This window comes from Lissotriton helveticus, chromosome 4_1, assembly GCF_964261635.1.
Source record: "Lissotriton helveticus chromosome 4_1, aLisHel1.1, whole genome shotgun sequence".
Classification (NCBI taxonomy): Eukaryota; Metazoa; Chordata; class Amphibia; order Caudata; family Salamandridae; genus Lissotriton; species Lissotriton helveticus.
The window spans coordinates 1179164193-1179308371 of NC_136063.1; positions in this window are offsets into that span (position 1 = coordinate 1179164193).

Sequence of the window (144179 nt, forward strand, 5' to 3'; positions counted from 1 at the left end):
CAAACCTAGGGGGTCAGCGAGGATCTACTATTCCCCCTTATGGTCATTTGCCCCTTCGCTTTCGCCTCCTCTTGTCTCTCGATCCTACCGAGAGACAAGATGGCGGCCGCTACGGACTGTTTGGAATGTTGACAGACGCCGGAGAACCAATCAGCTTCGCTTCACAAAGCTCCGTTGCGCGAAAAGTACGCGTCCTGAAGCGCTGCCCGGTCCGCTGTTACAGATATATATCTTTTTTTAAATGTTAATTTCTCAAAATCCACTGTAGCACATATATTGAGACCTACAAAAGGCACATCGGGCTACCAGTCCCTACAATTTTGCCAAGTTTCATGCAAATCCATTCAGCCGTTCGGGCTAAAAGTGAGGCCAACCGCCCTATGGAAAACTCAATGTTAAAAACACGTTTTGGGACCCCCCTTTTTTCTCGGCCCCCCCTTGACGAACCCCCCCCAAATTTTCAAGGGCTGCTCAGAAACAAAATGTGCCATTTTCCTGAAAATTTCAGCCAATTCCGTCCACAAACGCCAAAGTTATTAGACATAGAATTTTCAAAAATCCGATAGAGAAAAAATCCTAACTATATATACCTACTGGCGACCGCCAGTAGGTAATATATATATGTATATATATATATTCACTGAAAAAACCATAGGTTATAGACCATATATAGTTAGGAATTAGCATTTACAAAACCTTGAAAATTCACTGAAAAAACCATAGGTTATAGACCATATATAGTTAGGAATTAGCATTTACAAAACCTTATTTTACTCACACAAAACCATTGAAATTCCATATATAGTTAGTTGCACTAACTATATATCGCGCACCCGCAATCCACTGCTGATGATGTCACATATTACATCATTCATGACATGGTCAGTGACATCACTGATGACATCACTGATGACATCTCAAATGACATCACTGATGACATCACTGATGACATCTCAAATGACATCATCTAGTGTTTGTGTGTTTTTGTAAAGTTTAAATATGTTTTACATATTGAAGAATGAGTGGATGTATGGAAGACTGAGTGTGTGTGTGGCTGGCTGGGAGGTGTGTGACTCTGTGCATATCAATGTGTACTTGTATCAGTGATTGTATAAGAGAGTAAGTATGTGTTAGTATATGTGTGTAAAAGTATGGTGTTCTGTGTTTAACTGTATAGATGAGGAAATCGAAGTGTGATTGATTCTTCACAGGACTGACTAGGTGTATGAGTGCATATGATAGTGTTGTAATAATGAGTGACTGTATGTATGAGTGATTGTATGGGTGAATGAGTGAATGTGTGTGTAGACGTAGGAATCAGTGAGTGCGTATGTAGTAACTGGTATTGGTGTGTCATGATGTCATCAGTGATGTCATTTGAGATGTCATCAGTGATGTCATTTGAGGTGTCATCAGTGATGTCATCAGTGATGTCACTGAAGTATGGTGTTCTGTGTTTAACTGTATAGATGAGGAAATGGAAGTGTGATTGATTCTTTACAGGACTGACTAGGTGTGTGAGTAACTCCATGGATGAGTGGCAGTGTGTGAGTGTCTGCATAGGTGTATGAGTGCATATGATAGTGTTGTAATAATGAGTGACTGTATGTATGAGTGATTGTATGGGTGAATGAGTGAATGTGTGTGTAGACGTAGGAATCAGTGAGTGCGTATGTAGTAACTGGTATTGGTGTGTCATGATGTCATCAGTGATGTCATTTGAGATGTCATCAGTGATGTCATCAGTGATGTCATTTGAGATGTCATCAGTGATGTCATCAGTGATGTCACTGACCATGTCATGAATGATGTAATATGTGACATCATCAGCAGTGGATTGCGGGTGCGCGATATATAGTTAGTGCAACTAACTATATATGGAATTTCAATGGTTTTGTGTGAGTAAAATAAGGTTTTGTAAATGCTAATTCCTAACTATATATGGTCTATAACCTATGGTTTTTTCAGTGAATTTTCAAGGTTTTGTAAATGCTAATTCCTAACTATATATGGTCTATAACCTATGGTTTTTTCAGTGAATTTCATTGGTTTTTTAACAGCTAATATCTGTAGCTGTAAAATGTATTCTTCTTTAAATCCAAAAATATATTTTATATGTTTATGAATAATTTTTTTTTTTAATATTTTTTTTTCTTTGTTCCCGCTTCGCGAATCGGGAAGCTTCCCGTTAGCTGACCTTGATGCCGCGAAATAGACCGCGAGCCGGTAAACGTTTTTTACCGCAACTGCCGCGTTAGAAAACAACATCGTGACGCCTCCCGTCCGCATGACGTTTCACGTTGTCGCGTGATACGTCATATGACGTGCTACGTTAGCGAACTGGTACGCGAAGCGAGTCGCAAAGCGCAGGTTTCTGGAAGCAAACCGGGAGGCCCTGCAAAGCGCTTAACGTAAACACAGCAGGTCATGTGACTTGGTAATAACACTTTTCATTGGTTCATTTCACTTTTGGTTTCCTAATGATGTAAGACTAGGTCATATAATCTAAAATGAACACTTTTCATTGGTTGAGAACTCTTGTTTTTCCCAAATGATGAAAATCCCTCCTTCTTTCCTCACTCTGACTTTCATCATTGTGAGAGAAAGACCCTTTGTGATCACTGAGCAATGGCTTCTTTAGTAGCTTCAGCTGGTGCTTCCCCACCACCTCCACCACATCCAAGGAAGAGTGGACCACCTGCTCAAGTTATAATTCAACAAGAAGAGGAAGAAGAGGAACAGAACGACGAGCACGAAGAGAGGCAGTTTTTGCCTGAGGAGCCCAGGACGTCTCACCGGAAAGAAAACTTCATTTGGCAATTTTTTAAAATTCCCAAAGGTCAGAAAAAAGTAAATGCAAGATACGTAACTTGCCTTATATGTCAAGATAGACTATCCAGAGGAACCGAGAAAAAATACAGTTTCGGAAACTACACAATGCATCGCCATATGACTAGGTGGCATCCTAACAACTACAGTGCTGCACAGTTTCGGAACGACCTAGATAATCTCCCTATTATGGCCAGAAGATCTGTTGTACCGGAAGTAACGGGACCAGAGGGCAGGGAGATGGTGCCAAATATACAAATGAGATTTGGTGAAGTAAAACACATCTGCGTATTTTGCGATGGATTCATTTGCTACGGAGAAAGAAGCATCACTCTGATCAACAGAGCTATTGACTATCATATGCAAGTTTGTACGAAACGCCCAAAATAATAAATACTTTTTTTTTGTTTTGTTGCTCCTGTTGAGCCCTTTACAATGAATCGTTTTCATTGCCCCATCCAAGAAAAACCCCAAAAAATATAAAACTGTTCAGAAAAATTCAAAAAAAGTAAAAAAATGTTCCGAAAAATAATAAAAAAAATATAAAACAACAAAAACAATTAAAAAAAAAGTTCTTTTCAGAACTACCTCCCCGTTATTAAAAAATTGGTACAATATTTGGAACTGTGCCAACCTCTATTTCTCTTAGTTCGCTTCCCAGTTCGCTCGCCGGTACGCGAACCGGAAGCGAACCAAAAACAGTAAGTATAAGGGAAGGAAACAGACACTTATGTTAAAAGAAAGACAGCTATAGGGGAGTAAACTAGAGATACTATTACCCGTAATCCACTGCTGATGATGTCACATATTACATCATTCATGACATGCTCAGTGACATCATCAGCAGAGGATTGCGGGTTTTTTGGCAACGTGCCTTATCCACGGTTTAATAACGCTGCCTTTTGCTTTATATAAGTTTTCAAATTGTATGAAATATATACCAATAGGTCGTTATGAACCTTTAGGTAGTGCTTTTCTTCATGAGGTCTGGTCGCTTCCATACACATACAGATGTTTCAAAGATGATCAAGAAGTTTATCTGAATGGAGAGGAATGCACTGAGACGCCAGATCATTCACTAATGTGTAGGCACATACAGTTACACGGTTCTTGCAACAAACACCGACCAAATATGGCTTGCGTGTTGCAAGGCACGCCAGTTCCTGCTATCATCCCCACGTTCAAGTTGTTGGAAAATGGTAGTTATTTGATGCTCAATAATGAAGATTGTTCTGGGTTAATTAAAAGTATTCCTTTTATCGTAACAGTAAGTGAACGGGTTATTTGCTGCAGAAATGTTCTATTTCCTCCCACACATGAACATAGGGAGTTTTCAATCTCGCCACAAATACCAACCTTGGGAGCAGATTTCAACGGCATGGCAAGAATAAGAGCTCTTTTGTCTCAGAGAGAGGTGGCCTTGAGTTCGGCCCGTGAAACTTTCGTGCTTCACATAGCGAACACCCGTACAGAGGTGCAGACCCTTTTCAATTCAGATTTGCCTTTCCATTTCAGCAAGATGGTTCGGACTATCTTTAACGCATCCTCCACAAAGGCCCTGGCGCACTTTTTTAAAGTTGTTACCAGTGGTCTCGTGACTTCATTTGAGAAAATCTTTGGAGTCATCCCTGCTTTCTTTCATTCTATTTTTTCCACTCTGCTTCGTGGATTGCCATTTTTACTTGCATTACCAGCGGACGCTCTTGTGCTTTTTTACATTTTTAAATATGGATGTCCCTCCTATGCAACCTCCCGCCCTGCAGCTGCTGACACTGTTCCGCAATCGCATGCTAGAATATTATGGCACAATGCCGTTGGCGATATTAAGCACGGCATATGGATTATCTTTTCGATTCTCCTACTTCACCTGTGTCCAGCCTGTATTTCACTGCCTGACCTGTGATTTCGATTGGGCCATTGATTTGTGTCTCTGCGGACCGGTTTCTCCTGACGTCGACTTTAATCAGCTGATGACTCCTATCATTACTCACGAGTTGGTTTGTCCTGGCGAAAGGATTATGGCTGTGGCATTGATGCATGGACTAATTGGTCCCTGGAATTTACTGGCGGCAACACAGTCTTTCTTGGAACAGAGCTTTCTTGAAAACCCACCGAGCTGTCCTCTGATGGTGATAGAGGATCCGGTGCTGGGAGAGCACGTATGTTCTTTTCCGCTTTTAAATTGGATGGCTGAACTGTTTTCGGATGAAGACGGTGACTTCCTATTGGAGGCTGTTGCAGCTTATTTTGCATACACAGTTATGTCATAGACCTTTTTCATGTTTGATATGCTGAGTACTAGCATTTCATTGACAATTCATTGACTTATTTGTCAAGTTTTTATTATTTACCTTGCCTATTGGCTTAAGACTCGATAAAGTACTTGGCTGTTTTATTTTTCTTTAGCATTACATTTTCCTAGTTTTTAATGCTTTACCTTGCTGACCGTCCACATATAAACTTGCAATCTGCTCTCATGAGATGGCACTTCTATTATCTTATTCAGTTCGTTTCCGGATCATGGGGAGGTGTCATCTAGGTCCTGGATATCTTTACACCGTGTTAAGTTAGCATGGGCTCATTACCGGTTTAAACGCCATTTTTCCTTTTTTGCAACTTCTGCACACGACACTTAGTTGTTGCTTTAGCTTTCAACCTAGTAGTTCATCGTGGTTTACATGAGAATAATATGTTATTGCTCTACTATCTGCTTTGCTTGTTAAACTATATCTGTACAGCGAGTGCTAAAGTTTCAAGAACAACACGATACAGAATTGTTATGAGGTCTGATCTCCACGACTTCATACTCATAACATAAGTGCAACTTCTGCCAATTCTGGGCATGAGGCGGGTTTTATATTGCTTTGCCGAACACACATACACAACACTTGATGCGGTTCACATGAAGAGAGAGCTGGTGTATGCTGATGTGATTCCTTCAAATCTAAGACACTAAAGTATGGGCACGCCCTAAACCAACACAAAGAGACCTTCTTAGCAAATAATATAATATGTGTATTAGGGAGGGTGAGATATAAGCAGCCGCGGGCCGTGGAGGGAGTTACGGTGAGGCAGGGAGGCGGGGAGGGGGAGAAGCAGGGTGGAGCCCTCTCCACCCTGCCCCTCCCCCTCCCCGCCCCACCGTAACTCCCTCCACGGCCCGCGGCTGCTTATAAGTGTTGCTAACTCTTATTCATTTACAGCATGTTAACATACTGTCACCATTCGCTTTTTATGTACTAGTAACTATGCTGGTAATTTTGCTACTGATAATATGTGTACTTGTATTATCTAAGATACTACGCCTGAGAAGACGGCATTAGTAAATAAACATTTCAAATACACATGTGTTCTTCTTAACTCCATGTTCTGGTTTCTAAGAAATATATAACGACCGACTGTTCATGAGTTCCACGTATCCTGAGGTACTATAAGTTCATATTCTGGATTGTCTAAACATTGAGAGTTTGTTATATCCAATGTGACACTGTACCTAGCTTGCTAAGGGGTTTTTGATTACTAAGGTGAGTTTTGGGACACCCTAATTCGCCGAGGTTCCAATCCTCTGTCCACAGTTCTGTGTGAGAACAGAAACCCTGCGACAGGGGCACCCCCGACCCTTGCTGGAGCTTCATCACACTTGCGATACAACTCCAGCAATGCGCCACCTTTACGGCACAGATACATCACGCATCTGTGCTGTTTTTGCCCCATGATGCGCCGCATTGTAAATGCAGCACACCATAGGTGACGGAACAGCGGCACAGAATGACTAACACATCCCTGGTGATGCGCCAGTCATCATAAATCTATCCCTATGCTTCTTATCTTGTTAGAGATGAACCGCCATATGTATCATCAAAGTTTTTTGCATTTCCTAAATAGCGAACTTTAAGGAATAAATAGCGATTCTTTACCATTCCTAGTTTGCGATGAGCTATTTGCTAATTACAAATTACCCATTCATTTCCTTCATTTCCATAGGGCGGTTGGACTCACTTTTAGCTCGAACGGCTGAATGGATTTCCACGAAACTTGGCAAAATTGTAGGGACTGGTAGCCCGATGTGCCTTTGCTATGTCTCAAGATATATGCTCCAGTGGTTTTTACGAAAATTAACTTTGAAAAATATATATTACGCTACATTGGCCTATATATATGTTGGAGCCCAAATGTAGCCCAATGTAGCCCAATGAAGCCCAATGAAGCCCAATGTAGCCCAATGTAGCCCAAAGATGGCCGCCAGAGACGAAAAAAAACAAATGTAGCCCAAATATCAGCCAGATGTAGCCCAACTATAGCCCAGTGACAGAATGACCAATCAGCTTCGCAAACCTCCGTTACGCGAAGCGGAGCGCTGTTACAGATATATATCTTTTTTTGAACGTTAATTTCTCAAAATCCACTGGAGCACATATATTGAGACCTAGCAAAGGCACATCGGGCTACCAGTCCCTAATATTTTACCAAGTTTCGTGCAAATCCATTCAGCCGTTCGATTATTATTATTATTTTTTTTTTTGCCCCGCGGGGCCCTTTTAAAACCTCCACATCAAACCTAGGGGGTCAGCGAGGATCTACTATTCCCCCTTATGGTCATTTGCCCCTTCGCTTTCGCCTCCTCTTGTCTCTCGATCCTACCGAGAGACAAGATGGCGGCCGCTACGGACTGTTTGGAATGTTGACAGACGCCGGAGAACCAATCAGCTTCGCTTCACAAAGCTCCGTTGCGCGAAAAGTACGCGTCCTGGAGCGCTGCCCGGTCCGCTGTTACAGATATATATCTTTTTTTAAACGTTAATTTCTCAAAATCCACTGTAGCACATATATTGAGACCTACAAAAGGCACATCGGGCTACCAGTCCCTACAATTTTGCCAAGTTTCGTGCAAATCCATTCAGCCGTTCGGGCTAAAAGTGAGGCCAACCGCCCTATGGAAAACTCAATGTTAAAAACACGTTTTGGGACCCCCCTTTTTTCTCGGCCCCCCCTTGACGAACCCCCCCCAAATTTTCAAGAGCTGCTCAGAAACAAAATGTGCCATTTTCCTGAAAATTTCAGCCAATTCCGTCCACAAACGCCAAAGTTATTAGACATAGAATTTTCAAAAATCCCATAGAGAAAAAATCCTAACTATATATACCTACTGGCGACCGCCAGTAGGTAATATATATATATATATATATATATATATATATATATATATATATATATATATATATATATATATATATATATATATGCCCAGAACTTCGTTGTCCGCCCCAAGAAAACTGGAACCAGAATAACGAAACGGACCCAATCAGGTTGGTTTCAGCGCTTATTTATTTTTGTGCACCCTCTTGTCCGCCATGACGCGTTTCGGGCCCTGGAGCCCTTGATCACATGACATGGTCGAAATTCACCTCGTGATTTGTAGTGCAGAAAAGGTCACATGTTCCCAAGCCTATAGAAATAAACAAAGTACTTCAGCCTAATCCAAACTTTTTAACAAAGGCTTTTTCAAAATTCCTTACATTTGTTTTTTTCCTTCTTGCTTCCATTATTAGCAATTTCCTCTTAATTTAATACTCCACAAATATGTGCAAAATTCACAATAAATGAGATAAATATATAAATATGTGCAAATGTGCAATGTCAGTTATAACATTTATATACACCAACATCAATTTTCATAATTCATCATTTATGTACACATACCCTTTAAAATATTGTAAAAATAATTTTATGAAAAAGGGTGGATTTTGTGCAAAGTTGGCAAGATAAAGTGCATATTGTGTACTGAACTCACTTTAATATGGAATTTGGTATTTTGAGAGGACTTGGATATATATTACCTACTGGCGGTCCCCAGTAGGTAGTTATAGTTAGGACCTAGTTTCCATAGGAAATCCACAACATTCTATTGGGAATAACTTTGGCGCCGGTTGATGAATTTTCGCGAATTTCTCAAAGAAGATGGCCCGCTACGCTACGCTCCTTCCTTGAAAGTTTTTGGGGGATTTGTCAAGTGGGGGCTGAGAAAAAAGGGGGGGTCCCAAAACGTGTTTTCTCCATGTTATTTTCAATAGGACGATTAGACACGGCTACAGCCCGAACGGCTGAATGGAATTACACGAAACTTGGCAAAATGGTAGGGACTGGTACGCAGTACGGCCTTTTGTTTAAATGGTGTAAATTCTTCAAACAGTTTTTGAGAAAATTATATTTGAAAAAATGTATATATCTCTAAGCGGGCACCGTGCGCGCACCCGTGTGCGCACCTCCCCGTGCGCGAGCGGAATTTTGATTTGCTGTTGGATGTCTGTCAACATTCGAATCGGTAGAAATCAGGAAGTGTTGGCTGCCATCTTGTTTTCGAGGCAGAAGGGAGCCTAAAAAAAACTGGGAAACATGAAAAGGGGCCAGGGTGGAATCTCCCTGACCCCCTAGGCCTTCTCAGGGGGTCCCTAAAAGACCCCGAAGGGCCAAAAATTTTTTTTTTATTTTTAGAAAAAATTGCAAGGTGCGCGCACGGTGCTCGCACCCATTAGCCGCCATTTTGTGTTTCTGAAGCAAAACAGAGCCAAAAACAAAAGTGGATAATGTGAAAAGGGGGCAAGGTAGAGACTCCCTGACCCCCTAGGCCTTCTCAGGGTGTCCCTAAAGGACCCCGATGGGCCAAAGTTTTTTTTTTCTTCGAAAAAATCGCGAGGTGCGCGCACGGTGCGCGCACGGTGCGTGCACCCCTTTGGCCGCCATTTCGTCATTCAGAAAAAAAACTGTTAAATTACAAGTTTCAGTATTTAGATGTTGGTTGTCTCTAAAAAGAACAGTTGTGTTTTAAAAATAAGAGTTTAGAAAAAAATGTGGATGAGATTCAGGGCACTGGAAAAAATAAAATGATTGGTGGTTTCTGATAATTGAACATTGAAAACTAGGGTGCATAGTACTGTTTTCAAAAAGGAATAATACTATTGGTTTAGAAAAAGTCATTGAAAAGAACATTGAACAGGATAAGCTGGTATATTGAGTAGTCAAATACACTTGCTGATTGGTTTGCAACATTGAGTGATGAACTTTTAACCTTTTGAGTTTAGATAGGTGTTCCATGGAGAGTAACCATGGTAAGAGGCAGAGAGATCAGTGGGGGTAGGTTGAGCATTATGTGAGTTTGAAAGTGTTGAAATGTACAACCAATTAAAATGTTAGTTTGGTTTAGTATTTGTGTGGGAAGAAATTTGATTGGTTATGTACGGAGTTATGTGCGAAAAATGACAGGAAATCGCGGCCATTTTGTGATTGCAGTGTCTGAGGTACATTTGAGAGATTTTTGGCTTACAATATCTGGTGTGTGATTCACACTGTACTAAATCTTCAGCAGCATTTTAAAAGGTAAGTAGTTAAATTATAAGGGCAACTATGTTGTATAATTTAAGTTAATAATAAAAATGAGTTGCAATGTGGAAGTTACTCACTCTCCCGCTCTTTCACTGTCTCTTACTGTGTTCCTTTCTGTCCAACAGTGTTCTTTTTCCTTCTCCTGTTTCTCTATAAATCCTTCTGTGTTACTTACACCTTTTGTCTGTTTCTTAATATGGTTTTTTCTCTCACTCTCCTTTGCTTACCCTTTTTTTTTCTTCACTGTCATTATCCCTTTCCTTCAATCCTGTTTTTGTAATTCTCTCTGACTATCTGATTTAATTTCTTTTGTTTATTTTTTCGCTCTCATTGTCTCTCTCTTTTTGTCTTCCTCACCTTTGCTCTCTTAATAAAACACTACTTGGAAGATCCTCTTCCCCCCCCCCTTTCACTGTAGTAATTATTTGACTGAATTGCAAGGATTTCTGTTATGTGTCTAAGGTTACAGTGTGAGTCTCATGTTTGCATGTAATGCTGGCAAAAAAGTAATGCTGCAAATTGGAAATGTATTTTGAAAATGACTCAGGTTTCTGCACTGTATTGTAGCGCTGAAATAGATAGGATGTGTTCTGTCTCTTATTCGTTTTAGTGTGGTAAATGTGTTTTGGTAAAAAGTTTGGTTTTAAACTTTTTGTCCAGGATCACACAGAGTGTCTGTGTAAATTAAAGAATTATATTTGCACCTTTTACTATCATCTCTCCTGTCTCTTCTCACAGTCTACCTCCCTCTGGTTATACTGTTTTATTTCATGAAATTATTTTGTCTTTTGTTTGGATGTAATGCTGGCAAAAAGTAATGCTGCAAATTGGAAATGTATTTTCAAAATGACTTGGGTTTCTGCACTGTATTGTACTGCTGAAATAGATAGGCTGTGTTCTGTCTCCTAAACTTTTTCGTATGGTAAATGTGTTTTGGTAAAAAGTTTGGTTTTAAACTTTTTGTCCAGGATCACACAGAGTGTCTGTGTAAATTAAAGAATTATATTTGCACCTTTTACTATAATCTCCCCTGTCTCTTCTCACAGTCTACCTCTCTCTGGTTATACTGTTTTCTTTCATGAAAATATTTTGTCTTTTGTTTGGATGTAATGCTGGCAAAAAGTAATGCTGCAAATTGGAAATGTATTTTCAAAATGACTCGGGTTTCTGCACTGTATTGTACTGCTGAAATAGATAGGCTGTGTTCTGTCTCCTAAACTTTTTCGTATGGTAAATGTGTTTTGGTAAAAAGTTTGGTTTTAAACTTTTTGTCCAGGATCACACAGAGTGTCTGTGTAGGAAGGGGGAGTCTCTAGTTGGCGCAGTGCAGCACTGGCGACAAGCAGGGACTCTCTCTTCCCCATCAGGGCTGAGGGTTACCTTCAAGACAACCTCTGCTTACCCTCTAGGTAGTGTGGCTTAAGCAGTCTTAGGCTAATCTCTGGGGCATGTAGGGTTAAACATTTGCAACATTACACCATCACCACCAACCCACCACACAATGACACCAAACTGTATTTGTAAAAATATATCGTCTTTATATAAATCTCAAGCAGGCTTGTAAATACAGTCTTGGTTACTTCAAAATGCAGGTTCCAGTTACTCTTTAGGTTAAGTTGCCACAGTTCTTTCTTAGCAATAAGCAATCTTTGTTTAGTGTTATTCCCAAACAGTTCTTTAAGTTCCTTTCACACAAAAAGGGGGGGTCAGGCTCTTCAAGGTATCGTGGTGGTTCTGCAGGCGCTGTTCCTTGTCAGCCAGGGTCACCCCGGGCTGTCCGTGGACCTCTCTGCGCCCCTCGGCTCCTCCGCGCTGGAAAAGCGGGCCCGGTCTACCCACCCTCACGCTTCTGGCGGGGCCGGCGGCCGGGGAATCAAAGTCCGCCTCTCTCTGCGCGCTGCACGGCTGTGCGCGGCTGGCGGGGGAGAGAGCGGGGGCCCTGGGAGCGCTCAGCACGCGGCTCCTGGGGCGAGGCGAGGCAGCGGGCGGTGCGAGCGAAGCAAGACAGATGCTCGCACCGCGGGGCAGGACACAGTACCTTTTCTTGTGGAAGCAGCCTGGGCACAGTTCAGCGCGGTGATCCGCGTCGCGGTGTCTTCCTTCCGACGTTGGAGCGAGCGGCGGCTCGGCTCTGGCTCGGGGGTTGGCGTTGCGGCGCGGGCCGGGCTGAGGAAGCGCCTCAAGGTTTCCTGGCACAGGGGGCACACGAAAAAGGGGTAGCGATCGGCAAAGCACGCCTCTCTCGATCCAGGCGACGTTCAGGCACCCCACGCAACAGCTGTTTCTCGGACAGCGGCGGCGCGTTCAGGGGCACCAGACACGGCGGGTGCAAGCAGGCAACGGGCACCACCTCCTCTTTGCGTTGCGAGCTGCGGCTCGGGGTCAGTCACGATGTTTGGGTCAGCTGGGCTGACCTTCACGGTGCTTCTGGGCCAGGCAGGCAGCAGTCACGGTGCTTGGAGAGATAGCAACACCCAGAGCGTTGCTGAAGAGCGCGATGGTCACAGCGCGCTCCGCTTTTCCTGGTGAGGCGGGCAGAGGGAAAGCAACTCCCCACAGCGGTTCCTCTGTCAGGGGGTAGCGCTCACTCTTCCTGGAGCGCTGGTCAGGGGGCAAGTTCAACAGCAAGCCCTTGGAGATCTTTCAGCAGAGTTTGGCACAAAGTTCAAAATAAAAGCAAAAGTCTCTTGTAGTCTTTTCTCTTCCTCTCCTTTGGCAGCAAGGCACCAGACACAGGCCAGAGTCAGCACTCCTCCTTGTAGTCCTTCCAGGTCCTTCTCTTCGGGCAGAGTTTCTCTTGTAGCACAAACAGGATCTAATTTACAAGGAGCAGGGCTCCTTCTTTTATACCCAGTTTCTTTTGTTCTAGCAAGCCAGGGGGGCCTCTGCATAACTGCTCCAGTCTCTGAGCACTTGTTGTGGGTACTTCTGGCTTCTGCATTCAGTGTGAGGGCAGGCACATCAGCCGCTCCCCAGGGGGGCGGAGCCGGCATTGTGAAGGCAGGGGCAGCTTGAGCACTTTGTTGACAGGCTTCGGTCCTTCCTGGGCCAGGTGCAGGCTGAGTCATCAGTCGCTCCCCAGGAGGGCGGAGCCAGCATTGTGGAGGCAGGGGCACAGCCTGATGCATCATTCAGGGGAAACTCCCACCACCCACTAAGGGGTCATCCTGCTAATCACTACCTGTCAACTCCCAGCCCTGTCACTCACACACACCAGACAGTCAGATCCACATCCAAGCAGAGGCGGGCTGAAATGGTTAGGCCAGCAAATGCTAACTTTCTAAAAGTAGCATTTGCAAACACAGGATATTAAAATAAACTTTACTAAAAGAAGTATTTTATTATTCTGAGTTCAGGCATACTAAACATTAATTTCTACCATGTTCCCTGAGCCTGCTGGGATTATAGAGTGTAATAATTCCAGCAGCCCAACTGGCCTAGAAGGGGACTGGTAGCCTTACAATAGTGAAAAACGAATTTGGCAGTAATTCACTATTAGAACATGCCACACACATCCGGGCATGTTCTACCTTACACTTACAATGCACCCTGCCCTCAGGCCTACCATAGGGGTGACTAATATGAAGTTAAGGGAAGGTTTAGGGGCTGGCAAGTGTGTGCACTTGCCCAGCCAGCATGACAGTACCAGACTGCACGTAGGTTCTGCAATGGCAGACCCTAGACACATTTTAAGGCTGCTTCTGTGGGTGGCGCAACCAGCGCTGCAGGCCCACTAGCAGTGTTGGCATTCACAAGCCCTGGCACTCCTGGTGCACTTTACTAGGGACTAACAGTAAATCCAATGAACCAATCATGGACATCAATCACAGGTACACTTTACAGTAGGGAGCACTTGCACTGCGGCACGGGTTGGCCGTGGCGCAGTGCCCTGAGTAGCAGACACCAGCAAAACATTTGAGGCACAACAGCAAAAAGTGGAAGGGAAACTCACGCCAAGGTGCCAGGTCTAACACGTGTCCCCTCCAGCTGAAATGTGGGGGGAACTACCCTTCCCCAGGGAGTTCCTCATCACTAAGGCGGAAAAATCTGGACAGACCATCAGCGTTGGCATGATCTGTGCCAGGGCGGTGTTCCACCGTGAAGTCCATGCCCTGTAGGGAGATGGACCACCTCAACAGTTTTGGGTTCTCACCCCTCATTTGCATCAACCATCTGAGGGGCCTGTGGTCCGTCTGAACCCGGAAGTGAGACCCAAACAAGTAGGGTCTTAGCTTCTTCAGTGCCCAGACCACAGCAAATGCTTCTCGCTCTATTGCACTCCACCTACTTTCCCGTGGAAGTAACCTCCTACTGATGAAGGCTACGGGTTGGTCCCAGCCCTCCTCAGTCATCTGTGAGAGAACAGCCCCTACACCATGCTCTGAAGCGTCTGTTTGCACTATGAATTCCTTGGAGAAATCAGGAGCCAGGAGCACGGGCGCCGTGCACATGGCAGTCTTCAGGGTGTCAAAAGCCTTCTGACAGGTGTCAGTCCAAATCACATTCCTGGGCTGCTTCTTAGAAGTCAGCTCTGTCAAGGGGGTCACAATAGTGCCATAGCCCTTGACAAACCTCCTGTAATACCCAGTGAGCCCCAGGAAGGCTCTCACTGCAGTCTGGGTCTTGGGGGGTTCCCAAGCCAGGATGGTCTCAATTTTGGGTTGCAAGGGTGCCACCTTGCCACTCCCCACTTGGTGTCCCAAGTACACCACTGAACCCTGCCCAATCTGGCACTTGCTTGCCTTGATTGTGAGGCCTGCCTTGCGCAGCGCCATCAACACTTCCCAGAGGTGTCGCAGGTGTTCTGGCCAGGTGCCACTGAACACGGCGATGTCATCCAGGTAGGCGGCACTGAACTCATCCAGCCCAACCAACACCTGGTTGACCAACCTCTGAAAGGTGGCAGGGGCATTCTTCATCCCAAATGGCATAACCCGGAACTGGAAATGCCCATCTGGTGTGGAGAATGCGGACCTCTCCTTTGCCCCATCGGTCAAGGCGATCTGCCAGTACCCAGACGTTAAATCAAACGTGCTGAGGAACCGGGCAGCCCCTAGCCGATCAATGAGCTCATCAGCTCTGGGGATAGGGTGCGCGTCAGTCTTTGTGACTGAATTGAGTCCTCTGTAGTCCACACAGAACCGGAGTTCAGGCGTGGCTCCCGGCGCAGCAGCCTTTGGGACCAAGACCACGGGGCTGGACCAAGGACTGCTGGAAGACTCAACCACCCTAAGAGCAAGCATCTTGGAGACCTCCTCCTTGATGCAGGCCCTGACCCTGTCAGTCACTCTGTAAGCTTTATGCTTCACAGGTAAGCTGTCTCCTGTGTCCACATCATGGACGCACCAATCTGTGACACCAGGAACCAGGGAGAACAGATCTGGAAACTGCCCCAGCAATTGGCGGCAGTCTTCCTGTTGCTCAGGGGTCAGGGTGGGTGAGAGGTTAACTCCATCCACTGACCCATCTTTCTCACAGGCCACTAAGAGGTCAGGAAGAGGCTCAGACTCCTCTTCCATTCCATCATCAGTGGCCAACAGCATGCCCACTTCGGACCTTTTCAAGTGGGGCTTGAGGCGGTTGACATGTAAGACCCTTAAAGGATTCCTGGGCGTCTTCATGTCCACCAAGTATGTCACTGAGCTCTTGCGCTCCACAACCTCAAATGGGCCTGTCCACTTATCCTGAAGTGCACAGGGTTCCACTGGGGCCAAGACATACACCTCCTGTCCAGGCTGGAGCTCTACCAGAGTGGCATTCTGGTCGTACCACCGCTTCATCTCCTCCTGGCTAGCTTCCAGATTTGCCTCGGCAAGTTGTCTGAAGCGCCTGGTTTGGTTTCTGAAGGCCAGCATGTAGCTATATACATTCTGGGGAGGTTTCCTGGGAGATTGCTCCCAGCCTTCCTTTACCAAACTCAGTGGTCCTCTCACGGGGTGACCATACAGCAGCTCAAAGGGGCTGAACCCTAGAGACTTCTGTGGCACCTCGCGGTATGCAAAGAGCAGGCATGGCAAGAGGACGTCCCACTTACGCCTCATTGGACCTTCCAGGCCCATGATCATGCCCTTCAGGGTTCGGTTAAATATTTCAACCAACCCATTTCCTTGGGGATGGTAAGGTGTGGTGAACTTGTAGGTTACACCACACTCTTGCCAAAGGGACTTCATATACTTGGATATGAAGTTGGTCCCCCTGTCGCTCACCACCTCTAGAGGGAATCCCACTCTGGAGAAAATTCCCATCAGTGCACGCCCCACCACGGGGGCTGTCACTGTCCTCAGAGGGATGGCTTCAGGGTACCGGGTGGCATGATCCACCAAGACCAGGATGAACCTGTTGCCCATGGCTGTCTTGGGGTCCAGAGGCCCAACAATGTCAATACCCACTCGTTGGAATGGAGTACTGACCACAGGGAAGGGTTGGAGGGGAGCCTTGATCTTCCCTCCGCTCTTCCCACTTGCCTGGCAAGTTGGACAGGTCCTACAATGAGCATCTGAGCTCTTGTGCATTTGGGGCCAGTAGAAGTGGGTGACAAGCCTGTCATAGGTCTTGTCCATCCCCAAATGTCCTGCTAAAGGCACATCATGAGCCAGTCCCAGTAGGAAGGCTCTGAACTTCTGGGGTACCACCAGCACACGGGCTGACCCAGGTTCAGCAGCCTTAGGCTCTGAGTACAGGAGGTCATTCTCCCAGTACACATAATGTGTTTTGGCCTGAACACCATTGGCCTGGTCTGCAGCCTGCTGCCGCATACCCACGAGAGAAGGGCATTCTTTCTGCTCCCTGCAGAATTCCTCCCTGGAGGGGCCTCCTTCTTGCTGCCAATGGGTCAGCTCAGGCAGGTCCCCCAGTTCGGCAATCTGTTCCCCAGTAGGCTCCAGGGCATCCCCCTCAAGGTCTGCTTCCTCCTGGACCGTGGGAACTTCAGGGGCCGGTTTCCCGCGCACCCTGCGCCTTCTCCCTAAGGCCGGTTCCTGGGCCTCTCCTTCAGGCCCCAGGACCTCTTGATCACCCCTACTGGCTGCCATTGACCGGGTGGTCACGCACGCCCAGTCAGGTAGACCCACCATCTTCAGGTGAGTCGTCTTCTCCACCTTTTCCCAAGGGGAGTCCTCCAAGTCGTTCCCTAGCAAACAGTCAACAGGCATGGCTTCCCTCACACAGACCTGCAGAGTACCAGAGACCCCCCCCCACTCGAAGGGAACTTGAGCCATCGGACACTGACTCTCTGAATTGTCAGCGTTGACAACCCTACAGTAGGCATGGGGTACAACCTGCTCTTGAGACACCAGGTGATGCCTCACTGCAGTCACACTGGCTCCTGTGTCTCTAAGAGCCTCAGCTTTCTTACCATTGATGGTAACCACCTGCCCATATTTTTTAGTGTTAGAGGGCAGGTAGCTTGTAGGGACCATCTCACTGTCTCCTAGTGAGACTAGGGTCATCTGAACAGGATCTCCACCCCCCGGGACCATCACTTCTTCTCCTAAGTGAACACTGGTCACTTGTCGGGGCGGAGCACCAGTGGGTGCTGGTTTTCCAAACAGGCGACACTTGGGGTCACTGGCTATGTGCCCCGGGTCACCGCATTTGTAACAATTGAAGGGCCCCTTTGGAACAGGTCTACCTGTCGGGGCCCCATTCTGCTTTGGGGGTGGGGGAGGCTGAGAACCTTTCTGCTGGTCCCCTTGGGGATTACTTTGGGGGCCTTTTTGGAACCCTTTCTGTTTTCCCTTGTCCCCCCCACTCTTCTGCTGGGGACCCTGCCCACCCTTGGCGGAGTCTCCCACTGGACCCTTGTGGACCCTGGTGCTGAGCCAGCGGTCCGCCTCCTCAGCAAGCTTCCTCGGGTTGGACAGCTTGCTATCAATCAGGTGCTGGCGTAACTCAGGAAAACATTGTTCAGACAAGTGCTCCCATGCAATTAAATCAAAGAGACCCTGAAAATCATTCACTTTGTTACCCTTCACCCAACCATCCAGTGCTCTGCAAAAAAAAGTCACAAACTCCACATATGTATTCCCAGGCCGCTTATTACACCCCCTAAACTTCTGCCTATACATTTCAGGGGTAAGCCCATACCTGGTCATTAAAGCTTCTTTCATATGGGGATAGGATCTCTGGTCTTCAGTGGGCAAATCTAGCAGGGTGTCCCGCCCTTCGCTAAGGAACCTTCCCCATAACCCCGCTCCCCAATCCTTCTCAGGGACCCGGTGGGAAAACATGGCTACCTCATATGCCCTAAACCACTGTCCTATGTCATCCCCCTTAAAGAACTCTTTAACTACATCTTTGGGGATGTGCACTCTAGACTCTACCTGCACCGGCGTTGCGCTGCCACCAGAGGGAGGATGATCCAAGGTTTTCTCTTTTAGACTCATCTCCCTCATTTTCACATCATACTCCAATTGGAGTTTTCGCTCTTCCAGAGCCATTCTTTTGCTTTCAAGCTCCATTCGGCCCTTTAAATTCAATTCTGCCAGCTTTATCTCATGATCCCTGGTTGCCTGTCTGTCTGCCAGCTCCTCTGGCGACAGGCCTCTGCCAAAGCTAATGACGCTGTCTGGTTTTTCCAGACCCACAGGGTCCACAGGTGCACCCTGATCCTCAGGTGCCTTCCTAGATTCCATCCAGGCCTTCAGGGCTTTGTAGAACTCAGGTTTGTTTTTGCACCCTGCGTGTGGAACTTTGAGTTTCCTGCAAAGAAAACTCAGTTGCTTCTTGGTGTAGTCATCCAGCTTTGATGCATCCCATTCTAGCTCCTGCGCACCAGAGGCTATGGACTCTCCTCCATCAACGCTGTTTGTGCCAGGCATGCTTGCAACACTAGGGATCTTCTTTAGCAAAATTTAAGAACCAAAAAGTCTGTGGCTAAGATACTGGACTGTAATCACTGTGCAATGGTCAGTAGCTAAGGTAAAACACTGCAAATGTAAATTCGCTATCCCACCGCTGCCACCAATGTAGGAAGGGGGAGTCTCTAGTTGGCGCAGTGCAGCACTGGCGACAAGCAGGGACTCTCTCTTCCCCGTCAGGGCTGAGGGTTACCTTCAAGACAACCTCTGCTTACCCTCTAGGTAGTGTGGCTTAAGCAGTCTTAGGCTAATCTCTGGGGCATGTAGGGTTAAACATTTGCAACATTACACCATCACCACCAACCCACCACACAATGACACCAAACTGTATTTGTAAAAATATATCGTCTTTATATAAATCTCAAGCAGGCTTGTAAATACAGTCTTGGTTACTTCAAAATGCAGGTTCCAGTTACTCTTTAGGTTAAGTTGCCACAGTTCTTTCTTAGCAATAAGCAATCTTTGTTTAGTGTTATTCCCAAACAGTTCTTTAAGTTCCTTTCACACAAAAAGGGGGGGTCAGGCTCTTCAAGGTATCGTGGTGGTTCTGCAGGCGCTGTTCCTTGTCAGCCAGGGTCACCCCGGGCTGTCCGTAGACCTCTCTGCGCCCCTCGGCTCCTCCGCGCTGGAAAAGCGGGCCCGGTCTACCCACCCTCACGCTTCTGGCGGGGCCGGCGGCCGGGGAATCAAAGTCCGCCTCTCTCTGCGCGCTGCACGGCTGTGCGCGGCTGGCGGGGGAGAGAGCGGGGGCCCTGGGAGCGCTCAGCACGCGGCTCCTGGGGCGAGGCGAGGCAGCGGGCGGTGCGAGCGAAGCAAGACAGATGCTCGCACCGCGGGGCAGGACACAGTACCTTTTCTTGTGGAAGCAGCCTGGGCACAGTTCAGCGCGGTGATCCGCGTCGCGGTGTCTTCCTTCCGACGTTGGAGCGAGCGGCGGCTCGGCTCTGGCTCGGGGGTTGGCGTTGCGGCGCGGGCCGGGCTGAGGAAGCGCCTCAAGGTTTCCTGGCACAGGGGGCACACGAAAAAGGGGTAGCGATCGGCAAAGCACGCCTCTCTCGATCCAGGCGACGTTCAGGCACCCCACGCAACAGCTGTTTCTCGGACAGCGGCGGCGCGTTCAGGGGCACCAGACACGGCGGGTGCAAGCAGGCAACGGGCACCACCTCCTCTTTGCGTTGCGAGCTGCGGCTCGGGGTCAGTCACGATGTTTGGGTCAGTTGGGCTGACCTTCACGGTGCTTCTGGGCCAGGCAGGCAGCAGTCACGGTGCTTGGAGAGATAGCAACACCCAGAGCGTTGCTGAAGAGCGCGATGGTCACAGCGCGCTCCGCTTTTCCTGGTGAGGCGGGCAGAGGGAAAGCAACTCCCCACAGCGGTTCCTCTGTCAGGGGGTAGCGCTCACTCTTCCTGGAGCGCTGGTCAGGGGGCAAGTTCAACAGCAAGCCCTTGGAGATCTTTCAGCAGAGTTTGGCACAAAGTTCAAAATAAAAGCAAAAGTCTCTTGTAGTCTTTTCTCTTCCTCTCCTTTGGCAGCAAGGCACCAGACACAGGCCAGAGTCAGCACTCCTCCTTGTAGTCCTTCCAGGTCCTTCTCTTCGGGCAGAGTTTCTCTTGTAGCACAAACAGGATCTAATTTACAAGGAGCAGGGCTCCTTCTTTTATACCCAGTTTCTTTTGTTCTAGCAAGCCAGGGGGGCCTCTGCATAACTGCTCCAGTCTCTGAGCACTTGTTGTGGGTACTTCTGGCTTCTGCATTCAGTGTGAGGGCAGGCACATCAGCCGCTCCCCAGGGGGGCGGAGCCGGCATTGTGAAGGCAGGGGCAGCTTGAGCACTTTGTTGACAGGCTTCGGTCCTTCCTGGGCCAGGTGCAGGCTGAGTCATCAGTCGCTCCCCAGGAGGGCGGAGCCAGCATTGTGGAGGCAGGGGCACAGCCTGATGCATCATTCAGGGGAAACTCCCACCACCCACTAAGGGGTCATCCTGCTAATCACTACCTGTCAACTCCCAGCCCTGTCACTCACACACACCAGACAGTCAGATCCACATCCAAGCAGAGGCGGGCTGAAATGGTTAGGCCAGCAAATGCTAACTTTCTAAAAGTAGCATTTGCAAACACAGGATATTAAAATAAACTTTACTAAAAGAAGTATTTTATTATTCTGAGTTCAGGCATACTAAACATTAATTTCTACCATGTTCCCTGAGCCTGCTGGGATTATAGAGTGTAATAATTCCAGCAGCCCAACTGGCCTAGAAGGGGACTGGTAGCCTTACAATAGTGAAAAACGAATTTGGCAGTAATTCACTATTAGAACATGCCACACACATCCGGGCATGTTCTACCTTACACTTACAATGCACCCTGCCCTCAGGCCTACCATAGGGGTGACTAATATGAAGTTAAGGGAAGGTTTAGGGGCTGGCAAGTGTGTGCACTTGCCCAGCCAGCATGACAGTACCAGACTGCACGTAGGTTCTGCAATGGCAGACCCTAGACACATTTTAAGGCTGCTTCTGTGGGTGGCGCAACCAGCGCTGCAGGCCCACTAGCAGTGTTGGCATTCACAAGCCCTGGCACTCCTGGTGCACTTTACTAGGGACTAACAGTAAATCCAATGAACCAATCATGGACATCAATCACAGGTACACTTTACAGTAGGGAGCACTTGCACTGCGGCACGGGTTGGCCGTGGCGCAGTGCCCTGAGTAGCAGACACCAGCAAAACATTTGAGGCACAACAGCAAAAAGTGGAAGGGAAACTCACGCCAAGGTGCCAGGTCTAACAGTCTGTGTAAATTAAAGAATTATATTTGCACCTTTTACTATAATCTCCCCTGTCTCTTCTCACAGTCTACCTCTCTCTGGTTATACTGTTTTCTTTCATAAAAATATTGTGTCTTATGTTTGGATGTAATGGTGGCAAAAAGTAATGCTGCATATTGGAAATGTATTTTTAAAATGACTCAGGTTTCTGCACTGTATTGTACTGCTGAAACAGTTAGGTTGTGTTCTGTGTCTTAAACTTTTTCGTGTGGTAAATGTGTTTTGGAAAATAGTTTGGTTTTAAACTTTTTGTCCTGGATCACACAGAGTGTCTGTGTAAATTAAAGAATTATATTTGCACCTTTTACTATAATCTCCCCTGTCTCTTCTCACAGTCTACCTCTCTCTGGTTATACTGTTTTCTTTCATGAAAATATTTTGTCTTTTGTTTGGATGTAATGCTGTGTAAAGCAGACACAGAGATGGTACACACAGAAGAGAGATGGTGCAGGCAGAGACACAGATAGTGGAAGTAGACACAGAGATGGTACACACAGAGGATAGATGGTGCAGGCAGAGACTCAGATAGTGCAAGCACACACAGACATGGTACACACTGAGGACAGAAGATGGAGGGCTGTAGGCATAGGGACAGATAGTGCAAGCAGATACAGACATGGTACACACAGAGGGTAGATGGTGTAGGGCGGCAGGCAGAGGGACAGATGGTGCAGTCACAGAAAAGATGGTGCAGAGAGAGGGTGTGATGGTTTAAGCAGAGAGTCAGATAGTGCAAGCAGACACAGACATGGTACACACTGAGGATAGAAGATGGAGTGCGGTAGGCATTTAAATCATCAGTCCCCTTTCCTCTCTACGCTTTCCTAAGTCCCTCCATTCCCTCACTCAATTTTTTTTTCATTCACCCCCCACTTCTCACTTTCACTTACATCTCTTTTTTTATCCTGATACCTCTTCCCTCACCATCACTGCACTTTTGTTACCTTCACTCCCCTTACCCTACTGTATTTTCCTCTCTCCGTCCCTTACACTCCTTCCCTGTCTCCGCCCCCGCTCTCCTTCTGTCACTCTCCCTCCCTTACTCTATTTTCCTTAGTGCTCTTCACTTACTTTTTCACTCCCCTGTCATTTGAGATGTTATCAGTGATGTCATGAGTGATGTCACTGACCATGTCATGAGTGATGTAATATGTGACGTCATCAGCAGTGCATTGCGGTCGCGCGAGTTATAGTTAGCTGAACTTACTATAACGGGAGAATTTCAAAGGTTTTGTATGAGTGAAATGCCCAGCTAACTATAACTTGGGTGAAACCCATGGTTTTTTCAGTGAATTTGCAAGGTTTTTTAAATGCTAATTCCTAACTATAACGTGGCTGAAACCTATGGTTTTTTCAGTGAATATATATATATCCACACTCTTGCCACGTAATCCCCTTTCTGCTCGAAGAAGGCAAGTGCAAACCCAATTCTTTTGAAGTGGTAGTTATTGTGCTGCCACCCTGTCGCCATGACGCGTTTCGGCCGGAAACAAACGGCCTTGTTCTCATGACAGCGCATGGGCGGCAGTGCCTCCTTTTAAAGTGCAAAGTGAAAAATGCTACAGCATAGAAATGGAAGACATACTGCTTATTTAGTAACAGTCATATAGGTTACAGATTAAATGCTTTTAAATTCATTTTTGAAACTTGAAGCATATAATAAAGCAAATGACTTCCTGAAAACAAATCTCTGTACAATACAGGCAGCATACATGAAAGCTACCTCTATGCTGTGATATGCATATATCTCAATGCCATATTCCTACATCATACGAAAAATCCCTTTACCCCAGCTCTAGCTGAAATTTCCTGCTGTTCCAGTAATAAAGTGACTAAGTGCTAGAAAAGAATGCCCCCAATATCATAAACAAGCAAGACCCCTAAGTGTAAATGTTATGTGCAAATGTGCAAAAAAGTGCAATGATGAATCTTATGTGCAAGGATAGTGCAAGCAGCTTTAGCAAGTATATGATCTAATATTTTTTTATGGACAATACCTAATACCTGGTTAACATGGTGCCCGCGTGTTAGGCGGCTGCGTGCGTCATCGCAAGAGCCCACATGAGTAATTTTTAGTGCGGAAAGTGCTCGGAAGTTGCACAAACAGCGAAATAAGATCAGACTCTGTAGCTTTTTTGCTTTTATCTATACCTGTTCGGAGCGGCCCTGCTTTGTGGATGTGCCTCGGAGACGCAGTGCGGGCTCCATACCCCGCCTTCTTGCCACGCTGGGAGCTAGCAGCCGTGGAGCTGAGGCGCGGCCACAGAGCAGGGGCCCGCGGACTCCTCCGGGGCAAAGCCGGCGGAGTCAGAACAAGTGGAGACAGTTCAAGTGGAGACAGGGTTGCTAGTGGACCAGTAATCAGCGCTTATTTTTCTTTGGCGGTCTCTCCAGCGGTTCCATCGGTAGTGGGGGAGCTTGGTGTCCCTGGAGTCTCTGGCCCTAGGAGGACACTGGACGGCTCAGGAGCTACAGGTGGCAAGAGCGGTGAGAGTGGGGGTGCGGCAAGGAGAGGTTGGGGGAGACAGGTTTGTTGAAGGTAGAAAACGGGAGTGACCCCACAACTATTACCAAGCAGCGGGGCAAGAGGCAAGCCGCGAAAAGCAAAACTAATCGGGGGAAGGGCAAGGGCAAGGGCAAGGGCAGTCAACGTTTACAAGCTTCACCGGTGGCAGATGCAAGGGCTGAGGCCATCTCAGAGGGTACTGAGAGGGGCAGCCTAAGTCAGACATTCCAAGGGAAAGCGGGGGCATAAAAGAGGCCACAGCTAAAGACCCTATAAAGAAACAGAGAGTAGGGGCTAAAAAGAGCCATGGGGAAAATAACACAATACGTATTACTCTTTCCCTGCGCTCTTTTTTTAAGGTGCTGCCCCAGGTTTTGAATATTCACCATACTACTTTTTCTGGTAAACCCTCTGACAAGTATTCTTCAATGTCGGACCTACCCTCGGCTCCTATGGTCCCTCCGGTAAACGCAGTAGAGCTCACAGTTCAGACGGTTGGGTCAGCCTGCCTCCTGACCACACTAGCAGATACCGATTTTTCGGGGGAGAGGGTGCTAATAATCAGGGAGCCCCTGGCTTTAACCCCAACCCCTGCCCTGCCTACATCACCCCAGTCAGAGGTTGGTGCTTCTGGGGGGGCAGAGAGTTCAGCCTGTACTTCAATTGAGGCCCTTCTTACATCAGTGAAGGTGTACATAAGAAATGGGTTTTTGGTTTCGGCAGAAAACCAAACTGAGATCAGGGCAGCATGCGACGTCCTTGAGAAAAAAGTGGATCGACTGCATGAAAGGACGGGATCTTTGGAGGGTTCTGTAGAGGTGCTTAAAGCAAACTTGGGATCAGTAGAGTTAAAAATTCAAACTCTGCAAAGAGAGGGAGATGCTATACGCGAGAGAGTGGAATCCTTAGAAAACTACTCAAGGAGGAATAACCTCCGGCTTCTGAAGGTCCCGGAGGGGAAAGAAGGGAGTGATATCAAGACCTTTGTGGCAGCTCTATTAAAAGAATCATTAAACCTTGAGGAGTCATCTGACATCTCGGAGAAAGATATGCAAAGGATCCACAGAGACCCTTTTCTTTTTTGAATCCTGGCAGGGTTAAACCCAGGAAAATACTAGTTAACTTCCTCACGTACACATTAAAAGAAAAGATCCTAAACCTGGCTTTGAAAGCTAAAACACTAAAAGGTCCAGAATTCCCGTTTGAGGTTCGCTCAGATCTTTCTAAGACCACTCTGGATAGGCAATGGGAACTTGGCCAAAGGATGGAGAAATTTAGAGCTCTGGGCGCTACGGTGCAGATGAGGTTTCCTGCCTTTTTACGAGTTATGTTCAATAATAAGATGCACAATATCAGATCCCCCCTTGAGGCTGATGAGATGTTGGAATCCCTAAGGGATCTCTCATGGGGAGGAGGAAACTCGATGGGAATACAAGCCAGGTCAGTGAGAGTATGTCCCACCTTTCCAGAACAGGTAAATCAATCTCCTCTTATTTTGTAGGGCACAAGCTCCAATTGAGTTCAGAGGTAGGTTTTGTATAGTAATCAACTATGTGAAAAAAAAAATTATTCATAGATATTCAGGTTATATAGGCTACCGATAAAGTCTCTTGTGATCGTAAAAAAAGAAATATTAATAATTAAAAAATAATAATAAACTCACAATCCGGAAAAAATAAAATAAAATTATATATAAAATTAAATGGTTTTCAATGGTGTTTTAAAAAAAAAGAGAGAGGAAAATACACAAATAAGAGAATGCACTACTTCCTAGCACAGACACGTAGCATGGTGGGTAGAGGAGGGGGGGTGGCCTGAGGGCGTAAAACTGGCAATACATCAGGCCAGTGTAAGTAGGGATGGGTTTTCCAGGGGGGTGGGGGGGGAGGCAGTGCCACGCGGGGTGGTGGGGGTGAAATTGTAAAAATTCCTCATAGGTCAGTACCCTTGCAGCTTCCTATAAGGGTTAGTTTAGGTCACCGCCAGGGTTCAAGCTATCGAGTTCAGAGCATTCCGACAAAATGGTCCAGGACGGATTAGGAATATTTGATAAGGGTTTTTTGGGGAAGGTGGAGGTAGTTGTGAATGGAGATGTAACGGTATGACGCTGATACAGTGCCTATCCTTGAATGTCAATGGCCTGTGCACGAGGTGCAGAAGAGACAGGATCCTTCAATATTTGAAATATTCCCCGGCACAGGTCATTGCCTTACAGGAAACACATCTCCTTAAATCTGAGACCTCTGACTTATTAAACAAACAGAAATGGATAGACACTTTTGTGTGTACAGATCAATTTGCAAATATCAGAGGGGTCTTGTTTATTTTTAAAAAATAGGCAAAGGCCCAAATTGTGGAGTATAAGGAAGATCATAGCGGGAGATGGCTCTTACTGAGGGTTTCGCTGGGCGGCTTGTTGTGTTCCTTGGGTAGGATACTATGGTCCAAACCAGGACGATCCTTCCTACTTAGATATTATTCGTGGCCATCTGCTAGCCTTTCAAGATCCTGTAATTTGGGTTGGGGACTTTAACATTGTTCTAAATCCTAAACTCGACAAATCATCTAACTCTAGAGCCTGTGTCTTTTCTAAATCTAGGCAGGTCCTTGTGACAATAATGACGCAGCTGGGGCTCGCAGATATATGGAGGGAAAGGGCAGGGGTTAGTCTGGGGGTCTCATTCCGGAACCTAAAATACAAGCATCTGTCAAGAATAGACTATGCATTGTTTAGTTATAGACTTAAAGACTCACTGAAGGACATAGTATATCTCCCTTCCCATCTCTCCGACCATTCGGCCATCTCTTTCAGTTTAAAATCCAGCCAGCAGCCTAGACACACTTCATGGTCCTTCGATTGCACCATCTTATTAGAGGAGGACGAAATCGCCTCCCTTCGATTGGAGACTCAGTATTTCCTTGAGGCTAATTTAGAGTCTGCAAACATTTCAACCATGTGGTATGCTCCGAAAGCCTTCTGGAGGGGCTGTATTACCAGTAGAGCCTCCCACAGAAGAAGGTCATACAGGGAAAACATTAATAGTCTAGAGGCAGATATGAAGGCTATTGAACAAAAACTAGGCGCCCACATAGAATCAAGTGAAGATCGAGAAAAGCTAGCCCTATTGAAAAAGCAACTTGAAAATCTTTTACAAGCTAGGGTCGCCAGGAGATGGGAGGCGAGCAAAATTTCCCATTTTGAATTTGGAGAGACAGCAGGCAAGATTCTCGCTTGCAAAACAAAAGCTGACCAAGCGCGGAATTATATCAGGGAGATAAAGTCTCCATGCCTAGACTCTCATCTGAGCAAAGTAGGCGCTTGGAGGTAGAGATCTCGGAGGAAGAAGTGAGCACTGTCATTGAACAGGTGAAGAGAGGGAAGGCGGCCAGCCCCGACGGCTTACCGGGGAACTCTATCGGGCTCTCAGTGAGGAGGTTATTCCAATCTTGGCTACTGTCTTTAACAGTATCCTCCTGGAGGGAGTAGATCCCCCCAAGTCATGGAGTGATGCAACTGTAGTCTTAATTCCCAAACCAGGGAAAGATCCGACAGAGTGTTGGTCTTACCGCCCAATATCACTCCTCAACATCGATTATAAAATCTTCGCTGCCATTTTGTCTAATAGGTTGGGGGGTGTTGTAGAGTCGATCATCCACCAAGATCAAAAAGGATTTATAAAAGGACGACAATTAGCAGACCTCACGCAAGACCTAGTTGGGGCCATAGACATTGCTTCTACTTTCTCTCTTCCTTTGGCCACCCTTACTTTAGATGCAACCAAAGCCTTTGATAGGGTCAATTGGGCTTATCTGGCCGCAGTTATGAAAAAATTAAATCTAGGTGACAGCTTCTGCCGAGTGATAGCACTTCTTTATAAAGCTCCATCAGCTAGACTGCTTGTTAATAACTCTCTGACCGAGGCCTTTAAAATTACAAGGGGTACAAGGCAGGGCTGCCCGCTTTCCCCCCTTCTTTTTAACCTCTATATTGAGCCTTTTGCTCAGGTCCTTAGAGAGGAGGCTAATATTCCATCTTTTAGATTTGGCGGGTGGGAAAGGCGGGTAGCCCTCTACGCAGATGACATCCTTATTTTGACATCCGATCCAGACCTCGCGTTTACCATAGTTATCAAGGGGGCGGAAGAGTTCGGCAAGCTCTCCGGGTACGAAGTAAACGCCAATAAAACCGAAATTATGGCCTGGAACATCACTAGTACACAACTTGACGTGCCCCCCTCCATGCGATATCTTGGAATTCGAATTATTCAGGAGGTCTGAAAAATCACAGAAAACAACCTTGAACGGGTCTTTAAAGAATGTCAGAAACAGTTAAAGTCTTGGGCCTACCTCCCCATATGCATCTTGGGGAGGACAAATTTAGTGAAGATGTCTATCCTGCCTAAATACACATTCCTTTTCAACTCCATCCTCTTGGCGTTTGACACTAAACAGATAGATAAATGTCAATGGGAGATAAACTCCTTTATTTGGAAATATAGAGCCACTAGACTAGCGTGGAAGAAGTTGAGGCGAAGGATGGATAAAGGAGGGCTTACACTACCTGGCCTGCAATATTACGCATGGGCATTTCAGCTCTCATATTCCAGAATGCTTTTAAAAACACCCTCAAACACATCGAGAGGAGAAATGTTTCGGGCTATGCTAGAAGGTGCCGATCTACCACCTGACGTCTTCCTTTTTAAGTTTGGCGACCAAAAATTCTTCAAAAAGGTAAAATTAAAAAGTCTTCAATCTTTGGCCAGAAGTTGGTCAACAATCAGAAACAAAATAGGGCTTAGCTATTTTTCAAATCTTGCACCTTTGTGGGACTCCCCCGGTACTCCATCTCGTCTTAAGGACAGACTGGCGAGTCCCATGAAGGATGCTGGGATTTCAAAATGGGGAGACGTGCTGGCAGGGGGCTCAATCTTGTCGTGGGATGAGTTATGGGAGAGAGTTGGGCCGGGCCTTTCAAGGTTTAAACATATGCAGCTGAATAGTTGGGCTCAGGCAATGTGTAGGAAGGGTGTCCCCCTGGGAAAAGTCAGTAACTTGGAAAACCAGTTGGTGGCAAGGCCAGGGGGCAGCAAAGAGGTCTCACTCTGGTATTGGATGATCTTGGAGGAGATAGATGGGGACTTCAAACTGGGCTTCCAGTGTAAGCAGCTGTGGATGGACTCTTTTAATCTTCTCCACAAAACAGTGAAACCAGTATGGTTGAAGCGCAATCACCTCTTCACGGCACATCGTGCATATTTATCTTCCCTAAAATTATCAAAATTCCAGCCAGGGAAAATATGCAACAAATGTGACCTGCCAGAATCATCTGACGTGCACATGTTCAAAGATTGTCCTCCCATATCTCGCTTTTGGGAGGAAGTGAAGGTCTCTCTGGATTTGATACCCAATACTGCACTGAATATTTCTCTCTCCCATTAATCATTTTTGGCATTGACGAAAATATTTCCGGCCATGCAAGATCCTTCCTCTTTTATTCAATCCTTTTGGCAAGGAGACAACTTTGCAAGTTTTGGGTCGGCACCGCGCCGCCAACGCATTCGGGCTGACTAACGTCCCTATATGAAGTTTCTACGGCGGACAAGGCTAGATCTTGTAGCAAAAAAAAGTTAGCCTTTTGGGACTTATTGGTACAGTGAAGATAGGATTCCCGTTTTTTTTTTTCCCCCTGGGTCCTATGATTATGCCTTTTCTGCTCCATAGACCTTTGCTACGGGTCTCCTCCGGTCAACATTGTGGTCCAACAGGTTGTAATACACCTTGATGGAGTCAATCAGCTAGCCCTTAACTTGTGGGTTACCTCTTCCGCCAATAAGCCATCTGTGTCCTGGTGTGAGATAAAACCTAGATTTCTGGGCTCGCTCACGTAGACATGCAGTGGTGGTCAGTGTTTCGTACATGGGGTTAACGGCAAATGAGGACAAAAAATAAAGGAAGAAAAAATACAAAAAAAATACCTAATACCTTAAAGTGCCAGTTTGCTTATTACAACTCGGGCTGAAGGAGATAAGAGGAAAACAACTCTATAATTTTCTAAAGGAAATATCTATAGGTTGGTTCCCACAAAATGATTTACACAATATTAAAATTGATATAAAATCATACTGACCTAACAAACACAATAAATTACCTAAAATCCTCCTATTCTGTAATATAACACAATTATTAAACACAGATGTAATTATTTATAAACAATTATGTAAAAAATTATTGTCTAAAGTGGAATATATACAAGTTGTTAGATACCTCTCTTCTGGTATCTAAGATAACATGGCTTAAGCTCATATTACAGTGATCCCCCGACATGATTAGCCAATTAAACAGTCCACAAACCAACAACTCAACAATCCAATATGTTAACATAGATACCCAGTCAATAAATACCCTATAAATACATACGTAGATAAATAAATACATAACTAAATACGTACATAAATACCGGTTAAAATTCACTAGGTACAATATGTAAAATAGATAGCATATATAAGATTGTAAACAATTGATGCCCTGGTTATTTGTAGATATGTATGTAAATCTTCACAGGTGTTGAGACCTTTGGGTTGTTTGGTATCTAGTTCTAATATATACCTGGTCTCCAAACGCCACAACCTGGCCTCTCTATTGCCACCCCTTGTGTAAAAGGTACTGTGTCTAACACATAGTATTTAAAATGTTTGAGGCTACTCTGGTGTTGTTCTTGATAGATATGGCTGACTGGTGTTGGGCAATAAAATAATCTACACCAAACAATTGGGTCTCGCTTCATCCTTCTGCTCGGCTGAGCAGGCTGGGTTTGGACGACAACATACCGAATATATATATATATATATATATATATATATATATATATATTTCTCACTCCTCCGATTTAACGAAAGTAATGGGCGCACACGCGCTGCCTTTCCACAATTAAATTTATTGTTAAATTATTCCAGCATGGAAACAAACAAAACGATCAACGCGTTTCAGTGCTCCTGGCACCTTGCTCACGATCACTTTTTTTTACAAAGAACTGTATTAGCAAGCAAAATAAAAACATGATGAATCCCACTGGAGGGATAGAGAAAGACACAATGGTACCAAAAGGGATCTCTAGCAAACTGGTTGACAGTTAACTAATCCCACTGGAGGGATGTAAATAATGACAATATGGTCTAAAAATAATAACTATTCATGATGCAATGAATAAACAAAAAACGCTGACTTTTGTATAAGTATTCAACCAGCGGGTCCAACTTCACAAAACAGACTCTTTTTATTAAAAACTACAAATACCATAATGCCTAGAGCAATACAGGATGTGAGGTAACATCCAATGTCATTGGTTACTTTAAAAGTTTTGGAAAAATGTAAAAAAAGTGATCGTGAGCAAGGTGCCAGGAGCACTGAAACGCGTTGATCGTTTTGTTTGTTTCCATGCTGGAATAATTTAACAATAAATTTAATTGTGGAAAGGCAGCGCGTGTGCGCCCATTACTTTCGTTAAATCGGAGGAGTGAGAAATATTGAACGGCGAGGTTCCGCCGTAGGGAAACGCACCCACATTGAGCGCTCGCAGGGCTGGAAAACCAGGAACCGGCGTGAGAAGATATATATATATATATATATATATATATATATATATATATATATATATATATGTCCAGGAAGTCGCAGTCCAATTATCATGGATTCCGTAAAGACTCAAACGGCACAATACCAATTTCACAATATTTTATTTGGATACTCATTTCATCCCCTCAGGGGCTTTGACAAGGCCTGATCACAAGTGCACTGTGCCCCATCAACTTCAAAAGAGGGCTTGTCACGTGAGTTCATAAACATCAAAACAATACTTGTGGTCACGTACAAAATAGAGTGCTGCTCATGACATTTGTTTCACATCACATAATGCATTTATGCATCACCTAATGCATTTACATGTGTGAATGCATTTAAATCATCAGTTGAATAAATTAAAAGAATGAATATGTATGCATGTGCATAGAAAAGAATACAAATTCAAACTTAAAAATATATAGAATCCAAAAGGGAAAACCGCAGGTTTACAGGCCCTGCGTCACATGTACATAAATGCCTGTGCATATGTCACTTCACCTTCCTTGAAAGCCAGTGCTTTCGGTCATACGATGTGGTTTAACAAAAAATACATTGTGCAAAGGAGACTATTCTTCATAATAACCATTCGGTCACACTATGAGGTTTAGCCACAAGCATACTGTTGAACAGATGACAGCCAAGTGGCTAAGTGCCTACTACTCACAAAGTTCTCACATTATTTGCCAGTGCAAGTCGTCACTTGGTGACCAATATCCTGAGAATCAAAGGAGAGGCTCTTACTCCTGTTTCAGTTGAGTGTCAGCTCACTAATCAGTAACAATGTTACAATACATAGAAAAAAACACAAATCAACATAAATGTCATGCACCACCTAATTATACCACAGAAAAAAATTATATGTTCTATGTCTATATATCTTTACACCCTCTCTTATTCAAAAACCCAGCACAGTCAGAAAATAAATAAATTCCCTTGTGTAATCGCTGTGATAGAACCATAGAGCTTTTTATATCAATCATCTTTGAATCAGCAGAGAATAAGGCTCAATTAGTGATAATACATTATATTGATACAAAGGAAGAGTAAAATAAGAACATTGCAGACAGAGGAAGGGAGTTAAGAGTGATGAGAAGAAGTGAATTGATTGATAACAAAGACACAGAAGATGCAAACCATCAAAGTCAAAGTCAATTGATATGAATGTGTAATTCCTCATCTTTATTTGGTCCTGCAGGGGATATACTCTCGAGTGGAACAATGTAACCTGACTCCAACACCGTGAGTCTCTTCTCCATGTCTCCACCTTGTGTATTCTTCAGCACCCTGTCAAACCCAAAATAAGACATCAAGTCAACCTTTTTTGTTATTTACTTCTGCCAAGTATCTCACCACTGGGTAGTTGATATCACAGTTCCTAATGGCCCTGTACTGTTCCAGTACTCGTTTCTTCACTCGGAAGATGGTACTGCCTACATATTAATAACCACAGGGACTTATCAACACATAGACAACATAATCACTTCCACATGTGATAAATTTGTTAATGAAATGTTTTTTACTTTTGGGGAGTGAATACTTCTTTACGTTATTGCTGCCCTTGCAGGCTTTGCATCTGCCATATTTGTAAAACCTGTTCTGTGCATTTAACCACCAAGCTTGAGTTTCCCTCATGTTTGGGTAAGTATGCACAAGGAAATCTCGTTGGGATTTTGACTTCCAGTATGTCACTAGGGGGTGAGAAGATATGGGTCAGCTTTAACCAAATTCCAATGCTTGTTAAGCATTTTACAGAAAGGTTCAGACTCACTTTTGTAAGTTGTTATCAGTGTTACTGCCTGGGGGTCTTGTGTTTCCTTCCTTCTTGTATGGATTAGATTTTGTCTAGTGGTACACACCGTTTTAGCAATGGCTGCTCTTAGCACCTTATACGGGTAACTCTTAAACCTGAATCACCTTGTTATGCGACCCTCCTCTTCTTTGAAATCCACATCAGTACTCCAATTTACTTAGCAATTTATGTAGCATATCACCATGTGGGATGCTCCACTTCAAATTATTGGGGTGGTGGCTGCCTGTGTGAAGAATACTGTTGTCTTCTGTGTTTTTCTGAAAGAGACTGGTCTGTATTGTATTGTCCACCACCTTAACAGACATATCAAAGAAGTCCTTTTACCGATCATGGATTTTATGTGGGAAGCTTAGATTAAAATAATTTTGGGAAATGTGCGGTAGAAATTCCTGTAAGATTACTTTTGGACCACCCCAGATCATAAACAAATCGTCTACATATCTGGTCCAAAAGGTGATGTGTTTAGTCCATCCCTCGTATGGGTCAACCCATCCATGTTGTTCCTTCTATGAAACCATGAAAATACAGGCATTACTTGGTGCAAAACAACTGCCCAAGGCGGTCTCCACCAGCTGGAGGTACCACACATCATTGAAAATAAAAAATCTATTTTCCAGTCAAAATCTTAGAATTTCAAATTGTTTCATGGAATGATCATATTTGTGTAAAGGTTTATCACGGAAAAAGTGACAACATGCATGGATGACAAGATTGTGATCGATACAGGTATAAAGAGATACCGCATCCAAATTGACCAACTTGTAATCTTTTTGATGGGGGATGTTGAAGATTTTGTTGATAACATCAGTGTCCCTACAATACAAGGGCAATGCTAGGAAGAAAGGTAGCAGGAAGAAATCGAAATAAACGGAGGGTTGTTCTAAAAGCCTGCAATTTGCAGATATGATGAAACTACCAGGTGGTTCCAATTTGTTTTTGTGCTCTTTGGGGAAGATATAAAAATGGGGCCACTGGGTTCGTCACATGTAGGAAAAGGTATCCATCAGTAGTGAAGAGGCCTTCCTCCTCTTCCATCCCCTGAGGAGTGTGTGGCGTTGACTAATGGAGGAGATCTATAAGGTAAAGCTGCTCTTCTTGTGATGAAGCTCTTGAGGGGATGAAATGCGTAGCCCAAACAAATATTGTGGAATTGGAATTGTGGCATGTGAGTCTTTCTGGAACCCATGATAATTGGACACTGTCGTCCTGGACACTGTTAAAGGCTCTGTACATGTGAAGTGGCACCAATCCTGCTGGATGGACGTTGCCAGGCTGACACAGAACTATATATAACATTTGAATGACAATAACCTAAATTTACACTTTAGTGGTCAAATAAGTAACAGCGAAGTTGACTTTCTAGATTTGAGAATTTCAATCAGGGAAGGTAAGATTTGTACCTCTTTATTCCGTAAAACCACAGCTGGGAACTCCATTTTGGAGGCAACCAGCTGTCATCCCAAACCTCTCAAAAACAGCATCCCCTATGGGCAATTGCTGCGTTTGAAAAGAAACTGCACTTTAGAAAAGGATTTTGAGACAGCTGCAAATTAATTTATTGAAAGGTTTAAAAGAAGGGGTTATGCAGAACAGATCCTAGTGCAAGCCTTAGAGAAAGTCAAGAAAATACCACAAATGTGTCTTTTGAAAGACACTAAAAGAAAAGAAAAGGTTACTAAAAGTACCCTCCGTTTCATCACAACTTTCTCTCAAGACTCCAAAAAGATCCAGCAAGTTCTCTCACGAAATTGGCATATTCTTATATCAGATTTTACTATAGAAACTGAAATTTCTGACTTTCCACAGATCACTTATCGACGAAATCGATCATTGAGAGACTTGCTTGTATCAGTTATGTCATTTGAGATGTCATCAGTGATGTCATTGACCATGTCATGAGTAATGTAATATGTGACGTCATCAGCAGTGCATTGCGGGCGCGCGAGTTATAGTTAGCTGAGCTTACTATAACGGGGGGATTTCAATGGTTTTGTATGAGTGAAATGTCCAGCTAACTATAACATATGTGAAACCTATGGTTTGTTCAGTTAATTTCTAAGGTTTTTTAAGTGCTAATTGCTAACTAAAACGTGGCTGAACACTATGGTTTTTTCTGTGAATTTCAAAGGTTTTGTCAACGATAATTTTTAAATGTATTAATTGTTATATTTTTTTATACTGATTTACTACATTGTTTTAAAGTAATTATTTTTAGATATTTTATATTTTAAATTACATTACATATTTTTAATATAAATTGAAAAAAATGTTTTTATTTTTTTTTAAATTGTAATATGTTTTTATTTTATTTTATATTTTTTTAATGTATATATATTTTATATAGCAGGCAATGATAGCCTATGGAAGGAAATTCAAGTTACTGGTAAGTATGGTTAAAATTACTTTTCAGGGACAGTAGTGAGCTGAAAGATGCAGCACTGAGGTCTCTCCTGATAACAGGTGAGTAAATCAGAATTCGTAGTTCGACTGATTTTGAAGGAATTTTTTAAAGTTCCAAAACTCCACACTTAGAAGAATTTCCAAGTGAAACCAGTCAATGTTAGCCTATGGAAGGAAATTCAAGTTACTGTAAGTATGGTTAGAATTACTTTTCAGGATCAATAGTGGGCTGAAAGATGCAGCACTGAGGTCTCTCCAGATAACAGGTGACTAAATCGGAATTTGTAGTTCGGGTGATTTTTGAGGAATTTTTTTAGGTTCCAAAACTCCACACTTTGAAACATTTCCAAGTGAAACCAGTCAATGTTAGCCTATGGAAGAAAATTCAAGTTACTGTAAGTATGGTTAGCTATGGAAGGAAATTCAAGTTACTGTAAGTATGGTTAGAATTACTTTTCAGGATCAATAGTGGGCTGAAAGATGCAGCACTGAGGTCTCTCCAGATAACAGGTGACTAAATCGGAATTTGTAGTTCGGGTGATTTTAGAGGAATTTTTTAAAGTTCCAAAACTCCACACAGAAGAATTTCCAAGTGAAACAAGTCAATGTTAGCCTACAGAAGGAAATTTAAGTTACTGTAACTACGATTATAATTACTTTTCAGGATCAGAAGTGGGCTGAAAGATGCAGCACTGAGTTCTCTCCTGATAACAGGTGAGTAAAACGGAATTCGTAGTTCGGCTGATTTTTGAGGAATTTTTTTAGGTTCCAAAACTCCACACTTTGAAACATTTCCAAGTGAAACCAGTCAATGTTAGCCTATGGAAGACAATTCAAGTTACTGTAAGTATGGTTAGCTATGGAAGGAAATTCAAGTTACTGTAAGTATGGTTAGAATTACTTTTCGGGATTAGTAGTGGGCTGAAAGAGGCAGCACTGAGGTCTCTCCTGATAACAGGTGAGTAAATCGGAATTCGTAGTTTGGCTGATTTTAGAGGAATATTTTCTGGTGAAAACCACACAATAGATTCCTATGGAAGCAAATACAAGTTACTGGTAAGTACGCTTAGATTTACTTTTCAGGACTGACGTCTCTCGTGATAACAGGTGAGTAAATCGGAATTCGTAGTTCTGCTGATTTTAGAGGAATATTGTGCTCAATAGTGAAGGAAGGGGGCGGGACTTGAGGCGACATGTGTGCAAACACGCCCTGTGCCACGTTTTAGGTTGGGGAATTAATTCCTCTTCAATCCTGAGGTCCCCTGTGAGCCAACTAACCCACCAGGTACCTCCAGTATGTGCCAGGGAGATGCGTTGCAGAGAGGTCTTCAGAGGGCATGCCCCCTTTTTACAACACTCTGAAAATCAGCTCTGTGGTGCTTACTGGAGGTACCTGTTGGACTAGTTGGCCCCTAGGGGACCTCTGGATTGAAGAGGAATTAATTCCCCAACTTAAAATGCACCACAGAGCATGTTTGCACACATATCACCTCAAGCCCCGCACCCTACCTTCACCACTGTGTAAACGCGCCCCGTAGCGCGTTCTAAGTTGGGGGATTAAGTCCCCTTGCATACTTGGGGGCCAACTAGTGCCAACTAGCGCACCTGGAACCTCCAGTATGCACCAGGGGGCTGCGTTGCAGAGAGGTGTAATGAGGCCACGCCCCTTTTTACACCTCTCTGCAACACAGCCCCCTGGCACGTTTGCAGAGGGTGAACTAATTCCCCTTGCATACTGGGGGTCCCTGGGGGCCTACTAGCCCACCAGGAACCTCCAGTATGCGCCAGGGGGCTGCGTTGCAGAGAGGTGTAATGAGGCCACAACCCTTTTTACACCTCTCTGCAACGCAGCCCCCTAGCGCGTTTGCAGAGGTGGAACTAATACCCCTTGCATACTGGGGGTCCCTGGGGGCCAACTTTGATCTTCGATGAAAGAGTGAAATCACTTGTGGATCAGGTCGCTCATCCTACCCCTCCAGAAGAGCGCAAATGCTCAGCCCTTTGGCAGAACTTTGACCCCATCGCTGAAGATGACCTCCTCAAGTGCATACGTGAAACAAAGCCCTCCAACCATTCTCTGGACCCCATCCCTTGTGCCATTGCTATTGACTTCTACACCCATTCTCTTTCCTATTGGACCATTTTGGTCAACCTCTCCCTTTGTCAAGTCTCCCTTCCTGTCTCCTTCAAAACGGGGCAGGTCACCCCTCTGCTTAAAAAACCCAATGCTGATGCGAAAGACCTCAACAACTTCCGCCCCATCACTAATCTACCCTTTCTTGCGAAGATCAAAGAAATATGTGTAGCGAAACAACTCTCTCGTCATATCAAGGACAATGATCTTCTTACCAATTGTCAGTCCGGCTTCATCCAAAAACTGCAGCACTGAAACAGCCCTACAGCAAGTGGTTGATGACGCGCTGAGGATACTTGATTCGGGGGGTCCTGTCTTCTAATTCTCCTTGACCTTTCTGCAGCCTATGACACTGTCAATCACAACACCCTCCTCAACACTCTTCAACAGAGAATGGGCTTGGAGGGCACTGTGCTTAAATGGTTTGCCTCTTTCCTCTAAAATAGATCCCAAATGATCAAAATAGAGAACAGTCTTTCATCTCCTGGTAGGTCAAGGTGTTCCTCAAGGCTCTATACTTGCACCCACTTTGTTCAATCACTATTTAGAACCACTGGGAAATCTCCTAAGTAAATCCGGGATCCACTATCATCTCTATGCAGATGACACTCAAATCTACCTCAAGGTCGCCTCCACTCACAATCTCTCCAACCTAAGCCCAACTCTCGACTCCATTCAAAACTGGATGTCAAGTCATCAACTGATTCTGAATCCTTCCAAAACTGAATTCCTCCTCCTCTCCTCCTCACTCTCTCCTCCCCCTGTTCAACAATGGATGGATCAGATGGATCTACTTAACAATAAACCCATCATTGTTGACAGCGCAAAATCCCTTGGTGTCATACTCGACAAAAAAACTCAATCTAATCTCCCACATCAATTCCAGTGCAAAGTCTGCTCGAGACCAATTGCGCCTTCTTTGGGGAATTTGTCGCTTTTTCCCGGAACAGGACCTTAAAACCCTGGTGCAATCGCTGGTCCTCTCCAGACTGGACTAATGCAATTCTCTTCTTACTGGCCTCCCCAAATCCCACTTGTCCCCCCGTAGATCTGTTCTCCATTCAGCAACTCGTTCCATCTATGGGGCCAAAAGAAGCGACCACATCACACCGATGTTATCCACCCTCCGCTGGCTTCCCATCGAGGCTAGAGCTATCTACAAGACTGCCTGTATCATTCACAAAGCCTTTCACTCCTCCTCCCCTCGCTTTCTGGCTAACAAGCTGAAACTCTCTGGAGGCTCTAGACCATCACGTAATGCGGAAAATCTACTGCTTGAACCTCCCACTTTCAAGAAGGAAAGATCGATGGCCCAATCCTTTTCAGGCAACGCGGTGAGAATATGGAACTCACTTCCGCCTCAGCTCCGGACTACCACCTCCTCCCAGGTCTTCAAAACGGACCTCAAAGTTCTCCTCCTCCAAAGACACCTCCTAAAGTAATTCACGCCCTCTCTATTATCTGAAGGAAGACCTCCCATCACTGAAAACTCTATTCTCCATGACTATGGAAGTGCCTTCCCAGTGCGTTCGTGTGGTTGGAGTGTCTGCCATTTATTGCAGTATTATCCTTGTATCTGTGTTTGGTTCTCTTTTGTAACATGCACACGCCACTTTTCTCTTGTAACACACAGTTTGCTACCTCTCACATTTTGTTTGCTTTTGATACTTGCACAAGTGCCACCATTGCCTACGTAACATGGGTTCTTGTGCCTCAGTGTCTAGCATATATTGCAGTATATTACCTCTAAATGTACTTTGTTTTCTCTTGTAACCTGCACTCTTGTCACTCTCTCCTCCTGTATTGCACTGTTTGCTACCTCATGTATTTTGTTTGCTCACAATTGTCACTTTTACTTCATGTAACTTATCGTCTGCTTTTGTAATTTGTTCATTTGTAATTTTCTGTTCCTATGTGAAGCGCTCTGACGCCTTCGGGTAAAGTCCGCGCTATATAAAAACTCATAAATAAATAAATAAACTAGTCCACCAGGAACCTCCAGTATACGCCAGGGGACTGCGTTGCAGAGAGGTATAATGAGGCCAGGCCCCTTTTTACACCTCTCTGCAACGCAGCCTCCTGGCGCATTTGCAAAGGGGGAACTAATTCCCCTTGCATACTGGGGGTCACAGGGGGCCAACTAGCCCACCAGGAACCTCCAGTATGTGCCAGGGGGCTGCGTTGCAAAGAGGTGTAAAAAGGGGCGTGGCCTCATTACACCTCTCTGCAACACAGCCCCCTTGCGCGTTTGCAGAGGGGGAACTAAATCCCCTTGTATAGTGGGGTCCCTGGGGGCCAACTAGCCCACCAGGAACCTCCAGTATGCACCAGGGGGCTTCGTTGCAGAGAGGTGTAATGAGGCCACGCCCCTTTTTACACCTCTCCGCAACGCAGCCCCCTGGCGCGTTTGCAGAGGGGGAACCAATTCCCCTTGCATACTGGGGGTCCCTGGGGGCCAACTAGCCCACCACGAACCTCCAGTATGCGCCAGGGGGCTGTATTGCAGAGAGGTGTAATGGGACCCCTAAGAAGGCCTAGGGGGTCAGGGTGTTTCTACCCTGTCCCCTTTTTGCGTTTTTCATGTTTCTTTTTTTGTTTTCTTGTGCCTCGGTTCTACCGAGGCACAAGATGTCTGCCAACACTTCCTGGTTTGGAGTGTTGACAGACAGTTTACAACCAAGTAGCATGTAGCTCGTGCTCGTAATGGTACGCAAAAAGGCCTCGTACAGTACGCGTACGGTACAACTTCGCATATATATCTATGACTTTTTTTTTCTCAGGAACTACTGGACGGATTTACACTATTTAATAAAAAGCACAATCTACGGACCAAACTCTACCTTTTTGCCAAATTTGGTGTAATTCCGTTCAGCAGTTCGGGCTGTAGCCGTGTCTAACGGTCCCTATGGAAAATTGCATGGGAAAACACGTTTTGGGACCCCCCTTTTTTCTTGGCCCCCACTTCATGAATCACCCCAAAACTTTCAGGGAAGGAGAGGAGCGGGCCATCTTCTTGGAGAATTTCACGAAGATTCGTCAACCGGCACCAAAGTTATTCCAAATAATATGTTGTGGATTTCCTATGGAAACTAGGTCCTAACTATAACTACCTACTGGCAAACGCCAGTAGGTAATATATAAATATATATATATATATATATATTCACTGAAAAAACCATAGGTTATAGACCATATATAGTTAGGAATTAGCATTTACAAAACCTTAAAAATTCACTGACAAAAACCATAGGTTATACACCATATATAGTTAGGAATTAGCATTTAAAAAACCTTATTTTACTCACACAAAACCAATGAAATTCCATATATAGTTAGTTGTACTAACTATATATCACGCACCCGCAATCCACTGCTGATGATGTCACATATTACATCATTCATGACATGGTCAGTGACATCACTGATAACATCACTGATGACATCTCAAATGACATCACTGATGACATCACTGATGACATCTCAAATGACATTACTGATGACATCACTGATAAAATCATTCATGTGATAATACGATGAACCTCTTCAGACTCTAATATAACCTTAGATACACTCAGTGTAAACACAGACTCACAGATTGTCACTCATCCATGAAGTTACACACACACCTAGACAGTCATGCAAACAATCAATCACACCTCCGTTTCCTTAACTATACAGTTAAACACACCTTACTTATTCAAACATATACTAAAACATATTTACTCACTTATACAATCCTGGATACAAGTTCACAATGATCCATACAGCCACTCACACATTCACTGGCTCTTATGCACAGTTATTTATATATGTCAACTCTCACATGTACTGTATTTTACATATGTACTTAATTTGACATGTAGCACTAAGATATCTATTCACTCACCAATACAGTCATGCACACAGTCAACCGCCCATACAGCTGTTTCCAACATGCACTTTTGAATCCATACATCTATGCACAGAGTCATACACTTCCCAGCCACCCACACACACACTCAGTCTCCCATACAAATGCTTGTGCAACCAATCAATAACCTATATAGTTACTCATATAGCTACTGATCAACACATGCAGCAGTTTACAGAACAACAGACATAATGATGCACAAATTAAGACAGTTTAGTCACTAACCCATGCACTCAGTGAGACACATTTAATCACTCACTCATACATTCAGTCATGCACCTACTAAATCCTTCGTCCAGACACTTATACATCGACTCATTCATAAATATGTAAGACATATTTTAACTTTACAGAAAAATACAGTCACTGGATTTTGTCATCAGTGATGTCATCAGTGATGTCATTTGAGATGTCATCAGTGATGTCATCAGTGATGTCACTGACCATGTCATGAATGATGTAATATGTGACATCATCAGCAGTGGATTGCGGGTGCGTGATATATAGTACAACTAACTATATATGGAATTTCATTGGTTTTGTGTGAGTAAAATAAGGTTTTTTAAATGCTAATTCCTAACTATATATGGTGTATAACCTATGGTTTTTGTCAGTGAATTTTTAAGGTTTTGTAAATGCTAATTCCTAACTATATATGGTCTATAACCTATGGTTTTTTCAGTGAATTTCATTGGTTTTTTATTAGCTAATATCAAAACCTTTACAATGTATTATTCTTTAAAAAGAAAAATATTTTTTACATGTTTTTTATACAATTTATTTTTTATTTTTTTTTGTTTCGCTCCCAGTACGCGTACCGGTTAGCTTCCCGTTAGCTCAATCCGGAGGCGCGACCCGGTACGCGAACTGGTAAACGTTCCTTTTGCGCACCTCTCGCGTTACAAAACAACATCGTGACGCTTCGCGTCAGCATGACGTTTCGCGTTCTCGCGTAATACGTCATATTACGTGCTACGTTCGCGTACCCGGAAGCGCAGCGGTACGCGAACCGGAAGCGATCCGCGGCGCGGCGCCGACCGCGTAACGTAAACATAGCAGGTCATGTGACTCGGTAATAACACTTTTCATTGGTTCATTTCACTTTTGGTTTCCTAATGATGTAATACAAGGTCATGTGATCTAAAATGGACACTTTTCATTGGTTTAGAACTTTTGTTTTTCCCAAATGATGAAAACCCCTCCTTCTTTCATCACTCTGACTTTCATCTTGGTGAGAGAAAGACCCTTTATTGAGACTTTGAGATGGCTTCATTAGTAGCTTCAGCTGGTGCTAGCCCACCACCTCCACCAAATCCAAGAAAGAGAGGACCACCTGCAGAAGTAATTTTGCAAGAAGAGGAAGAACAGGAAGAGGAGGAAGAGGAGGAAGAGCATGAGTTTTTGCCAGAGGAGCCCAGGAGGTACAATCGAAAGGAGAATTACATCTGGCAATTCTACAGAATTCCTGAGGGGCAAAAGAAAGTGAATGCACGTTACGTGTTTTGCCGCATATGCGGTGATAGATTGTCAAGGGGCACTGATAAAAAATACAGTTATGGCAATCATACTATGCATCGGCATATGAGTAGGTGGCACCCAAATAATTATAGTGCTGCCCAGCTACGTGACGAACAACAAAATCCCCTCCCAATGGCAAGAAGATCGGTGGTTCCAGAGGTGTCGGGACCAGAGGCGAGGGAGATGATCGCAAACATCCAAATGTTGTTTGGGCACGTAAAGCAAGTGTGCGTGGAATGTGGCACTTTCATCTGCTACAGAGAAAGTAGCATCACTTTGATTTTGCGAGCAATTCAAAATCATATTAATGTTTGTACGAAACGCACCAAAAAATAAATTCTTTTTTTTTTTTTTGCTCCTGTTGAGCCCTTTATAATGGATCGTTTTTGTTTCCCCCCCCCCCAAAAAAACCAAAAAAAATTTAAAAACGTTCAGAAAATACAAAAAAAGTAAAAAAATGTTCAAAAAATACTAAAAAAAATATAAAACAACAAAAACATAAAAAGAAAAGTTCTTTTCAGAACTAACTCCCCATTATAAAAAAATTGGTAGAATATTTGGAACTCTGCCAACCTCTATTTCTCTTAGTTCGCTCCCGGAGCGCTACCCGGTACGCGTACCGGAAGCTAACCAAAAAAAATATTTTTTAAAAAAAAGAACAGTAAGTATAAGGTAAGCAAACAGACAGTTATGTTAAAAGAAAGACAGCTCTAGGGAGTAAACTAAGGATACTGTTACCTACAATCCACTGCTGATGATGTCACATATTACATCATTCATGACATGGTCAGTAACATCAACAGCAGTGGATTGTAGGTAACAGTATCCTTAGTTTACTCCCTATAGCTGTCTTTCTTTTAACATAACTGTCTATTTCCTTCCCTTATAGTTACTGTTCTTTTTTAAAAAACATTTTTTTGATCAGTCATAAACAGTGACATTAATAGAAACAGAGAGAGTGAACAAGAGTGAAGAACTATGGTCCTCCTCAGCCACCCTCAGAAAACCAAGGGGGTCAAGATACATCTACCGTGCCCCCTTCTACCCATTCTGAACATTATTTGCCCTCCATCTTGTATCTTGATTCGACCGAAACACAAAATGGTGGACTGCCATAACGCTGCTGGTTTGCGAACCGGGCAACTTCCCGGGAAGCGGTCCAAAAAAAAAAAAGTTGGGAAAGTAATTCACAGACACTAAGAGTAATAGAGATGGAGTGAGTGAACAAGACTGAGGAACTATGAGAACAGAGGGACTGAGAAAAAGAGTGGAAGGAGTTGAGTAAATAGGTAATAGAGAAAGGAATGAGGAAAGTAGCAAAGGCAGGAAACTGAGGATTAAAGAAGTGAAGCAGTGGATCTAATAGTAGGTGAATGTGATAGAAATGTAACGAAAAGAGTACAACTATTTACCTTGTAATTGCCGTTAAATTAATCACATTTTATTTCTATACTTTCAATCTGTGAAAGAGAGAACCAACATTTGAAAAAAATTAAAATATGTATTTAAAAATTACAAAAGACAAGGGAAAATATTGAAGGACAAATAGTTTTTCAACAACTTTGACACTGACAGAAGCTTCTGCTTCTCCGGGTCCTCTACACAATCCTAAAGATATACATTTTAAACTAACAGTATCTTGATGCAGATGAAGTGAGGCCTATCTTAAAACATGGTGCATCTTTTGCATTGCTCTTGTTTCAGAAAAGTGTCGCTTCAGTATGCCAATAACATGTCTCCTATCCAGAGATTTGTTTGAGGTGAGGCCTACTCAGAGTTCAAGATGAGATTTACACTTGTTGAAGTGTACAGAGGAGATAATATCTGTGAAAGTCTACTAATGAAGTGAGTCATGTCCACTGCACTCTTCAACAAAGTAGAAACCTCCTATGTTTCCCTGGACAGACCTAAACTTGATCTGCACAATGTGATTCGTAATGATAGGAAACACAGGTGATGTAATTGAAATATGTGCAATTTATTTTGCTCATTTCACAATCACATCACTTGTGTTTCCTTTGCTTAGGTATCTCATTGTGCAGATGTAGTCCAGCATATGAAAGAATACGTAGAAGTGCAGCACTGCATACAATAAATTTAACACTTACAGAAAACTCACCTTCTCCATGCCTCCTACACAGTTCTACATATACATCATAAATGCAAACAGTACAGAATTAATTATACATGTTAAATGGTTTATTTTTGCTGTTCTCAGAATGTATCAAAATTCACTAAAAACAGTGACTTGAAGGTATTCATCATGTAACAGCGGGAAAAAAAAAACACAATCAAAATGATTGTGTTTAAAAAACCCATACAACATCAGAAATTAAAATTCAGAACTCCTTAAAGTTAACTTACTTTCCATGACGTCCAAGGATGTCCTATGAACAGCTTACACTCTTTTGTGCTGTTATTACTTTCAGCCCGCCACTTTCTGAAAGAAAACCTCCATCGTTTTTAAAAACACGTTACATGCAATAAATGACTTCTTGCTCTCTACCACTATTTTCCACAAGGCCAAATCTAGTCAGAGATATTTATAACTCTTGGATTTCTTGTAAGCCAATCCCATCATTTGGCATTTCCGCAACTTTCAGAATTAAAATGTTGAAGATCATTTTCACAATCCTGGAATAGTAATATCTTCCCCTTCTTGCTCAGTCATGTTCTACATTTCCTATGACACTGATACTGCTTAATATGAAGCAGACTTACACTACCTCTATGAGTACTACAATTATTTAATTCTCTACATCACTTTTAATCACAAAGCAATGTAAAACAGTAGACAGCATTGCAGACTTACATTCCCTCTACTCCATGTTTTGATTGGCTGCTTCAATTAGCTTATGAAAAGAAACAGTTTTTCTGAACTCATTTAAAGTGCACATACATCTCCATGATGTCCAATCCTATGATTAGAAGTTATGTCTCTGAACTACACTTATCCTCAAGGCCAAATTGTGTAGGAGCCATTAGAACTTCTTGAAATTCCACAGATCATATCCCGAGATTATTTTCCTAAAATTTTGGTTTTAAAAACACCAGGTAAGAGTTTTTAAGGTCATACGGCAATTTTTTTTTGAAAATTAAAACAGAATCATTGCAGAATGACCAGCCATTTCTAGACTTTAAATAAGCTGTGTAATGTCCTGATGATATTGAAGGGCCGTCATGATATATAATTGCTGTAGTTACAAAAGTCCTTCCTGATATTGACAACTGCGAAGCTACAAATTTTTTTATTAAAGTTGTCAATTTTGTTCCATCAGGCCTACATCGTTGGAACATTAAAATGACGTACTGGCCATATGTTCGTATAAATAATGTGGACATCATTTCAGATTTACATTGGCTACACTCCATGTTGTGATTAGCAGCTTTTACTAGCTTATTAAAGGAGACTGATTTACTGTCTGGCAAAGTTAAATATATAAATCTTTCTGAGTCTACACTAGTAGTACTTGATACCATACAGTTCTCGCAGTCATGCTGCCATTGATAAGAAAGCCCAAACAGCTGATCTACATCTACACCTTCAGCATGTAATACATCAAGCATATACATTAAAAACTCCTGACAATCTTGCTGAATATTTTGAGAGAATTGTGTTTGGCCTGAACATCTATCTAACAGATTTCTAATTTCAGACACACTTTCTATGTTTCTTCTATCAGTGGTACATTTCTCTAACACAGAATTTAACAAACTGCAAAATCTTTGATCAGAATTGACCACAATCTCTTCTTTTACATTTTTTAGAGAAAACAAAACATTAATTACTACATTAGCATAGCAGTTGACACCAGAACTGTTTTCAAACTGAAAACCAACAACATCTTCAACAGAATCCTCTTTGTTTCTGCTTGTAATTTTAGGTTCATTCACTTTTTGTCTTTTTGCTACAACCTCCCCAGTATTGTTCTCATTTCTTCGTTTCCGGCCTACCAGACGTTTCTCAAACAAAGGAAACTGAGGCAAATGTGGCGCATACTCTCTTCTTAACCTATTGTATTCCTTAACACAATCTAGATCTGCACAAATGTTTCTGACATCACACTCAATCAAGTACAATCCCGATAAAGTTCTAACTCGTGACAATGCCACATATGCCATACCCTCCTTGAACACAGAACTGCCAATATTCACCAATGCAGTGTCTACACTTAAACCTTGCGATTTATGAATTGTCACCGCATATGCCAAGCAAACAGGGAACTGCTTACGGCGAACATATAAGTCTTTTACAAGCAAAAATCTAGCAGAACAACGAGCAATTAGCTGTACTTCCTCAATGCCATCAAATTTAATTTTTAAAAATTCAATTCCATCTCTATTTCTGTATTTCACAAAATCAACAACATTACCCATTGATCCATTTACCAGACCTCTTTCAACATGTAAATTCCTTCTTAAAATTATACGGCAGTTCAAGCACACATTCAGAGTCTTTTCAAAACCTGCAGTTTTAGATATACTCTTCTCTAATGAATCCAATTTTGTTTTCAGATTCTCAGACAAAATAATTGTTGATCCCATATGCTCTACTCTATCAATAGCTTCCACTTTCACAATCTCTTGCTTTTCTAAATGCAACATTTTGTTGTTAAATTTGGCACATTCTGCAAGAGTTGGCATCAAACATATTCCAGATTTCTTATCAGTAATTTTCTGAAAAATATTCTCAGGCACAACATCTTGTTCTGGATATAAATTTGACAGTAATCGTGCATGTAAAGCTTCTTTCCCATGCTCGGTCACTTTTCCAATTCTAACATCTTGTAGAATAGTCTTGTAAACTTCATCCTTTGCCTGACGCATATTTTCATGCAGTTCAGCATAATTGAAGTTTAACCATATATTGACGTTGCCAATGCTGCCTAGGCACTTCCTGGTATCTTCATGCGTGAGCATTTTGAACACAGGTTGCCCTTTCACTGGTGTCAGCTGCAGAAGATCTCCGAAAACAATGATGTGTTTGCCACCAAATAACACATCATACTCTGTTTTGAGAACTTCTTGCATCCTCAAATGCACAAAGGCAAGCATGACATTGGAAACCATGCTTACTTCGTCAATGATAAGAAGTTTCATTTTCCTCAAGATTCTTGAAACTTCAAAACAAGCATCTCCAGATAGCTTGTGATATTCTAATTTGTTGTCATGCTCCACTGGCAGCATCAGTAAACGATGTAAAGTAATCCCTTTAATATTATGTGCTGCCAGTCCAGTTGGAGCAGTGACAACACAAGACAGCGATGACTCTGTCCTTTCCTGCAAATAGCATAAAATTGCTTTAATGAGGAAACTTTTTCCAGTTCCCGCTTCTCCACTCACGTACAGTCGGACAGGCTTCAACGACGTACATGAGCACTCTTTCTTATCATGACTTAATCCATGATCAATTTGCATGGTAACTTCGTCATATATTTTCCTCTGCTCAACGTTGAGTTGCCTTTCCAACTCTTCTAAGTTAACCGCATCCTCTTGAGCATGTGCCATGGCTCTTTCCACCTCATTCATAGCAGTGGCAGCTTCATTTTCAATAAGAGGTCCTCCTAGTGGATCCTGACTCAATGAAGCAGAACTCTGACTGTCCTGAGAACTGTCTCTGGCAATCTCGGCTGCAATCGTTGCTTCCTGCTCAATTTCCGCATTCAACATTTCTACATATTTGGGAAAAGCAGGACATTCTATGGTCTCCTTGGCGGCATTGAAAGAGTCTTCGTAACAGAGGAAATCTCCAAGCAGTTCCTCTTCTGCACGCCAAGGCTTGAAAAGTTGCAAAAGTGCTAAATAGAAAAACTCCTTTTTTTCAGGAGATTCGCCACTCAATTTTCGATGGTTTATCAAGTGGCATTTTCTTTGCTTGACCAGACATCCCTCACTTCCTATTACAGCATACACTCCTTTCTCAGTATCTTCTTTGATGTTCCTCTTGAACATGTAATTTTGCAGAACCTCATACAGACAAACATTCTCTAGGTGACTGCTTCGATTTGGATAATATGTATCCAACATGTTTGTCTTCAAAATGTCGGTACTGTTTGGCTCCTTTTCCGCCAAATACTCAATTTCCCGCACAGGTTTGAGAACTCGATTACGCGTTGCAGCAAGACCAAGACTCGCCCAAACGATACTCCTGGACTTGGCATAGAGACTTGCTGAAGACAACCGGTCAGAACATTCGTATGCTCCGATTTCTCGATGCGACAACATCTTCAGACTGAAACTGTACAACTTCTTGCTGAGGCTCTTTTCATGGGAAATGTCCTCCCACATATCCTTCAATTCTGTCTTCTCTTTTTTGGTGATGTAAGACGTCACATACCGAGCCACAGCCATACAGTTATCAGCCACAAACTGTATATCCATGTTAGCATTCCACATGGACAAAATCACCGGGTTGTAGTCGTTGATGTACTTGGACTCTTCGTTCCTCTTCAAATTGTAAGTGTTTTTAGGTGATTTCTTCATCACATTATGTCGCAGCGAAGACATCAAACTGTTTACTCTTCCTTTAGAAATCACCGGTCGTGGAAAGCCGAAACGACATTTGGTGTAGAACTTGTCTTTGTTTCGGAATTTACGACGGCAGTACTTTCCACATCGATGGCTTTGGAAACGCAGAACTTTTTCTCTTAGGCTTTTCTTCTCCTTTGCGTTTGGAACAGCACACGTAGAATACTGTTGGATGAAACTCATCACTGAGTCTTCTGGATCCGTTCCAAATTTAGGTGCATCCTTGATCCACAGCAACATATGTATATGAGGAGCACCTCTTGCTTGGTACTCCTTTCTCCAGAAGAAATCCAACACCTCTCCAAGAGGTGGATTCTTCTTATTCATGATGAAAGACATCATAGCTTCAAATCTATGATTGAAGTACCTACATACATTGACTGGATCCAAAGAGCACAGTTCTCCGGGTGTCTTGAATTCGATGTTTTCTACGTTAGCATTTGCCTCTCGTAGAAATTGAAGTAAGTCTTCCCAGCCATACTCGGCACAACTCAGAGTGAGGAACCATGTGGGAGTACCTAAGTTCCTCAGCATACATTTTAAATCACCATGACGACGGTACCAGTACTCATTAGTACCACGCTGACACGCCATGAGATTAATCAGGTGAGAATCCAAAATACTATCTTGGACATTCACTTTATCCATAAAATCACTTGCCGAGATGTTTTGCATGTGTATACCACTTTTCAAGATGTGGTTCACTGCATATGACAGTCCAGACAGATCGCTTTCAAACAGGAGATGAAACAAATAAGGAATGCATTGTCGAAACCTAGCATCTCCTGCATACAATCGCAAAGTCCGGTATTCAGAAGCAGGAATTTGATGAGGTCGCTCATCATATCTTCCTCCCTGACCTGTTGGAAAAAGCTGTGGGAAACACCGAGCTTCCAAACTTTCCTCCCAAACACTAATGGGACTCCCTTTGGCTTGTTTCATTTGAAACAACTCAATAGCATTCCCCATGACTTCCTTTGAATGCAAAGGATGAACACTATAATGTTCATATATTTCCTCACTAGTAGAGGGTTCTACTTTCTCAATTTGACCAGCACACAAATCGCTATCCTCTTCCTCACTTACTTCCTCTTCTGCAACATATACATTCTTATAGTATTTATTATTTTTTTTCAAATACAATGTTGCCTTTTTAACTTTCCTAACATCTACTAAATCTTGCCATATTTTCTTATTCTTTGTCGGAACCCCATTAACTAAGATAACCAGAGGTTCCTCTTCCACTTTTTCTACTCCAATTGTGTTAATGTTTTTCTTGAAATCTAGAGGCAAATAAACAACTCTTCCCTTTAATCCTCTCTGTAAATCTGATGGAGGCAATTTCCCTGTCTTTGGCTCCATTCTTACAATAGCCTGAAAGGGATGGATACTTTGAATCAAAATAGATTCATAAGTATTTAAGTCCTTCAATTCAGAAGGAATCTCAACCAATTCCAGATTATTATGAACTGCTCTAGCAGGCATCTGGTTTTGTTTTAATTTGTTACAACAATAAGTACACACACGTTGATCCAATCCCAAATCAAAACAATTTTCTACCATCAAGTATGTTGCAAAATCCTTCCATTCACTATTATTTTCCCTTTCACTTTTTGCATATAAATCCACTAACTTAGTCTGATTCTTATAATAAGTGCGTCTACAACACACACAAGTGAAATTAGGCCTCTCACTTGATTTCATGTCAAACGTCGCAATTTCCCTCTGGAAATTATCTGTACTGGAAACATGTACACTATCTTCCAAATGACCCTCTACTTCTTGCTCAATTTCAACATTCTCCTCTTTACTTCCAAAGTAACAAAACTCAATTTCTTCACATATATTCTTCACATCTATTTCAGAACCATGCAAAAGAGCAGCGCATAATTGTTTCAGCATAATTGCTGGACTCTTAGCATAATACAACAGTCTAACTAACTTCCTCACTTTGTTATGATGCACTGCTAGCATCCTGAAATGATGAAAAACACTCTGGCATACTCTCCTGGAAAGACAAGCCAGTGAATGACCATGCAAACCTGTCACTTCTCTCACTCTGCAAGGATCTAATTCTTGCAACAACCTTATTTTCTGCTTCAAACTTTTCTTGTTAAATGTCCGTACAAAATCACAAAGCAAATTGATGGAATCCTGTCGCACACTGCAAATACTACTACACTTCCAGGTGTACACAGGACCCTTAGCACGTCTTCCTAAAACCTCATTACCTAACAACTCTTCTGCCTCTGTTGTCACAAGTTTTTCTTTTTCAACTGGACAACCATCTTTCACTTCATAAGCACGACCACTGATGTCAACTGCATGCACCAAATCATTATCCTGGAAATAACTCTCTTCATTAAAAAATGCCTCACAGCTTGAACTATGTATCCATTCTCCAGAAAAAACTTCACAAAAATTACTACGATTAACTATTCTCTTCCATCTACTATTTCTTTTGAAATCAAAAATTGCCTTGTTTAGCTTCCTAATTCTATTGATTATCAAAATAAATAACTTACGTTTAATTTCAAAAGCCTGATCAATAACTTTCTCAACTTTTTTTTTTCTTCTATAAAAAACTAATTTCTGTTGACCTTTCTTAATATTTTTTAACAAATTGCCAATTATCCTGTTACGGAACATTCGTTTACGAATCTCCCTAAACTGTTGTTTCCTTCTACTATCATGCACAGATTTATCTCTTGCTCTAGCAGTAACATTTTCATTTGTCCTTTTCTTTCCATTTGATTTACTTCTCATGTTATGGATTGAAACATTTTCTGTACTAATATTTTTTTTATTAGAAATATTTCTTATGAAATATTTAGAGCTCTTACCCGGTGCTTTCTTCATGGCTTGAGAAATCTTTTTGTTAGAGGACTGCTGCGTTTTTTTTTTCTCCTGCTGTCTTTGACGTTTTGCAGCCTTTATCTCTCTTATTTTTGTAGGCATATTGAAATCTTGAAATGATCTGCAGTTGAATCTGAGGAAAAATATAATAAAAAATGTTATTAAACATTATTATCAAACAGTAAATCAGTAATAGTGATCAAAAACATAACACACTACTTGACATTTTAATTTGAAGATTTTTTAGTCATTGCCATTTTTACAATACAGAAATACCAGAAAAGAAATGACATTTATATTTATGTTACCTATGCTATTTTATATGTGAATCTGATCTAATTTTATGAGCATATTTTAATATTTTATTGAAGACACTACACATAACCTGTTTTTGAAGGTGTCTTTATTTTTAAATTAAACGGTTTACCTTTTTACTTTTTATTGATTATAAATTTTAAAAATAAATGTTTATAATTCCAAAGGCTCAAGCAGGTCAGCTTCCCATCCTATATCATATAATTCGGACAAATCTGCATCCTCATCACGCTCTTCTTCATCCTCAGGATTTAAATCATCCAATGGATCAACATCCACTGATGTTTCAATTACAAGTTCAATGATGAGGTCAAAATCAACTGATTGCAGATTGTCGCTCATGTTGAGGTTGTCTTTATCTTTAAAGAAAGATAACAACAATGAGATGTTGCAGAGTAAGAGACAAATCTCACAGATTATAATAGTAAAATTATTTAACAAGAGTAACATTTTGCAGCTATTATTTAGCCATGTCCAGCGATGCTGAGCAGGTGAAGCCTATGTCTAATTTTTCACTGAACAGGACTCATCTGTTCTTAACCTTGGATAAGCCTCAACGACTCTGTGTCCCCTGCACATACTCAAATGTTAAAGTGCAGATTTATATTAAATGGCACATCCCCAGGCATGCACCAGTTAATGTGCACCACTGCTTTACCACCCATGGTGTGCCGCATTTACAATCAGATAGGAGAAAGCTGCTTCAAAACCCTGCGCCTGCTTGAAGCTGGCATAGGTCTTGACGCAGCATTGTATAGATGGGGCACCCCTGAGCCTTGCTGGAGCTGCATCGCACTTACGATACAACTCCAGCAATGCGCCACCTTTACGGCACAGATGCGTCACGCATCTGTGCCGTTTTTGCCCCATGCTGCGCCGCATTGTAAATGCAGCACAACATGGGTGGCGGAACAGTGGCGCAGGATGACTGTCACATCCCTGGTGATGCGCCACTCATCATAAATCTATCCCTAAGCTTCTTATCTTGTTACAGATGAACTGCCATATGTATCATCAAAATATTTTACATATTATAAATAGCAAATTTTAAGGAATAAATAGCGATTCTTTACTATTCCTAATTTGCAATGAGCAAATTGCTAATTGCAAATTACCCATTCATTTCCATAGGCTAGGAGGCTCATAGGAATTAATGTTGCAAGTTGTGATTAGCAATTAGCTCATCACAAAATAGGATTTTTTTCAAGCGTGCAGGGGTATCTCAAGAACACCCTGCTGCACCCCTGAAAAAGAAATTTGGGAGCACATGGCACACCTACATGCCCTAATGGCATGTATGGGCGTCATATGGGACCTTTTTTTTTTTTTTTTTTTAAAATGCTTTTTGAAAAGAATTCGCAAATTACCACAAACTAGAAGTTGGTGGTAGTTTCCAAATCCTTAATATCATTTTTTACATTTTTTTTTTTGATACATTGCATTTAAGGAATCACAAATTTTGAATTATTGACATTTTAAGTAATTTCCACATGTGCAGTGTTTTCAAAATATAATTTGAAAATCGTTTTTGGGGAAAAGTAATGGTTTGCAAATTTATGACAAGGACATAATGGTGTATGCTTCTCTATAAGGCATTTCAGTATCTCTAATGTCATTTTTCCCATATTACATTATAAGACCTTTCCCCATGAAGCACATTCCTTGTAAATATGCTCCCACCTGTGCATTGCAAATTTAGATTTTGACTGTTTCAGACACATAGCCATGTTGAAAGTGACCCAAAAAAATTGCAAACGTTTTAAAAAAAAACATTCATGTGTCTTAATGACATTTTAAGTCATTTCCCCATGGACAATGTTTTCTAAGTGGCACAAAAGAGGTATACACCTATCATAAATCTGTCCCTAGCATTATAAATGATTAAATCAGGATGACAATAAGATGTGGCCTATCCAGAGGTTTGTTTAAGGTGAGGCCTACTCAGGATTGCAGATTAAAGTTACGCTTGATGAAGAATACAGAGGAGATAATTTATTGTAAAGGCCTACCAATGAAGTAAGTGATTTCTACTTCATTGCACCAGTCATCATAAATGTATCCATAAGCTTCTTATCTTGTTAGACATCAACCGCCATATGTATCATATAACTATTTTGCATTTCCAAAAAAGCGAATTTTAAGGAATAAATAGCGATTCTTTACCATTCCAAATTTGTTTGAGAAAATTGCTAATTGCAAATTACCCATTCATTTCCATGGGCTAGGAGGCTCATATAAATGAAGGTGCAATTTGCGATTAACAATTTGCTCATCACAAATTAGGAATTTATTCCAAAGGTGCAGGGGTGTCTCAAGAACACCCTGCTGCAACCCTGAAAAAGAAATTTGGGGGCATATGGCGAACATAAATTTTAACAACATTCCTTTACCTCAAAAACGATTTTCAAATCATAACTTCAAAACACTACACATGGGAAAATTACTTAAATTGTCCTTAAGACACATAAAAGCGTTTTTTGATTGGCTTTCCTGCATGGTAGGGTCACTTTTAACATGGCTATGTAACATAAACATTCAAAATCAAAATTTTCCATGTACAGGTGGGAGCATATTTACAAGCAATTTGCGCCACAAAGAAAGGTCTGACATTAAAATGGGAAAAATAACATCAGGGACAGTCAATTGCCTTATAAAGAACCATACACCATTATGTCCTTCTCATGAATTTAAAAACAATTCCTTTTTCCCAAAAACGATTTTCAAATCATAATTTCAAAAAACTGCACATGAGAAAATGACTTAAAATGTCATTGAAACACATGAAAGCGTTTTTTGATTGGCTTTCCTGCATGGTTGGTTCACTTTTATCATGGCTATGTAACACAAACATTGATAATTAAAATTTTCATGCACATGTAAGAGCATATTTACAAGCAATTTGCGCCACAGAGAAAGGTCTTACACTAAAATGAGAAAAATAACATCAGGAACAGTCAATTGCCTTATAAAGAACCATACACCATTATGTCCTTGTCATGATTTTATAAACAATTCCTTTTCCACAAAAACGATTTTCAAATCATAATTTCTAAACACTGCACATCAGAAAATGACTTAAAATGTCATTAAAACACATGAAATCATTTTTTGATTGGCTTTCCAGCATGGTTGCGTCACTTTTAACATGGCTATGTAACACAAACATTCAAAATCAAAATTTTCCATGCACATGTGAGAGCATATTTACAAGCAATTTGCGCCACATAAATCATAATTTTCTCCTTAAAGCACACTATTCTCTATCTAAAGTAAAGAAATATTTTCTCACCTTAGCAAATACTTTGAGTTTGAAAACAGTCTAAGAAACACACCAATTTGTCTTCAGCAGAGCAAAAGGTATGCACTCCAGAGTCTGCAGCTATCAAAAGCACAGAAATGGTGTAATTCTTCACACATATTTCTCATGTCACCCAATCAAAACTCTTCCCTCACTTTTTTTCAAATGAAAACCCTTCCCCCTCTGCCCTTTCTGCCTATTTTCCATAGCAACCACCTCTTGGAGAAACTCTGGTGTTTGCAAATTCACACAACAATGTTGCAATTGAACTCTGAACTCTCAGTGCACCTGCATATCCAGTGCTTTCTTTCATTTAATGATTTTTTATTGACCACTCAAAATACATCTTTCAAACAACACATCTGTACACCCTAACTTTCTGTTTTCATCAATCAAAATCCACCAATCACTGTTACTACTTCATGAACACAGAAACTCCACAGTTTTTTTCATTTCAAACTCACATTTTTTCAACTGCCATTTCATTGCCACACTTCATCTGACTGCAGGAGAACCTTCTCTCACCATGTTTTCTGTCTGGATTGTTGGTCATAGTTATATTCACTGGGCTCAAAGGTACGTTGAAAGCAGGAATTTACCTAACCTCAATTTACAAGATGTGGAAATTAAGTGGTTTGGCCACAGAGGATTAAAATGTCACCAATTGATACCATTGGTGAAAACCTTTATGCATTTCCCAAAACCTGACCTGTTAATTGTGCACTGTGGAGGTAATGACTTGGGCACTTTGACTGGTGTAGGTCTGGAAATGCTTTTAAAGGACACCTTTGAGCAATTAATGGCACTTTTTCCTCAGACTGCCTTGGTATATTCAAATATATGCCAAAGACAGAAATGGAGGTGGTCAAACCAATTTTGTCCACAAATTGAGAAGTCGAGGAAGCATGTAAACAAATCTGTTTCAGCTTACATGAGAGACCATGGAATGGGCTCCCTGTACAACAATAACTTGCGTTACTACATGCAAGATATCTACAGAGGAGATGGAGTTCACTTCTCAGATGAGGGCAACAGAGTTTTCACTCTGAATTTAAAAATGTGCATTGGTACCTACTTATAAGTACCAAAATGTACCATAAACCCAAAAGCTCTTCTCAGAGCTACCCTACATCTAATCACTCACAATTATTATTTTACTCTAACTTTTTTCACAAATTTTCAACAAAGTACACTCCCTGGGGCGCTACCCGGTACGCGTACCGGGAGCTAACCTCGCGAAATTTTTAAAAAAAATGGTTTTTTTCCGCACATATAAACCTCCTCAGCCACCCTCAGAAAACCTAGGGGGTCAAGATAAGTCTACCGTGCCCCCTTCTACCCATTCTGAACATTATTTGCCCTCCATCTTGTATCTTAATTCGACCGAAACACAAAATGGTGGACTCCCGGAACGCTTAAGGTACGCGAACCGGGGCGCTCAACGGTTCGCGTACCGGGTCGCTCCCTGGGAAAAAAAGGTGGGAAAGTAGTTCACAGAAAAGCCACTGGAGACAATTTCACCAAATATAGATTAGCTCATACTACATACCAATCCCTACCATTTTCACAAATTTGATTGGAATTCCATTTAGCCATTTAGCCTGTAGACCTCTCTAAATACCGTGAGGTAAATTACTTCACAAAACACATCTGAAATGTTGGAATTGACAACCAATTAAAATGTTACTTTCATTTTCTACTTTTTTTACCTCACATTTGATTGGTTATGTACCCGAATATATATAAAGGAAGAGAAGGAAACACAGCCATTTTGACTACTACTTCCTGGTGTACCTTTCAATAGGATTTTCATTAATAACTTCAACTTCTTTTTAAAGGTAAGTTGTTATTTTTAAAACTGAAGTATATTGTGCACTTTAAGTTAATATGGCAAACTTTTTCTGTTAGTTATATACTATCCCTCTGTAGTACTTATAAATTTAGATACACTTTTTTATATTCCTACTTCCACTCTGATACTATACACTGCCCAAAGATAAATTCTCTGTTAAAAACTGCCTATCTAAAATTAATCCCAACAGTGCCCTACCTCTACTAATATATATTTTTTTATGCTAATTTCAGGAAAAATGGAAAGTGAACAAAACATTTCATTTGAAATTGTCCTTCCAGAGTCCAACACAGAAATCATTGATCCAAATGAGATTGAATTTATGGATGAAACTTGGGACCAAGAACTACTGCAATGTGTACAAGCAGTAGATAACCTCCTTGCAAATGAGGACATTTTACAACCTCAGAGACTACAATCTATATTCCATGATTATTATGAAATTTCTGACAATGAAATGTTAGAAAGTTTAATAAATTATGAAACACAATAAAAAAAGCTTAAAAAAAAAAAAAAAAAAATAATCAACAAAACCAACAATCAATTAACATACAGCATTTGAAAAGTCTATCATTCATTTTTCATTGTGATACGCTCCCCAGAACGCTTCCCGGTTCGCGTACCGGGCGCTAACCACGAAAAAAAACAAAAAAATTTTTTTTTTTTTGCTTAGCGGGGCCCCTTTAAAGCCTCCACATCAAACCTAGGGGGTCAGGGAGGATCTACTATGCCCCCTTATGGTCATTTCCCCCTTTGTTTTGTCCTCCTCTTGTCACTCGATCCTACCGAGAGACAAGATGGCGGCCGCTCCGGACTGTTTAGAATGTTGACAGACACCGGAGAGCCAATCAACTTCGCTACGCGAAGTTCCGTTACGCGTCAAGTACGCGTACCGGGGCGCTGCCTGGTCCGCGCTTACAGATATATATCTTTTTTTGAACGTTATTTTCTCAAAATCCACTGCAGCACATATATTGAGACCTACAAAAGGCACATCGGGCTACCAGTCCCTACAATTTTGCCAAGTTTCGTGCAAATCCATTCAGCCGTTCGGGCTAAAAGTGAGGCTAACCGCCCTATGGAAAACTCAATGTTAAAAACACGTTTTGGGACCCCCCTTTTTTCTCGGCCCCCCCTGGACCAACTCCCCCCAAATTTCCAGTGGCTGCTCAGAAACAAAATGTTCCATTTTGCTGAAAATTTCAGCCAATTCCGTCCACAAACGCCAAAGTTATTAGACATAGAATTTTCAAAAAACCGTCGCCAGTAGGTAATATATATATATATATATATATTCACTGAAAAAACCATAGGTTATAGACTATATATAGTTAGGAATTAGCATTTACAAAACCTTGAAAATTCACTGAAAAAACCATAGGTTATACACCATATATAGTTAGGAATTAGCATTTAAAAAACCTTATTTTACTCACACAAAACCATTGAAATTCCATATATAGTTAGTTGCACTAACTATATATCGCGCACCCGCAATCCACTGCTGATCATGTCACATATTACATCATTCATGACATGGTCAGTGACATCACTGATGACATCACTGATGACATCTCAAATGACATCACTGATGACAACATGCAGTGACTGTATTTTTCTGTAAAGTTAAAATATGTCTTGAGTGGATGTATAAGTGTCTGGATGAAGGATTTAGTAGGTGCATGACTGACTGTATGAGTGAGTGATTAAATGTGTCTCACTGAATGCATGGGTTAGTGACTAAACTGTCTTAATTTGTGCATCATTATGTCTGTTGTTCTGTAAACTGCTGCATGTGTTGATCATTAGCTATACGAGAGGCTATATGTGTTATTAATTGGTTGCCCAAGTATTTCTATGGGAGATTGAGTTTGTGTGGGGGTGGCTGGAAGGTGTGTGACTCTATGCATAGATGTGTGAGCAGTTTATTCACTAGGTGTATGAGTTCAAGAGTGCATGTGGAAACAGCTACATGGGCAGTTGACTGTGTGCATGAGTGTATTGATGAGTGAATGGATATCTCAATGCTACATGTCATAGTAAGTACATATGTAAAACACAGTACATGTGAGAGTTGGCATATATAAATAACTGTGCATGAGAGCCACTGAATGAGTGAGTGGTTGTATCGATCATTGTGAACTTGTATCAGGGATTGTATAAGAGAGTAAATATGTGTTAGTATATGTTTCAATAAGTAAGGTGTGTTTAACTGTATAGTTGAAGAAATGGAGGTGAGATTGTTTCTTTGCATGACTGACTGGGTGTGTGAGTAACTCCATGGATGAGTGGCAGTGTGTGAGTGTCTGTTTACACTGAGTGTATCTAAGGTTATATTAGAGTCTGAAGAGGTTTATCGTATTAGCACAAGAATGATGTCAAATGAGATGTCATCAGTGATGTCATCAGTGATGTCATTTGAGATGTCATCAGTGATGTCATCAGTGATGTCACTGACCATGTCATGAATGATGTAATATGTGACATGATCAGCAGTGGATTGCGGGTGCGCGATATATAGTTAGTGCAACTAACTATATATGGAATTTCAATGGTTTTGTGTGAGTAAAATAAGGTTTTTTAAATGCTAATTCCTAACTATATATGGTGTATAACCTATGGTTTTTTCAGTGAATTTTCAAGGTTTTGTAAATGCTAATTCCTAACTATATATAGTCTATAACCTATGGTTTTTTCAGTGAATTTCAATGGTTTTTTAATAGCAAATATCATAAGCTGTCGAATGTCAAGTACGTGGTAAGTAAAAACATTTTCGTGTTTATGCACACTGATCTGCTTTGAATACTGCCCCCCACCCCTCATTTCTATTAGGAGTACTCTCTCTTTGCAGATAGTGAAGGGTAGTTAACGCAGCCCTTTGCCCCCTTTGTAATACGTCGTGCCTGCTTCTCTCTCCATTTGATTGATTGTTCTCTTTGGTTCATTCTCTATTTACAAACAAGCACAGAGTCGCAATACTCTGTTTAGTCTTTGCAGATAGCGAAAAATCGTGTAAAAAAACAAAAGGAATCGAGCAAAATCAGTAGGCCACTAATGGGATCTCTTTTTGACCTCGCTAAAATAGAAACATTAGGAACAACCTGTTGAAAATAGCAATGCGTATGTACATAAGCGGCGTTCATTTGTGTTCACAGTACCCCTTGTTGATTGTTTCAATCGAGCATTGAATTGTTCGAAGTTAATTCTCTTAAGGATCTTCTCTACCTGCAAACGAGGAAGAATAGGAATATTCTCTCTCCCTTTGCAGATAGTGAAGGGTAGGTAACGCAAGCCTTTAACACGTCGTACCTATTTCATTCCTCATTGATTGATTGATTGTCCGAACATTGACTGTTTGGGAATTAGTTATTTTTGGAGGTATTCCCTGTTTGCATATAAACGTAGGAAAATCTTTGCAAGTAGTGAAAGGGTACGTAATGCGGACCTTTCTCCCCCGTTGTAATCTGTCATGCCTATCTACTCCCCACTGATTGATGCACCTTTTTCACCCGGACCATTTACTAGAGATACGTCATCTGGCCCGACCAGAGAGCACCCCTAGTGAAAAGGACATATGCAATAATAACGAAGTGATCACTGTATCCTGTTAACAGAAACTTTACCATGAAACAACCTGGAAAGAAAAAAATAGGAAAACGAAAATCAGTAGGCCACTGATGAACATGAACTTTTATTAAACAACAAACAAAGAAACGATAACATAACGTAATGATAAAACCTATTAATGTCCTAGAAACAAGAAAACGTTAAACTATGCCAGTGGTGAGAGACCAGAAAAACAGTCCGAGAAACCAAATCCGAGAAACCAAATCACCCCTCGCTGTCCCAACTCATGCACTCTGAAAGTTCAAAGTTTTGAGGAGTGCTTGTAACATTGTCTGAAGCCTATTTGCAATTGCTTCATCTTCACTATTCTTAAAGTAAGTGGGGGCTGTTGTGATGCGGTGCCACCCTGAACCGCTTGACGGAGGCCCCCGAGGGACGGTGTCATGTCGCGGACTCGGAGGGGGCGCTTGGCTCCGGCCCCCTCCCCAAGTCGTGTTGCCCTGGTGTGGCCTGAGATCGCCCCCGACATAGGTGGCCGGCTCCCGGGGTCAAGCGGAACTTTTTTCCTTTTGGTGACTCTTCCATTCTTCACCTTGTCCCACAATCCGTTTCACCTAAAGACACGCTGTAGTGGGGCACCCCTTTTCCGTTTCATTTGCCATTCAGCCCGCTTTTGCTACACTGTGCCTCTTCCGCTATTCAGCTGTTTACCGCCCGCTCTTTCGACTACAGCGTCTCGCTCACCATGTACTTGAGTTGCTCCCGCTCTTGCGGCGCAGCGATAGGCGGCTGCCACAGGACTCTCAAAATGGCGGCCATCTCTTCAGATTTGGGCGTGGTCCACTAAAATGGGCCTGCGACACCTTGGAACTCGGACGCTTGTCTGCTAGAGCTTGGGCTCCATTCTCGAAAGCGTCCCCTCATCCTTGAAGATTCTACAAAAGTCTTGGGGGGCCCCCGACTCCCGCAGGCTTCTGGTGGGGAGCGCCTAGCATGATTGCTCGTGGAATGGCCACGACGGAGCTACGAAATGGTGGTGCTCTCATGCTAACGCCAGCTTCAGTCTGAAACATCCAGAAACACTGTAGACTACCAATTCGATCAGTTCCGGTAGCGCTCCAACGTGACCCGGTAGAGAAGAACTTGCCCTCCCCTCTTTGACTGATGGTTCTTGTTGCCTGTCCCTTCTGTTGTCATTTAACAGAACTATTTAGCCTGCTGAAAGGGGTTGTGTGCCGTCCGCTGGTTGGTGGAGACATTTTCACTATATTCTGGACCTGCGTTGTCGCGTAATGCGTCATATGACGCGCCGCGTTAGAAAGTTTAATAAATTATTAAACACAATAAACAATCCTTAAAAAATAAAAGTCTATCATTCATTTTTCATTGCAGTACGCTGCCCAGAAAGCTTCCCGGTTCCCGGACCGGGCGCTACCCACGCAAAAAAACAAAAAAAAAATTATTTTTTTTTGCCCCGCGGGGCCGTTTTAAAGCCTCCACATTAAACCTAGGGGGTCAGGGAGGATCTACTATGCCCCCTTATGGTTATTTGCCCCTTTGTTTTGGCCTCCTCTTGTCTCTCGATCCTACCGAGAGACAAGATGGCGGCAGCTACGGACTTTTTGGAATGTTGACAGACGCCAGAGAACCAATCAGCTTCGCTTCACAAAGCTCCGTTGCGCGAAAGGTACGCGTCCTGGAGCGCTGCCCGGTCCGCTGCTACAGATATATATCTTTTTTTAAACGTTAATTTCTCAAAATCCACTGGAGCACATATATTGAGACCTACAAAAGGCACATCGGGCTACCAGTCCCTACAATTTTGCCAAGTTTCGTGCAAATCTATTCAGCCGTTCGGGCTAAAAGTGAGGCTAACCGCCCTATGGAAAAATCAATGTTAAAAACACGTTTTGGGACCCCCCTTTTTTCTCGGCCCCCCCTTGACGAAACCCCCCCAAATTTTCAGGGGCTGCTCAGAAACAAAATGTGCCATTTTCCTGAAAATTTCAGCCAATTCCGTCCACAAACGCCAAAGTTATTAGACATAGAATTTTCAAAAAACCCATAGGGAAAAAATCCTAACTATATATACCTACTGGCGACCGCCAGTAGGTAATATATATATATATATATATATATATATATATATATATATATATATATATATATATATATATATATATATATATATATATATATATATATATATATATATATTAGATTTGTTCTCTCCCGCTCACTCTCCTGTGCTCCAGCCGGACTCGCTGAAAGACAGGAAACGGACACCATGGATTTTTGTGGTAGAAGCAGGTCTTTATTTACAAGTTACCATAGTCAGACGCGTTTCGGATACAAAGTATCCTTGTTCACTGGCGGAAACGCCATCCGCTTGCCATTTTATATTGTGTTTTTTTGTGTGATGCTTTCACCCCGTCACATGGTATGCTGGACATAGAAGAAACACTACACTTTTCACCAGTCAATATAAATATTGTTTTCAGCTTCAACCATAAAATACATTTCAACTGGTAGGCCACACATATCTAAAATGTTTCTAGATTTCAAAGAGCATAAATGCCAACTCTGGTATATAAATATATAAATATATAAATATAAATAGAGGAACAATAATATCATGTACGGCTCTTACTGCAATGTTGTGCAGATTTAAACATTAAAACCTGTAATTTTATAAATATATAAATATATAAATAACAGTTTAAATACACATGATAACATAGACATAAATAAACATTTTGTATATTTCATGTCTAGATTCATTGTTCAGTCTACTCAATTATATACCATAAGCAGATATTATAACGGAATAAATTCCTCTACATCCTATTGGGGATACCCCATTAGGTGGCATAGATGTGCTGCTAATGAAAAAAGGTTAACAGTAGGTGAATACCCTCAATGTAGGTACCACCTATAGTGTTGGTTTGTAAAGTGCATAATCATACAGTACCATGAAGTGTGCAATATGTGCAAATAGTGCAAGTTTATAAAAAAGGGTTTAAAAATTATACTCATTAAAAAGACAATGTGTATAATAAAATGTAAAGTTAAAAACTACAAAATCTTAGGAAGTTTGGGAAAATGTAATTCATCAGCAAATTAGTGGGATTGTTCAAGACTCCGCACTGCGTTCAGTTTATACGGCGTATAGATTACACTTCTATGGAGTGGTGTGTATTTCCATAATCACTATATACAGAAAATAAATTACCAAAATTTGCAAAAAATATTCTTTTTCAAAAAAATCTATTTTACAAAAAATTATGTAAATCCTCTGTGTTGTTAAGCCCTTTCGGGTATTTACTATCTAGTTCAAGAATGAACTTAGATTCTAGTTTCCTGAGGGCCTTTTCCCTATTCCCGCCTTTGGGGTTTTCTGGGATGGCAGCAATAACAAAGTATTTTAGGCATTTTAAGTCGTTGCCATGTGCTACTTTAAAATGCCTGGCCACCGGGTACGCCGTATCGTTGTTTACAATCACTCTCAGATGTTGGAGGAATCTGACATGTACCTGTAGTTTAGTACTGCCCACATAGTGGAGGCCACCGGTACATGTCAGACCGTATACGGCGTACTCCGTTTTGCAGTTGTATGACCCCAGGATTTTGGTCTCAAATGGGCTGAATGGAGTTCTGTACTTAGATGTGGAAATACCGAATTTACAAGCCCTGCATGATGTACATTTTAAAAATCCTTCTTTGGGTTTCAACCATGTAGTTTAGGTTGTTTTGGCTATTTCAGGGTTGCTACGCACTATCTGGGATCTCATAGAGATTCCTCTGCGGTATGTAATGGTTGGCATGTCAGGTATTTCTGGTGCTATCACTGCATCTGTTAGCACTATCGGCCAGTTGCGATTAATGATGGAACAAATCTGGCGGTGTTGCTTATTGTAGGTAAGAATGAGCCTAGGTATATTATTAGCATCAGTAGGCTCCTCAGTGCTAGTTGGAGTGTCCAACAGGGATGCCCTTGTTCTCATATTGACTTTACTCAATGCCTGATTGAGAGTAGAGGTCTTGTATCCTCGTTTCCGAAATCTCTCCAATGCTTGTCTAGTGCATATCTCCTGTTGTTCTACAGTGCTGCATATACGTTTGATCCTAAGTAGTTCACCGTACGGTATGCTCTCTATTAGATGTTGGGGGTGGGCACTGGTTGCATGTAACGTGGAGTTACCGGCTGTCTTTTTTCTAAAGAGTGTAGTGTTGATGTTCCCTGCCTCCACATACACCTTAACGTCTAGAAACTCCACTTCATGTTTACTTATATATGAAGTAAATTTCAAATTTACTTGATTAACATTGAGTTTGTCAATAAACCGTTGTGCACTTTCATCATTGCCAGACCACAGAATAAAAACATCGTCAATAAAGCGTAACCAACACTTAACATGTTTGTTGTATTCCTCCTGGTGTGTTGTTTTTAGGACCTGCTCCTCCCACCAGCCTACCATCAAACAGGCATAGCTGGGGGAGAAGCAGGATCCCATAGCCACCCCTCTCTCTTGTTTCTACACTTGTGTTTCTAACATGAAATAATTGTTGTTTAGGTACCAATCGATGCTCTTGATCAGGATTTTATTATGTTCATAGGATTCCACTGGTTTTTGACTGAGGAAGTGCCTGATCGCTTTGAGCCCCACATCATGTTCTATGCAAGTGTATAAGGACTCAATGTCCAAAGGTAATAACTTCATACTCACATCCCATTTCGTATTTCTTATCTTGTTTAGGAAGACGCCTGTATCTTTGACGTAGCTTGGAAGGTTTTTACCAAGTCTTGTAAAAAGTGGTCAACATATTGCGAGAGGTGTTCCCCCACACTGTCGATAGCTGCTATAATTGGTCGACCTGGGATAGGGCAGACCTCCTTGTGGGTCTTGGGTACAAAGTAAATAGAGGGAATAATGGGGTTGGCATTCCATAAGAAATCAAATTTGTCCTTCAGTATCATTCCATCTCGTTTAAACTGATGTAGTTGTCTTCTCAGTGTTTCAATTGCCATGTTGTATTCCTTATGACTGGTCTTTCTGTAGCATGCTTGGTCTGATAGTTGTCTATGAGTTTCTTGTAGATAGTCTTTTCTGAGCCACAGGACTATATTTCCGCCTTTGTCTGATGGCTTCACAATCACTTCAGTGTTTTTTCCAGTCGATCCATGAGGTCATTATATTCTATCTCGTTTTTGCCCTTCTTTTGTACTTGGTGGTTAACACGACGATAGAGTTGTTTAATATCCTCTGTTATTCTTTCATGGTAAATGTCTATCGCATCTTTGGGCATTGTGGTACAAAGGTGGATTTGGTTTTAAATAGGCTGCTGCCTGCTCCTTTTTGTGTTATAGCAGCCTGTTGCAGTTGCACCTGGGTCGAAGTCCCTAAATCCTCTTCATCAATGTTTGACATTATTGATTGCATTGCTGTCAATAATGGTACATCAGCCACCGTTAGCTTCTGTGTGCCGTCCCGGTCTTCCGTAGCTGCCATGGTTTTGTTCGTCAGACCTTTCTTGACTGTGAAGAATTTGATTAATTTCAGTTTCCTAATGAAATTGAATATGTCGACTCTCGTCTGGGTATATTTGAAGTTGTTAGGCTGGCAGTATGACAAACTCAATTTTAGAATTTGTGTATCTGTTCGTGCTAAGTTTCATGTTTGTCAGATTGCTGATAGTTTTATCTTGTTCGTCATTTATTGCTTCTTGCGCCAATATCCTTTTTTTTTGCTTTGAGTTTTGTTTTTTTGCGCCTTTCTCTTCTTTTGATGTTTCTGGCTTTGATTGAGGCCGAGTTTTTATCCGTGGCCTTAGGGTATTGCGCCGGTCCTCTGCTAAAAAATCAATTTCTTCACCTAAATCCAACCTCCTCGTTTCCACATTGGCTCCTCCCTCACTTCTATTGCTTCATGTGGAACTATAGCCACTTAAGGTCAAATCTGTGTCAGAGTTGGCTTCTCCTATACGTTCTGCTGCTTCAGGTCTATTTTGTGTGCTTTCTTGTTGATATATATATATATATATATATATATATATACATACATACATACATACATACATATATATATATATATATGAAGAGAAGATCATTTCTGTAGAGACGACCAGAGGACACAGCGGGGAGTATCAAGGCGACCTTTATTCACAATTCTGCAGGGCATAATGCATTTCGGCACATAAGCCTTCCTCGGATGCCTGTTGCAGTAGGTTTCACTATGTTCCTCCTTTAAATATTTACACGGCCCTCCCATTGGCGGGAGTCTAGCTTGGCTCAGTTCATGATTGTTCACAGCTGCTGTCTTTATCTGAAAGACTCCGGTTCCCAGATTACATCACTCCGGTAAGTATTAGCAGCGGAGCCATAATCTGCTTAAAGTATATATATATTCACTGAAAAAACCATAGGTTATAGACCATATATAGTTAGGAATTAGCATTTACAAAACCTTAAAAATTCACTGAAAAAACCATAGGTTATAGACCATATATAGTTAGGGATTAGCATTTAAAAAACCTTATTTTACTCACACAAAACCATTGAAATTCCATATATAGTTAGTTGTACTAACTATATATCACGCACCCGCAATCCACTGCTGATGATGTCACATATTACATCATTCATGACATGGTCAGTGACATCACTGATGACATCACTGATGACATCTCAAATGACATCACTGATGACATCACTGATGACATCATCCAGTGACTGTGTGTTTCTGTAAAGTTTAAATATGTTTTACATATTGAAGAATGAGTAGATGTAGAAGTGTCTGGATGAAGGATTTAGTAGGTGCGTGACTGACTCTATGAGTGAGTGATTAAATGTGTCTCACTGAGTGCATGGGTTAGTGACTAAACTGTCTTAATTTGTGCATCATTATGTCTGTTGTTCTGTAAACTGCTGCATGTGTTGATCAGTAGCTATATGAGTAACTATATAGGTTATTGATTGGTTGCCCAAGCATTTGTATGGGAGACTGAGTGTGTGTGTGAGTGGCTGGGAAGTGTATGACTCTGTGCATAGATGTATGGGTTCAAAAGTGCATGTTGGAAACAGCTGTATGGGCGGTTGACTGTGTGCATGACTGTATTGGTGAGTGAATAGATATCTCAGTGCTACATGTCAAATTAAGTACATATGTAAAATACAGTACATGTGAGAGTTGACATATATAAATAACTGTGCATAAGAGCCAGTGAATGTGTGAGTGGCTGTATGGATCATTGTGAACTTGTATCCAGGATTGTATAAGTGAGTAAATATGTTTTAGTATTTGTTTGAATAAGTAAGTAAGGTGTGTTTAACTGTATAGTTAAGGAAATGGAGGTGTGATTGATTGTTTGCATGACTGTCTAGGTGTGTGTGTAACTTCATGGATGAGTGACAATCTGTGAGTCTGTGTTTACACTGAGTGTATCTAAGGTTATATTAGAGTCTGAAGAGGTTCATCGTATTATCACAACAGTGATGTCATCAGTAATGTCATTTGAGATGTCATCAGTGATGTCATCAGTGATGTCATTTGAGATGTCATCAGTGATGTCATCAGTGATGTCATTTGAGATGTCATCAGTGATGTCATCAGTGATGTCACTGACCATGTCATGAATGATGTAATATGTGACATCATCAGCAGTGGATTGCGGGTGCGTGATATATAGTTAGTACAACTAACTATATATGGAATTTCAATGGTTTTGTGTGAGTAAAATAAGGTTTTTTAAATGCTAATCCCTAACTATATATGGTCTATAACCTATGGTTTTTTCAGTGAATTTTTAAGGTTTTGTAAATGCTAATTCCTAACTATATATGGTCTATAACCTATGGTTTTTTCAGTGAATTTCATTGGTTTTTTAATAGCTAATATCAAAACCTTTACAATGTATTATTCTTTAAAAAGAAAAATATTTTTTACATGTTTTTTATACAATTTTTTTTGTATTTTTTTTGTTTCGCTCCCAGTACGCGTACCGGTTAGCTTCCCGTTAGCTCAATCCGGAGGCGCGACCCGGTACGCGAACTGGTAAACGTTCCTTTAGCGCACCTCTCGCGTTACAAAACAACATCGCGACGCTTCGCGTCAGCATGACGTTTCGCGTTCTCGCGTAATACGTCATATTACGTGCTACGTTCGCGTACCCGGAAGCGCAGCGGTACGCGAACCGGAAGCGATCCGCGGCGCGGCGCCGACCGCGTAATGTAAACATAGCAGGTCATGTGACTCGATAATAACACTTTTCATTGGTTCATTTCACTTTTGGTTTCCTAATGATGTAATACAAGGTCATGTGATCTAAAATGGACACTTTTCATTGGTTTAGAACTTTTGTTTTTCCCAAATGATGAAAACCCCTCCTTCTTTCATCACTCTGACTTTCATCTTGGTGAGAGAAAGACCCTTTATTGAGACTTTGTGATGGCTTCATTAGTAGCTTCAGCTGGTGCTAGCCCACCACCTCCACCAAATCCAAGAAAGAGAGGACCACCTGCAGAAGTAATTCTGCAAGAAGAGGAAGAACAGGAAGAGGAGGAAGAGGAGGAAGAGCATGAGTTTTTGCCAGAGGAGCCCAGGAGGTACAATCGACAGGAGAATTATATCTGGCAATTCTACAGAATTCCTGAGGGGCAAAAGAAAGTGAATGCTCGTTACGTGTTTTGCCGCATATGCGGTGACAGATTGTCAAGGGGCACTGATAAAAAATATAGTTATGGCAATCATACTATGCATCGGCATATGAGTAGGTGGCACCCAAATAATTATAGTGCTGCCCAGCTACGTGACCAACAACAAAATCCCCTCCAAATGGCAAGAAGATCGGTGGTTCCAGAGGTGTCGGGACCAGAGGCGAGGGAGGTGATTGCAAACATCCAAATGTTGTTTGGGCACGTAAAACAAGTGTGCGTGGAATGTGGCGCTTTCATCTGCTACAGAGAAAGAAGCATCACTTTGATTTTGCGAGCAATTCAAAATCATATTAATGTTTGCACAAGACGCACCAAAAAATAAATTCTTTTTTTTTTTTGCTCCTGTTGAGCCCTTTATAATGGATCGTTTTTGTTTCCCCCCCCCCAAAAAAACCAAAAATTTTTTAAAAACGTTCAGAAAATACAAAAAAAGTAAAAAAATGTTCAAAAAATACTAAAAAAAATATAAAACAACAAAAACATTAAAAAAAAAGTTCTTTTCAGAACTAACTCCCCATTATAAAAAAATTGGTAGAATATTTGGAACTCTGCCAACCTGTATTTCTCTTAGTTCGCTCCCGGAGCGCTACCCGGTACGCGTACCGGAAGCTAACCAAAAAAATATTTTTTAAAAAAGAACAGTAACTATAAGGGAAGGAAATACACAGTTATGTTAAAAGAAAGACAGCTCTAGGGAGTAAACTAAGGATACTGTTACCTACAATCCACTGTTGATGATGTCACATATTACATCATTCATGACATGGTCAGTAACATCAACAGCAGTGGATTGTAGGTAACAGTATCGTTAGTTTACTCCCTATAGCTGTCTTTCTTTTAACATAACTGTCTATTTCCTTCCCTTATAGTTACTGTTCTTTTTTAAAAAACATTTTTTTGATCAGTCATAAACAGTGACATTAATAGAAACAGAGAGAGTGAACAAGAGTGAAGAACTATGGTCCTCCTCAGCCACCCTCAGAAAACCAAGGGGGTCAAGATACATCTACCGTGCCCCCTTCTACCTATTCTGAACATTATTTGCCCTCCATCTTGTATCTTGATTCGAACGAAACACAAAATGGTGGACTGCCATAACGCTGCTGGTTTGCGAACCGGGCAACTTCCCAGGAAGCGGTCCCCAAAAAAAAAAAGTTGGGAAAGTAATTCACAGACACTAAGAGTAATAGAGATGGAGTGAGTGAACAAGACTGAGGAACTATGAGAACAGAGGGACTGAGAAAAAGAGTGGAAGGAGTTGAGTAAATAGGTAATAGAGAAAGGAATGAGGAAAGTAGCAAAGGCAGGAAACTGAGGATTAAAGAAGTGAAGCAGTGGATCTAATAGTAGGTGAATGTGATAGAAATGTAACGAAAAGAGTACAACTATTTACCTTGTAATTGCCGTTAAATTAATCACATTTTATTTCTATACTTTCAATCTGTGAAAGAGAGAACCAACATTTGAAAAAAATTAAAATATGTATTTAAAAATTATAAACGACAAGGGAAAATATTGAAGGACAAATAGTTTTTCAACAACTTTGACACTGACAGAAGCTTCTGCTTCTCCAGGTCCTCTACACAATGCTAAAGATATACATTTTAAACTAACAGTATCTTGATGCAGATGAAGTGAGGCCTATCTTAAAACATGGTGCATCTTTTGCATTGCTCTTGTTTCAGAAAAGTGTCGCTTCAGTATGCCAATAACATGTCTCCTATCCAGAGATTTGTTTGAGGTGAGGCCTACTCAGAGTTCAAGATGAGATTTACACTTGTTGAAGTGTACAGAGGAGATAATATCTGTGAAAGTCTACTAATGAAGTGAGTCATGTCCACTGCACTCTTCAACAAAGTAGAAACCTCCTATGTTTCCCTGGACAGACCTAAACTTGATCTGCACAATGTGATTCGTAATGATAGGAAACTCAGGTGATGTAATTGAAATATGTGCAATTTATTTTGCTCATTTCACAATCACATCACTTGTGTTTCCTTTGCTTAGGTATCTCATTGTGCAGATGTAGTCCAGCATATGAAAGAATACGTAGAAGTGCAGCACTGCATACAATAAATTTAACACTTACAGAAAACTCACCTTCTCCATGCCTCCTACACAGTTCTACATATACATCATAAATGCAAACAGTACAGAATTAATTATACATGTTAAATGGTTTATTTTTGCTGTTCTCAGAATGTATCAAAATTCACTAAAAACAGTGACTTGAAGGTATTCATCATGTAACAGCGGGGAAAAAAAAACACAATCAAAATGATTGTGTTTAAAAAACCCATACAACATCAGAAAATAAAATTCAGAACTCCTTAAAGTTAACTTACTTTCCATGACGTCCAAGGATGTCCTATGAACAGCTTACACTCTTTTGTGCTGTTATTACTTTCAGCCCGCCACTTTCTGAAAGAAAACCTCCATCGTTTTTAAAAACACGTTACATGCAATAAATGACTTCTTGCTCTCTACCACTATTTTCCACAAGGCCAAATCTAGTCAGAGATATTTATAACTCTTGGATTTCTTGTAAGCCAATCCCATCATTTGGCATTTCCGCAACTTTCAGAATTAAAATGTTGAAGATCATTTTCACAATCCTGGAATAGTAATATCTTCCCCTTCTTGGTCAGTCATGTTCTACATTTCCTATGACACTGATACTGCTTAATATGAAGCAGACTTACACTACCTCTATGAGTACTACAATTATTTAATTCTCTACATCACTTTTAATCACAAAGCAATGTAAAACAGTAGACAGCATTGCAGACTTACATTCCCTCTACTCCATGTTTTGATTGGCTGCTTCAATTAGCTTATGAAAAGAAACAGTTTTTCTGAACTCATTTAAAGTGCACATACATCTCCATGATGTCCAATCCTTTGATTAGAAGTTATGTCTCTGAACTACACTTATCCTCAAGGCCAAATTGTGTAGGAGCCATTAGAACTTCTTGAAATTCCACAGATCATATCCCGAGATTATTTTCCTAAAATTTTGGTTTTAAAAACACCAGGTAAGAGTTTTTAAGGTCATACGGCAATTTTTTTTTGAAAATTAAAACAGAATCATTGCAGAATGACCAGCCATTTCTAGACTTTAAATAAGCTGTGTAATGTCCTGATGATATTGAAGGGCCGTCATGATATATAATTGCTGTAGTTACAAAAGTCCTTCCTGATATTGACAACTGCGAAGCTACAAAATTTTTTATTAAAGTTGTCAATTTTGTTCCATCAGGCCTACATCGTTGGAACATTAAAATGACGTACTGGCCATATGTTCGTATAAATAATGTGGACATCATTTCAGATTTACATTGGCTACACTCCATGCTGTGATTAGCAGCTTTTACTAGCTTATTAAAGGAGACTGATTTACTGTCTGGCAAAGTTAAATATATAAATCTTTCTGAGTCTACACTAGTAGTACTTGATACCATACAGTTCTCGCAGTCATGCTGCCATTGATAAGAAAGCCCAAACAGCTGATCTACATCTACACCTTCAGCATGTAATACATCAAGCATATACATTAAAAACTCCTGACAATCTTGCTGAATATTTTGAGAGAATTGTGTTTGCCCTGAACATCTGTCTAACAGGTTTCGAATTTCAGACACACTTTCTATTTTTGTTCTATCTGTGCTACATTTCTCTAACACAGAATTCAACAAACTGCAAAATCTTTGATCAGAATTGACCACAATCTCTTCTTTTACATTTTTTAGAGAAAACAAAACATTAATTACTACATTAGCATAGCAGTTGACACCAGAACTGTTTTCAAACTGAAAACCAACAACATCTTCAACAGAATCCTCTTTGTTTCTGCTTGTAATTTTAGGTTCATTCACTTTTTGTCTTTTTGCTACAACCTCCCCAGTATTGTTCTCATTTCTTCGTTTCCGGCCTACCAGACGTTTCTCAAACAAAGGAAACTGAGGCAAATGTGGCGCATACTCTCTTCTTAACCTATTGTATTCCTTAACACAATCTAGATCTGCACAAATGTTTCTGACATCACACTCAATCAAGTACAATCCCGATAAAGTTCTAACTCGTGACAATGCCACATATGCCATACCCTCCTTGAACACAGAACTGCCAATATTCACCAATGCAGTGTCTACACTTAAACCTTGCGATTTATGAATTGTCACCGCATATGCCAAGCAAACAGGGAACTGCTTACGGCGAACATATAAGTCTTTTACAAGCAAAAATCTAGCAGAACAACGAGCAATTAGCTGTACTTCCTCAATGCCATCAAATTTAATTTTTAAAAATTCAATTCCATCTCTATTTCTGTATTTCACAAAATCAACAACATTACCCATTGATCCATTTACCAGACCTCTTTCAACATGTAAATTCCTTCTTAAAATTATACGGCAGTTCAAGCACACATTCAGAGTCTTTTCAAAACCTGCAGTTTTAGATATAGTCTTCTCTAATGAATCCAATTTTGATTTCAGATTCTCAGACAAAATAATTGTTGATCCCATATGCTCTACTCTATCAATAGCTTCCACTTTCACAATCTCTTGCTTTTCTAAATGCAACATTTTGTTGTTAAATTTGGCACATTCTGCAAGAGTTGGCATCAAACATATTCCAGATTTCTTATCAGTAATTTTCTGAAAAATATTCTCAGGCACAACATCTTGTTCTGGATATAAATTTGACAGTAATCGTGCATGTAAAGCTTCTTTCCCATGCTCGGTCACTTTTCCAATTCTAACATCTTGTAGAATAGTCTTGTAAACTTCATCCTTTGCCTGACGCATATTTTCATGCAGTTCAGCATAATTGAAGTTTAACCATATATTGACGTTGCCAATGCTGCCTAGGCACTTCCTGGTATCTTCATGCGTGAGCATTTTGAACACAGGTTGCCCTTTCACTGGTGTCAGCTGCAGAAGATCTCCGAAAACAATGATGTGTTTGCCACCAAATAACACATCATACTCTGTTTTGAGAACTTCTTGCATCCTCAAATGCACAAAGGCAAGCATGACATTGGAAACCATGCTTACTTCGTCAATGATAAGAAGTTTCATTTTCCTCAAGATTCTTGAAACTTCAAAACAAGCATCTCCAGATAGCTTGTGATATTCTAATTTGTTGTCATGCTCCACTGGCAGCATCAGTAAACGATGTAAAGTAATCCCTTTAATATTATGTGCTGCCAGTCCAGTTGGAGCAGTGACAACACAAGACAGCGATGACTCTGTCCTTTCCTGCAAATAGCATGAAATTGCTTTAATGAGGAAACTTTTTCCAGTTCCCGCTTCTCCACTCACGTACAGTCGGACAGGCTTCAACGACGTACATGAGCACTCTTTCTTATCATGACTTAATCCATGATCAATTTGCATGGTAACTTCGTCATATATTTTCCTCTGCTCAACGTTGAGTTGCCTTTCCAACTCTTCTAAGTTAACCGCATCCTCTTGAGCATGTGCCATGGCTCTTTCCACCTCATTCATAGCAGTGGCAGCTTCATTTTCAATAAGAGGTCCTCCTAGTGGATCCTGACTCAATGAAGCAGAACTCTGACTGTCCTGAGAACTGTCTCTGGCAATCTCGGCTGCAATCGTTGCTTCCTGCTCAATTTCCGCATTCAACATTTCTACATATTTGGGAAAAGCAGGACATTCTATGGTCTCCTTGGCGGCATTGAAAGAGTCTTCATAACAGAGGAAATCTCCAAGCAGTTCCTCTTCTGCACGCCAAGGCTTGAAAAGTTGCAAAAGTGCTAAATAGAAAAACTCCTTTTTTTCAGGAGATTCGCCACTCAATTTTCGATGGTTTATCAAGTGGCATTTTCTTTGCTTCACCAGACATCCCTCACTTCCTATTACAGCATACACTCCTTTCTCAGTATCTTCTTTGATGTTCCTCTTGAACATGTAATTTTGCAGAACCTCATACAGACAAACATTCTCTAGGTGACTGCTTTGATTTGGATAATATGTATCCAACATGTTTGTCTTCAAAATGTCGGTACTGTTTGGCTCCTTTTCCGCCAAATACTCAATTTCCCGCACAGGTTTGAGAACTCGATTACGCGTTGCAGCAAGACCAAGACTCGCCCAAACGATACTCCTGGACTTGGCATAGAGACTTGCTGAAGACAACCGGTCAGAACATTCGTACGCTCCGATTTCTCGATGCGACAACATCTTCAGACTGAAACTGTACAACTTCTTGCTGAGGCTCTTTTCATGGGAAATGTCCTCCCACATATCCTTCAATTCTGTCTTCTCTTTTTTGGTGATGTAAGACGTCACATACCGAGCCACAGCCATACAGTTATCAGCCACAAACTGTATATCCATGTTAGCATTCCACATGGACAAAATCACCGGGTTGTAGTCGTTGATGTACTTGGACTCTTCGTTCCTCTTCAAATTGTAAGTGTTTTTAGGTGATTTCTTCATGACATTGTGTCGCAGCGAAGACATCAAACTGTTTACTCTTCCTTTAGAAATCACCGGTCGTGGAAAGCCGAAACGACATTTAGTGTAGAACTTGTCCTTGTTTCGGAATTTACGACGGCAGTACTTTCCACATCGATGGCTTTGGAAACGCAGAACTTTTTCTCTTAGGCTTTTCTTCTCCTTTGCGTTTGGAACAGCACACGTAGAATACTGTTGGATGAAACTCATCACTGAGTCATCTGGATCCGTTCCAAATTTAGGTGCATCCTTGATCCACAGCAACATATGTATATGAGGAGCACCTCTTGCTTGGTACTCCTTTCTCCAGAAGAAATCCAACACCTCTCCAAGAGGTGGATTCTTCTTATTCATGATGAAAGACATCATAGCTTCAAATCTATGATTGAAGTACCTACATACATTGACTGGATCCAAAGAGCACAGTTCTCCGGGTGTCTTGAATTCGATGTTTTCTACGTTAGCATTTGCCTCTCGTAGAAATTCAAGTAAGTCTTCCCAGCCATACTCGGCACAGCTCAGAGTGAGGAACCATGTGGGAGTACCTAAGTTCCTCAGCATACATTTTAAATCACCATGACGACGGTACCAGTACTCATTAGTACCACGCTGACACGCCATGAGATTAATCAGGTGAGAATCCAAAATACTATCTTGGACATTCACTTTATCCATATAATCACTTGCCGAGATGTTTTGCATGTGTATACCACTTTTCAAGATGTGGTTCACTGCATATGACAGTCCAGACAGATCGCTTTCAAACAGGAGATGAAACAAATAAGGAATGCATTGTCGAAACCTAGCATCTCCTGCATACAATCGCAAAGTCCGGTATTCAGAAGCAGGAATTTGATGAGGTCGCTCATCATATCTTCCTCCCTGACCTGTTGGAAAAAGCTGTGGGAAACACCGAGCTTCCAAACTTTCCTCCCAAACACTAATGGGACTCCCTTTGGCTTGTTTCATTTGAAACAACTCAATAGCATTCCCCATGACTTCCTTTGAATGCAAAGGATGAACACTATAATGTTCATATATTTCCTCACTAGTAGAGGGTTCTACTTTCTCAATTTGACCAGCACACAAATCGCTATCCTCTTCCTCACTTACTTCCTCTTCTGCAACATATACATTCTTATAGTATTTATTATTTTTTTTCAAATACAATGTTGCCTTTTTAACTTTCCTAACATCTACTAAATCTTGCCATATTTTCTTATTCTTTGTCGGAACCCCATTAACTAAGATAACCAGAGGTTCCTCTTCCACTTTTTCTACTCCAATTGTGTTAATGTTTTTCTTCAAATCTAGAGGCAAATAAACAACTCTTCCCTTTAATCCTCTCTGTAAATCTGATGGAGGCAATTTCCCTGTCTTTGGCTCCATTCTTACAATAGCCTGAAAGGGATGGATACTTTGAATCAAAATAGATTCATAAGTATTTAAATCCTTCAATTCAGAAGGAATCTCAACCAATTCCAGATTATTATGAACTGCTCTAGCAGGCATCTGGTTTTGTTTTAATTTGTTACAACAATAAGTACACACACGTTGATCCAATCCCAAATCAAAACAATTTTCTACCATCAAGTATGTTGCAAAATCCTTCCATTCACTATTATTTTCCCTTTCACTTTTTGCATATAAATCCACTAACTTAGTCTGATTCTTATAATAAGTGCGTCGACAACACACACAAGTGAAATTAGGCCTCTCACTTGATTTCATGTCAAACGTCGCAATTTCCCTCTGGAAATTATCTGTACTGGAAACATGTACAGTATCTTCCAAATGACCCTCTATTTCTTGCTCAATTTCAACATTCTCCTCTTTACTTCCAAAGTAACAAAACTCAATTTCTTCACATATATTCCTCACATCTATTTCAGAACCATGCAAAAGAGCAGCGCATAATTGTTTCAGCATAATTGCTGGACTCTTAGCATAATACAACAGTCTAACTAACTTCCTCACTTTGTTATGATGCACTGCTAGCATCCTGAAATGATGAAAAACACTCTGGCATACTCTCCTGGAAAGACAAGCCAGTGAATGACCATGCAAACCTGTCACTTCTCTCACTCTGCAAGGATCTAATTCTTGCAACAACCTCATTTTCTGCTTCAAACTTTTCTTGTTAAATGACCGTACAAAATCACAAAGCAAATTGATGGAATCCTGTCGCACACTGCAAATACTACTACACTTCCAGGTGTACACAGGACCCTTAGCACGTCTTCCTAAAACCTCATTACCTAACAACTCTTCTGCCTCTGTTGTCACAAGTTTTTCTTTTTCAACTGGACAACCATCTTTCACTTCATAAGCACGACCACTGATGTCAACTGCATGCACCAAATCATTATCCTGGAAATAACTCTCTTCATTAAAAAATGCCTCACAGCTTGAACTATGTATCCATTCTCCAGAAAAAACTTCACAAAAATTACTACGATTAACTATTCTCTTCCATCTACTATTTCTTTTGAAATCAAAAATTGCCTTGTTTAGCTTCCTAATTCTATTGATTATCAAAATAAATAACTTACGTTTAATTTCAAAAGCCTGATCAATAACTTTCTCAACTTTTTTTTTTCTCCTATAAAAAACTAATTTCTGTTGACCTTTCTTAATATTTTTTAACAAATTGCCAATTATCCTGTTACGGAACATTCGTTTACGATACTCCGTAAACTGTTGTTTCCTTCTACTATCATGCACAGATTTATCTCTTGCTCTAGCAGTAACATTTTCATTTGTCCTTTTCTTTCCATTTGATTTACTTGTGTTGTTATGGATTGAAACATTTTCTGTACTAATATTTTTTTTATTAGAAATATTTTTTATGAAATATTTAGAGCTCTTACCCGGTGCTTTCTTCATCGCTTGAGAAATCTTTTTGTTAGAGGACTGCTGCATTTTTTTTTTCTCCTGCTGTCTTTGACGTTTTGCAGCCTTCATCTCTCTTATTTTTGTAGGCATAGTTGAATCTGAGGAAAAATATAATAAAAATGTTATTAAACATTATTATCAAACAGTAAATCAGTAATAGTGATCAAAAACATAACACACTACTTGACATTTTAAATAGAAGATTTTTTAGTCCTTGCAAATTTACAATACAGAAATAGCAGAAAAGAAATGAGATTTATATTTATGTTACCTATGCTATTTTATATGTGAATCTGATCTAATTTTATGAGCATATTTTAATATTTTATTGAAGACACTACACATAACCTGTTTTTGAAGGTGTCTTTATTTTTAAATTAAACGGTTTACCTTTTTACTTTTTATTGATTATAAATTTTAAAAATAAATGTTTATAATTCCAAAGGCTCAAGCAGGTCAGCTTCCCATCCTATATCATATAATTCGGACAAATCTGCATCCTCATCACGCTCTTCTTCATCCTCAGGATTTAAATCATCCAATGGATCAACATCCACTGATGTTTCAATTACAAGTTCAATGATGAGGTCAAAATCAACTGATTGCAGATTGTCGCTCATGTTGAGGTTGTCTTTATCTTTAAAGAAAGACAACAACAATGAGATGTTGCAGAGTAAGAGACAAATCTCACAGATTATAATAGTAAAATTATTTAACAAGAGTAACATTTTGCAGCTATTATTTAGCCATGTCCAGCGATGCTGAGCAGGTGAAGCCTATGTCTAATTTTTCACTGAACAGGACTCATCTGTTCTTAACCTTGGATAAGCCTCAACGACTCTGTGTCCCCTGCACATACTCAAATGTTAAAGTGCAGATTTATATTAAATGGCACATCCCCAGGCATGCACCAGTTAATGTGCACCACTGCTTTACCACCCATGGTGTGCCGCATTTACAATCAGATAGGAGAAAGCTGCTTCAAAACCCTGCGCCTGCTTGAAGCTGGCATAGGTCTTGACGCAGCATTGTATAGATGGGGCACCCCTGATCCTTGCTGGAGCTGCATCGCACTTACGATACAACTCCAGCAATGCGCCACCTTTACAGCACAGATGCGTCACGCATCTGTGCCTTTTTTGCCCCATGCTGCGCCGCATTGTAAATGCAGCACACCATGGGTGGCGGAACAGTGGCGCAGGATGACTGTCACATCCCTGGGGATGCGCCACTCATCATAAATCTATCCCTAAGCTTCTTATCTTGTTACAGATGAACTGCCATATGTATCATCAAAATATTTTACATATTATAAATAGCAAATTTTAAGGAATAAATAGCGATTCTTTACTATTCCTAATTTGCAATGAGCAAATTGCTAATTGCAAATTACCCATTCATTTCCATAGGCTAGGAGGCTCATAGGAATTAATGTTGCAAGTTGTGATTAGCAATTAGCTCATCACAAAATAGGATTTTTTTCAAGCGTGCAGGGGTATCTCAAGAACACCCTGCTGCACCCCTGAAAAAGAAATTTGGGAGCACATGGCACACCTACATGCCCTAATGGCATGTATGGGCGTCATATGGGACCTTTTTTTTTTTAAAAAAAAATGCTTTTTGAAAAGAATTCGCAAATTACCACAAACTACAAGTTGGTGGTAGTTTCCAAATCCTTAATATCATTTTTTACATATTTTTTTTTTATACATTGCATTTAAGGAATCACAAATTTTGAATTATTGACATTTTAAGTAATTTCCACATGTGCACTGTTTTCTAAATATAATTTGAAAATCGTTTTTGGGGAAAAGTAATGGTTTGCAAATTTATGACAAGGACATAATGGTGTATGCTTCTCTATAAGGCATTTCAGTATCTCTAATGTCATTTTTCCCATATTACATTATAAGACCTTTCCCCATGAAGCACATTCCTTGTAAATATGCTCCCACCAGTGCATTGCAAATTTAGATTTTGACTGTTTCAGACACATAGCCATGTTGAAAGTGACCCAAAAAAATTGCAAACGTTTTAAAAAAAAACATTCATGTGTCTTAATGACATTTTAAGTCATTTCCCCATGGACAATGTTTTCTAAGTGGCACAAAAGAGGTATACACCTATCATAAATCTGTCCCTAGAATTATAAATGATTAAATCAGGATGACAATAAGATGTGGCCTATCCAGAGGTTTGTTTAAGGTGAGGCCTACTCAGGATTGCAGATTAAAGTTATGCTTGATGAAGAATACAGAGGAGATAATTTATTGTAAAGGCCTACCAATGAAGTAAGTGATTTCTACTTCATTGCACCAGTCATCATAAATGTATCCATAAGCTTCTTATCTTGTTAGACATCAACCGCCATATGTATCATATAACTATTTTGCATTTCCAAAAAAGCGAATTTTAAGGAATAAATAGCGATTCTTTACCATTCCAAATTTGCGATGAGAAAATTGCTAATTGCAAATTACCCATTCATTTCCATGGGCTAGGAGGCTCATATAAATGAAGGTGCAATTTGCGATTAACAATTTGCTCATCACAAATTAGGAATTTATTCCAAAAGTGCAGGGGTGTCTCAAGAACACCCTGCTGCAACCCTGAGAAAGAAATTTGGGGGCATATGGCGAACATAAATTTTAACAACATTCCTTTACCTCAAAAACGATTTTCAAATCATAACTTCAAAACACTACACATGGGAAAATTACTTAAATTGTCCTTAAGACACATAAAAGCGTATTTTGATTGGCTTTCCTGCATGGTAGGGTCACTTTTAACATGGCTATGTAACATAAACATTCAAAATCAAAATTTTCAATGTACAGGTGGGAGCATATTTACAAGCAATTTGCGCCACAAAGAAAGGTCTGACATTAAAATGGGAAAAATAACATCAGGGACAGTCAATTGCCTTATAAAGAACCATACACCATTATGTCCTTCTCATGAATTTAAAAACAATTCCTTTTTCCCAAAAACGATTTTCAGATCATAATTTCAAAAAACTGCACATGAGAAAATGACTTAAAATGTCATTGAAACACATGAAAGCGTTTTTTTATTGGCTTTCCTGCATGGTTGGTTCACTTTTATCATGGCTATGTAACACAAACATTGATAATTAAAATTTTCATGCACATGTAAGAGCATATTTACAAGCAATTTGCGCCACAGAGAAAGGTCTTACACTAAAATGAGAAAAATAACATCAAGGACAGTCAATTGCCTTATAAATAACCATACACCATTATATCCTTGTCATGAATTTAAAAACAATTCCTTTTCCACAAAAACGATTTTCAAATCATAATTTCTAAACACTGCACATCAGAAAATGACTTAAAATGTCATTAAAACACATGAAAGCATTTTTTGATTGGCTTTCCAGCATGGTTGCGTCACTTTTAACATGGCTATATAACAAAAACATTCAAAATCAAAAATTTCCATGCACATGTGAGAGCATATTTACTAGCAAATTGCGCCACATAAATCATAATTTTCTCCTTAAAGCACACTATTCTCTATCTAAAGTAAAGAAATATTTTCTCACCTTAGCAAATACTTTGAGTTTGAAAACAGTCTAAGAAACACACCAATTTGTCTTCAGCAGAGCAAAAGGTATGCACTCCAGAGTCTGCAGCTATCAAAAGCACAGAAATGGTGTAATTCTTCACACATATTTCTCATGTCACCCAATCAAAACTCTTCCCTCACTTTTTTTCAAATGAAAACCCTTCCCCCTCTGCCCTTTCTGCCTATTTTCCATAGCAACCACCTCTTGGAGAAACTCTGGTGTTTGCAAATTCACACAACAATGTTGCAATTGAACTCTGAACTCTCAGTGCACCTGCATATCCAGTGCTTTCTTTCATTTAATGATTTTTTATTGACCACTCAAAATACATCTTTCAAAGAACACATCTCTACACCCTAACTTTCTGTTTTCATCAATCAAAATCCACCAATCACTGTTACTACTTCATGAACACAGAAACTCCACAGTTTTTTTCATTTCAAACTCACATTTTTTCAACTGCCATTTCATTGCCACACTTCATCTGACTGCAGGAGAACCTTCTCTCACCATGTTTTCTGTCTGGATTGTTGGTCATAGTTATATTCACTGGGCTCAAAGGTACGTTGAAAGCAGGAATTTACCTAACCTCAATTTACAAGATGTGGAAATTAAGTGGTTTGGCCAGAGAGGATTAAAATGTCACCAATTGATACCATTGGTGAAAACCTTTATGCATTTGCCAAAACCTGACCTGTTAATTGTGCACTGTGGAGGTAATGACTTGGGCACTTTGACTGGTGTAGGTCTGGAAATGCTTTTAAAGGACACCTTTGAGCAATTAATGGCACTTTTTCCTCAGACTGCCTTGGTATATTCAAATATATGCCAAAGACAGAAATGGAGGTGGTCAAACCAATTTTGTCCACAAATTGAGAAGTCGAGGAAGCATGTAAACAAATCTGTTTCAGCTTACATGAGAGACCATGGAATGGGCTCCCTGTACAACAATAACTTGCGTTACTACATGCAAGATATCTACAGAGGAGATGGAGTTCACTTCTCAGATGAGGGCAACAGAGTTTTCACTCTGAATTTAAAAATGTGCATTGGTACCTACTTATAAGTACCTAAATGTACCATAAACCCAAAAGCTCTTCTCAGAGCTACCCTACATCTAATCACTCACAATTATTTTTTTACTCTAACTATTTTCACTAATTTTCAACAAAATACGCTCCCTGGTGCGCTACCCGGTACGCGTACCGGGAGCTAACCTCGCGAAATTTTTTAAAAAAATGTTTTTTTTTCCGCACATATGGGCCTCCTCAGCCACCCTCACAAAACCTAGGGGGTCAAGATAAGTCTACCGTGCCCCCTTCTACCCATTCTGAACATTATTTGCCCTCCATCTTGTATCATAATTCGACCGAAACACAAAATGGTGGACTCCCGTTACGCTTAAGGTTCGCGTACCAGGGCGCTCACCGGTTCGCGTACCGGGTCGCTTCCTGGGAAGCGCACCATCAAAAAAGGTGGGAAAGTAGTTCACAGAAAAGCCACTGGAGACAATTTCACCAAATATAGAATAGCTCATACTACATACCAATCCCTACCATTTTCACAAATTTGATTGGAATTCCATTTAGCCATTTAGCCTGTAGTCCTCTCTAAATACCGTGAGGTAAATTACTTCACAAAACACATCTGAAGTGTTGGAATTGACAACCAATTAAAATGTTACTTTCATTTTCTACTTTTTTTACCTGACATTTGATTGGTTATGTACCCGAATATATATAAAGGAAGAGAAGGAAACACAGCCATTTTGACTACTACTTCCTGGTGTACATTTCATTTGGATTTTCATTAATAACTTCAACTTCTTTTTAAAGGTAAGTTGTTATTTTTAAAACTGAAGTATATTGTGCACTTTAAGTTAATATGGCAAACTTTTTCTGTTAGTTATATACTATCCCTCTGTAGTACTTATAAATTTAGATACACTTTTTTATATTCCTACTTCCACTCTGATACTATACACTGCCCAAAGATAAATTCTCTGATAAAAACTGCCTATCTAAAATTAATCCCAACAGTGCCATACCTCTACTAATATATATTTTTTTTATGCAAATTTCAGGAAAAATGGAAAGTGAACAAAACATTTCATTTGAAATTGTCCTTCCAGAGTCCAACACAGAAATCATTGATCCAAATGAGATTGAATTTATGGATGAAACATGGGACCAAGAACTACTGCAATGTGTGCAAGCAGTAGATAACCTCCTTGCAAATGAGGACATTTTACAACCTCAGAGACTACAATCTATATTCCATGATTATGAAATTTCTGACAATGAAATGTTAGAAAGTTTAATAAATTATGAAACACAATAAAAAAAGTTTAAAAAAAAAAAAAATAATCAACAAAACCAACAATCAATTAACATACAGCATTTGAAAAGTCTATCATTCATTTTTTATTGTGATACGCTCCCCAGTACGCTTCCCGGTTCGCGTACCGGGCGCTAACCACGAAAAAAAACAAAAAAAATTTTTTTTTTTTTTTGCTTAGCGGGGCCCCTTTAAAGCCTCCACATCAAACCTAGGGGGTCAGGGAGTATCTACTATGCCCCCTTAAGGTCATTTGCCCCTTCGCTTTTGACCTCCTCTTGTCTCTCGATCCTACCGAGAGACAAGATGGCGGCCGCTCCGGACTGTTTAGAATGTTGACAGACACCGGAGAGCCAATCAACTTCGCTACGCGAAGTTCCGTTACGCGTCAAGTACGCGTACCGGGGCGCTGCCTGGTCCGCGCTTACAGATATATATCTTTTTTTGAACGTTATTTTCTCAAAATCCACTGCAGCACATATATTGAGACCTACAAAAGGCACATCGGGCTACCAGTCCCTACAATTTTGCCAAGTTTCGTGCAAATCCATTCAGCCGTTCGGGCTAAAAGTGAGGCTAACCGCCCTATGGAAAACTCAATGTTAAAAACACGTTTTGGGACCCCCCTTTTTTCTCGGCCCCCCCTGGACCAACTCCCCCCAAATTTCCAGTGGCTGCTCAGAAACAAAATGTTCCATTTTCCAGAAAATTTCAGCCAATTCCGTCCACAAACGCCAAAGTTATTAGACATAGAATTTTCAAAAATCCCATAGGGAAAAAATCCTAACTATATATACCTACTGGCGACCGCCAGTAGGTAATATATATATGCCAAGGTGTAATGAAGAATGAGTGGGTGTATATATAAGTGTCAGAATGGATGATTTAGTTGGTGCGTGACTGACTGTATAAGTGAGTGAATATTGTGTCTTACTAAATGCATGCGTAAGTGACTAAACTGTGTGAATGTCTGTATTAGTCTGTATGTTGGTGTGTGAGCAGCTGCATGGGTTAGTAAGTAGCTACATGAGTGTCTATTTGGGTTATTGATTGGTTGTCTGAGTATCTGTATGGGTGCCTGAGTGTCTGTGTGGGTGGGTGCGGGGTGTGTGTCTCCGTGCATAGATATGTGAGTAAGGGATTCACTGGGTGTATGGGTTCAAGAGTGCATCTATGAAGGGCTGTATGGGTGGGGGAGTGTGTTTATGGGTGTGTCGCTGAGTGAATGGATGTCTCAGTGGTACATGTGTGCGCAACTACATATGTGAAAGGCAGCAGATGTGAGTGTTGGACTATATAAATGACTATATGTGAGAGTGAGTGATTGTGAGAGTGTCTGTATCGATAAGTGTGGGCTTGTATCAGTGATTGTAAAAGACAGTAAGTATGTGTTACTATCTCTATGAATAAGTGAGGTGGTGTTTTTATAACTGTATAGGTGAGTAAATGAGAGTGTGATTGATTCTTTGCATGACTGACTAGGTGTGCGAGTATGATAGTGCTGTATTGATGAGTGACTGCATGTATGAGTGACTGTATGGGTGAATGAGTTGGTGTGTGTGTAGACCTAGGATTCAGTAAGTGGGTATGTAGTAACTGGTATTGGTGTGTCTATGGTTTTGAAAATGGTAGTCTGTATTTTAGACTGGATGTATCAAAGGTTATATTAGGGTATGAGGAGGTGCATCAGATTCTCATGTGGATGATGTCATCAGTGATGTCCCTGATCATGTCATGAATGATGTAATATGTGAGGTCATCACCAGTGCATTGCGGGGGCACGAGTTATAGTTAACTTAACTATCTATAACCGATGAATTTCTCTGGGTTTGTACAAGTGAAATATCCAACTAACTATAATGTCCCTGAAACCTGTGTTTTTTTTCAGTGAATTTCTAAGGTTTTTAAATGCTAATTTCTAATTATAACGTTCCTGAAACCTGCAGTTTTTTCAGTGAATTTCAAAGGTTTTTAAATGCTGATTTCTAACTATAACATCCCTGAAACCTGTGGTTGTTTCAGTGAATTTCAAAGATTTTTTATATGCTAATTTCTAACTATGCCTACAGAGGTAGGACATGTGCAGAAAGAAAAAAAAAGGCGCAGAAAGAAGGAAGAGAAATGCAGAAAGAGACAACCGAAGTCCAGAAAGACGAAGAAAGGCGCAGAAAGAAGCAAGAGAAATACAGAAAGAGGCAACAGAAGTGCAGAAAGACAGAGGGGTATATAAGAAAGAACCTCATTAAAATTATCACAATTTTAGCTGCAGGAAACTGCTGCTAAAATAGCGATAATGGGCTTGCTAATATGCGTTATAGAATTCCAATAAAAGCCCAGGGTAGAGGTGCAGGACATCTAACCTGGGCTTCTATTGGAATTCTATAACGCATATTAGAAAGCCCATTATTGCCGTTTTGGCGGCAGTTTCCTGACACTAAAACGGCGATCATTTAATGAGGTTCTTGCTAAAATACCCCACTGAAAGGTGCAGAAAGAAGTAAGAGATGTGCACAAAGAACCAACAGAGGAGCCGAAAGAGGCCTTGTTGCAAAGTCATCCAGTGCCCCCAACCTTTTGCTGACGGAAACTGGCGGTAACTGACTCTGCCTAACCAGGCCTAGAGCCAGTGCAATGCTAAAAGACACTTAGAATACAGTGAAAACACCTACATACACTAGGGAACACTATGCGTTGGACTACCCCTGTGATTGGCATGACTTCCTCTGTAAAGCCACAGTACATATTAGGGCAGGGGGATTAAAACTACCTGTAAGTCAAAGGTGCACTTTATGAATAAAGTGGTATTCACGCTTGCAGAGTGCGGGAGAAAGGGTGCTGGGCCTCTGACCAGTGCTCAGGAATTCCGGTTGTGGTTTCTTCCGTGAATTTCAAAAGTTTTTTAAATGCTAATTTCTTACTATAGTGCCCCCGAAACCTATGTTTTTTTCAGTGAATATATAAACATATAATTTGTATCATGCTTTTCAGACATGAAATAATCAATCCTCTTTCCCAGTTTTAGGATATTTTCATTACTTCTATAGATAGCTTGCAATTTTCTTTTATAGCAGTGAGTATTGAGGCTATAATAAGTGTATATATTTAATTTTTGACATCTAATAAATTGTACATTATTCATCATATTTAATGCGCTTACTTTTTAGTTGGCTGGTATTTTTGTTCATGGGCAAAGTGATGCTCCCCTGTCATCTAAGAGCGGTAACTGCAAACACAACAGTGATGGACAGAATGTGGATCAATGTCACACATTCACCCCAGTCCAAAGATCTGGGCCCAAATCCATCGTTTTTCCACTCCACACCACCCTGGGTTAGACAATGGCGATATGCAAATCAGCGCTGACCCTGTGCCCCATGGGAACAGTCCAGTCCGAACTACAAAAGCCATGTCCTTCCCAGAACGGAAACAAGCATCCGAGGCCCGGCCCGGTTTCGAGGTAACACCTCTCTTCAGCCCGGCTAGCTTGATTCCAGTGGTGTGGAGTGCCTGGGACTCACGTCTGAGCATCCCCAGTACACTTAGAGCGGTAACTGCAAACACAACAGTGATGGACAGAATGTGGATCAATGTCACACATTCACCCCAGTCCAAAGATCTGGGCCCAAATCCATCGTTTTTCCACTCCACACCACCCTGGGTTAGACAATGGCGATATGCAAATCAGCGCTGACCCTGTGCCCCATGGGAACAGTCCAGTCCGAACTACAAAAGCCATGTCCTTCCCAGAACGGAAACAAGCATCCGAGGACCGGCCCGGGTTTCGAGGTAACACCTCTCTTCAGCCCGGCTAGCTTGATTCCAGTGGTATGGAGTGCCTGGGACTCACGTCTGAGCATCCCCAGTACACTTAGAGCGGTAACTGCAAACACAACAGTGATGGACAGAATGTGGATCAATGTCACACATTCACCCCATTCCAAAGATCTGGGCCCAAATCCATCGTTTTTCCACTCCACACCACCCTGGGTTAGACAATGGCGATATGCAAATCAGCGCTGACCCTGTGCCCCATGGGAACAGTCCAGTCCGAACTACAAAAGCCATGTCCTTCCCAGAACGGAAACAAGCATCCGAGGACCGGCCCGGTTTCGAGGTAACACCTCTCTTCAGCCCGGCTAGCTTGATTCCAGTGGTGTGGAGTGCCTGGGACTCACGTCTGAGCATCCCCAGTACACTTAGAGCGGTAACTGCAAACACAACAGTGATGGACAGAATGTGGATCAATGTCACACAGCCGGGCTGAAGAGAGGTGTTACCTCAAAACCGGGCCGGTCCTCGGATGCTTGTTTCCGTTCTGGGAAGGACATGGCTTTTGTAGTTCGGACTGGACTGTTCCCATGGGGCACAGGGTCAGCGCTGATTTGCATATCGCCATTGTCTAACCCAGGGTGGTGTGGAGTGGAAAAACGATGGATTTGGGCCCAGATCTTTGGACTGGGGTGAATGTGTGACATTGATCCACATTCTGTCCATCATTGTTGTGTTTGCAGTTACCGCTCTAAGTGTACTGGGGATGCTCAGACGTGAGTCCCAGGCACTCCACACCACTGGAATCAAGCTAGCCGGGCTGAAGAGAGGTGTTACCTCGAAACCGGGCCGGTCCTCGGATGCTTGTTTCCGTTCTGGGAAGGACATGGCTTTTGTAGTTCGGACTGGACTGTTCCCATGGGGCACAGGGTCAGCGCTGATTTGCATATCGCCATTGTCTAACCCAGGGTGGTGTGGAGTGGAAAAACGATGGATTTGGGCCCAGATCTTTGGACTGGGGTGAATGTGTGACATTGATCCACATTCTGTCCATCATTGTTGTGTTTGCAGTTACCGCTCTAAGTGTACTGGGGATGCTCAGACGTGAGTCCCAGGCACTCCACACCACTGGAATCAAGCTAGCCGGGCTGAAGAGAGGTGTTACCTCGAAACCGGGCCGGTCCTCGGATGCCTGTTTCCGTTCTGGGAAGGACATGGCTTTTGTAGTTTGGACTGGACTGTTCCCATGGGGCACAGGGTCAGCGCTGATTTGCATATCGCCATTGTCTAACCCAGGGTGGTGTGGAGTAGAAAAACGATGGATTTGGGCCCAGATCTTTGGACTGGGGTGAATGTGTGACATTGATCCACATTCTGTCCATCATTGTTGTGTTTGCAGTTACCCCTGTCATCTAAGGCACCTGTGCAGCAGTCTGATTATTTAACTTTTTTATATTTGCATCCATAATTAATTAGTTGCAACTTTCTGTATGCTAACCATTCTCATTGTTAGGTCTCGCAGACCTAGCGTTGGAGCACGCATGCGCTCCTCGCTTTGCGAGGGCTTATTGTCCTCAATACTCTTTCCGAAGCGCTCTTGAAGCTCGCCCATCTTTTTGAATGGGTAGCGTCACCCTCCATGCTAAATGCTGGCTTCTGATTGATAAGAAGGCTTCTTAGTCCCTCCTTGTTACCCCCTGTCCACTTTTGGCCCTGTCCACCCAGACTGGAGCTTTTACTTGTGGCCTGACACGGTCTCCTTCGTAAGTGTGCAAGCACTCTTTTATTTTTATTTTCAGCATGCTTGTTTATTATTTAATTATTATCCCACGCGGGGCAAAAGGGAGCTTTTTTGAATCAGCTTCAACTAGACATGCAGGCCTTAGTGAACCGACCTGCGTAACATGTGCCAGACATAATTGGCACCATCCCAGGCACGCTGCAATGTCTGTGGGTGCCTCTCTGGTGTTGCCGGTATGCATCTCTCCTCGGTTGAATGTGAGTGCACCTCGCCTGCAGTTCATTCGAGTGTGCTTCTTGTATGTGCAGTCTTTAGTGTAGTCTCATCCTACACACTTCACGGCCTCCTGATGTGCGAGGGCAGCTTCCGCACAGTGCCTGTGCGTGGATCTACCATAGCTTGTGTGAGCACCAGCCTTCAACATGTTGCGGATGGGGACATCGAAGTAGGGCCTCCCCTCATTGTGACATCCCGCCAAGCAGCTACTTTCATGCACGCTGCTGTGCTCTTTTATTACTGAGGCTTGGTCTTCTTTCGATCTGTTCACTGGGCTGCTTATTTGTGCTCCGCGGGGTAGGGTTGATTTTTTTTATGTACAGGCGTAGAGTACTGCATGCATTCAGTGTAGTGACAACACTTAGGGGGTCAAATAGATAATTGTTTCACACACACACAGGTTTGAAGAGCACTTTGGATTACTTTTGGATGTGCGCACTGAATGTAGAAAAACGAATTGCACTAGCAGTTCAGAATTCATATCTCGTTATGTGCACTGGTGATATTAATCATGTCTTGGCGTTAAATATATTATATTGATATACTTGTAGTTATCAAGCCGTTTCAGGTTCTTGAAGGGCCTTCAGTAATTTGATGGAAAATCTTAACTTTGTATCTCCTTATTACTCCAGATGCTCGAAAAACTGTTCTGAGGTCTTACCTTCTACACCAGAGGTCTTCAAACTTTTTTACTCCGAGCCCCCCTTAAGCAAAATGTTTTGAGGTCGGGCCCCCCTACAAAACTTTAAGGCAATGATTGGTGGAGCGGGAGGGAGAAGGCTGTGTGCATGGGACGGGCTTATGAGATGATTTCAGGAATACTTTTTCTATACCTCATAAACCACACTAAGTATGATACTTATAAAACAGCAAATGCATCAAACAAAAACATGTGTGCTCCCAAAAATACTGCGCCCCATTATTGGGGTGTTGTAGCCCCTCACACTCTTGGACCCAAATGAAACTACACCTGCTGTACTATTGATAACAGCAGTCCTGATTAGCAGGCTATCTCCTCTACATCTTTCACCTCTTCCCTACCATGCCTGCCCATCACTCCGATTTTGAATAAGGTTCTCTGTCCCTTACAGAACAAACATAAAGCTCCCACACTATGTCTCCCTTTTTTCTGCAAAGGTGTCCTTGGTCCTAATGCTAAAAAGGAAAATAAGCTCCCATGCCTTTTTTTTAAAGGTAGACAGTGATAACTGTGATGCAGTGGGCCCCTCAAACCCATGGGCCCCAGTCCTTCTACATCTGCCTAATTATTGATAATCAGCAGTGGCCACTTACACACCTGGCAGCAGTACCTGCTTCACTAATGAATGGCTTTTTTTAAAGTAAAAAAAGGCCACTTATATTACCACATTTGCTACATCATCCATCATCTGCTGCATAGTACTGCATATCCAATTCTTCAGTGCTGTAAACTAGTACTTACAAACATTCTATTCTAGAGGACAGATTTATGTCTTTTCGATAGTTCTGCTTTATTGTGCAGTACAGAAATACAAATACATTCTTGTTGCACACTTGTGTTTTTAAGTGAACCTAGTTCTATGTATGTTGCGGTTTATTTTGCTGCTCAATTCACTTCTTTTGTGGTCTTCTGCCATGATTTTTAAATATGTTGAGCGTGGATTCAGCAGCCATTTAATCTCCCAAGCATACTTTAGGATTGGATCACCACGGACACCTTGATGCTGTTATCATAAAGCCGTTTGAGCTCAGGTACAAAAAAAAACCATCTGCTTATTGCCGCTCAGATTAATATGTCCTCACAGCACTCAAACAAACATTGACTATTCCCTTGGCCGCTAAACAATTCCCACCCCCTTTAACAATTTCTTCTTTAACTTCATCTTGGCAACTTCCGTTAGTGACGAACCCTTTTGCCTTTTCTCCTGACTCCAATATTTCTTTGCACCAAACCAGCCTATCTGCCCCTGAACCAAGCCTGCCTTCCTTTCATTCCGCCATTCTCCTCCTACTTTCCGTTGTTCTTTTACCTGTTACCTCTAAACTCGGCCTTGGTGCCTTTTGATGAGCTTGACCTTTATTACTAATACCTCGTTCTCTGACTGCAGCTCTTTCCCAGTGCTCAACCTGCTGCCGAAGCCTATTGTCCATGTACCAGAGTTGGCTAGTAGGCACAGTGCTTCCCTAGAGTAACTGCTCGGTTGTGAATTCAGTGCTGTGAAGCAATTACCACTCCCAAATCTCCCGGGGGGAAGAGGGCAGTACCGACCAATCCACCCAGTGCCCTGCAAGTCCCTCCCTGTGTGGTGTGCATTTAAACCTCATAGGAAATAACAATTGAATTTACCAACACTGTTGTTCTGTAATTACCACATTTCTTATAATCATGATTGAAGCAGAAAAAAACTGCTACCACAAGATTCGCGACTAAGGAAATTTCTGTAATAAAGGCCTCCGGGCTGGCCTTAGTCCTGGTGGCCCCCAGTGCGACAATGTTTGGTGATGCCCCACTCCCCCCCAATGACCACCTCACCACAGATTCACTCATTACCTACATTTGACAATGCCTTTCAAGTCTCCATTACCACTGTCATTTAGATTAATTTAGTTTTATAGCGCCACTCATACCAGTTTAAGGTGTCAGAACACGTTACATCACACATACGTTGCACGGAGACAATCATACAAGTGTTAATCCGTGCATGGGAAATGTTACATAAGACAGCGGCCTACAAGTTGTAGGAGTCACATGTCATGCATACTGGTCGGCAGTATAGTTTAAGAGTCCTTGGTCTGGAAATGCACAAATTCTGAATTTAAAATGTAACACCATTGTGAGTGGTTTTCTTTAATAAAAAGACTTGATTTCTACCCAAATGAACCCTTTTTGCAATACTAGGATAAGGAAAAACTGGACAAAAAAATATGTAGCTGTAATATATTCCTTGCAGTTTGCATGCAGCTCTTTCATGACAGTTAATAGCACTCAGCTATATATTAGTATTTTAACTTTTAAACTGCAAGTAACAAAAAGATCTCTCTGAGAAAAACTATAACCCATTGACCTAGTTATAGTGTATGTACTTTGTGATCTGACTCAGACATGTTCTGTGCAGCAGGCATATTAACCTTCTGCGCTATGATGAGTCAAAAAAAACTTCCACTTCTAGACAAAGCTCCGGTCTCTCCCCAGAAAGAACATTAATCACTGGAGTTATCCTGGCATTTTTATTGATACTTTGAAAATTGCTGGGGCAAGGAATGTGGCATCAGGTGCGTTTGAAAATTATTGATGTTTATGCATCATAATAAATACAGCCAGTTGTTAACTCAGTGATATTTAATGGGTTTTGAAGCACTTATTTTGGTACTCTTGCTGTTAGCAGGATGTTGGTTAAATACATTCTTGAGCAATCCTCACATAGGTCAGGAATTGAAATGGGGCAAAAATAAAAATACATAAATGTCTTCTGTTTTTAGCAACCTTTTTGACCCTTCCAGCACACTTCCTGACCTCTGCCCCCATGGCATGCTGATCACCGTTCTCACAAGGTCTCAAAGTAAATGAAGACAGCCTGGAAATGCAGCAAATAAACATCGCCACACTTCCACACCATCTTCATTTACATGCAATTGCAGAGGCATTCGCGCCCCCCCTGGGAACCCATCCAGGGGGGCGCACCCCACAGTTTGAAGACCTCTGTTCTAGACAATCTAAGAGACTTGTTACCTTATAGTGGGTTTAGAGCCTGCCTGTTCCTTAAAGTCAGTTGGCTACATTGCCCTTCTTATTTGCCTGCTTCCAATGAGCTAAAGTTTTGGGATTTCTTTACTATTTTGTTTGTCCCGCCCCTGGTGCGTGAGCGCACTATGTCCTTACACTGCCTGCCTTTTTAGGCGCTACTTTTTTCTTTTTGGTTTAAGCACTCAATGAGTGTGTGTTTTTCAGCTATCTCCCTATATTGTGCTTCTCTTCCTGTTTGTGCTGCTGTCACCTGTGTGCTTCTCCGCTGCCCCCTGCATGATGTCTTTGCCCTCCCCCGCTGCTTTCTCGTTTCTGTGCTTCTACCACGTTCCATCTCCAAATGCTCTCTGCCCTCCAAACTCCTTGTTGCTCTCCCTTGTGACTATTTTCACCCTTTCCTGTGCCTTCCATGTTGCCTCTCAAACCCTGTATTGCTTCAACCCCCAAATGCCCCCATGTTTTGTAGTGTAGCTCCTATTTTCCCAATAGGCTCTGCGCATTGGAATAGTACCTACAGCAGTAAAGGCCTAGGCCAGACGTTAACTAGGTCTACTACTGTCGATACTAGACTTAATTTTTGGGTTTGCCAGCTAAGCTCAGAGTTCGCTAGAAACTTTCTCGAATGTTCAAGGAAGGATTAACTCCCCTGATTAGACAAGAAGGGATTTAGTTTCTGACAACCATAGAACATGACAACTTTGCTCTCCCCTAATCAAGAGTCAATCTCGAGAGTCGTGTGAGCACAAGGCAATTATTTTACTCAGTCAGTACGTGCATTCTTAGTCTCATCAGAATGTAGAGAAAAGGAAGAGACGGGCGTGTTCAATAAAAGATGTTATTTATTGATCAGTCTCTTTTCTCGTACAAGAGAAATGGATCGATATTATTGCAATACTTATAGTTAAGTAAAGTGCATACATTAGAAGCAATAGTATAAAATAATACTGTAAAAACATTGATATGGTTTCTGAGCCATATGATGTTTAAAATGATTAAAATATATTTACATACACATATACATTTTGACTAAACGTACTCAACTGGTGTTTCTAAATACGCCTACCCCGTGTACCTGACCTAAGTCTAATGCGTGGGCGGGAATAGAAAGTTACAGTTTAAGTTAAGTTTGTTTTTGCCAAGTGAATAACTAAAGAATTCTCTAGGAGGGGTTATTCAGTTCTGTACCTGGAATTTAGGATGAATGAGGAATGGTATCTCTTTCTCTGCTCTCGATATTCCAGGCTGCCTGCGAGGGCTGCCCAGAAGCGCCGGTGCTGGGTCTCTCGGCTTGAGATAGCAGCGCGTCTCTCAGCGCGTCAGGAAGGCGGGGCTGCTGCCTGCGGGGTCTGCTTCTGCTCTCGGCTTCGGCAAGTATGGCTGCTCCGTCTTGTCACCACGCGTGTCTTTGCATAGGGCAAGGTCGGCAATATTTATACCTTAACGGTGCCGAGATTGACGTAAGGATGGACATAGGTACGTCAATAAAGATGTCATACGACTTGCTCGTTAGCACATTCTTTACTAAAGTTCTCTGTGAAATCAAAACAATGGCCGCACGGATTATCCAGGTTGTCATAGGTTTGATTTGTTATGAGAACGTCGTATGCCTTATCAGGGGCTGGAGGAATGTCGCTTGTCTAATTAGATCTCAAGCGTTATGACCTAATCAGATAACACGTTCCTGTGCCGTAGTGTGACTGCGTCAGATAACGGTATCTGCATCATGGGGGTTTTCTTGCCTCATGGGCTGACTGTTAGTTAACTAGCTAGTAAGTTTAACCAGAATAGGGTCAGGAATAGGGGGATCGAATCAGAACCTATAGAAATACACGACACCCACTCCACGCTAACTATGGTCATATCTACTAATCTATGCATAGTATAACATAGTACAACATACTATAGAGTATAGTGTATACCTTACCACCCCAAAATACATAAATGCATTTCGAAATTTTCAAATATACTGAAAAATTGCAGTCATATATATTGTATGCACTTAAGCTATGAATTAAATGCAAAAGTAAACACGCATTGTTATGCATTATTGCTTGTTGGTATATGAGAAATACACATGAAATGGCTCTTAATATGGCTATACAGAAAAAAAGTCGAAACCATTTCATCACATAAAATCTATTGCGAACATACCAGCGGGCAGCTAAAGTCTATAAAGTCTATAAAGTATCTTAAAATAGAAATCTTAGTTCTCTAGGAATAGTCTCTTACTTTAAGCAGAAAATCAGTGTCCCGGGAAAAAATATATAGAAAAATATTTTAGGGGCTTGCTGAAAAAAGTTGCTGTCCGTGAACTGGATTGTAATTGTTCATGTGACTTTATTTTTAAAGTTGAAGGCCGAATTCAGGGAACGCCGTGTGCGAGTTTACTCAAAAGTCTCTATTTCTGTTCCGGAGAGAACATCATATCATTCAGGCTTTCGAAAAAACTGTCAACAGCTTCATGGGAAAGTTCCTCTAAGTCGGAAATAGGGGTAACCATGCATTCATGCGCATGATTGTCTCCATTGACATTCTGATTTGCATTGCTGACAGAAGGTCGTACCTGTTCGATGCTGCTTTCATCTTGAACTTCACTACTCTTCAATCGCAGTGGTGAAGATTCCAGGAATGCCGTCATCAGAATTGGCAGCCTTTGAGGGCAGCACAGTGCGTGAACCTTGGTAGGAACCAACAGTGTATCTGCATCCACCGGCGCATCCGATTGTAGCGTCAGACAGGTGTCTAACACGCATTCTTCTCCGCATAGCAGACACCTTAGTACAGGTAAAACACACCTTTGCCACATTGGTCGAAATGATAGAAACCAAGTCATGTTTAGGTCTCTAAGCCGGGATAGTCCCAGGATTTTTGATATCCGGTCCCGGTATCCAATGGCTAGGATCGTATCTTCCATTGTCGCGAGAGTTTGATCTGTGACATGGGTTGCCATAACGAAAAATAAGGACTAGGAATAGGATTCCTGCAATTAGTCCCAGGATCAAGGGAAGTCCGCCAAAAATCGAATGGACGAAGTCTGGAAAAAATACCCAGTATGGCTTTGAATGGTGTTAATGCCATCGAAAATACTGTCTTAAATACCTTTGAGACCCCAGTGGTATCAGAAATATTTAAGATTTCGCTCAGAATTTCCGCGAAATGTACGGGGGAATTAGTTGATAATAATGTATGTATCTCTGCAGTCGTCCTTGCGACTTGTAGATCATACGTTTCTTTAGATGACGTGAGCCTTGTAGGCGTCTGAAGAAGCACTGTTTTCATTCTGCTTAAAGTGTCTATTCGAATAGAAGTAATTTTCAAACCGGGCCATGCCCTTGCCTCCCTGTCTGGAAAGGAGCTGGGAAACAAAGAACTTCCACAGCACTTGACCTTCGCCGTCGTAGTGACGAGATAAGGAGTCCCGGGCATAAGACTACAGCATCTGCGGTCTACAATAAGAATGTAACTCCCATTATAGAGTCTTTGAAAGAATGGTTCTATTTCAGTTGCAGGTGCGCCTTGCTGGTGACATGAAAGGTTGTATGAATTCCCTTCACAGGCTCCGTGCAAACTAATACCGTTACACAGAAGCGTGCCGCTTAGTGACATAGCACAATTGTTGCCACTAAGAAACACTTTCTGTCCTTTGTTACTGACACATGCATGTGAATAGGGCAGGTTCCATGTTGTTTTAAGGTACCCCTTTCCCAATTTCTCGTACATGCCAGCCTGTATATATTTTTGGCAGTATTGAAACCTGAAGGTTGAGATTGGAATATTTATGATTCCGTGGATTATCCATTCACTGACAGGTCGTTCTGACATTGTCAACGGTAATCTTTCTAGTTTTTCAATGCTCAAGATTGTATAATCAGCACCCTTCTGTGCCATACCGATTTGTCTATCAGTAAGGTTAAAGATTTGGAATAGTGACGTTGTGTTGATTAAACGCCAAGGCACATAGCCTGAACGTAGATTTTGTAACGTCCAGCCAAGCTGTACAATAGAACGCAATTGTGACTGACCATGTTGTAATAACAGTAAGTCGTGCGATAATATATCGATTGCTGAAGACACAATGCTGTCCAATGAAAAAATTCTGGAGGACAGAGTCATTAACCCATTGTCCACTACAGAAAGTGATTTTTCCAAATTAATACGGTCAATTTCCCGTATTCTCTCTGCTGTCTCAATTTGAGTAACCTTCCAGGCCTCATTGTATGCTGCATATACAGAGGCTGCTATGAAACGCTTTTGACGCTGTTTGCGTGGTCCCATTATGAAATCACGCAAGTCAGCACCATCAGTAAGTAAAGTTAGGTGTTGCTTAATTTCAGGCAGTGTGGAAGTTTGTAGCCATTGAAGGCATAATTTGCCCACACTGTAGGTTGTTATTATCCCTGGGTGATGTCTTTGAGGATATCTAGGGTCTGGCCTGGTCATTTTGAAACCCTGTGTTTTATTCAGGAATCTATCTTGACAGTTATTTGTATCTGTGGGCCAGATCAACCATTGTTTCCAATCAGGATGTGTTCTGTTTTGGTTAAGTATATGGTTTATGTCTATTTCTTCATCTGTTTCAGAGTTATTGCTAAACATTATTGGCTTTGGAATAGACAGGTTATTTAAATCTTTGATTTTGGCTAAGCCAAGACAGGTGGTTTGTTGAACGGTGTCATTTAAAAATATCATTTGTTCTGGGATCATGCAGGCTCTAAACAAAGCTTCTATACCCTGTACTTGCCATTCTTTTGTACCCCAAACACTTTTCAAATCAACATGTTTGTCCCAATAATCAAATCCAAAAGTATTCATTTTTTCAAAGAAAGAATCTGAATATATCAATTTTGTGTTGGTTATCATGGTTTTCATCCCTGTCTTGTTTGACAATTTGTAATAAAATGTTTCAGCATTAGTTATGTTAAAACCTGAAAAATATGAATATTTGCCATACACGGTTCTAGAGCTCCCTTTTGGAGGTGTAGCACAATGTTCCCATTGATTAAAATTTAAAACATTTCTAGGTTGTGCAGATTTATGCAAGAAATGGTTACCATAATGGTTATAGCAGTACATGCTGTCATAATTTGTAGAACCCTGCAAATAATCATGTTTTGTAAATTTAGCAGACATTACTAAGTCAGACATCATATTGTTTATACTTTCAAAGTCCCAATCATCAGCAAATGAGTTTGGTTTTGCAAAGTCACTCAAGGAGATCTTGATTTGGTGTGGATATTTCAGGATCTCGACCGGACCATAAATTTCATAGTCAGTGTTGTCCCAGGCTACCCCACCAGATATTGGAATTGCTGTGAAGTTGGCTGAAGAAAGTTCTGAAGAAAGTTCTCTTTTCTCGACGTGTGAAGATGTGTGTGGTTTGAGGACCAAGTTGATGTTCTGACTTGCTGTGTCCATTTTAGCATATTTTCCCTCAATGAAGCGTCCCAAGGTAAATACCATGATGAGCCAAAGTATGAGGATAAATGCACCAAAACCCACCCAAAATTCAATCCATGGAGAAACTAGATATGTTTCTTTCAGTTGTTTCAAAAGTTCCTTAGCTTTGTCTTTAAAGGATTTTGATGATGGCTGTGTCTTTTGTTCGCTGAAGCCTTCAGAGGAATCATCGAAGTTGATGAAGTAACCGGATGCAGTTCTGTCAATTGTTCCAATTGGTTCAGGATTTTTGTTTCTCGCATTTTCACTTGGTACTTCTGTATAGATTGGTGTGTCTCTGCTAAATGTCTTTATTTGGGTTTTCAGAGGTCTAAGTTCTATTGCATTGTTGCATAGTCCTTGTTGTTCTTCTGTAGGCGTTTCGAATGTGATGAGCCTCTTTGATAGGACCTCTGTACTGGTAGCAAACCTTGGTGTTCTGCTACTTATTGGGAGTCCACTTGGCCTACTGTTGGTTATCGGCCACATGTTGTGGTTTTACCAGGTCGATGGATACAACTCGGTTCTCCTTTTTTCCAGCAAGTGGCGGTAGTACAACTGATCTTGTCCCGTTGACAGACAATACAGGAACTGCTTTTCTGTAAGAAGGCCCAAATTCCTTCTTTACCGCGATCTTCTCCCTGACTAGATCCCCGACTTTTGGAATCCAGACAGGTCTTGCTGGGACAGGTGGTGATTCTTCAGTGGTCGTTGGCTGTTCTTTCAACTGTATGTTGCTCAGGTCTTTTCTTGTTTTGTTTAAGTCCTGCAAAATAGCCAAGCGGTCTTTGACATCAAAGCTTTTTTCTGTTACCACTGAAGTCTGACTATCAAGGTCAGAGATCAACATCCTAGTTCCGAATAATAATTCGTACGGACTGAATCCCTTCAGAGAATTTCTTGGCAAGTTATTTAGACTACGTTGGACACTTATTAGATGTTTGACCCACCCAGCTCCCGAACCTAATACCTTTGCCGTTATAGATTGCTTTATGTCACGGTTTTTTCTTTCAACAATTCCGTTCCCCTCAGGGTGAAATGGACAAGAGTACCGCAATTGCACGCCCATGCTGACCATGGCCTCCTTATAAGCCCGAGAGCTAAAAGCAGGACCATTGTCCGAATGCAGAATGCCAATTGCGTATGTGCCGATAAAGACTCGCAAATCTTTTATAACAGTTCTGGCGTCAGCCATTCGCTGGGGCCACATCCATATGAATCTCGTGCATGAATCCACTGCGACCAAGATATATTTATAGTTACCATCCCTTTGTAAGGGACCGCAGTGGTCTAGATAAACACAGGCTAATGGTTTATCCGAGATTAGAAGGGGCGTCTGTGCTGGACGTCTCACAGTTGATACTTTCATTTTTTGACATATTTCACATGCTAGAACATAGTTCCTTGTTTGTCTTCTCATTTGTGGCCACCAGTATCTCTGTTTTAATAATGATACAGTGGCTGAGACGCCAGCATGGGTAGAAGCAAGCCCTTCGTGTGCCGCTATTATCAGTCCTAACCTATGTTCCATGTTTGGAATTGCCCTATCCCCCACTCCAGGGATTCGAGCAAAAGGAACATTGTTTGTATCAGTTATGTATGAGTATTTTACTGGAAAGCCTTTAGGGAGTGGTTCTATCGAATCCTTTTCTGAAGCGCTGACAGCTTGTAATATTTCGCTGTCTATTTTTGTTTTTGACCGGGTGACGGCAGCTACGGAAGCCGTTTGCACAGCTGCCTTCGCGGCCTCATCAGCCAATGAATTCCCTGCAACGTGAACGCCATCACGTTGATGACTCAGTGTATGTATTACGTGAGTCTTTGGTAGTTCTTTTTGTAAAAGAGCTACTTGTTCCCAGAGCATTTTATGCTTGATTGTGCCACCTTTCGCATCCTTGAAACCGTTCTGAAGCCAGATCTGCAAGTATTCATTATAAGATTGAACGCAATAATACGAATCGCACACTATGAGCGTGGGGAATTCTCGATCGGTATTTTCAAGCGCCATCTTGAATGCTAGTAATTCAGCTCGCTGAGCTGTACAATCTCCTAGGGATTGTGTTTTAGTGAGGGTTGGTTTAAATTTCCCTTCGTGCCAACGACCTTTAACAATCGCGCACGCAGCACTGTAAGCTTGTTTACCCCCTACTGCGGGTTGTGCTGATCCGTCTGTATATATTATACAGCCGTAGTCATCTAGAGGCAGAATTTCGGTTGGCGGAGGACATTCAAATTCATATTGGAGAAATTCTTGTGTTTTTAAATAAGGATCAAATTCGTACATCACGTCTGTTGCAGCAAGAGAGTTAGCCCATTGTATCCATCTTGGATGGAGTGCTTTAGCATTTGGAATGGTGAATTATTATTAAAAAATATTTTTTCTGGACTTGTAGTCAGTTGCGGTTTTACTGGTATTCCACCTAGACTATCTCTGCCTAGTTCTTCATAGGATTTTTCTATGATTCTGGCAATTTCAGCTGGTTGGTCTGCTATATCTGTCTCTTTTAACCTCTGGCGGATCGCCACGTTTGCTGCTTCACCTTTTATGTTGGCTAGTAATATAGCCGAGACTTGCTTGAAGTCTTTCAGTAATTTCATACCAAGAGTTAAAGCAGGTTCTGGACCGTATTCATCTTGAATTTGTTTTAGCACATCTGGTATTACCGAAATGGATGGAACACCGTGCGTTTTTGTATAGATGGAAGCAAAGACTGTACCCCAAGTGTCACAGTCCTCAATGTGTGGTGCGATTCCCATTGGGAGACATATAGTCAGAATCCTGTGTTTTTCCAGCGGGGTGGTGTCAGGAAACACCGCCTCTATTTGGGTAATTTTCTGTGCCAACCAGAATGGTATTTGTTCCCGTTTAGCTGGAACTTTACCTAGGCAGGATTGGATGTTCTGTGGTGTAATTTTATTTGTGTTCCCCTGGTGAGGGGTCAGCTGTGGAAGTTTAATCGCTGGCTGAATTGTTGAAGTCCGCATTACATACTGAACTAATTGTCTGTGAATTTTTAGTAGTTGTTTTAGCTGTATTAACAGCTCTGCTGCAGGCATTCTTTCGATGTCTGGATGTGGTGTGTATCCGGCTAGGACCGGCCACGTTACTCCTGGTCTTCCTAAAGGACCGAGCCTTGTAATGTGATTGTTATGTATTAGGGCGCCATCAAATAAGAGCAAATGCTCTTGGAATTTGAGTGGTACTTCCACCTCCTCGAAAGGAGTGTACGTTTCAGGAGGTTCCTCTACTTTGTAATAGTGGAAGTACTTTGTTACAGCATTTGCTGCTGGAAAATGTATCCATGTATAGTATACCTCTGTCTGCCGATATTCGTGTGCCTCAATTACGAATATGACTGTGCCACCTCTAGGTGTCAGTCCATTTTCTATAAGTTTTAAGGTTATAGATCTCCTTTTAATGACCGGAATAAGTATTATATCCGCGTCTGCTGCTTGCATGGTAGCATCAGCATCTGCTATTTCAGTAGCTAATCTAATTGCCTCTCTTTCTCCATCGCTGTCTCCCATTTTACTGACAGGATGGTATTATTTTTGTTTGCAGATCAGGTTTCTTTATGGAAACAGAGATTAGGTGCACAATATTCTGGAACTGTTTTATCCTTCAACGTTGACTAGACCAAGAACCATACATAGGAGTTCCCTCCTGCGAGGTTTTGGAGGATATTATAACCTTTCACCCACTCCAGACGTCTTTGGAGTATTTGGGAAAAGGGGTCTGAGTGAGAAAGCACGACTGAGTTACTCTAAATGTCTTACGTTAGTTTTATCGCCCTTTCCAAACACGTTGGGCGCCATGTAGTGTAGCTCCTATTTTCCCAATAGGCTCTGCGCATTGGAATAGTACCTACAGCAGTAAAGGCCTAGGCCAGACGTTAACTAGGTCTACTACTGTCGATACTAGACTTAATTTTTGGGTTTGCCAGCTAAGCTCAGAGTTCGCTAGAAACTTTCTCGAATGTTCAAGGAAGGATTAACTCCCCTGATTAGACAAGAAGGGATTTAGTTTCTGACAACCATAGAACATGACAACTTTGCTCTCCCCTAATCAAGAGTCAATCTCGAGAGTCGTGTGAGCACAAGGCAATTATTTTACTCAGTCAGTACGTGCATTCTTAGTCTCATCAGAATGTAGAGAAAAGGAAGAGACGGGCGTGTTCAATAAAAGATGTTATTTATTGATCAGTCTCTTTTCTCGTACAAGAGAAATGGATCGATATTATTGCAATACTTATAGTTAAGTAAAGTGCATACATTAGAAGCAATAGTATAAAATAATACTGTAAAAACATTGATATGGTTTCTGAGCCATATGATGTTTAAAATGATTAAAATATATTTACATACACATATACATTTTGACTAAACGTACTCAACTGGTGTTTCTAAATACGCCTACCCCGTGTACCTGACCTAAGTCTAATGCGTGGGCGGGAATAGAAAGTTACAGTTTAAGTTAAGTTTGTTTTTGCCAAGTGAATAACTAAAGAATTCTCTAGGAGGGGTTATTCAGTTCTGTACCTGGAATTTAGGATGAATGAGGAATGGTATCTCTTTCTCTGCTCTCGATATTCCAGGCTGCCTGCGAGGGCTGCCCAGAAGCGCCGGTGCTGGGTCTCTCGGCTTGAGATAGCAGCGCGTCTCTCAGCGCGTCAGGAAGGCGGGGCTGCTGCCTGCGGGGTCTGCTTCTGCTCTCGGCTTCGGCAAGTATGGCTGCTCCGTCTTGTCACCACGCGTGTCTTTGCATAGGGCAAGGTCGGCAATATTTATACCTTAAAGGTGCCGAGATTGACGTAAGGATGGACATAGGTACGTCAATAAAGATGTCATACGACTTGCTCGTTAGCACATTCTTTACTAAAGTTCTCTGTGAAATCAAAACAATGGCCGCACGGATTATCCAGGTTGTCATAGGTTTGATTTGTTATGAGAACGTCGTATCCCTCATCAGGGGCTGGAGGAATGTCGCTTGTCTAATTAGATCTCAAGCGTTATGACCTAATCAGATAACACGTTCCTGTGCCGTAGTGTGACTGCGTCAGATAACGGTATCTGCATCATGGGGGTTTTCTTGCCTCATGGGCTGACTGTTAGTTAACTAGCTAGTAAGTTTAACCAGAATAGGGTCAGGAATAGGGGGATCGAATCAGAACCTATAGAAATACACGACAGTTTCTTCCGCGCCCCCTGCCTGTGTTCCCTGCACGCTACACCACTGCACACTACGCCTCCCCACACACACACATCCAACAACAAAAAATGTTTTCACACTTTTTTGTAATTTGTTGGCTGATTTGGGTTGGATTGGAAAATAAAAATAAAAAAAGTGGATACATCATTTTGTATGTGCGCGCCTCTACAAAATAACACTCTGTTACACAGCATTGGGGGTGTTTACAGCATTGCTAAAACCCATTGCGAAATCCACACATCCCAAAGGTGGGAACTATTAGGAGGTGACACATATTTAAAAGCTGTACAATGTTGTTTTTTTAGAGCACAAAACAAAAATGTAATATATCTGTAAATGAACTGACCTGATATTTCAGACTGTATCAGAATTATAAAAGCCCAAACGAAACCCATTTTTGGGCAATTCTGAAGTGTGGTGGAAACAAATTTAATTTGATCTAAACAATCAATACACTAGGTGATGGCATATCTACACATTCTGTGTGCTGCATACTTCATTCGGAAAACTATCTCTGCAAATGTAATGCTCGTTTCAATTGAAGATGTGTCGTCTGTAATAACAGTTCGCTACTCTATTTACTGTATGTCTGAAACAAATACTCTACACTGCGCCACACTTCGCCACTACTCTAAACCAGTGCACTGTACGACAACTACTTTGCACGACTGCACTCTGCGCCACTATACTATACTATACTCTACTCTGCATCACTCACACTAAGCCACTGTACTCTAAGCCGCTAAACTCTACTCTGTACCACTCTGCGCCATACTGACACTGCACTCTACACCACTGCACACTACGCCAATCTACTCTACACCACTGTACTTTACACCAATTCACTTTTTGTCACTGTATAACACTACACGTTACTACATTCTGATACTCTACTCCATTACACACTACTCCACTCTAACGCACTACACAACACCCTCCATGCCACTTTACTGTACTCTACTCCATTCTACTCTGCTCTATTCCGTTCACTATGCCACTCCACTGACTCCATGCCACTCCTTCCTAAAACACTTTGCCATTCCACTCTCCTACACTAGTCAACTCTACGACAATATACTGTGCTCTACGCTACTCTTCAACACTACCCCACTCTACACAACACCCTATATGCCACTCTAATCTGCTCTACAGCACTTCACAACACTTTCACACTCTACTCAACTGTGTGACATTCCACTCTGAGACACTGTAATCCCATCAAGACCCTCCACAACACTATCACTCCATGTCGCTTCACTCCACGTCACCCAACTGTACACCACTTCTTAAGACTCCATGCCACTCTAATTTACCAAACTAACTTTTTGCCATGCCGTACAGCAGCCACGCTCATGAACAACATGGCTAAAACATATTGACAAAGCCAGTAGCTCTTGCACAGGCAAGACCTATTGGCTTTACCATTGCTTTTCTTTTAATGTATTCACTAATTTTATTGTACTGCAAGTTTATTTTTATGACGTTTTGTAACAAACACAATTTGGGGGAGTGTGTATGCATGTTTTTTACCAAGTGGTTTGAAAATGTCTCCAGAGCCCTTAATTAGCAGTATGAGACCATGTTACACTTGTACTCTTATGTAAAATCGAAATCACATATTTGTTTTGAGGTTCTGAGCTTTAGGTATTTTATCAACTAGGGAAATGTTTAATGAATATATTGAATGAAATAGTTGATAAATTGTTTGATTGTCTGTAGCAAAAGGAAGATAAATATTCCTGGTTGTAGGACGGTACATCACATGCAATTGCTTTGCATGCCTTCTACACACATTTTTTAGCGCTCATGTTTTTACAGTGAATATGCATTTAAAACGCAAGCCATTATCACACATTGTTTTAAGATTGAAAAACAATGTATTTGTAGGGGGAGACCCCCACTCCCCCCAACTTACCTTAAATGCCTGGTATTGGCATGCGTTGTAAATGCATATTTGTGATAAAAACATGCGTTTATAAAAAATGCATGGTAAAAGCAGAACGAGATAAAAACCTGGTTGTAAAAGCGGTTTTCCAATATTCCTCATTGTGTAATTAGGAGTGTAGAATTTTAGAAATAACACTCTATGCATTGTTAAAAACGCACATTCAGTGCTTTTTGAGTAACTTTTTTACTTTTGGCTCTTCACAAAATCTGAGTCTAAAGATACTCTAAGGTGTAGACTTACATGTTTCCACTCCTTGATCATGTCCAGCAAGTGTACACCATTCTTCACCAACTCCGCAAAAATATTCTATATGCCAAGTTGGAAAAGTGAGTATTTGACATTACAACTGTAGAACTTTTGGGTTATATTCATTATCCAGAGAGAGTCTGTATGGATCAAAAAAGTGGAATCCATCGTTAATTTGTCAGATTCTACTGATGAAAAACAATATAAAAAATTAACCAATTTTTACCAGCATTTGATAGACAACATTTTAAGTACACTAGCTCTAATTACCCAATTCTTGAGAAACAAAGAAAAAAATAAATTGCGATTCCGAAGCAGAGCTTGCTTTTTAAAGGCTAAAACTAAAATTTAACACAGCTCCCGTGATAACTTACCCAGACCTCAATCGTCCTTACATAGTGGAGGCAGATGCTTCCCAGACCACTACACAGGGAATTCTGTCAGAATGAAATAAACCTACTGGACAAATACTCTCATACCATTCTACATCATATGGTACTCCCCTCAGAAGTGAACTACCCATTGCAGATGTTGAACTACTAACAGTGAAGGCAGCTTATGAAGAATGGTGTCAGCACATGTTAGGAGCTAAATATCCTGTTAACTTGTACACAGCCCACAGGAATCTGCAGTTCCTCCACTCACTTCACACATGGACAGAGCAATAACTAACATGGACATTGCTTTTCAATAACTATGATTTCATTATAACGGGCCAGGAAAGAGGGAAAGAGAATGCCAATGCAAAAACTGTCTCACGCATAGGAAAGCCAAACTAAGGGGTCGATTAGGATGGCGGACGGAAACGGGTACTGTCCGCCATGTTCGGGGAAATTTTACTCCCGGCCGCGCTGCGGAGAATCCGCGGTTGCGATTAGGATATTCATGTCACGAAACTCCGACCGCGGCGGACGGATCATAACAAACACCGTCCGCGGTGGACGGAACACATCTAACTCCGTCCGCGGCGGACGGAGCCTAATGAACAGCCACCGCCGCGGACGGCAATGACCGCGGAAAAAGACACATATACCGCCATACCTGTGAAAACTCCGTGTCCGCAATTAGGATAAATCCGCCTGTACCACGGTACGCACAGCCATCCACGTCCGCGGCGGAAAGAATGCAACGATAAACAGTGCATCACTGCGGAAGGCCAACACGCACAACATCCCTAACGTCGAACAAATGTCAGAAAGTGTACCGCAAGTAATTAGCAAACACACGAAAATTGACAACCCCCCCCACTTGATACACCAACACCAAGCACAAGCCACCATGACACCCCCCAATTACCCAATAATGCACACTAGTCAACACGCCCACCTACCACCTGACTGCCAACAACCATTGAGACACGACTATAAAATGACACCCACCCACTACCACAATCCTTTGCATCACAGCATTGCTGCTAGCAAGAGGCCCTAATAGATATACAGCTTACTCAAATAGAAGACACACAACCACCACCCTACCACACCCACCACACAAACACCCACCTCACCATTCCTACACATCACACACCACACACCTGCACCCCCCAACTCACTCAACCCACACACTGAGCACCACACACCATGGCACCCAAAAAAAAACCTAAATTCACAAAGACGGAGTTGAAGGTAATGGTAGATGAAATCATCCGTGTTGAGCCCCACATCTTCGGGATCCAAGTCCAGCAGACCTCCGTGGCGCAAAAGAATCACATGTGGGACAGAATCGTCAGTCGGGTGAATGCGTCAGGGACCGTGCCAAGGACGAAGCACGAAATTCAGAGGCGGTGGCATGACCTGAAGACCAGGGTGAAAGGCATCCGCGCCAAAAACTATGCAAGAGCCAATCATACTGGTGGCGGAACACCCCCGGAGCCCATACCCTACACCGATTGGGAGGAGAAGGTGCTGGTTATACTTCACCCAGAGAGCCTAGACGGACTTGAGGAAGGAGAAGAGGCTGGTAAGTACAAACCAAGCACCACGATCAGTACGACATGGTCAGGCTCACACAACTGAGAAGACACATCTCCTATGCCCCAACCCATGCACGTCGGACACATACTCACCAATATGTACATGGCTACCAACAGGCCCCCATGTTCACAGGGAGGGTGGTGGTGGTGGGTGGGGTGTGTGAGAGCTCACAACTACAACTCCCAACAGGCCCCCATGTTCACGGGGAGGGTGGTGGTGGTGGGTGGGGTGTGTGAGAGCTCACAACTACAACTCCCAACAGGCCCCCATGTTCACGGGGAGGGTGGTGGTGGTGGGTGGGGTGTGTGAGAGCTCACAACTACAACTCCCAACAGGCCCCCATGTTCACGGGGAGGGTGGTGGGGGTGGGTGGGGTGTGTGAAAGCTCACAACTACTACTCCCAACAGGCCCCCATGTTCACGGGGAGGGTGGTGGTGGTGGGTGGGGTGTGTGAGAGCTCACAACTACAACTCCCAACAGGCCCCCATGTTCACGGGGAGGGTGGTGGTGGTGGGTGGGATGTGTGAGAGCTCACAACTACAACTCCCAACAGGCCCCCATGTTCATGGGGAGGGTGGTGTGGTGGGTGGGGTGTGTGAGAGCTCACAACTACAACTCCCAACAGGCCCCCATGTTCACGGGGAGGGTGGTGGTGGTGGGTGGGGTGTGTGAGAGCTCACAACTACAACTCCCAACAGGCCCCCATGTTCACGGGGAGGGTGGTGGTGGTGGGTGGGGTGTGTGAGAGCTCACAACTACAACTCCCAACAGGCCCCCATGTTCACAGGGAGGGTTGTGGTGGTGGGTGGGGTGTGTGAGAGCTCACAACTACAACTCCCAACAGGCCCCCATGTTCACGGGGAGGGTGGTGGTGGTGGGTGGGGTGTGTGAGAGCTCACAACTACAACTCCCAACAGGCCCCCATGTTCACGGGGAGGGTGGTGGTGGTGGGTGGGGTATGTGAGAGCTCACAACTACAACTCCCAACAGGCCCCCATGTTCACAGGGAGGGTGGTGGTGGTGGGTGGGGTGTGTGAGAGCTCACAACTACAACTCCCAACAGGCCCCCATGTTCACGGGGAGGGTGGTGGTGGTGGGTGGGGTGTGTGAGACCTCACAACTACAACTCCCAACAGGCCCCCATGTTCACAGGGAGGGTGGTGGTGGTGGGTGGGGTGTGTGAGAGCTCACAACTACAACTCCCAACAGGCCCCCATGTTCACAGGGAGGGTGGTGGTGGTGGGTGGGGTGTGTGAGAGCTCACAACTACAACTCCCAACAGGCCCCCATGTTCACGGGGAGGGTGGTGGTGGTGGGTGGGGTGTGTGAGAGCTCACAACTACAACTCCCAACAGGCCCCCATGTTCACGGGGAGGGTGGTAGTGGTGGGTGGCGTGTGTGAGAGCTCACAACTACAACTCCCAACAGGCCCCCATGTTCACGGGGAGGGTGGTGGTGGGTGGTGGAGGGTAGGGTGTGTGGGGTGTGTGCCACAGGACACAGAAATGTTTACAAATCGATATGAACATGTAATGTCCACATTACTGACCAGCTCAATCTTGTCCCTCAGGTGATCGTGAACTGACTGGGGAAACCAGGACCCGGCTGCAAGACTCGCCTCCCACACATACCGGACTCTCTGGGGACGATGACACAGGCAGCTCCGGTGCGGAGGATGGTGCGGGCCCAAGCAGACAGCCAGGGCCATCTGGCTCACAGGGACTCCTGGGCCCGACAACCGTCGCATGTGTGACTCCAGCGACACCTGCCTCAGTGATCTGCAGAGTCCCCACCACCACCACCACCACCACCAGTATCACCAGTACCACCAGTACCACCACTCCTGCCTGTGCCACCCTGCCTAACCCAGTGCACGACGCAGGTCCATCGGCCTCATACCCAAGCAGGGTGAGTGGGCCACAAAGGAGAGAGGCGACGGCACATCAGGCAATCAGGCGAACCAAACTCCGCCGCACTGAGGAAGGACACCTACCCCATCCTGTGGCAGAGTCCCTTCAAGCCCTAGCCAGGTGCCAGGCTTCATACGACCGTTCCCAGGAACATGCAGATTGTGCACACCAGGACTCGGTGGACAACACGAACATGTTGCGTGAAATTTCGGGGTACCTTGGCCAGATAGTGCACATCATGGGCCAGCAGACAACAATGTGGAGGGAATGGATTGGCCGGAACAACCCCACCCCCCCTCCACCAATTGTCGTTGCGCCACCGTCACCTCCACCTCCACCGCCACCGCCACCACCACCACCACCTGTGCCCCTGGCGACGGATGTGGCCCATGAACAACCTGCACCCCCAGCTGACTCAGTTCCACCTCAAAGACGGAGGGGCCGCCCGAGGCTGGAAGTGGATGAGAGCAGTGTTGCAGCGCCATCCACACGCTCCAAGAGGGGCCGCCAATGACTTTGTCACTGCCTGAGCCAGACATTCACCCGGCAAAGTATCCTGTCCCACATAGACAATCATTGGCACTGGTCTGCTGGACTAGCCTGACACCCCCCAATGTGGTGTCAGCATGGACATTTCATCTGCCATTACCTTCAACTCCAACTCCCTCCCCCCCACTTACTTGTAAATATTTACCAGCACAAATGCACAACCTGTAAAGAAATGTCACTTACACACTCAATGATGTTTTGCCTCCATGTTTATTCACATGATTGCCTTCAGAAACAGACGTAAACAGGTGCAGGGATCCTAGTCGTACATAATCATGGCGCTGCGGGAGTGACCTAGGGAAAATCAGAGATAGCAAACACACGTCAGGAAACACATTTACACACATCACAACACACTGCTCAGCAACATTCCACAAACTACACTCATCACAAAAGCATGGGATGAGAGGACACACATCATGGAGACTTGTATGTCCAAAGAAATGAAGACACACATATGCAACCATCACAAACCAGAACGCACAGCTGATGCACCCCACATCCACACAACACCAGCAAACATACATAAGGCATTGTCAACCGGCACAAGAGGTAGTTACTCACATTCAAGGGAAGTAGCGATCAATGAGCTGGCGCCTCTGGTCCACACCTTCCTCCTCACCACTATCCTCATCAGTCGACATGGGTGGGATGTGAGGCCGAGGAACTTGTTGGTCTTCAGGGTCCAAGACCAGTTCAATGTCATTGCGCACGGCCAGGTTGTGGAGCATGCAGCAGGCAATCACGATCCTGCATACTTTGCCTGGTGAGTAAGACAGGGCCCCTCCGGTTTTATCCAGGCACCAAAACCTAGACTTTAGCAGTCCAAAGGTACGTTCAATCACTCTCCGTGTCCTTCCATGTGCATCATTGTAGCGCATTTCACCCACTGTTGTAGGATTACGTATGGGACTCAGGAGCCAGGGCCGGTTTGGGTACGCCGAGTCGCCTATGTAGGGGGATGACAGACACAAATATCACAACAAGATATGGTGGGTACCCCATGCCACACAGAGATCACAAAAGTCCCCACTGCACACTCACCAACAAGCCACGCTTGACCGGGTCGCAGATTTGCCATCAGTTGGGGGACAATGCTGCTCCGCATGATGTGGGTGTCATGTGCGGAGCCTGGAAATCTTGCACACACATGGGAGATGATGTTGTTTGCCAGGCACACCACCTGCACGTTCAGCGAATGGAAGTGCTTGCGATTCCTAAAAACCTGCTCACGTGCCCGTAGTGGAATGATAGCGATATGTGTGCCATCAATTGAACCCACTACGTGTGGTATCTGGCCCAGTGCATAGAAGTCTGCTTTGACTGCTGGCAACTCTTCCGGCCGTGGGAAATGGATGTAGTCATTCTTGTACAGCATCATAGCTCTTAAAACATCCCGAAGTACCGTGCTGAACATGGACTGTGACATCCCCCCGGCATGTCCAACTGTGTACTGAAAGGTGCCAGTAGCAAAGAAATGTAGTGCCGCCATAACCTTTGCTGTGGGTGTAATAGAACCAGGATACGTCCTTCGTGGCTGCAGATGAGGAGACAGTTGGGCAACAAGCTCCATCAACCGACGTCGATCCAGCCGGAATTTCCTAATCACCTCCTCGTCAACCATATCCTCCAGCACAGTGTATGGCCGATGCACATTTGGAGCCCTCCTGTGTGGGAGAGAGATGTAACTTGAGTCAACTTACAAACCACGCATACATGTGCAACTCCATCACATGTAAGCCAACATTAGCAAGAACAAAAATGTTTTGGAGAATGGTCATATGTGTGACATCTCTGATAGTTAATACAATACGGAGTGGCCCTTTAACAATGTGCAGCCACTTGCAACAGGAAGTGTGTCAACACGTACAACGCAACTTAGTCACATGTGAACATTACTGACAATACGTGTGTCTTGACCCTAATGTTTAGAAGCCACATCACAGACACACATGCAAGTGCATGCACACAAACGATAATGATACACACACACCATGTCATCATGCACCAATGCCAACACCAATAATGTTGAGCATACGGTAATTACATGCATGGTGACACAACATCCAAGACACATACACTGAATGCATGTGTACCACCACCATTGTAGTCACCTCGCCAGAACCACACACTGACAACAGATTCATAATTTGGCCATACAGCCGTGATGTACTGTGTAGTTGTGAAGATGTAATAACGTCTGTAGGGTCACACCCGACGTCAACACGTCAAAACGCACATCTGTTGCACATTGTGTGCCCACCGATGGGCATAGTATGGACACACATGGAATAGTGAATGACATATGAAGTTTCCCTATCACGCTCACAACCCTCATGACGCAACTGCAGACAACACATCACGGTGCAGCGTCTGACAAGATAAAATCATTGGCGCCGCCATGGCGGTGCACAGCTTCCGCTACTTTCCAATGGCCATACACGGCCAGCGTCCCTCTTCCCATTGGCTGCATGTGCACGACTGTCACGGGCACACATCGGCAACCGCACGTGCAAGCTTCATGCACGGAAGCTTCAGTTGCAACAATGTTCTATCACTGGCGCCACCATGGCGGTGCACGTACTCAGCGGGGGAGGTGCAGGCCTATATACCCTTTAGATGTACTCAATGGACATGGCAGTTCATGTCCCCTCTTACAGTCACATTGCATCATCCACCGTACACCGGCCGGAGCGGCCGGGCCTAGGACGGCCGTGCCGGCCATGTCCACAACCGCCGTGCCAGGCCGGGCCTAGGACGGCCGTGCCGGCCATGTCCACAACCGCCGTGCCAGGCCGGGCCTAGGACGGCGGTTGTGGACATGGCTGGCACGGCGGTTGTGGACATGGCCGGCATGGCCGTCCTAGGCCCGGCCTGGCACGGCGGTTGTGGACATGGCCGGCACGACCGTCCTAGGCCCGGCCTGGCACGGCGGTTGTGGACATGGCTGGCACGGCGGTTGTGGACATGGCCGGCACGGCCGTCCTAGGCCCGGCCTGGCACGGCGGTTGTGGACATGGCCGGCACGGGCGTCCTAGGCCCGGTCGCTCCGGCCGGTGTATGGTGGATGATGCAATGTGACTGTAAGAGGGGACATGAACTGCCATGTCCATTGAGTACATCTAAAGGGTGTATAGGCCTGCACCTCCCCCGCTGAGTACGTGCACCGCCATGGTGGCGCCAGTGATAGAACATTGTTGCAACTGAAGCATCCGTGCCTGAAGCTTGCACGTGCGGTTGCCGATGTGTGCCCGTGACGGTCCGTGCACATGCAGCCAATGGGAAGAGGGACGCTGGCCGCGTATGCCCAATCGAAAGTAGCGGAAGCAGTGCACCGCAACACCAGGGCCAGTCATTGGCCCTTTTACGAACACGCATCCAGGGCTGACCAATTGCTGACGTATGCCACTGACACGTACTGAGGGCCCTATATATGTGTGTTGTCCAAAAGCACACATCCTACCCTGGGAACCAGTGCTGCCTGTTCACCTCGACCTGCTGCTGCTGCTGAGCTGACCACCGACTGCTGCCTGTGACCATCACCTCGACCTGCTGCTGAGCTGACCACCGACTGCTGCCTGTGACCATCACCTCGACCTGCTGCTGCTGCTGAACTGACCACCGACTGCTGCCTGTGACCATCACCTCGACCTGCTGCTGAGCTGACCACCGACTGCTGCCTGTGACCATCACCTCGACCGGCTGCTGAGCTGACCACCGACTGCTGCCTGTGACCATCACCTCGACCTGCTGCTGAGCTGACCACCGACTGCTGCCTGTGACCATCACCTCGACCTGCTGCTGAGCTGACCACCGACTGCTGCTCTAGTGCCATACTCCGTGATCTTGCCATGTCGAGAGCCAAAGAGATCCGGTCTCGTCCCTTCACCGCCGCGGAGCTTGATGTCCTCGTGGACGGTGTGCTCCGCAACTATGGACGGCTCTACGGCGCACCCGGACAGGTGGTAAGTGCAGTGTGGGACATGTTGGTGTGCATGAGGGGGCCAATGACTCCTGGCTACTGCAATCTTAGCTGTGTAGTGTGGGCTCGACATATTTTCTGGATTGTGCATGGTGGATGACAGATACGTGTTGCCCCTATCTGTGTGACAGGCCAACTGTCCACTGACTTACACCCTTTTGTCTCCCATCATGGTAGGTCAAGCTGCACCTTCGCAAGGACGTGTGGAGGAGCATTGCACGTGAAGTACGGGCATTGGGGGTAAGCAACAGACGACATACACACTGCCACAAACGCTGGGACGACATTTCCAGGCTGAGCAAGAATGTAGCGGAAGTGACACTGGGGATGATTCCAAGGACGCCACGTCTGGCCCGACGCTCCATGATCCCTCTCATGCACCGTATCATTGCTGTGACGCAACCTGACCTGTCCGAACGGCTGAGTGTCGATCAACAGCAAACTAGCGGTGAGCATACTGTCTGTGTAGGAAACTTGGGAGTGCAATGCATGTATTGGTGCACAGACACAGTATTGAGTTCCGTGGTGCGTATGTATCTCTGCGATGCCATGTTGGTCCCATTGGGTGGGTGTAATTTGACATCCAGGTCCGGCATGTTGACACGCCACTTCCTTAGTAGTTGAGTGTTGAAGCACATGCCGTAGTGGTCCGTGGCCCCATGGCAAGACATGTGTGCAGATGTACGTGCTCCTGCCCTGTCCGCATGCTGTACATGTGTCACGGCCACCAACGCTTATGTAATGTGAGGATGACTGGTAGAGGTGGGCCGTGTGCAGGATGGGGGCTACAAGAACTTTGTCAGCTATGGAATTAGGGAATCCTTGTCCTTCTGTACGTGAGTGTGCCCATGACTTACACCTCTTTTATGTGCATTTCAGCTATGACAGAAGACACTCAGCCACAGACGGAGGAGATTAGTGGAGGCAATGAGTCCGGGTCAGACTTCGCACACACGCAGACTGACACAGAGGAGGGCAGCGCCGGAGAGGGGGACAGGACCGTCCCTGAGGACTCGCATGTGGAGACACCATCGTCCTCATCTTCGGAAAATCTTGGTGAGCCAGCACTGTTGTCACAGACTGGGAGTGGGCAATCAACACCTTCTGTCGGAACACAGCACACAAGTCCCACACTTCCGCCAACTGCACCATGTACTGTTCGTGCACGCAGGAGTAGGGGGAGCAGAGTGGCGTTCGGTGCAGGCACCGCTGCCCCTGCCACGGTGAGCCAAAATGCACTGTGTGCTGAGGCCGTTGATCTGCTGCGACAGCTGTGTGTGGGGCAGACCAATATGACAATGCTTTCCAAGACCATGATAGGAAGTTGGGGCAGGTGGTGGCATTCATGGAAGGGATGCATGGCGATCTTGCTGGTCTACACAGGGCAGTGCAGTCATTGGCAAGCAGTGTGTCGTCTGCAATAGTACAGTCGCATGGACAGGGTGCTACTTCTGTTTCCCCATCTACACCACTGGATGTCTCAGGGGGTAGTGATTATTCTGAGCAGGACTCTAATACAGGTTATTGCACTAGAAGCAGCGTCAGACAGCACGTCAGGGCACGGAGGGCACAGACACCATCCCCTAGGTCAGCAAAATCTGTTCACGAAGACAACGTCAGATACACTGGAGTACACACACAGGATCCACAAGTGTTGTTGGGGGACATGCCTTCACATGCTACACAGGCATTCAACACAAAAGGTACTCCCAAGGCAAGGGATACTCACAAGTCCATGGACAGTCCCTTGGACAAGGCCACTCAAAAGACAAAGGCACCTCAAAAGAGCAGGGAAAGTCCCAAGGGCAGGCCCACAACAGAGGAAAGGGCCACTCCCAAGGACAGGGACAAGGACAGTCAAAAGACAAAGGCACCTCCTTAGAGCAGGGAGAGTCCCAAGGGCAGGCCCACAACAGAGGAAAGGGCCACTCCCAAGGACAGGGACGGGGACAGTCAAAAGACAAAGGCACCTCCTAAGAGCAGGGAGAGTCCCAAGGGCAGGCCCACAACAGAGGAAAGGGCCACTCCCAAGGACAGGGACAGGGACAGTCAAAAGACAAAGGCACCTCCTAAGAGCAGGGAGAGTCCCAAGGGCAGGCCCACAACAGAGGAAAGGGCCACTCCCAAGGACAGGGACGGGGACAGTCAAAAGACAAAGGCACCTCCTAAGAGCAGGGAGAGTCCCAAGGGCAGGCCCACAACAGAGGAAAGGGCCACTCCCAAGGACAGGGACAGGGACAGTCAAAATACAAAGGCACCTCCTAAGAGCAGGGAGAGTCCCAAGGGCAGGCCCACAACAGAGGAAAGAGCCACTCCCAAGGACAGGGACAGGGACAGTCAAAAGACAAAGGCACATCCTAAGAGCAGGGAGAGTCCCAAGGACAGAGTTCCCCAATGGGAGCTAAAAAATTAGCTCAGCCTATCTTCTCTCTCACTCATTAAAAAGGTGGGGGTTAAGTGCATAGTGTAGACCCTTTTCAGAATGTAAGGATACCTCACACAGGCTAACGGCAGGACAACTACTGTTATCCCAGCCGATGACCGTCCAGCGTCATCATCGGTATCCTGCTCCTACGACAGGCTGGCGGTGCAATGCCCGTCGGGCAGCAAGGGAAGCTGCACTTTGGCGGAGATCTTCTATTCCGAGCCAACGGGTGTGTGGGTGTGAGGGGCCTATGAAAAGTGCAATAGTGAGCGTGGTGGTGTGTCTTAAAAAAAGTTAGTAGAGTCCTAATAGAGATTTTATTGGTCAGGCTCACTACTTTATTAAAAAAGATGAAGGGGTATTAAGGAGTGGTGAACAATGAGACCAAACCTTTATTCAACCCTTGTTGTGAAAACGGTCAACATGTTTCTCGCCCTAAGGGCGATTCATCAGGACCTTTGTGCTCATATAATTGCTAGTATCCTCCGGATTAAGAGGACACTGGTATACGACCTGTGTAGTGTCGTTCGGAAATGGTTCCTTGCGAGGGACCTCCTGGAAAAATGAAAAGAAGAACGCAAACAACAATGATGTCACAAGTAAGTATGGACCAGAGTACATCATATTTGTGCCTATATCCGGGGTGTCAGAGAATACGTGCCCCGTGGGTAGTGTTCTGTCTAGGTAGTGACAGGGTCGGGTAGTGCTGTGAGTGAGAGTGGTATAAAAATGCGCGTGAGTGGAGCGCACTGCATAGTGCTGCCATGCTGGATCGCTATAGCATGCATCTAAGTGGAGGCGCCATTTTCCCGCCTGTGCATTGTACAGGATGGTGGTGGCACATCCTTGTTTTGTCGAGCGGGGGGTGGCGCCAATATTAAAATATTATTCATACACTTATAGGCTAAGATTTGAGCCATAAATGGTGAAAAGCCGCACAGTAAAAACCATTAAAGGTGATTTGACACTCTGTTACAAGGTTAGTTCAACGCTAGCGGGAAGGTCGTGTATCCCGGCGAGGAAATATGTAAATAAATAAGTCGACATGCCATGCTCGACGAGTGCGCATAAGACAGCGCCAGTCTGCGAGTCCCTGTTCCACTTACCCGTTGGGATTCCTCTTTAAAGCCTCACGGGCTGTCCAGGTGGGGCCAGCAGCGAGTGAGGAAAGCCTACGGGGAAAGTAGCGCATTTAGCGGGAACGTAAGGGAGAACTTACCAGCCGATAACCCAATTGCGAGAGTGGGCTTGCTGTGTGTGTAAACAAGTAACAAGCTGTATATCGGGGCTCAGATCCACACCTTACCTCAGAGGTCGCTGGTGGCGGACATCTCTGCACCTACCCCTCCCACTGGAACTCTGATAACTGGACAGCCGGCACGGTAGTGAGGCAAAGTCCGGTCTAGATAAGGGAGAATGGAGCGCGCGCAGAGGGGTGTGTCCCTCTAGTTGCTAGGTTGCGGCACTCCTAAACCCATTCCAAGATGGCCCCAGTTTAGTATGGCTCGGGCCGCGCTATCGTCAGCTAACCCCTCCTTGCTTTCCTTTCCAGCGTGCCGCAACCTAGCAACTAGAGGGACACACCCCTCTGCGCGCGCTCCATTCTCCCTTATCTAGACCGGACTTTGCCTCACTACCGTGCCGGCTGTCCAGTTATCAGAGTTCCAGTGGGAGGGGTAGGTGCAGAGATGTCCGCCACCAGCGACCTCTGAGGTAAGGTGTGGATCTGAGCCCCGATATACAGCTTGTTACTTGTTTACACACACAGCAAGCCCACTCTCGCAATTGGGTTATCGGCTGGTAAGTTCTCCCTTACGTTCCCGCTAAATGCGCTACTTTCCCCGTAGGCTTTCCTCACTCGCTGCTGGCCCCACCTGGACAGCCCGTGAGGCTTTAAAGAGGAATCCCAACGGGTAAGTGGAACAGGGACTCGCAGACTGGCGCTGTCTTATGCGCACTCGTCGAGCATGGCATGTCGACTTATTTATTTACATATTTCCTCGCCGGGATACACGACCTTCCCGCTAGCGTTGAACTAACCTTGTAACAGAGTGTCAAATCACCTTTAATGGTTTTTACTGTGCGGCTTTTCACCATTTATGGCTCAAATCTTAGCCTATAAGTGTATGAATAATATTTTAATATTGGCGCCACCCCCCGCTCGACAAAACAAGGATGTGCCACCACCATCCTGTACAATGCACAGGCGGGAAAATGGCGCCTCCACTTAGATGCATGCTATAGCGATCCAGCATGGCAGCACTATGCAGTGCGCTCCACTCACGCGCATTTTTATACCACTCTCACTCACAGCACTACCCGACCCTGTCACTACCTAGACAGAACACTACCCACGGGGCACGTATTCTCTGACACCCCGGATATAGGCACAAATATGATGTACTCTGGTCCATACTTACTTGTGACATCATTGTTGTTTGCGTTCTTCTTTTCATTTTTCCAGGAGGTCCCTCGCAAGGAACCATTTCCGAACGACACTACACAGGTCGTATACCAGTGTCCTCTTAATCCGGAGGATACTAGCAATTATATGAGCACAAAGGTCCTGATGAATCGCCCTTAGGGCGAGAAACATGTTGACCGTTTTCACAACAAGGGTTGAATAAAGGTTTGGTCTCATTGTTCACCACTCCTTAATACCCCTTCATCTTTTTTAATAAAGTAGTGAGCCTGACCAATAAAATCTCTATTAGGACTCTACTAACTTTTTTTAAGACACACCACCACGCTCACTATTGCACTTTTCATAGGCCCCTCACACCCACACACCCGTTGGCTCGGAATAGAAGATCTCCGCCAAAGTGCAGCTTCCCTTGCTGCCCGACGGGCATTGCACCGCCAGCCTGTCGTAGGAGCAGGATACCGATGATGACGCTGGACGGTCATCGGCTGGGATAACAGTAGTTGTCCTGCCGTTAGCCTGTGTGAGGTATCCTTACATTCTGAAAAGGGTCTACACTATGCACTTAACCCCCACCTTTTTAATGAGTGAGAGAGAAGATAGGCTGAGCTAATTTTTTAGCTCCCATTGGGGAACTCTGTACAATACTCTTTATTGCATCTTCCTAGGACGAGTGCATTGGACCCCACTCAAAAATCGTCCCCCCCTATTCCCCCTGTTTGATACCAGAGTCCCAAGGACAGACACACAACAGAGCAAGGTCCATCTCCCAAGGGCAGGGACACACACAGAGAGCAGGTGTCTACTGCAGACAGGTACACCACAGACGACAAGTCTGCTGGCAGGAACAGGGCACAGATGTCTCCGCGGTGGAGTCCCCCCATACCTCCACTCCAATCCAGGCCAGTCAGAAGCAGAGGAGGGAGTCACCTGTTGTTGCATCCCCCATTAGACATGAATCTGAGTCCAGGCGGCAGGCACACAGCAAACGACAAGCAGGCTCCAGCACGTCCCCAGAAACCCGATCCCCGGCTGCAGATGCTCCACCTATGGTGGGTGATATTTGTTTAGAGTCACCACCACTTGCCAGTCCTGTCCTGTCCAGGGTGCACTCACATATCCCTAAGAATCGCAGACACACACCATTGACACCTGCCCACCCCGATGTCGCTCAAGGTCAGCTATCCCCAGCTCCCAGGGCCACCCTGCCTCCTGGCCCATACAGCCCTGTGGCTCATCATTTCAGTGGTCCCAGTGGCGCAGGTGCAGTTGACTCTCATGTATCAGATAGTGCCACTGTGTCTGTTGTTTGCTCTCATGCATCATGTAGTAGCACAGTCTCAGTTGTGCCCTCTCCTGTTGCAGGTCCTGGCAGTGTATCTGGGTCTATGGCTCATGTGTCAGTGAGTAGATCTGTGGCTGTGTCGCACACTCCTGTTTCTGGTGCTGGCAGTCTGTCTGGGTCAGTGGCTCACGTGTCAGTCACTACATCTGTGGCTGAGTCTCACATTCCTGTTGCTGGTGCTGGCAGTGTGTCTGGGTCTGTGGCCCATGTGTCTGTCACTCGGGCTGTGGCTGTGTCTCACGTTCCTGTTTCTGGTGCTGGCAGTGTGTCTGGGTCTGTGGCCCATGTGTCTGTCACTCGGGCTGTGGCTGTGTCTCACATTCCTGTTTCTGGTGCTGGCAGTGTGTCTGGGTCTGTGGCCCATGTGTCTGTCACTCGGGCCGTGGCTGTGTCTCACACTCCTGTTTCTGGTGCTGGCAGTGTGTCCGAGGCAGGTAGTTCACGCAGTCCACCTGATTTTGTGATGTGAGGTGCTGATCACTTCACTCACATGTTATTTCACATGGTGTGTCCATTGTCCATTGAGAACAGCCTTGCACTGTTGTGGTCCCTGGGACGGGTTGGTTTGGACACGTACTTGTGCTGCCTCTGATGTACCTGCTCTGTAGTCCACAATGCCCTGTAGCTGTTCTGATACTGCATTCTGCCCTCTCGTTTACTGCCAATGATGTACCTGCTCTGTTGGGCACAATGCCCTGTTGCTGTTCTGATACTGCATTCTGCCCTCTCACGTGCTGCCAATGATGTACCTGCTCTGTTGGGCACAATGCCCTGTTGCTGTTCTGATACTACATTCTGCCCTCTCACGTGCTGCCAATGATGTACCTGCTCTGTTGTCCACAATGCCCTGTTGCTGTTCTGATACTGCATTCTGCCCTCTGATGTGCTGCCTCTGATGGACATGTTCGGTGCTATGGACTGTTGTTGCACTTAGCCCCTCTCACGTGCTGCTTCTGATGGACATGTTCAGTGCTATGGACTGTTGATGCACTTAGCCTTTCTCACGTGCTGCCTCTGATGGACATGTTCAGTGCTATGGACTGTTGATGCACTTAGCCCCTCTCACGTGCTGCCTCTGATGGACATGTTCAGTGCTATGGACTGTTGATGCACTTAGCCCCTCTCACGTGCTGCCTCTGATGGACATGTTCAGTGCTATGGACTGTTGATGCACTTAGCCCCTCTCACGTGCTGCCTCTGATGGACATGTTCAGTGCTATGGACTGTTGATGCACTTAGCCCCTCTGATGTGCTGCCTCTGATGTACCTGCTCTGTAGTCCACAATGCCCTGTTGCTGTTCTGATACTGCATTCTCCCCTCTCATTTACTGCCAATGATGTACCTGCTCTGTTGTCCACAATGCCCTGTTGCTGTTCTGATACTGCATTCTCCCCTCTCGTTTACTGCCAATGATGTACCTGCTCTGTTGTCCACAATGCCCTGTTGCTGTTCTGATACTGCATTCTGCCCTCTCGTTTACTGCCAATGATGTACCTGCTCTGTTGTCCACAATGCCCTGTTGCTGTTCTGATACTGCATTCTGCCCTCTCGTTTACTGCCAATGATGTACCTGCTCTGTTGTCCACAATGCCCTGTTGCTGTTCTGATACTGCATTCTGCCCTCTCGTTTACTGCCAATGATGTACCTGCTCTGTTGGGCACAATGCCCTGTTGCTGCTGTGATACTGCATTCCTCCCTCTCACGTGCTGCCTCTGATGTTCATGCTCTGGTGCCCACTTTGCCCATGCTCACGCATACACTGTGATTATACCCCTATTATGTGCAATAAAGGTAGTCAATCATGTCTCGTGGTTTGTCGTTGTCATTCATGCTTGCGTACTACAAATGTGTATTTCTATTTGCTTCTCATCAGTGGTTTCGGTAACATGACACTCCCCACTCCCTACGTCACGACCCTTGCAGGTATTCCCCTCCATGCAGCCAATGGTTTGTGCCTTACCTGCGTCGGCGTCCATGGTGGGCCAAGACTAGGACGTGGTGGATCGCGAAGAGCATCGGGAAAGCGTGTAGCGCTGGGTCCATGGTGGCGAGCAGCTTGTGGTGGGTATCTCTGCTATGTATCTTTTCTTCACTGTGGGGAATCAGCCGTGTTCAGACAGGTTGTTTTTCCGCTGCGGTTTTATGTGTAATTTCCACCATCTTGATTTGGGGGATGGTCTTAGACGTCAGTACGTACGGCGGAGTCTCAGGATGTGTTCCGTCCGCCGCGTGGTCGGGTGTAGTTGGGCGGCGGTGCGTGCTTTTCCGTCGCGGACGGAAATTTGACACTGTTTCCTATCCTGATATGGCGGACGGAGTGTCCGCGGCAGGCGGACACGGAAAAGGCATTTTCCGCGTACTCCAGGGCCACGGCAGCTCCTCCGTCCGTCATCCTAATGAGCCCCTAAGTGACTAAACAACAAGGCCCTAGACCACTAAACCCAAAAGAATGTTTTCAAGGAATCATGGAAACCTCAGAATTTATGAAAAGACCTATGAAAAACCTTTGGTGCCAAGTCTAAAGAATGTTGGCTTCAGATAAATTCTGAATTGACAAACCAAGAGGGACATTTCATGCTAAACAAGTGTGTATACCTTCTTGACAAAGAGTTTAAAATTCAAGCGTAAAAATTGTGTCATGATGGCCATCTGGTCAATCATTTGAGATCTCAAAACCCGATGTTTGTTCAAAAGTGATTTCTGGTGGCCATCCATGTCTAAGCATACACATGACTATATTGAAACATGTGCAGAATGCTTTCAAGGAAAACCTGTAGGGTTACAACGCCCAATTCCAATCCCACCCAAACCATGCCACACTGCTTCAAAAGATTTTGTTGTTGAATTGCCTAAATTCAAATCTGTATACACTACCATCTTATCTATAGTAGATGATTTATAAAAGATGGCACACTTTATTCCTTTAATGGAAATTTTAACAGCCCTTGAATTGGCATCTATTTTTATTGAAAATATCGGAAATTATTAGCAATCCATTGCACCAAGACAAATGCAGCATTCAAAGTTAGTTTTTTTAGGAATTTGACCAAGTAACAAGTTGTGTGCTAACAGCAGAGTACCAGCTGAAAAGGCAAAACATGTGAATGAACACTATAGTAGAAAACTGGGGGAAAACGACTTTAAAGTTGATTGCCATTTACTTGCTCTTGTAAGTATGATTTGTAAGCAAATTTTGTGACATATTCACTACTTATATGTTAGTAGCTTGTGGTAAATGTATTATATGTTTGTAGATAGCCCAAGGATCCAACAAACTTGGAGAGAGTCTAAAGAAGACATCAATACTCCCTAAGTGAATTCCGGTCCAGAGAGAGAATTAAGAGAAGCCTTCCTAACCCAACCCCAAATCAGAGTGAGTCCATATAAGAAGGTAGATATAAGACTAGATATCACAAGGTCATACAGTAGTGAGATATCAGAGACGAAGACTTAAAAATATTTCCCCTTTTGTGTCTAAGGTTCAAAAGCAGCTACTCCATAGATATCCTGCCAGACCTTTAGAGCAAGACCCCCTTCCCTAGTCCTGATCCGTCTTCCTTGCAGGCATAATTTCACAATTAAGAGAGGTTAGTCATAAGAAGTCGGTCCTCTATCATCCATGCGTAACCAAACTGCAAACACTAAAAAGGTAAGACTCCACGTCATCTGAGATTTCCGACTCACGACCCAGTGCGAGAAAATGCTTCCTCGTATAATGGGATGCCTTTAAAGTTTTCAATTTGGAGCTTGGGGACATTTCAAAACTTTGAATTTTCAAATTGTCCACAAATTGATGGTCAAGACAGAAAATGTCTTTCTCAGAATAATCCTTCAATTTCATAGTTTTTATCTCTACCACTGAATATGCATAAAACTTGACACAAGGCAAGTTTGTGGCATATGCTATTTAAGTGGCATGGTTCCTGCAACTGTGCCAAACAGTGCCAAAGTTAGAAACTAATAAAAAAATTCCTTGTCATTGAACTGAATTCTAACCATCACAACACAGTTGCTATTTTTTTTGCGGGTAACTTATGTTAGAAAGCAGAAATTCGCTGAAAAAACATATGTTAAAGTGACGTTCTAGCTGGGTGTAGATATGGCACAAACACTAATGTTTAAAAATCAAAACAAAATGAAATTCATAAGCTATATTAAACTGAGTTAATTATAACTTCCTCTCCTGCCTTGCACTGCTTATCGCCTTAAATAATACATCTGTATTGACAAGTTAAATCATATCACTAATGGCAACATCCAGTCATTATTGCAGCGTCCTATAGGGTTTGTGGAATTAAAGTAATTCAACATGCTCGATTTTCTGTTCACTTTATTTGAATTACTCTTTTAAAGACTTAACATGATCCACAGTTTTTAAGCCTACAATTTGAGAGCTACTCATCTGCCAATAAAAAGACACATTTTGCCAGGTCCTGTAGACAATATTCTGTACTTTGGGAAAATACATAACACATATTCCTGAGATGGGCAAAATGGCTCCCAATCTTTGAGCCATGCTCAGAACAACAGTGTGCGATAAAACACCAAGTTCCACACCTCCACATTTTATATTATTCAACAATCTGCAATGTTACAAACTTTTCAGCAAAGTTCTGGAAACAAATACCCACACTTTATAAACATCCTTGTTACATATATTTTGTCTGTAACACTGTTTTATAACTATTTAAAATGGGCATATTCCCAGATATTTACTGATGCATTATATATGGTCAACAGGAGCCTTGGCCATTCTTACATATTTAATGGAACAGGCTTAAGCTTTAAGACATTGTCTACTTTGTGTCATATCTCTGCAACCCATAAAAGATCCACTCAGTGTTTTGATTGTTTAACATGGAGTAATCCCTGTGCCCAAACTCAAATTCAACATGTACAACCACACTTTCCTAGTGGACTTTCCTTATTTCCACCTACATGTGTTCAAACAGTAACATTTTGTTTTATGACTATGGTGTTATGAGTTATGTCATGAGTGATGTCATCAATGATGCCATTTACCATGTCATGATTAATGTACTATGTGAGGTGCTAAGCAGTGAATGGGGGAGGCACAGGCTATTGTTAGCTCAGTAAACTCTAACTGATGGAATTTAGTGTTTGTTTCCTTTTACTCATATGTCTTTTTTATGCAAAAAAATATTATTCAGAGTGCAAGCATTAGAGGAAAAATACCTCATCATATTAAATAGATAAGGAGAGCTCAAATTACTTATATATATCATGAAATCATGAAAACTTAAAAAAATTCCCTTAGATCATTGAAAATAAACAATAACATAAGTAAAATGATCAGCAATATCTAATCTGGCACTAAATAATCTCATATTGCCCCAAATGTGGTATATTATTAATTCTTTCCACCGTTCCTCATACTTTGGCAGATACGGGGACTTCCATTTTCTCCATCTATTTATTTTAGCAATGGAAAAAATATAAAAGACCCAATCAGTAGTCACTATGCCTAGCAACATCTTGAGTAAGTATCCCTCTGTGAGGCTGTACCATTGATATTTTCCATAGATATTTGCCACTAGATTGAGGACCAAAATGGTACGAGTCTAGTCAAAACACCCTCATATTAGTCCAGATCTTTTCAAGGGCTATCGTGGTCTTCAGTCTAACTCTTTTGAAGAATTTACTACTTTTGAATTTAGTATTAATACTGCCAGGATCCTTTATGATTGAGATGGCATGAATCCAATTATCCGGATTAGAGTCAAATAACATATGAATATGGTTAGCCATGCTAACCCAATAGCAAACGAAACAGTTTCCCCACCCACCTTTAATTATTGGGAGTTTGAAAGTTTTTAAAGCTCTCTGCTCTTTCTGTCTCTGCCATATGAATCTTGTAATTATGGAGTCTAGAATTTTAAAATACCTAAAAGGGATGCACAAAGGTAATGATAGAAAATTATGAGATTTTGAGAAGAATATTAATTTTGATTAAATGAATTCGCCAATCCACATATCGAATAATAGTTTTATCTGCCGTAGTTGTGCAGTGTATTTATATTTATATCTTTTCTTAATCTCAGGGCACCTAAATAATTCCCAGATACCTTGCTTAACTAAAAAGGCATTCAAATCTGCAGACAGGAGGAGCTGGCTTGTTTTGATCCAACTACTGGGGCATCCTAACCAATGACCAAAGACCCAGACTAACAAACCTAACCCATATGTGATTTAGGGATTCCACCCTTTCACTTTGAGCGGTCTGGGATTTAAGGTGGCACATTGAGGACTTGGCATACAAGCTAGTATTAAGCAAGTTGCAAAGCAAATTTTAGAGGGCAACCTTGACCTTGACTCAGATATTTTTAGTTTGTTTAGTTACTTATCGACACCGGATTCATTTTACAAACACATGGATTCCTTTTTAAGGCTTTAAGCTGAAACACGGGTAGGAGATTGGATTATACAGCCATGACAGATACAAGGAATGAATTATACAGCCCTTAAATTACAGTATTATTCTCAGAAGAAAGACGAATACACTGTAAAGTGACGGTGTATTTACCGTATGAAAAAATAAGGATTCTGGACTGAATATTAATATTAAATTCAATAATTACTTTCCTTTATTGAATACCAGCTGTTTAAGCCTCTATCAATCCTAAAAAGAAAGGCATGTTATATCTATTTATGGACATTGAAATATCATATATTGGTGATACACTGTATTTTGTAGAAGGATGAGAGTGGATGTATGAATGTATCTTTGAGATATTTGTGAGAACAGTATGGATGGTATTTTTTAAGAAGAAGTATATAGTATATTATGTACATAAATTGATATAAATATATATATATTTTTTTTTTATATAATAAATATACTATATTTGAATATGTTCTGGGTCTTTGGTCATTGGTTAGAATAACAGAGTAATATGTAACCATTGTTGAAACGTATAGTTGCCTAAGAATGTTCAGTTCAATTGATTGTTTTGATCCAGCTGCCACAAAATTAAACTGTTGCTTCACAAAATTTCTCAACATCTTAGAAAGGTGACTGGCGCTAGGATACACGTATATAAGGCAACTTAAGTACAAAACTGGTAACACTGATTGAATGCATCATCGGATCAACTGTTAAGAATTAATGACATCATGCTGGAACTTTCCAGCCTGCCTCAGTGTTTGAATCCTCCGCCATTTTTCTATGCACTGAGAACCAGTGGTGGGGCATCCATTGTGGCGCTGGGGCATTGCCCCACGAGCCACATTGCCCTAAATTCGTGCAAGCAGAAGCAATTGATTATTTGATTTTCATAATTAACTCCACCCCCGAGGCAATCAGTGTCTGGCGCTAAAGGAGGTGGGGCCAGGGCCCCCCGGTCTCCTAGTGGGTGAGCCGTATCAATGCCCGAGCAAATCCTGGCGCTGCTAATGCAGCGTCGGATTGGCTGAGACAGTCACCACGCAGCCTAAGCCTGAGCCTGAGGGCAGGGAAACAAAGCATTGGGTGCCGGTGCCAGTGCCACTCCAGTAGTTCTTCCTGTAGAAGACATTGAATGCCAATGTGGGACCCTGGGGCCGGCCCTGGCAGCAGAAACGGTCAGTTAACTTTTCTTAATTTTATTCTTCCCTCCGCGAGTCTTGCGAGCTGCATTGGTGATCTGATCTCCTGGGTTAGAAATGTGTGGTGGGTGGCTAAAAAGGAGTCGTAATAGAGTGCCAAGCACCGGTACCAGCTTTTATCCTGTTAAATGTCTTTACCAACATTATTGTAAAAACGCTGTGTGTCTGTGTCATGGTTCCGAACTCTCACAACTGAGGTGGTTGCATACTTATGCATGAAAGCCCCCCTGCTGCCTCGTTTAAACTATTTATTCGCTATCACAGGTTCTAATACAACCACATTCGGTGTCCTACCTCTTGCCAGTTCTTCTGAACTGTGTTCCAGCATTAACTTAATCCTACACACAATGCTAGTGAAATCATGTCATGTAATGGAAGACATTTACACATTGTGTTAATACCATCATCCCGGGAAATTATATACAAGGTGTCAGTATAGTCATTACACTTTTAGTGCATGTATTCAGGATTTGCAGTTTTGAGTTGGATCATCTGCAGGAATATACATGTATGTGGCGCGATGCAGTCAGCCTTATATGTGCTCTACGGTAAATGCTACATCTGTAAATATTTGCAAAATGTAAGAAAGACCTTGCCTCCCGTAACGTTAAATTCCTTTGGTTATCTCTGGTCGGTGATGTTTTTGTTAATCTATAAACCACTATTTTTAGTGTCACATGATAGAGGGAGAGGAAGTGATGGATTCAGTGGTGGTCCCTGATCTTTAGTGGTTGACCAAAGGTTCTAATTCCCTAAGTGGAGAGGCCAGGTAACTAAGAGAAGCCTTCAAGCCTGCTCTACTTCCTCATACCGAGAACAAATTGAAACCAGTCAAACTTGACAACTGCTGGCAGTCACATACATATGCTGAGCCCTCCAACATAAAGGTGCAGATGTTTGAGAGATTGACACCTACATGTGCCGGTGAGACCGGCAGTGAGTCTGCTTGGTGAGAACCCCCGCCTAGTTTTCATTATTTCTTCTTTTTCCTTTCTCCCCTAGTGTTCCATAGTGTGGCAGTCCAGACCTAGTTAGCTGGCTAAGTGCCCTGGGTCAGATATTATGAGGCCTATGTGCTTTTGAGGTTGTAGTGCCTTTGTTTATCTTGACAGCCCATGGTTGATGTGCCTTTCTGCTAAGGACTTTGTTTTCCCCCTAAACTATTTTTTAACGCTTCCTTCTTGTCCTGCCAATCATGCAGGGCTTGATTAGATTGGGCTTTTCTTGACTTTATTATAAGCTGCATGAGCAGCGCTATAGATAAATATGGTGTACCTTCGCAATGGCATAAACCCCTTAGGCATGAAAGGATGATCTCTGAATTGTCAGTTTAAGTAGGCACCAGCACATTTTGATTACATTGGTTAGACGGGTATTACTGCACCTTAATATTATTAGGAGTAACTAAGCCTTTTTTCCTACATTGCAGTTTCCCTTTAAAGAAGACAGAGTTTTTATGTTATGGCGCGAATATATGGGATTTTTTAGATCATTTTAGATACAAGTATATAATGCACTTGAAGAGTAGGGGTTGGGTTCTATGTTTTGTATTCTACTCACCTTTGCCGAGGATTTTTTATGCTTAGGTCCATTTTTTGAGATACACATAATAATGATTGCATGTAAATGGCTTGTAGTAATCAATGCTTGAATAGTGTTTGGAACAGAATATGCACTATTTATCTTTTCCGCACCTGCACTTTAGAGTAGATAAAATGTTTATGTAGCTAGAATAGATGTAATGTTTAGATAACTTTGAATATACCCTTGTATTCCACTTTCGTGAAGAGGTGTAGAGCTAACATTATTAGCATTTTTTGCTGCTATTCTCTTTGTCATTATATGAAATTTTTGAAATAGAAATATTTTCACTGTACCCCAAGCATATCAAAAATACATGTTTAAAAAGATGTGCCGGCTGGGTGTACGCACACTTAACATACACAAACCTGAAGACACTGTCCGTTTTCCTTTATGGTAACCCTGGATAATGTTTGCTGAATTGCCTTGGTGTTTTCTTTGTTTTGTATTGATTTAATTGTTTGGGAAATTTTATGGCTGCAGACTGTAAATGTTCTGTTTGTCTTTTCATCCAAGACTAGTGCAAGACACTGGGCAAGCATACATTTTAAAGGGCTAAAGTGCAGAACAATTTACATATTGCACTAACTGTTGAACAAATGAATGCAAGAAGATACGGGGCAGTTTTTAATGTGTTTAAAATTTCAAGACTATAAGTTTCCACTGCTTAATAAGCCTTGCTTTATTAATGCATTCATTTGCTTTAAAAGCCACCATTTGCCAATCTTTTTTAAAAAAAATTCTCAGGAGAAGGACTCTCCCTAGACCCCAGGTTTGTCCATTGAACTTGTTCACATCGCTAACTAGTGTTTTCTATTGGAAAGGGTAGAGCCAAAGCAGTCTTGCTTAGTACCCTAGCCCTCTTCAGAAGTCAGACTTGCCTGGCAACCCAGAAATTCTCTGAAATAATGTATGAGTTTTCTTTTATGAATGCCTAGAGGAACTGAATTTTTAGTCCATTTCACAGAAATAGTGCTGAAAATCGCACCAAAAAGATGCCAATTTAAAAAAAAAGTCTTCACGGGGGAGAACCCCCCTTATTGCTGTCAGGCTCGCTCGCTGCGCTCGCTCGCATACGTTGAATAATTCTGGTACGTCTCACCTGTTTCAAATTCTACAAGCCGCCCCTGATGAGAACTTTTAATTACATAGACCCAAACATTGTTCTCACATTCAGCAAGTTTGCACCAATCGTGAGCATGCACCATGCACTTTTATAAACTTATGTTTTAAGGGACTAACTTATTTGGTGAAATTGAACTACTCAATTCAACAACTTGATGCACTGACACTTCAACCACTCGATCCCAGAAGCTTCCAAATAAACAAAAGAAAAGGCTGGGATATCCAATACAAGCCTCTGTGAACATGGCAATAAAAATAAACCTAGTATTGATAACTCAACAACTTCTCATCCTTGAACTGAACACATTCGGTGCTTTCATAAAAAACAACCAGCTGGAAGGCTTTCTCCACATGTTTTCACTTGGTCTTAAACCACGTGCTTGGCTTATTAGCAAAAGTTTTAATCTCACTGTATTATTTCAGGCGAGTGTTATTTTTTTTACATTTTAAATTCTCATTTAATATATGTATAAGGATGTGCACACTGTTGTGTTTGTGCAAAGGTTTTTATTTATCATGCTCTTTTCTTACGCTCCCGCCCGGTAGGGAGGTGACTCGGGGGAGGCGCCATCTTGGTGGAGTGCGCGCTCTAGTGGTCATGCCCTCATGCACATAAATGGGGCTGCAGGGCGGATGAGCAGCAGACGCGCATAGTGGACGCGCTGCTGGTGCGCAAAAGGCGGGCTAAAGGCAAGCCTGCCAGTGTGCCGGAAGAGGCCAGCACCAGCCAAAATGCCAGTATGTTGCCTGTTGACTCAGAACGTGTATGTTATGGTAGGATAGCATTATTCAGTCTAGCGAAGGAAATGAAATGTTCAACCAGCTGGTTCCCAGACACCCCCTGTGAAGATTTTTTTCGTCCTAGCTGAGCTTGGTCTCTTGCTCTACCGGCTCCAATCGGCCAGCCTATAGCTCCACTGTCACTGAGACTACTCAGAAAAAGTTTAGGGTAGCTCTAGTCTTTAGGAAATTGCTTCGGAAAAATTGAAACCTAATATTTGATCTACTTAGGGATGAGGATGCAGATGTAATCTTCCTGACAGAGACATGGCAGTCAGCTACAGCCAACCCCACACTAGCATCAGCCATCCCTACCAACTATAGAATCCTTAGGAAGGACAGAGACATGGGTAGAGGGGGAGGGACAGCAATCCTATTAAAAAAAGATTATGAATGTGCCTGTTTCAAGATAGCAGGCCTCCACGAGATTGAAGCTTTAGGTTTCTGCCTCACCCTCCGCTGAATCAGTCGTTAACAGGGGTCCTTATATACCGACCCCCTGGCTCTGCCATCAAGTGCCTCCGCTCACTGGAAAATGCACTAGCACCTTTGGCAACAAGGTATCCTAATTTCATGGTATTGGGTGATTTTAACATCCACATTGACAATGTCACAGGGCTCGAAACCATTGCTTTGCAGGAGATTATGAGTCCCCTGAGACTGAAAAAAGAGGTTTTTGGACCCACCCATCTGGCAGGACATACCTTACATACCAGTAACTACTCTGTCTACTCCTCTCTCTTGGACAGGCCATTATCTTATCTCTCTCTCTTGATCTCAGATGTGCAGTAAGTTGCCAATAAGAAGTGTTGGTCCCTCCACGTATCAGGCCTATCACAAACTAAAATCAGAGGCCATTAACCAGGGCCTGTCTCCTTCCTCCCCAGTCGTGAATGGGAATGCCCTTCTAAATAATTGGATCTGTGAGACGGTGAACGCACAAGCACCTATTAAAAAATCTCTCAAACAAGATCTTGCCAGACGGCCCCTTGGAATAGTACAGAGCTTAGCCTCTTCAAGGGCCAGTGCAAGAAGCTGGAGAGAATATGGAGACGAGAGAATTAAAGCGATTAAAGCGATACCAAGTGAAACTGAACCTTGCAAAAAAAGGTTTTTTTATACTAAGGTTATGGAAGCGGACAAGAAAGCCAAGGCTATTTAAAAAAAACTTTTCTTCCATTCTGCATCCTGTGGTCTCCTCGAGAGCCTACATTTCCTATATGGATTGGTGCAAAGAGCTTGATCAATTTTTTGATGAAAAAATGCTGTCCCTTCAAAAAAGTTTTGGGATTCCAGCACCCTCTTTGCAGAATCAGGGGCTGAGTTTGCTTTCCCTTGCCTTACGTATACCACCTTAAACATTGGTTACAGATAAATGAGGAGGGCCTAGATCAACCTGTAGCCTTCATCAGGAGGAGGTTACTTCCACAGGAACAGAGGTGGAATGCAATTGAGCGTGAGGCATTTGCGGTGGTCTGGGCAGTGAAGAAGTTGAGACCTTACTTAAGGGCACGGGACCCCTACATTACCTGGCCCATTTCTTTGTTAGTGTCTCTATTGATCCAGATGTGTATCCGGATGGCTCCAGTTTCCTGATCCCTGCCAGGCAGGACATCCCCTTAGGGCTCACATTCCACCTGATCCTCCAGTAATGTGAAGCAGGAGTCAATGGTCCAATTAAGAAACTGATAGCCCCTATTTGGTTCCCACATAACCAAACCATTGTTTCTTTCTCCAGTATATTAAAACAAATAATTTATAGTTACATTCCGATTCTTGTATTATGAATTTGCTTGGCTTCAGCAAACTTTTGTCTGATACCACTCTAAGATGGCATCCGTGTCTAGGATTACAACATGACGCCCATGTGTTGACCTATTTTTCACCACGTCAGTGCTCTAGCTGTTACTATCATGCCCTTCCTGTTTTAGTTAACTATCCCATCCACTTGGAACTCCAGCACATTCACTGACGGCTGAACGCAGGGTAGGTCCTCTACCTCCCGGAACACCAATTGATGTGAATATCTTCGAGAACTCCCATGTAGGTACCTCAAGGGCATGCACCAGTTTGACGCCACACTGACACGTGAATATGTGACGCAACTGGATTTGGGCTGACCCACACCCTCTCATTTTGAGAACCTTATCGGGTTCCATGGCTCGCAATCCCTCTCCAGTTAGGGAGCCTCTCTAAGGTACTATTTGAGAACCAGCATTCTCGTGGCTGCCCGAGATCCCATGAGCCGCTTCCACAGGGCTGGTTTCAATCATGGCCCTCACCAAGGGTCCCCTGCCCCCCTAATCACTGCTACCTGGGTACCAGACCTGACATTTCTTGTTATCGGTTATGTGGCTAATCAATTGCCCACTACATAAATATTCAAGAAATAAGCAATCGACAGCACCTCCTGATTCCACCTGAACCCAGCACCGCTAATTTTGGTCCTTTGCTTTCTGGCCCCTAAATGTGTCTTTCCTTACAGGCTCTCACATTTTGCCAATGTGCGAGTGCCCCAGCTGTTATGACAGGGGCAAGTAGCCCTCTCCATTAGGTAAGTCATTATGTAGCCTACATGCCTTTGCCTGGCATCCCCTGCACACACCTACATCGTCTCTACTTGAGTAGACAAGGATCCCCTGATCCTGACGAAATGCTGAGATCCATTGGACTACAAAAGGCTTGAAAAATGTTGACCCCTTTCACCCCACATACACTAACTTAAGCTTGAGAGACCAAAACCTTGTGGGATTCCTGTAGCTAAGTTTATTTTGAACACAAACCTTTTTTCAAATCTACTCATTCTCCTCCCAACAAATATGTCCCTCTACCCCTGCCATCTCACATTGGCAAAAAGAAAAGACCTCTGGCAAAGAATCCCCTCGCGGGGCCCGCTGGGCATGGCAGTGCTGGCCCCACGAGGAGCTGCCCGAAGATGAAGCATGAAACCTTTCGTAGTGTGTGAGGGCCCTTTCTCCTAAAGGAGCTACTCCCTTTCTACCCTTCTTCTTTTGACACTTCCTCCATCCTGCCCCCACTAGGAACTGCACACTCTTGTTCTTGCTACTGACACATAGGGGCGCGTATGCTGGACGTGTTAAGCCCCAGTCCCTCTCCTTATGATTCTTGTCAAACCACTCCCTGCTGCACAGGCTGGTTGCTGTGTGTTGGCTGTAGGCCAAGCGCTGCAGTCACTGTCCGCTTCTCAGGACCTTGGGGCCAAATCCTGCAGTGTACGTCCGTTGCTGTTGGCAACCTGCACCGGTTAGTTTGCTGGGTCAGGCTGTAGGTCAGGCCATGCAGCCTACACCCGCTATGCATGGCTGAAGCCCATACACTGCAGAGCTTGTCATCCTGCACTGGGTGGGTTACGGGGTCTGGCCTTAAATCTGGCCTTGCAGTCATTCATCACTTTGCATACCCAAAGTCTGTGCTCAGGGTAGGCTGACAATATAGTGAAGTATAAAAAAAACTCCATAAATTCACGGAAATAGGCGAGCTTTGGTGCTGCCTCAAACTTGCAAAACCAATGAAATCCAGGAGTTGTGCTTGACAGTGCACAGGAAACACACCATAACTCTTACTGCCCCCCCACGCTGAGCTGAATAAGTGTATCACTATAATTATAGCCTTCAAACCACTCTGCATAGCTATACCTTTGCAAGGACATGAAGGACCAAATTATGAGACAGGGTTATTTTCTATATTTCATGGTTCCCTGTGAAATATAGGTTGTGTATGATGTATATGTATATATCCCATAGCTATATATAAATATTCAAATAAAAACACCAACACCTAACTTAAAATAACTTCCTGTTTCTGAAGCAAGCTACCCTACATCTGAACCAGCAACTTGAATACTGATGGACCTAAAGAAATAGACAGCTGCAGACATGAGTTTTTTTTAATATTCAGTAATTGTATGCACATAAGAAAAGCTGCCGTTGCACGGTAGATAATCACTTGGTATATATTTGGAAACATTCTAAAGAATTGAAATACAAACTAAGTAGCAGATGTTCACTGCATCTTAAGGAGCATCAGTTTTTCCTTCTCAGTAATCTCATCTGGGCGCAAAAACTCCTAATGTGTTTTTTAGTTAGCAAAAACCATAAACTGAAGGGATTGTTTCTGAGGTTCTTTCATCACATAAATCAAGGGTAAATAATCAAAAAGAATGTACTGCTGTTATTTCATCTACAATCATATTTTGTCTCAAACTTCTTCACAACAACTCCCATAGTTAGTAATACAGTTCAGTCTCTGCAATAAAGCGTCTAGACAGCAGGGCATTTAAGAGATCCGCTCTTGATAGAATGACTTTTAAATATGCCCAATCGTACTCCGAGTAGTACTGGGAACTTCTGAAACATTCAAAGGTCTGTCGGCCAAACATTTGCTTTAGCTCTGAGAATGTGAATGTAACCTTCAGTAACTGAACAGCACAACATATTGCATTGTAAAAAAATATATGGGGCTTGATTCACAAAGATTTTGTTGTGACTTACCCTGGCAGTACTGTCGGCTTATTCCCGAATTACAGAGTAAGTCAGAAATACTACAAGAGCAACCAATAACAATGAAATATCTACAGCCAATGGAATATTCGTATTTAGTATACAATATTTATATCAGAAAATATTTTTGTAAATGAGATTCCGGCATGGAATGTATGTTGTTATCCTGCAGTTTTTTTCCCGGCAGGGAATCGCAACGCGGTTGTTACAACGACTGCGTTTTGATTCCGCATACCATTACTCCACAAGTCGGAACAACGACTTGCGGAGGGGTGGTGCTGGATGTTGGAATAGTATAATTTACTATTTCAACTCCAGTCTGTGCAGATAATAGGTAAGGTGTTGGATTTTAAATCCAACACCCCCCTCCCCCTCCACAAGTCGTTGTTCCAAATTGCAGAGCAATGGCATGCAGAATCACAACGCGGTTGTGATTCCCGGAATCACAACGCGGTTGTGATTCTCTGCGGGGAAAAAGATTTGTGGTAAACGTTGTTTACCTCCGGCATGGAGCAATACCACAAATGGGCATATTTGGATACAAATTGTGGACCTGGGTCGCAAAGCATTTTTTACACCTAGGAAAACAGTAAAGCACAATTCAGGATTTCTTATACAGAATGGACTGAAATGCATTTGATAGACATGGTCGCAATTTGTGCGCTGCCTTCTACTGAATCAATTTGCATTTTGCAACTTTAGCTATGTACTAATACTTTGGTTCACAAAATACTGAATGATGGTCACAATTCAACCTCGCTCATTATTAGTCATGAAGTATGTTGCAAATTACGACCAACTACAATTGGCTACATTCACAGGCAAGGTGGCCTGCGGTTGTCAGTAGTCCATCAAGTATGTGATTGCTTTGAAAGAAAGTAATCTTTTTTTTTTAATGCAGCCCATTTTCCATAAAGGAAAATGGGAGATGTGTTTAAAATAATTACACAAACCGATTTTCAGAGTAGGCATTGGGTCTCTTTAGGACCGCTATCCGTTTGCAAATGGCTTACCACGTTGAGGAGGTGGCAAAATATTAATATTTTGCAACTGCATTTCAGTCATAAAAAAATTAATACATACCTTATGGAATTAGTAGCTGGAATGTCCATAAAACACCCTTTCCAAATACTGGCTAGGTATGCATTCCCGAACCCAAATAGCAAATTGGTGGCTAGTTACCAAATCACAATTTGGGTTTTGTGCTCACAAAAATGCCATTTTGCTGTTTCAAAGGCTCCAGTTTTATGAATCGGAGCTATTCCGGCTGCAAAATAGATTTGTACATGACGGTCTTTATTTCATGCATGAGGTTCTACACTCTGGAGTGTGCTTCTGTACAGAGATGAAGGTGTCATGAAGCACTCCGGTAGTTGGCAAAATGATAACATTTCAGCTTTCTAGTAGCATTACAAAGTTTCTGGATTTCAAATCACTATACAAGGTGCAGTGAAAAACTAAAACACTACTTATAGATGACCATGCCTTTGCAAGAGAAATCAGTGGTTGGTGGGACATCTTAAACCAGGAGATTGTGATTATTGTGCAGTCTGCAACCTACTGCTATCACTAGAAGGTGCAGCTGAAAGGTCTGGGTGACAAGGAGAGTATAGTTAGGTGAGAGGGTACTTGGTCTGTGTACTCTGTGGGTAGCGGTGGGTTTGGATAGCAGGGAATTCTTTGTAGAGGGATGCAGATAAGAGCAAAGCATGGGGGTAATGAGAACAAGTGACACTAATCCCCTATTGCTCTGTGCAGCACCTTGTGGCAACAAGAAAGGGCACCATTGTTGCATGGTTTGCTGACGCTGCTCTTAAAGATGTTTTTCTGTTAAGTCTGTGAGAAAACTCACTAGAGGCAAAGGAACAGGGTCATGTGATGGAAATGTGTTGGAAGCCAGAGTCCCAGTCCAGCACCACTGTCACCAAATGCGAGACCCGGGACTCCTCACTCAACGTTAGACCAAGTAACAACACCGTTTGAGATAGCCCTGCTCACCCCCTTAGTAGCTTGGCATGAGCAGCCAGGCCTAGCTCCAAGGCATGAGTGTACGGTATGTGCAACCACACTCACAGCAACCCACTGGTGACACCACAAATGGACTCCACACGAGTTTGATAAAACGAGTATAAACTTTATATAAAAAGATAACCGATCAGACCACAAGATACAAAAGTCAACATATAATAAAGGGTAATATTTGTTCTAGCTGGCTGGTAGGTTCAAATCCCAACCACTGCTTTCAAAATGCTATGCTGGTCGCAATGGTAGAATCACATACATTGCAATGGACATACAATAGAGCGCTGCATAATGATACAATGCTGTGCTGGGCAAAGGAGAAATAATACAATGCGTAATTATACACCCCGGTACCTTGCAATGGAGAAATAATGGAATGCATACCGCTACAATCATGTACTGCACTATGAAGGAATAATGCAATGCGTCACACCCCAATCTCGTACTTTGCAATGAAGAAATAATGCAATGCGCACCGCTACAATCATGTACTCTGCAATTAAGGAATAAGGCAATGCGTGGCTACAATCATGTACTTTGCAATGAAGAAATAATGCAATGCGTGCTGCTACAAGCCGTACTTTGCAATGGAGAAATAATGCAATGAGTAGCCCGCAGACACAACCCCAAATTGAGGCCCCGGCTTGGCAGGCTTGCTAGGCCCGGGCAAGGCCCGACTCAAACTCACGGCATTGCAAAGTGAGCAGCATATGGAGGGGGAGCCCATCCTGGCCTGGAGACATTGTAATTCGCCCGGGGCTGAATGAAAGTAGGTTGCACTGTGGCAGTTGACCCTGGGCGGGTGAGAGCGGCCTAGTGCTCGGCAGACGCGAAGCGGAAATAAGACGGTGGCGTGCAGAGGGGGTTCTCGGTAATCCGCCTCCCGGTCTGGAGGGCCTGCTGGGCCCGGAGCAGAACAGACTGTACCCGGATTGAAACGAGGGGGAGTCACGACAGAGGAGTGATCGGGCCCCTTAGGTGGAAGCTGGTCCAGGCATACTGGGCTGCACAGTCGGTGCCAATACACGCCAAAGACACACGGCCTCCCCCTAATTGAAAACGAAGTGGCATAGACAAATTGCCTCACAGAGGATTGAGTCAACAACCACCCGGCTCTGAAAAGGGGCCGCAACGTACTGAGTAGGCATTAGCAATGGAGAAATAATGCAATGAGTAGCCCGCAGACACAACCCCAAATTGAGGCCCCGGCTTGGCAGGCTTGCTAGGCCCGGGCAAGGCCCGACTCAAACTCACGGCATTGCAGAGTGAGCAGCATATGGAGGGGGAGCCCATCCTGGCCTGTAGACATTGTAATTCGCCCGGGGCTGAATGAAAGTAGGTTGCACTGTGGCAGTTGACCCTGGGCGGGTGAGAGCGGCCTAGTGCTCGGCAGACGCGAAGCGGAAATAAGACGGTGGCGTGCAGAGGGGGTTCTCGGTAATCCGCCTCCCGGTCTGGAGGGCCTGCTGGGCCCGGAGCGGAACAGACTGTACCCGGATTGTAACGAGGGGGAGAGAAGACAGAGGAGTGATCGGGCCCCTTAGGTGGAAGCTGGTCCAAGCATACTGGGCTGCACAGTCGGTGCCAATACACGCCAAAGACACACGGCCTCCCCCTAATTGAAAACGAAGTGGCATAGACAAATTGCCTCACAGAGGATTGAGTCAACAACCACCCGGCTCTGAAAAGGGGCCGCAACGTACTGAGTAGGCATTAGCAGTGATCACATCTGGGTGCTTATACCTCTGAATAGCAATACAGTAGAGGAAGCGGTGCACTAGGACTAACAGAGGCTAATAGTGGCAGTAAGAATACCTACCACTGTCACAAGGCGCTGAAAGGCGGAGGGCTCTGGTAGGAGCAGAAGTGAGTGTGCCAGGCCATCACAAGCAGCAGCGCCTGAATCCACACTCTGGGAGCAGTGAGGGGGACACATAACTGGGCACACCAGAGAAGCAGTAGGAGGGGCAATAGTAGAGCAGCCCCTAGGCCTTCGGATGGTGAGTGAAGAATACGTCCATCAAGAGCCCCCGAATAAAACGCGGCTCACTACAGGTCGCATCTGAGAGGCAGTCCTGTTGGTATCCCGACAGGCCGACGTTGAGGTACCTACACTCGCTGGGCAGGTGGTGGGAAATACCCGAGACAGTCCCTGACCGTTCCAAGGATCCCCGAAAGAGAATACTACACACATGGCAACGGACAGAGGACCCAAGGCTAATGCCCAGAACAAACTGGCCAAATTTGCCTGAATAAAGCAGAAGAAGACAGTGTGGCATGCCACATGGAGAAGGATGAGACACAGACTGCCCCCAGGCAGGGAACGGAGCTGATGCTGCACGACGTAATGTCGGCTGTGAATGGGGTGCGCACCTCACTGGACTCGGTCACGGTGGAAGTATCCCTCATCAGGGCAGACTTTCGCAAAATAGACTAGAGGGTGAAGGAACTGTAAATTGTTGCCAATACACTACAAACAGATACCTCCCAGCTCCAGACACAGGTGGAGGGTTTGCAGAAACAGAAAGAGCGAATGGCACAGCAACTGGACGACTATGAAGTGCATGCACGCCGCAATAACATACGTATTTTGGAGGTTCCTGAAATATCCAAGGGGACACCAGCTGATCTATATGTGGAGGATTTAATAACTACACACCTGCAGCCCATGACCTTGTTCAGATACTTCTCAATCGAGGGGCCCATAGAGTACCGGGAGGTAGGCCAAAACCTGGGCCCCCCCCCCGAGACCACTCATAGCCCGGGTCTTTAATTAACTTGACAGAGATATCATACTCCAGACGGCAAGGTCCAAGCCCCAGCTAAAGATTGATAATAGTGAAATTACATTCTTCCCGGACTTCACGGCTAAAGTTCAGGCACAGCGTTGTAGTTTTCAGGCAGTGAAAAAGGAACTACTAGATCGTGAAATAAAATATGCGATGTTATTCCCGGCGAAGCTAAGAGTGGAATCAGACAGAAATGTATAGCTCTTTACATCACCGGAGGAAGCTTGGGATTGAATGGAGGGGTGGCGCAGAGTGGGGAGCCAAAGAAGAAATCGAGGAGTCAAGCCCGGACAGCAGAGGGGCACGTTGACGGAAGCATCCGGTGGCGGATTGGCAGATCGAGGAGACGTGATGACGGAACAAGAATAGACTTTGATGAGCATTAGACAGCCAGCTAACCACTGGAAGCCCAAGTAAGGGGGGATGAGATCAGGCTCCTTAGACTATAACATGTATGGGGCCGATTGATGGAAGTGGTCTGCTTACTAAATGCAAGTCCATCTGAGGTGGGCTAATCAAGACAGTAGCAGGAACGAACTCCAGATGGTCAGCAATAGGCAAAATGTAACATGATATTATCGT